The sequence below is a fragment of the Glycine max genome, chromosome 20 (assembly GCF_000004515.6).
Source record: "Glycine max cultivar Williams 82 chromosome 20, Glycine_max_v4.0, whole genome shotgun sequence".
Classification (NCBI taxonomy): domain Eukaryota; kingdom Viridiplantae; phylum Streptophyta; class Magnoliopsida; order Fabales; family Fabaceae; genus Glycine; species Glycine max.
In genome coordinates this window covers 1,987,907-2,118,901 of record NC_038256.2, presented here as the reverse complement: position 1 = coordinate 2,118,901, position 130,995 = coordinate 1,987,907, and the positions used below count along the sequence as shown (strand labels likewise).

The following is a 130,995-nucleotide window of genomic DNA, read 5'->3' as shown; positions in this document are numbered from 1 at the left end:
TCAATATTCATGATAAAATTACATATTGCTTGTCAATAAGAAGCTAAGATCCAAATCCAAACCACATAATTATTATTTAAAAAAATCATAAAATTATTATGAGCAAAAGGTGAATGAGTTGAGCCATAAGTTATATCAAATCGTAATCTATTAATTATAAGGATAGTACAAAATAATGATTAGTCGTGCAGTTAATTTATATGTACTTGACCAATAAATCCTGATTTAGATCTTATGGGAAAGTTATTTTATCACCCTAACCATTACTATATATACATAAAGGCGTATCCCAACAACAACAAAAATAGTAAGGCGTATATAAATTAAATATAATTTAATTATTCATTTTATTTATATATCAAATTTATAGTTGAACAAACTTTATTTTTTTAGTTCTTATATTTAAAAATTATTCATTTTAATTCTTATACATATATTATTTTTAATTTTTTTAATCCTTATGAATTTATATAAAAGAGATTTAAAGGATCAAATTAAAAATAATATCCATATAAGGACTAAAAAAACTAAAATAACATGGATAGAAATTAAAATAGATAATTTTAAAATATAAAAACTAAAAGATAAAGATAAAATTTATGGACCTATAAAAATTAAACGAATAATTAAACCATTAAATACTTATTACATGTTTACTAGAAATCTCTCATCTTTTCCCTCAAGAAAAGGATCTCTCATCCAAGAGGACCAGTGGTACTTTTTTGCTAACATTAGTTTAGCTTCTAATATAAACTTTTCCAATTTCGTTTTAATTAATAATTTCTTAAGGACAATTATGTGGTCCCCTTTCATACAAATTATAATATGATTAACAATTGTAAACCCTACAGAGTGAGAGAGAGAATGGAGAGGAAAAGGAAGTCATTGTCAATAGCTGTAAGAAGGACCAAAACCTACAATTAAATACTCCCTCTATGTCACAGTAGTGAAAGAAAAGAGACATTGAGCTGCGCACAGGCATTCATATATGGATCAGTGTGAAGATAAAGAGGATCACGAGGGTCTTCCTTTAATTACTCCAAACATGCATGGCTTGCTTGTTCCCTTTTTTGTTAATTTCTATGTATCAAGATGTTGTTGTTGGTACCCTCTCACAGGATTTGCTTCAATGAAAGGGGTTCATCACTCTTTTCATCACATGTTGGTTTGAGAGGTTGAAGCTGCCAGCATGATCTGGTAAACCACCACACTCTTTTTTTCTCATCTCATGCCTAATTTTTAAAAACTACTCACTAGAGAAAATAATGGTGAAAAATCCATCTATTCAGTTTTTTTTTTCGAATTCAAGGTTCCCAGTATGTATCATTAATGGTGAAAAAAGTGATGGAATTTTGTAAAACATGTGTTAAGTTTACCTTCTTTTTATTCTTCTTTTTTTAAGAAAAAGTTTTCGTTTTTAAGTTTTTGAGCCAAGAATTAATCCTTAATTAAAGGAAACCTACCAAAGGGCAATTTGGTTATCATAAGATGGGGTTTCCATCAGGTCATCTTGCAGCTTCAATCACTCAATAACCAACAGATTAGTTTCTCAAGTGATGAATTCTGGTACTGTTCATGCTACAATTTCAATTTCAGGTACCAGGCTTTCACATACTTGACACTTTCAATCTCATTTAATTTCTTTTCTGTATTGTTTATTTCTTTTAATTTCAACTGTATCTTTGTATAGGCACATGCCTTCTTAGTTTATATTCTCTTCCCAGTATTAATTATTAGGCACATGTCAATTGACATATTTGTTAATAACGAAAGAAAATGTTGTCTGTATATAAATTACCAAAAGCAAAAAAGATGGAAGAATATATGGCCATATATAAGACAAAATATGAACTTATATATATAGCTAGTGAATAATTCATGATCTGCATGAATTTAACATATTATGGTTAATAATTACTACACAATACTATCTGTGTATATATGTGTGGTTCTACAACATGAAAGTGATCTATCTAACAGAAATAATCGTTCACGTATATTTGTTTCTAGTCGTACTCATTTGTCTCATAATCTCAACAACCTTGATCTCTAACTTTTTTTGGGGATGCGCTTTCTGATACGAGTACAGAGACAAATTAATGGAAGCGGTTTAAATTGTTATTTTCCTGTGTAGACAACTGTATGTGTGGTCCAATCTACCTAAGCCTTCTGGAATATGTATGTTCATTCTATTAATTCAGCATCTGCTAGCTAGAAAAGCTATTTTGGATTATATTCATATGATAGATAAAGATCCACCGACTGAAAATGGTCTAGTGTAGGCAATTGAATGGAGTACTATTTTGCATTTTTCTTCTCTTTTTTTTTTTTGCCGTAAATTTTGTTTAGGTTGATCTGTGCTCATCTAGGTAGATTTTTTTTTTCCTTAACCTTACACTAGGGGAAATATACATCTTTAATTAATTCAAAGTTTAGTTGAAAAATAAGTAAAGTATAATAAAAAATATTTTCATAAAAAATTAAATTAAAATAATATTTAAACGATTCAACTTAATTTCAGCATATTAATCACTTGTATATAATTACATGATTTCTCAATCGATATTAGTTTCATCATATACATATGGTTTTAGATCAGTTGCAATTATATATTGTGACTGTTACAAAGTTGATATCAATTGCTACCATAATGGTCCGAAAACATGACCTCATGCTCAGTCCTAGCAGTAGTTGCAACTGAGAAAATGTTGTGAAGTGTGAACATTAAAAAAGACAACAAAATGTTGTCCATTTTGATTTGGGAGTATATATTTTTGAGATATGTATGCACATAAAAGATAAATATAATTGTATACAGTGTTACATGCGGTATCAAATAATTTTTTAAAGTTTCCAAATAATGGAATTACTGCAATTAAGACATGGCAGCAACATATCATGTGATGCAGTTCAAGTCTGTTTATTCAAAACTGGCTATATATGACTAATGTGAACAAATATTCTCTCTACCTTTTGTGAATTAAACAGCTTAAGATTTCATTTGAAATATTGATGGCAATTCTACATGGTAGCCTCTTCAAGTAAGTAGCTAGTCCTCCATATATGATACTCAAATTCAGTGTGTGTGTATATATATATATATATATATATATATATATATATATATATATATATATATATATATATAAAAGCTGGTGTGTTAGGTTGTGTTTAACTGAGGGATATATTTGAAGGAATGCCTTAAAATCAAAAGGAAAAATAAATTTTGTATACTTTCACTTGTGTTTAGAGCTAATTAAGTTTTTGATTGCGATTCACCATGCCCTAAGATTGCATTTGATAAAATTTTAAATTCAACTAATTTATTGGTGTTGCTATGCGTGCCTTTCATCCAGCTGCTTGGAAATTCTTTGTTTGACATGGATTAATTCTTAGAATGCCTGTGATGTCTCCTATTAAATTAATATACACAGTTGTTGTAGATTGTTGCTTTTTTATTTTGGGATGACAAAGGAGAAATCCGTGAAATGGGTTGATAAATAGATAATGTTTAACAGTACAAGGCTGATTATGATTATCAGCTGTGTTAACTTACAAGTTAATTAACGCATTAGGGTCAGGATAGTGGTGAAAGGTTAGAATAGAAGCACAAAAACTTAAATTTGATCCTTGTTGTTGTTATACATAAAAGAAAAAAAAATAAAACTCACAAGTGAATCTAAATGTGGTTTATATTTTCTTGTAAAATAATATAAACATCATTTGGGTTTCTTTAGTTTAACTAAATAATGTAAAAATATCTCAAGATCAATTCATAGTGCAGATTGGTCACAAACACATACTTATCCACGCTCATTTGCTTCTAAAAAGCTAAATTCGTGTATACTTTAACCTGAATCTTAGTTTCTGATAAATCACACACACATATAAGAATAATTATCTTATGTGAAAATGATAATAATTCATCTTAAATGTTAAATTAAAATGAAAGATCAACAATAAAATATTTTAAATTCAAATTCAAATTTTATTTAACCATAAAATCTTTAAAGAAAATTACTATATAACAAATCAAATATTTTAAAATTTTAATTTATATTTTTTTACTGATTTTTTTTAAATTTATGTTACAATGGTGACAACAACATCAGGATCATGATGATAATTGTTGTGACGATCATGACAATTGTAATAAAAATTATCATGACATAAATTAAATTTTTAAAATATTAAATTTTTTGTTTGATAAGTTTTATAAAAATTTATAGGTAAATAAAGTTTTAATTTGAATTTATATGCATTTCTTCCGGTCTTCAATGTAAGTAACAAAAATATCTTGTTTTATATCTCAAATATAAACAAATCTTAATTACTTATGTTTTATATAATAAGATTTTCATAAAAATATTTTTACTTAATAAGATCAAAGATTATTTTTATGTTTGATATCAAAATTGTGATCCAATGAATGATGGTTTAGAAAAAAAATATTTATTTTTAATTAAAATAACACTGAAATTAACTTATTTTTTAAATAAATACTCGAAAAGGAAGTACTTTGCATTATTTGAGCTTTCTGAATTTATTATGGCACTTTTCTCATCAGAAATTTTTTGAGTCTGGGCTAAAAATTTTAAAATTAGAAGAAAAACTAGAAAGAAGCTAAAAGTTTGAGTTCCACTAATTTAGGGTCTCTTATTTTTTTCATATTTAATTTATCCCATATTTGCTTGTGTCTTGTCATGTGCCATGCCTTCAAATTTACTGGTTTTCCATCGACTGTTTGAGAGACTATTATACTAATTTTCGAGTATTTTTAAGAATTGCTACTCTAAAGCAAATGTGATGTTTAGAGGATTAAGTCTGTAATTATGTCTATTAATTGAAAAATAAAAATAAAAATAAGAAAAATTAAGTTATGTAATAATGATATAAAACAAATTTACAAATTCATATATATATATATATATATATATATATATAACTGATTTATATTTATTATTCATTTACAAATAAATATATAATAAATTTGTTGACTTTTTCTATCATAGTATGTAAAAAAATTTAAACATTTTACCACTAAATTCATAAGATAAATGTATACACAATTATATTTATGATTTGTTTTATATATGCATGTATCTTATTATAACCTAATTTATACAATTATATAATTTGTTATATATGTGTGTGCATGTATTTATCATAATTTCGACTGTTAATTTTTTAACTGATTATATATTTTAACTTTATATTTTACTTTCTAAAGTATACTCCTCGATTGTTTGGAAGGAATCAAATTCTTTGGAAAAAAAAACTTCTATGGTTTCTCCCTAGCTAGTTTTGGTTCTCCTTGAAGCAGTTAAATGATTGGATGGAACCTCAACATTTTTGTATTCATTCTCTTCGATGGGTGGGGTGATAAGTATTCAATTGCTTTGTATATAAATTGAGTTTCAGCGTTCTTTTGGATTGATAAATGTTATCATAAACTCATAGTGAAAATGGCTTATAAGCTTTATTGAGACTTTGGAACTAAAAAAACATGGTAATTAAAAATTGAAAAAAAAAATCAAAAGCTATTTATTGTTTTGACTTTCAACAATTTAATCCATAAACAGTTTTATAGTATTTTCCAAACCACATGTTAATGCCAATTTGTCTCTATTTTTCCTATTATTACATCAGAATATTATTCATATCAGAATATTACCTACCCATACTACATGCAACAAGACAATTTTATATACATTGACAGAACCATGACCACCCATCAAAAATCGTATAGAACTCACTACAATTTTATATGCATTTCGATCTATAAGACATCTGTGACCACCAGACTGGTGGCAAGTTCAATAGGTCAACATTTTCTTCATTAACTCTTGCAGCAACACCAACTCTCATGGATCGAATCTCAGGGCACCATGCATGTACTGCAACTTTTAGCATCTCTCTCAAACATTCCATTTCTACCTAAAAATACCAAATAACAACATTAATATATAAAAAAATTAAACACAACCAAAGGATTCATACTCAAGCAAAATGGTTATCTAAGAGACAAAAAAAAGTAATTAGAACCATAATTTGTTAGAAAAAAAAACTATTAAACTCAACTCTTGATATGCAATTACCTCCTTTAGCTTGAAGGAGCAAGTCAAAGATTCATCTTCTTCAACAAATAGATTTCCGACGAACATCACGTGATTTGTTTAAATACTCTTGTGGTCTATATAAAATCTATCACAGTACAAAATCCACCACAGCCCTGCTCAGAAAATTGATGATGATTTTCAATCTTGGCTTCTTGTCTGTGGCTTTATCACAACCGTACAAAATCTACAACGATCATGTTCTTCTTAACAGTTCCTTTAATAATTCCAAAAATACATGATTTTTTTTGTCTCTTGTCCGCATAAAACCCTCTTAAGAACCTGTCTTACATAAACTAACACCATCTTGTTAGAGAAAACATAAAAAAGAAATCTTGTTCTGTGATTTTACATCTTTGAGACTGCTAAATGATGTGATAAATTCACTTTTGGTTGTGAACGCCAATTATATTTATGAAGTCAAAGTCGGAAAAAAAATCATGTAATGCATTAACAAATTGGCCTTAAAAAGACATGTTATTGGAAAGCAATATTCGTCGGAGATTTATAAAGTTATTGGTTTCAAACGCTCGTCAATCCTCACAGCCAAACTGGACCGTCGCATTCATGCGTTGGTGAGCTCGTGAAAAGAACTTACGGTAATTTGACATGTTAGATATTTTTACTGTCTTATAAGATGAAATTAAAAATGTTGCAATTTTTAGAACGCTCGTTTAATAGATGGCATGCTTCCTGCATAGGATTATATATTTTTAATTGATAAAATCTATTATTTCATTTTTATACTCATTGGACAACAGAAAATATTCGACAACCCCTATTGTGTATAACCTAGTTTTGTCCTTGACCATATACAAGAAAAAAAATTATCAAGATTGAAAATCAACTTTAAGTTTTTTATCACAATCATGGTAGATTTAATATGATCATGATGAATTTTGTATGGCCATGATAAATTTTGTACAAACTTCAAGGAGTATGAAAATTTTATATTAAGAACTATATTAATTTCTTATATTATTGGAAAAAAAAAATCGATTCAATGTCCATAAGTTAATTTTCAAAATATTTGTCTCCTAAAAGTAAAGGAGTTTGTACAAACAAATAAAATACATAACAAAACTCAAATGAAAGTAATAATAATAAAATTATTTTTTATACAAGATAGATTATTTCATTATAATCACTTTTATAGAGATTATTAATTTAACATACTGTAAAAAAATATCAAAACAGAATTAAGTGAATGAATGAAAAATATATATTTAACATCACATACTTAAATGATTTAAAGTCTATATAATATTATATTTACGTTAATTTATGTTAAATTTTATCTGATTAAATCATTTTCAAGGAAAAATATTTTTAATAATTTTTAAACAATAAAAGTTAGTTAATATGAATTTAATTATTTAATTTCAAATATTCTCAATTTCAATAAAATATTTATAACATTTAACTATTAGTTAAAAAAAATAAACATATTCTATTCTTTTACCTCCTGCAGACTGAACTCACATCTCAAAGATCCACTTTTTGTTATCAAAATTTTTACGATAATCTGGATAATAAAAGCCAAGAGAAAATCTGGATAATTCCATCTTCCCGATAGAATTTGCATTTTTGGCTACCTAATCATCTGGCTGAAAAAGAAAAAAAAAGTGGCCAGTAACAAAATCATTATGAAAGACATAAGATTATAAGGTAACACACACTAACCATAAATGATTAGGCTTGAATGCTTTGACCTTTATCGTACACACCAATGTCAGACAACAAATAGTCAACAGTTTATATTTTTTGTTCTCAGATTTACCTATGAGATCCTTGAATAAAGAATACCAATTAGTCAACATCATCAATTAGAAGTGTAAATAGGATAATGTTTTACACAAATAACATGAAATCACATAAATTTAAACATCATTAGCAAGCTAAAATAAATTGACTTCCTACACCACCTCCATTCCTGGTCAAAATCGATCGAATGTGTTCATTGCCAGGTAAAGTGTATGAGGTAATAAACTCCTGACAAATGTTGGGTAACATGCACATCAGATTTTTAGGTTTTAAAAGTGTTGAAGAAGTACAAGTGTGAAGGTAAAATTTCATCTTGATTAGAATTTGAAAAGATGAGTATCAGTTAAAAAAAAAAAAAAAAAAAACATAAACCTGAATCTTAATGCTTTGAGTTAAAAGTGTAACAAAACAATGACAAAATTTGAATAAACTCTTTTCCCTGACAATGTTGTGGTACCATGCAAATAAGATTTTTAGGTTTTAAAACTTATAAACTGAATAATCAGAGAGACCACTGTTATAAATGTTGTGGTACCATGCAAATAAGATTTTTAGGTTTTAAAACTTATAAACTGAATAATCAGAGAGACCACTGTTATAAAAAAACTCGAGCAAGTGTTAATTTTCCTACCCCACCCATTCTATGGATCCCTATCATCTGGACACCATCATCAGACCTATCATCCAAAAGCTTCCTTACTTCTAGCACTTGTGACTCCAGTCCAACCGGGTGATCTGCAACATATAAAGTAGCATGATTAATCTTGCTGGAAACCCTCTCAACAATCTTCCCAATAAACTCATATTCGTATCCAGCTCTGTTTCAAAAAAAAAAAAATCAATAAAGTTAAACTAAAAGCCTTCTATCAATAGTAGACTAGTAGTTCAATCCCGGTCCAACAGAATTGACTTCAATAAAGAATATATGTGGTCTATCAAGGTTAACAAACTTTTCTTTTCTCTTTAAATTTTAACGTCAAATTATTAGATCTGTATAACTTAATCCAACTAAAACAATAAAGTAAAAAAGATTGGTAAGGTTAGGTACCCATCTTTGAAATGATAGCCAGACAAGTTAGCTACTTGATACAGACCCATCTTCCATTGTTGCAACTTCTCCATGTTATGGTTGAACTTGAACCTTTCCTCATGCTTAGCCAATGCTTCTCCATAACTGCCTTTCCAGCGTCGAACATCTGAAGGATCCATGTTATGAAAACCCGGCAAAACCAACAGTCCTTTTTTCCCATTGGCACAGTCAAGGATAGGTTGCAAGTTCATCTAAGCAAAATGAGGAAGAAGCATAGTTTATAGAGAGCACAAATGCACAATGATGGTAATCTTGGACTCTTGAATTGCGTTCACAAGTGTTGGTGTTATCTCCTCTCCTCTTTTAAGCTTCTCATGATCAATGAAAGTGTGGATTCCCCTGTCACTAAGAGCTTTGTAGAGATTACCAAAAAAACCAAGGCGGGTGTCTGAGCCTCTAAAGCTGAGGAACACATCGTTGGTGAATGCATCTGAACTTGATCGCAAAGCCATGAGAATACAGGTGTGTGAAAATTAATTCAGTAAAAAAATCTAATTGATTTTGAACTGTTTTTGCTTTAACCATTCGATATTATATCTAAATAGTCAAATTGGTTTAGAAATTAATTTAAAATCAGACTTGTTTTAAAAAACTGATTCTGAATTGAATTAGTTTTTAACTCGTATTAAACTAATCTTAAGAACCAATTCATTTTCAAATTAGTTTTTGAATTATTTTTTTCTAATAAAAATTAGTTTGGTTAATCGAACTAATTTTCTAGAAAATTAAATTAATTTTATAAAATAATACATTTATTTTCTCTTGAACTAATTCAAGAAAAAAAAATCAATCCAGTTTAAATTTGATTATAATCTAATCCGAACCAATTTTTTTTTAAACACTCTACATGAGAACCGAGAAGAAAGGCTACTATATATGATTATGGATGAAGCTTTATATATAATTTATGACCCTACATAAATAAAATAATGCAATTAAGTTTGATGATGCAAATAATAATAATTATAAAATGTTTTCTCAGTCTCTCAAATGAAGTCTTGTGTGTTTGGTTTAGCAAAATTAATTCTTGATTTAAAATTAATTTTAAATATATTTTCATATATTTAATTTCACATTAGAGAAAAAATCAGAATTGATGCTAAGTTGAAGTAATTTTAGGTAATTTATGCGTTAGATTCAAAAATTTATACTGAATTTTATTCATAACTTATTTTATAATAAAACATTCAAACATAAATCATATAATTTCAAAATTAAATTTAATCAAAATTAATTTTATTTAAAATCAATTTTTTCAATGTTTATTCAAACACGCATGAAGTGAAATGTATTCGCGTTTTGGATTCACCCCAATTTTGTAAGATTAATATACTAACAGTGGAAACAGCAACAGCTTATCTTCTTCAGTTTAATTTAATACTATATATAAAATATAAAAAACCCTCATTTTTTGACTTTTTGAAATAAACCAATGGATTTGTTAGTTTTATATTCACAAGTATATAGAAACCTTCCACGAAGATTTATAAAATATATATCTTCGATATTAGTTGCTCTTCTAAAATGCCTTATAAGATTATACATTATTTCAGTAAACTAGTAACAATTGAATAATACTATTGTATTTGCGTTAGCGTATCTTCTTCAGTCTAATATATAGTAAAGCACCGCCATTTTGACTTTTTGAAATTAAACCAAAAGATTTGTTGGTTTCATTCACCTACATTTAGAAACCTTCCACAGTATAAAGAAAGATTTCTGAATGTTGGTAAATATAGAAATCTTCCATGGAGATTAATTATAAAAAATCTATTTTATATTAGTTTTTCTTCTGACATGAATTGTAAAATTACATATTGTTTTGACAACTGCCGCACAAGAGTATAACTTCTTATTATTCTATTAACGGTTGAACTTGTATTCTTGAGCAAACTATTCAATCCTCCCACCATTTTGATATGAGAGTTAAAAAAAGTAAATCTAAATTATGCATAAATAATTAGGTTTTAATGTTACATGAACACTTAATAAATTAGATGATTTCTTAAAAGAATTCACATAACTTTATATGTTTTAATCATAACAATTATTTCATAATAAGATGTAACAGTTAATATTTTTTTCCCTTAGACTCACATAAAGATCCTCTCACTATATACATCATTATATAGGAGCATATTCGGTGATTTAGATTTTTTTATACTCGTGTGAGAAAAATAGATATTGAATTATTAATTATTGACCATTAAAATATATCATAAATGGTCAAGAATAAAACAGCCAAGTGATGATCACTTTTGACATACAGACACCAAAAATAGTTAATAAGACCTAACTCAATTGATTAAATAAAGATACGTAAATTGTTATAAACCTCATGATATTTTCTTCAATTCTCACGGATAAAAAAAAAAACAGACACCAAGGATATAATAAATGCATTTGCACGGCAGATTCTTGTTAATGCAGGTGGTGCTCTAGAGTCAATAGTTTATGCATTCAACTATTTATGGAGTTTTCATCTGTTCTTTATAAGGAATGGGTTTCACCTGAACAGGTCCTGCCTGAAGATTTTATCAACGGTTAAACCTGTGATCTAAAAGAAGTTGGAGGCTTCTCCTGACATTGTCAATATTTTTTGAAACCTAATGCAAAGTTCTTTTGTCAAGCTCAAATTAAAAAAGACTGAGCTACCATAGAAGCCATTGTCTGGTATTCTCAACTACGTCTATGAAAGAAAATTAGTGACCACAAAATGTCAACAAAAGAAATTTAACTCCTCCTTTACAGTTCCAACATAAAAAAACATCTAGGAATTCCATCTAAGGCTAGAAATTAAAATGCCTTTTACATTAAAAAAATCAACTAAAAGGATAAAAATTTAAGGCAGTACTGAATAAGTATAAAACATGGATACTGAATAGACCGAAGCTGCTTAACATCGATATATTTCACATTCTGATAACTTACAATAGCTGCTCCTCCTTCAGGGAGTGCTTATAATACAAATGTCTACAAAAGTGGTATAAACCATTCAACACAGTGCAAGCTAAATGTCCTCTATAAAATATTATATAACCCACAAGTGACTAATATCATCACTTTGCCGAAACAAGATTGAAAAAAGAAAAGTAAAGAATAAGAATATCATCCAGAAGTGAACCTTGTTTGTGCTTTGCTTTTGAAGCTCCTCCCATACGAGGCACCACATGCTAAAGGCCTTGCGTTTCTATAGCATAGAGAACAGCCATGCAAATGAGACAGTCGCTTCATTGAGTATATATGCTTCATATTTAAACCTACTAGTTTTATTCTTTGATGCAAAAAGAGGAATTTGAAAGCTTTCTTCTCTTCATTTCCGGCTCTCCTAAATGCAACGAAACAAAATTATCTTCATCAGGGCCATTCCTAAGTTCAGCTAAACTTTTCAGCTCCATGTCTTCTTTCAGGTAGCTTTGACGTGCTGGAGACTTGCCCGCATAGCTTGGTATGAACTGGTGTTCTACATTTGGAGCTATTTCAATCTCACTTTTTATATGAAACTCACAGGGCCTTATTGATGGGTTGACTCTTTGAGAGGGTTCATCTTCAACTTGAGCAAGTGGGATATTCAAGCAAAAAGGCTCAAAGCTCTCTTCAAGCTTTTCTTTAATTGGCACAGTAGGAGAGGATTCTCCAACGGTAGAATCAATTCCAGCAGCAGAACCATTCCTTTGCTCTAGCACTGCAGCTACAAAAATGACAAGGAAAGAAGTCAGCTGTAAATGTTCAAACAAATAAATAACTCATAAAAGCTAGGATATTGTCACTCATGCTCCAGCTCCATTTCTAAAAACGGTTTGACAAAATGGATCCATGCCATAAAACCTCTATGATATGGCATCCACCAGAACGAAAGTAGCAAACTTGCATATTTCACTACATCTTTTCAATGACAGGGCTTGAGATTTTAAGGGGCTTAAGGGTCATTCGGCCATGTGGATGAAAATTATACAGCCTATATGGTTGAAAATAATATTCTTTTTGAGTATTGTAATGTGGAGATTACTAATTGTCTGGGGGTGTTCTCGGTCTTAACTCTTAAGGCTCTCCAAACTGTGGCCAAATGACCAGCAGGAGACAATGGGTGCACTCAAAATGTGACTTGGCGCAACTTTGGGAAGGAAGTCCTCAAGCAGTTCCAACCTCGATACACATAAGATTCATTGATAGCAATTTGGGATGAGGAATTTGAATCTTGGGTAAATTTCTTGAGTGCAAGAAAACAGAAAAGATGAAGGTTTGGAGAGCAAAGAACCAGCAGCTTGAATGTAAACAATGTGCAATTTTCCAGGCAGACGAAACATAGAAGTCTCACCCAAAAGCAGCAGTGAGAATTATCGAAACACACTCCCTGCATTACATAATAGCCCCTATTTTTGTGGATGCACAACTCAAGCATCACACAAGATTGTCTCACAGATAGAAGATGAAGAAGTACGGGACAAAAGCCATATTTTGATGTGATGTTGCCATAGGGGATGCATGTTCAAAATTTTAAACAAATTCATAACCATGCTTCAAAATATGTTAAATTTTATTAAACTTTAAATCTTAAGTGTAAAATGTTGCATGTTATAAAATTATTTAGATTTTATTAAACTTTACTCATTGAGTCGAGCCCTGACCCAGTGGCCCAGTGACTCAGTACCCCAACCGAGTCAATAACCGGTCCGAGTCTGATAACATTGGGGGAGAGTATTGTTAGGTAAGCCCAATGGTTCTGTTAATTGAAGGAGTCATAGCCAGTAATTGTTAGTTACAGTTTTAATAGAATGGAAACAATTGGCTATAAATAGATAGGGAAAGAAGACTAGTGACATTCAGTTCTAGTGTGAAGGGTTGGTTTGGGAGAGATCTCAGACTCTCGACATTCTCAGAGAATGAATCCATCATTGATTTTAAATGCAATAAGTTTACAGAATATTTTAATTCAAAACAATGGTGAATATAATCATACTTTCTCACTTTAGAGGAGCTATTTTCAGAAGAAAAAAAAAGTCTTAGGCAAACAGAATGTAGAGAAAAAAGGGAAGAAAGTCATACAGTCCAAAAACTCCAGAAAGCCACAGTACTGCTAGTTGGAAACTGGAAAGCATTTCAAGTACCAAATAAATAAACAATAAAAATTAAAGAACTCTCCTCTTCCAAAGTTTTTCTTTGCAATTACCGACATGCCCATTCCTCTGTATTGAATAAGACAGGAAACGACCATTCTCTCCATATCTAACATTGGAATTACTCGAATTTATGTTTTGGAAGTTTTGAACCTTCACAAAAGGATGCATGCTCTCTGCAATTGAACTTAAACAAGCCAACTATCTTCAGATGTAGCCAAAAGAGATTCCTCTTATCTCAAGTTATCAACATGAGCAGATACTACAAGATTAATCAGATACATATATCTATATTATCGCAAGAAGTGAAAAAAATAAGCATTCTTTCTATGTTTGAAATAGTAAGACCCTTGATGTTGCTTGTTCTTAGATTACTTAAAAAATAGTAACAATATTAATTATTGCAAATGATGTTGGAAAGTGAGCAACCCAGCTGCTTCTTACAAACACATTGAAATAACAATGCATAAAATATTGCCACATAAAGACCATTGAACAATAATTGAATTCAAAATTTAGTTGAAGAATACTCATGACCACGATGGGTAAAATGGACCAAGGATGATTCTCTAGGAATGCCATGATAGCAACAGATAATTCTGGTGAAACTACGGCACCCATGTTGATTTCTCAGGGAAAGTCATGGGGTCCTGTGAAAGTCATGGCAGCTGATTTATCTGGAAAAGCAGCAGGGTCAACTAATAATTCTAGTGAAGTTGAGGAGCCACACTAATAATTCTAGGAAAGCCATGAGGACAGGCTGATTTCTCTCATAGTGCACAATACCAAAGAGGTGTGATTTAAGTAGCAGAGATCATGGGACAAAAGAGATAAACCAAATATTGGCGAAAAAAATGAATAGAAGTGGCTGGAAAAGTTTAAAACACACTGAAAAAAAAATGCACAGCAAATGATAAGGCATCAGACACGGCACCCACCAAGACCAATTACTAGGAAAGTCTATTCTAGGAAATGTAGGACTTAGTTTTAATAATTACTGCAGTTTTCATAACCACCAGATTAGGATTTAGTTATAATAATAACTACAGTTTTAATAACTGTCATGTGACATTTCAGTAAGGAAAAGGTATGAATTTTCATTTGTATGATTGTATTGGTGTGGTGGTGTTAAGGGACAGTCATGTCACGTGTTTAGTGGTTTTTAGGACAGAGATAATCTCTGTACGGATTAAAATAAAGCTCATGAGGAGGCTTGGCAGTGGAGCAGTGGCCAAAAAATTATACTTATCATAATCCTAATGAGTTAGAGAATAAGAAAATATAGTAAACAATCCTAAGCAATGATGAGAAAATACGGAAATTAACCAATCATAGAGAAATGTTTGGAAGTCCCACATCACCTACCTCAATTCTCATGGTGCAGCTTATATATCTATTGGATAACTTCACTTCATGTCAATTGGTTTTAAGCTGAAATCTAACAAGAATAACCTAGGATATTCTAAAATATGATAAGATGTTTTCATATGTTCTAACAAACTCTATAAACTCCTTTGCTTGGTGCATGTGTCAAGGAGAAGAAAGGAGATATTTTCCAAGGATGTAGCCAAGGTTTAGATACAAAGAGTTGATATAATAGTTGTTGAGATCCCACATTGATTATAGACATGGAAAAAATAGAACTTATAAAGGCTTGTGAATCCCTCATGAGCTAGAGATAGGCTTAGCCCAAATTCAAGAGCAATCATCCTTGTGCATTTTTTTTGTAGAATTCCTGTAACTTTCCCATTTTTGGTAGTTAGTTGATAGTTGTAGTGCCTTATAGAATAGTTGGATACTTAGATCTAGGAGGATGTATAAATAGCATTGCGCAAGTCTATACTGGGTATTCAGAAATACAATCAACAATTCCCTCCATACCCACCTGATCCTACACTGGAGATAGCTGCTCACGAATTCCTGAGCTACATCAGTTAAGTACTAGTTTCCAAATTCTGTTATTGAGATCAGTTTAATTGGTCTTAAATAAAAGTTTGCAATGTTCTATGTTTCTATTTATGGTTTGCTACGCGTAATAAGCAAAGGCTGGAGAGGTGTTAGAGAATATATCATTAGCTATTGCTTAGTAGTAGTGTGATTGGGGCTTGTACTAGAAGTGCTACTGCTTGGCCTAATTAATACTAATAATATAAATAGGTAGCATTACGCTATTGTATCTTAAGTAACATCTTACTATCAAACTCAAAATACATTGCTAGCCTTTTCTCTTCTTCCTTTCCCTTGTCTAAACCCTAAAGTTTAAACAATTGTGAAACAATAAAACACTAAATACTGCAGCCTTTTAATAATGCCATTAATTGAGAGAATTGAATATTTGAATTATTAATAACTGAATGTTTGCAAACCTTGGAGTGCTTCATTTGTTGTAATGAGATCAAGTTCAAGGAGATCAAGAAGTCGGCCAAGATCAACTCCACTTGTCCAATTTTCTGGGGGTTGACCAACTTTTAGTTTCAAACGACCCCGATTAGCTGTCCCACCCCAGATAATACCAACAGGGCATGGCTTCTCCCCATTTTGTCCAGTCAAGAGAATGAGACTTCCACTGTCACCTTCAAGGTCAAATGTCTGCTGGTTCTCACCAACAACAAGAAAATCAGTGAGAAAACAAATCCCCTTCTCATCATTGTATTCTAGGGCATATGCCATTATAGTCCCTGTAGTCAAACCAGAACTTCTTCCAACTTTAACCACTTGTCTTCCAATGAGACTGTTGATTGGAGACTGCAAATCTATGATGTTTACATCACCGATCTCCCCTACACCTTTTACAGTTGTGATTACATTGTTCATATTGAAATCTTCTGCAAATGGGATGAATGCCCCATCAGCTCGCACAAATGTTTCTGCAAGATAACAAAATTGTAATGTGCATGCGTCATGGGTCAGGACCCAACAGAAAATTCTAAGCCAAAATCATAACCAACAAATTTGAAATAAGAAAACTATGAATTTGGCATGCCATTTTGGAAAGATTCTCAAACATACTCTTTTATCTCATTATAAGAACTTAAATCACTACTAAAGTGCAACATCTCCTAGTATCAGAGGAGCGTTAAAGAAATAAATTTAGCATATGATGTTGGGATGAAACGAAAATTCACTATAGGGTACGTTATCAAACATAAGCTAGACAATAGACTGGTGTAGTCATTACTGTAGAGGAAAACTATAGATTATTTAGCACAAACTTTTTCACATCAAGAGCTAAACAATACAAATACAAATACAATATCTCACTGAAATAATTAGCATAAAAACTCCATCATTATATTTGCATTCTGCTGCAGAAGATTTCACTTTTCAAGATAATTCTCTAAACAGAGATCTTTAACTCAACTGTAAAACCAACATTGTTAAAACCCTGGCCTAGCCTCTGGGTTCCAAATTGTGAATACTGGAGTGACCATTCCCTTGGGAAACTCACTATATTAGAGTATACTTACTCCATAAAGTGTTTTTACTTTGTGTATTTTGTTTTCTATTATCTGTGAGCTGTCAGTTAACTCAGTTTGTTATAGCTCTAACCATAGTCTGTAACAGATAGGGATAGTTTACGGTTAGACTTCAAGTCTCTCTCTCTCTATACATAGAGATGACTATATCCTTAGTAACTTGCCTTTTTCATTTTCTGATTAATGAGAAATCAGCGTTTCCCAAACTCTATTACACTAAGATCCAGCCTCCACAGTCAGGTACGTCTACTTTTGTATTTCTTATAAAATCAAAACATTTTCTAAAGAAATATCACTTTATGGAAAGAAACTTCGCTTGATTAACTTGTAGAAACTACCAACACAACACCTATTATTTTGCATTAAAGGCAAGTTAGACCCCAGATTTAAGATTAACAAATAGCTCCTGGCTGAGAACTTCTAGTTGTTGACTGAGAACTAGAACCACATTACCTGGGTTTGTTCCTGCAAAAATTCCATACCAAAGATCATCAGTAATAAATGATGTTGCTCTCTCAACTGCACCAAGGTACACACCGGGTCCAAGGCTGGGTGGTAATGGGTGAAACATCTTCTGGTTTGGATAGTCTAAATCAACAGCTACATGTCGATTTGTTAGAAAACCAACTTCTCTATTTCCTGATCGGCTTCTGACAATAGCACCCAAGGTTCCATATGTCTCTTGGCTAGCAACCTTCAAGGAGAAGAAATTATGAAGGAAAGATAGATTCCAGCATTAGATCAAGGTTCACATAATGAGGAGCAGAAATCAATACTTGGAAAAACTAAAAATGAAAACAAATCTAAACAAATAAGTATCTAAACAATTATAAAAGTACAAGAACAAATGAAAATGAGTTTCATATACTATCACTTGTTCATCTAGTAAAAGAATGAAGCTGTCTATCAACAGCATAGCACAACCATCAATGCCCAAAAGAGACACAGAATTATTTCTTTGAAACTATGACTCGACCATTGTAGCCACCATTTCAAATGAAGAAATGTATTTAAAGAAATGTATTTCTGCAATGGAAAACTATTATCTCAGTTAACTAAAAACAAGAAATTTGTAGCTTCATTTTAGGCCACTTGATAATCTACAGCTGCACGCAACCACAGAAAATATGGGAACAAGACAACAGCTAACTAAATTGATAAGGTAAAAAATGAAGGAAAAGTTCCATTTTGAATACAAAATGAAATCACCAATTCAGTAATCGCATCAATACTTTTAAGATCTGTTGGAAAAGCCTCCTTAATTGCTGGCAGTGACACCCCTTAGCCCACCTTAGTTGCAGCCTCTTTGGGGGTTGCCAGAAGTGCAACTTGGAGGGTGGTGGTTTAGTCCCACATCGACTAGATATGGTCAAATTAAGTATATAAGTGGAGGGCAATCATCACCTTACAGGCCAGTTTTGTAGGTTTGAGTTAGGCGCATAACCCACAATTCTAAGAAGCTCAATTTAAAAGTTACCAGCCACAAATACTTATCACTGCAACCCCTATCTTTCATCATTAATAATAACATGCCCCATATCTATCATATACCAATAACACTTTCTAAAGAATTTTCCATCAAAGACCAATGAATGGGTGGAAACGTTAAATATAATCTATAATACATATATAAACATAATTTATTGCCATAATTTGAACCAAGAGGAAATGTCAATTTTTTTAGTGAACTGGCAATTATAATAAGTAGTACACCATAGAACCCAATATATTCAGAATGTGTTGGTTTCCCACCAGATTACAAAACATTATCATCTAATCTATTTGGAAAGGAAGAAGTGCTGATATCAAATATATAACTGCATTCAAGTCCATAAAAATAAAAAGAAAACGATGGCCATGATGGTATATCTCTTCTCTAGTATCAAATTAAGAAACACTACTTTCCTTTCACTTACTTCCATTTAGTATACAGAAAATGTAACACACAAGATATTGATTCTTCAAACAAAGTAGAACTGTAGAAGTACCTGAGAGCCAGAGCCAACACATGAATCACTTCCCCTTAAGCCATCAGCAAGCTCCGTATATAATTGTTCTTTAGGAGTTTGTGCAGGTGCACCATAATAGGAGAACTCCACAACATCCACATCACACCAAACACCTCCCGGCCCCTGTTTGGAAATTAAGAGATGACTTCAGATCAGCATCTTTAATTAGAAATTATATCAAACTTAAGATCTTAAATAATAGTTCTATAGTTCCATTGTTGCTTTAAGATGGTACTTCTAGATAAAAATAGATTTTACAATAAGTTAGGTTATCACCATAAAGAAAATTGTATGTTTCCTGTTAATCCATAAAATATCTGTAATTAAATTACCAAAAAAACTAAACAGAAAAACAACACATTGTAGTTAGATATACTATATTCTATCAGCATTTGACATCTAAAACATGTGGAAAAATTTTACGTTAATGCAACTCAGATTTACATAAACTCAGAATAGTGTAAGTTAGGGGAGGAAATTATCCAATATAAAGATATGTGAAATTGTGCGATAAGCTTACTTTTTCATAATAGAAATTTCTTAATCATTTTCTCATAAGAGACCATTGTAGGCCAAAGAAAAATAAACAATATTCACTGTTCAGTGCCTTATCCGCATGTGGAGACCATTCTGCTTTTAGCCTTGATAAAACATCCATTGAGTGACCCAAAAATTTCTCAATAACCAGTACCTGTTTCTTATTTGTTAAATCAATTGTGCAAACTTTAAGAAAGTCAGCATTTAAAAAATTTCCCATATCTAACATTCTATATTGTGTTTTTTCTTTAGCCATCTATAAATCCAAATCATAGTGCCAACATATACCTATATGTAAATACTAAAAAAAAAGAACCAAAACAGAAACAACAAAAATAAATAATCAATAATTCAATTGAAAAGTGTGAGGAGATCCACTAAAGCCATGTAGAAACCTGCAACATAGCCAGAAGAACCAAAATTCCCCACCTCAAGGGCAGCAGGTAGGCACTGAATATGGTTGAGCCATTGCCTGTGAACTTTACGGGCAACGAAGACAAGAATAGCTGGAATATCAGTCAAAACACCTCCTCTAATTCGAAATCCAATTGCAGTGCCAAGACTGAATCTGCGTAAGATCTTGCTATGAAATGCCCTAATAGTCATCAGTTCAAGCAAGGTAGTAGCTTGCTGTCCTGTTGGCAATCGACCCAAAGTTTCAGGGAGCACACCCTTTTGAAGGTTCCCAAAATAGTTGGCTCTATCTTCTGCTGCATCGTTCCAGCGGCTCAATGTAGGCCAAGAAAAATAGGCAGCGTTGCTCTCAGAATGCTGAGCACCTCCTGCAAAAGGTTGCAAGGGTGAAGGACTGGAGGGGTTAGGATGACCATAGTAGCTCCTTTCAAGGTCCAGAGCCGACTCCTCTGATTGTGTTGATCCAGAATGATGAGCTCTTAAGTCCAATTGATTCTGATTCATCGGTCAATTCTCCTACATCACACTAAACTTAGCTTCAACAAACTTAAATAATTGAAGACCCAGATCCACTTAACCAAATCAAAACACCATTTCTTGTTATACTCAAACTCAAACTACAAAGATTTTTCAACAAAACTTCAACATAGGTGGAGAAAATTGTTCAGAGAGCATCTGAACAGGAAATGGTGTTTTGATTTACAGAAAGTAAACTTCATCTGCATAAAGTAAACCTAACAAGCCAAAGACTACTATTTCATGTACATAACATAAACAACACAGACTAGAATGCCCCCAGTACATCTGAACAGGAAGCTCCAAATTTTTTCACAAAATAATATCAAAATCAACAGACAGGCAAAGTACAAACTATAGGAAATAAAGATCATTACACAAGTTCTTCAGTTGCAAAGGCCAGCACATCTCCAGAAATTTATCATATGAAAACATAAAATATAAGCTATCAAGTATTATAATGGTACTCAAGAGTATACATTTGCATACAAAAATATCAACACCACTTTGGCACTAAATCAAAAAATTAGGATTACAATCCCCTTAAAGCCAAAGCTATAGCAAATCTTCAAGTGACAAATACAAAGTGAACCCATGAGAAGAAAAACAATAGAAAAATTAAAAGTCATCATGCAGTGTACAAAAGAGAATCCATAATCTTCACGTGCAATAACAACAGCTTAAAAATCCGAACCCCGTATCAAGCTAGATGCTTTTTATCAGAAGAGAGAAAGAGAAATTGAAGCAAACCAAACCCAGAAAGCCATTTCAAGAAATAGGTACCCCAAAATGGAACAATGGGCAAACAGTGTGTGCAAAAACAAACCCATCTTAGAAAAAGAAAAAGAGAGAAAACACAGTTTCTCAACTCAGGCACAATCAGTGTGAAAACAAAAAACGCAACCCATTCATTGAAAAGGGATGTGAAAAAAGAAAAAAATTTGCAGAACCAGTCAGAGAAAACTCACCGATCAGCAATGTTGGAGCAATGGAAATGGCCGCCTCGGAACAAAGAAGCTCGAAGGTTTTCATGCCCTAGTACATGTAAATTCTGCGCCAATCATCTATGAGATTAAGATTTCAGAAGAAAGGGTATCAAAGTTCAAAAGGGGTGCATTAGAATAGTAGTATTAGTGAGTATGATTCCCAAGCCTTGCCTCAAACTCGTTGTGATGTTATTGTTATTGTTGTTGTGTAGAGTGTACGAAGGAGTATTGAGAAGAGAGAGAGAGAGAGAGAGTAGTGATGATGATGAAAGAGCACTACTAGCTAAATAGCTATACTTGTGGATTGTCAAAAGGCATTAATATATCTGTATGGTGGTATGTAGTATCTACCATCTACTATATGTTACATGGCAATAATACAATAAACTAAGGTATAATTAATATTAATTCTTTTAGCCCTTTTCTGCTGTTTTTTTTTATTTATCATTTTTAATATATTATTATTAGTAGCTTTTTTGTTTCAGCTATGGGGGAGATCCTATTCCTGTCACAGCTTACAATTATGAGTGGGGGAAATTTTAATGGAGGAGACATGGGCACCCAGGCAATAAGGGAAAATAATAATATAACATTTCTTTGGATACAGATGATATGATATTTATCAATTTATTTATGTGGGTGGGGTTTAGGGGCCCATCCCTGTTTGCTCCCTAAAAGTTGCACACCCTTTCAATCTTAATCATTCATTTCCCATCTATCTAGCTATAAAATTCACACAAAAGAAAGAAAGAAAAAAAAAACGGACCAAGCTGTGGCTGCCCTTACATTTTTGTCCACTCCACATGCTTCTTTGGGTCATATAATCATATGATCATGCATTTTTTTCCATGACTTAATTTTGGTTTATTGTTTCTTTGGTTAGTTTTTTTTTTCATTTTCGTGTAATTGGAGTTATTATAATTGAAAACAAGTAAAATGATAACAAATTGATTGTCCCTATCAAACAACTACTTTTAATGTCCCAAAGAAGGAAAAATACTACAATACTGCAAGAATTTGTAGTTGATAACAACATTTTATACAATTTGCTCAAGCTCCCATTCATCTTGCGTTCTTGAGAACTAGTGCATATTTATTCTTGCATAATTTCCAAATTTAAACGATTCAAGGCCCTATAAAGTATACATGAATTGTCATCAAAAAAATGGTTACACAATTATATCCATTAATCTTCAATTGTATCCACCAATTTTCAAGATAAAAATACGTATTGTTCTTAGATAAACTTTTTCATAAGTATTTATGAAAGAAGAAAATAATAAAACAAAATGAATTTAGTTTCTTCATAGACTAAAGTCAATTTATTTACCTAATTCAATAGAAGTTCTTTAAAAAAAAGTTGCATAAGTTAATTTTTACTTATAAAGAATTTTAATATATTTTATCTTTTTTTATTTTATCTTATAAGTATTTATAAAGAAGTTTATCAACATGACAACACATGTTTAATATGTGATCCCATTATTTTATTTTATTTTTTAGAGGCTAAAATCAGAATAGTATTATTGAAAAAGAAGCATGAATACAAGGCGTACCCAAGCCAAATTATACAAGATTAGTATATTACAAGAATATGTGACCAAATTATTACATACATGTTTAGTTAAGAAAGCCTCAAATGAAATTTATTTCAATGTCTAAAACATAATTTTGGGATTTTAGAAGAGAAGAAAAATCAATTATAATGAATAAAAATATTTGCCTAGATTTTTGTTTTGGACTGGACTCGAGGTTCAATCTACCTAACAAGACATCTCGACTCAAATGGAGAACTAGTTTAATTCATTAAGTATTGATTGAAATACGCCATAATAAGTGGCGGACCTACAGCCATGTGAGGGTGTGCACTTGCATCCTCTCATTTTTTTAAAATTCATCAAATTTATAAATAAAATCTTATATTTTTATATTTTATGTCATCTATATTTATATAATTGAACTCACTAATTTTATTTTTTATAATTTACACCCACTGACTTAGGATCTTGGATCCGCCATTGGCCACAATCCATAATTATGAATGCTACAATGCATTTTAGGCATAAGGAACGTACCTTGACCTTGAATAAAGTCACAGTGTTCTGCTCCAAAATATACTAACATTGCTCCTTAGAGGCCTTAGTGACAATTTAAGGCACTAAATTCATTCTAGTAAAGCCTTACATAATATGAATGTATGTGCTAAGTTACTAAATCAACCTTACATGGCAAACATTCGGTCAAATTCATTTTATTAAAGCCCTAGTGACAAATGCATCTAATAAGTTATTAATTTGATCTTACATGATGATATTATGGTCCTAAATCATTTATTAAGGTCTTAAGTGATAAACATCAGTGAAAAAATATTAAATTAGTGTATGCAATAGTCATCTATATTTGAAATCATCTCATTCTTGATAGGTCAGCTTTGTATGGTTCGAATTCATTATTCTTTAACCTTCTATGAGTGAAGATTATGCTATGTTATGGTGAAAGACCACAGCAAAAAGTGAATTTGATTTTGACTATTCATTTGTTCAAGGTTGATTTAGAGTTACAAGTTAACTTAGCATTGATTTATCAAAATAACATAGTGTTGGCAACCTAGTTAATTCATAAGTCCAGTCCAAGAAAGTAACTCACCATTTCATTCAAACTACAAAATTGCATGGAAAAGGCAAAATATATCACAAAGAAAGTTTAATACATTAGGAAGAAAAGGTAAGAAGAAAAAGGCGTTAAACAAAAATTTGGTGTAGAGAATGAGTTGTTTGAGTTGATCCTTTCAACTCTACCATCTGACACACAAAAAAGTATTTGAAGCAATGTTAACATCGAAATAAAAGCTTATAATCGTTAGTTGGGCAACAACATTGTTGAAGGACTCAACAACAATGTCAAACTAATCCCCCATCATCTAGTGCTTGTTTGGGTAAACTTTTCTAAAAGCATTTCTAGGAAAAAAAAAAGAAAAAAAAATGAAATGAACTTTCCATTAGCTCTCAATTATTACAACCATTTTGATTTAGTTGGTTGCAATAACTCCATGTTAGACAAAAAATTATCAAGTTGCAGAAAATGTTATAATCAAGTTGCAGAAAATGTTATAATAGAACTTGGACCTTGAACTTTCTCACTAGAACAGGACTGTTGTGATTAAACTTTGGCCTACAGCGACAGAGGCACTAAGAAGACCTTCACAAATATTTTGCTACACATACATATCTTTTTTTATTGCCTTCCTCCACCTTTTTCTACACAACCATGGCAAAAAAATAAAATAAAAAATGGATAAAGATAAATGGAATGGAGGATTAAAAAAAGTGAAACAAAACACCAAAAAATAAGAGAACGATGATGGAGATGACCGTTAAAAATTGTAAAGGAATTGAAGGAAATCAAAAGTTTGAAAAAGGAAAAAAAAAAAAAACAGGTGAAACGGTTTTATTTATAAGCATTTTTTATAGTGGTAAAAATTACTCTTCCACTTCAAAACTAAGGGTAAAAAAAAATATAACATTTTAACCAAAACTCTAATTTTTCATGATAACTACATGAAACCTTGTGACATTTGTCATAGTTATTGTGAGGCTAAAAAATTGGCATCCTATCAAAAAACGTCATATGTCCCATTAAATGGTATATTACAACCCAAACAAAGATGAATTGATATGTCTAAGACTTCACCTTCGAATAAGCAAAAACCACAAAATCTATGCAAACACTTGACATTCTCACATAAGTACCTAGCACGTCAAACCTTGGGAAACAGTTATAAACCAAGCTCAATGCTCAATTAGCCCAACAAGGAACCTTGACCTAAAGAGAGAACTAGTCCAATTCATCAAATATTGACCAAAGTGAATGCCACAACCCATTAACATGAATGCTAAAATACATTTAGGCACATGAAAGTGTATCTCGACCTAAAGTAAAGTTATAATGTTCTACTCCAAAAATAGACTAACATTGCTTCTTGAAGGCCTTATCTCATACCAAGAAATCCAGCCCATCTTAGACCCCAATAAATACAACCAACATCAATAATAGTGTCAAGTATGCATTTATTACACATTGTCACTCTACTAAAAGTATTATTAACTTAAGTATTGGAATGACTTTTGTAGATACTTCATCCTTTCTATAACTTTTAAACAATAATAAAGGAAGAAGTAACATAAGTTAAAGTCAAGTTAGAATTCGATTAAAGTCAATCTTATCAGCCTAAACATAACAATTTTCATCCATTGTACTTACTTTTGGAGTGAAATTCGATCTTCATAGGTAGGTTTTGTTCTACTAGACAAGCAAAAAAATGTAGAGTGTGTGTTTGAACTCATGCCTACAATGTATGCAAAATCACTAAAGATGAAACAAATATTATAAAAATACGCTTTATAACTTCTATTTCATCGTTCAATGTAGAACCAAACATACACTATTAATATCTCTATAAATGAACAATACAAGCATGTCATGGAACTTCCAAAAAGGACAAACTAGTAAATAAATATGAATTACTGGAAATTATTTTGGTGGACTTTAAAGTATAAAAACATTTGTTTCAAGTATGATTTTTGAAATGGTAACAGGGAAGAAATTAAAAGATGAAATAGCAGGTCCTGCCGGAACAACTGTTATTAGTAGAAAACCTTTTGGGACACAGAAATAGAATTTGATTGAGACATGCAAAGTAAAATTACTTGCCAGTTGATGCTACAATTGCTTGGATGTTTTGGGAAATTACGCCCAACTTGGAAAAAATGATATTTAGTTGTTCAAGTAAATAACTTGATTTGTATAATTTTAGGATGAGTCGGGTGTGATTAAACACATAACTTAATCTGATAAAAAATTTACTAGTTGAATTTGTATAATTTTATTGTCAAACTCAGTTCAAATGAATCCATTCTTATAAGAATTAAGTCAATATAATATGAACATTTAAAAAATATTTTTATTTTGTAAAATTAGAAATTTTTAGAATAATATTTTTTTTTTTGCTTAGAGCTTCGCAAATATATAATAATAAAATACTTAGAGATCAGATTGTGATGATAATATTTTAGTAATAAAATGAATGATTTTAATGTGAATATAATATTTTATTTTAGATAGAAATAAATTATTATATTAGCATAAGAAAAGCATAAACAAAACAAGACAAAAATAAAATAAAATAAAATAAAATCCTGGTTAAAAATTAGCAAAAAATTGTGGTATTCTATATTCAATAATTTATATATAATTAAAAAATAATAATTACATGGCACCTGTTGGGTCACGGTTTAAAATACAAAATCCATTGTCCGTACTAATTGAATTAATTTGGATTGGATCGAATTTAACTTAGAACTTTTAAAAAATCTAAATAAGACTAATTGAATTAGTTTGCATCGACTTGAATTTGCGGCCTACTCGTCCCTATGAACACTCCCAGCTAAAATCAACAATTATAACAATTTGTAATTATGGTTTATTAAATTTAGATACTATATAAAATTATAAATTAAAAAAAAACATGCTTGAAATTTTAATTAAGTATTAAAAATTGTTTTGCGGGTATAAACAACTTACAAAAAAATTATTTGAAACTTTCTAGTTTCAGAAATTACAAATTTTAATTTAATTAATAAAAATCATCTCAATTATGAATATCTCATTATTTAATATCAATTAAAAAGATTTGATAATGATTATTATTTTTAAATAATTTAAAAGAGTAATTATTTTAAAAAATATTTTTATTTGATATAAAAAATGAACATGTTCTATATAACAAAATAAACACAAAAACACATGACTTTATCTAATGGGTGTGACCCTAATTGAATTGATACGAGATGTTTAAAACTTTGATAGAGTTTTGACGTATTGTTGTAGTGGTCTTTCTTTCCTGTAGATTGATGGTGAAGGTTGGGTAAGGTACATATAAAAACACTTCAATAGTTTAATGCTTAATTCAATAAGAATTTTTAATAAATGTAATAAATGTATACTTCACATTCTGATAATGGTCTATTTATAAGAATATTTTGAAATGGATTGAGATGAATAATGTAGGACTCAAAATCCCTTCTAGAAAGGTTTTACCAGTACAAAAGAAAATATACTTTTCAATCTGCTCCTAGTTAATATGTGCTTCCATATTCTAAATTGTATTGAATTTGCTTTTTTTTTTTAAAAAAAAAAAATGTATTGAATTCATTTTGTAATTGAATCTTGTTATGGACTTTGATCCATTTACTCTGAGAGACCTTTAAAACGGTATCTATATATTATAAGCTGAATAGTTATACACTCTTAACAAAAAAAAAATGATGTTATAATAAATGATAGTTATATATAAAATTATTTTACATTATTAATTATTAATGTATAAAATATTAATTCATATATTATTTACTAGGGTGAAATGACTTTAAAGGATTGTACTTATATGCTTGTCTAATCCGAACCACAAATCCTCTTACAAGTTAAATAATTTAGTTAAATTTTATGAAATATTTCTAAGCATCCAAAAGAAATTTAACTGTACAGAAAGAAACATGAGGCAGAAATACTTGTTTCGATTATATTAGCCAATCAAGGAACCTGTATATGAGGGTTGAGGAACAACCACAAATCTCTAATATTCGTGCTCAAGCCTCAATGTCATTTAATTTAGTTTTAAGAAATGAAGCAAAATCCTACAAACATTATAAAATTGAAAATAAACGATAACACACGGTCACAAAATAAAGCTTACGCAATAGTACAAGCTTGAGATCTTGCAAGAATTTTTTTTCCAGAAAACAAACAACAACCATTTGTCTCTATCTTGCTTCCTCTTTCTCCCCGTCCAATCACCCATTATCCTACATTATCTTCACTATTATTAGTCACATCATGGTTTTCAATTTTCAATCATCAAATCATGATATCTTTCAACTCATATTAAAATTATTAACACAAAGACTAAAAAGGATCTTATTATATTTATCCACACACCAATATAATCACCTCTACACTCTACTATATTGGTGCGTTTGCATTATCATTTTTTCAAGAAACCAAGGCCAAATAACACATAGAAGATGTGTCTAGAGAGTGTGAGGGAGGCATTTGGACAAAGAAGAGAGTCTAATTAATATAATAAAAGACACTGATCTTCAGCTAGGGGACCAAGACAAAGATGGAATAAAACCCTTGTGCCAGCAAAATAAGATATTCTAGGATATGCCTTTAATTTTTAGCATTTGCCATGTATATTTCAAGGCTTCTACATGTTTATGCACTTGTCTTTATCAACCTCGATATTATTTAAAACAGATTTTGTCAATGAAAAAGAAGAAAAACTAATAAATGTAATTTTCTTCCCTCCAACTACTTCTTGCTGAAAGAAAAACTTCAAGAAAGCAATAATTGGAGAAGGGGTACCCCATGTAGGTGGGGCCCACCACAAATTAAGTCTCTTAGACGCAAGTTAATATGGTCAGCGCACTCTCGTCCAACTATCGAAAGGGCAATGCAATGCTACTACCCAATCCTTTCCTTTTCTCATTAAAAAAATGTTATATGAGTGTTATATTATTATGAGTTTAATGTTTATATGTATAAAATAATTTTATATTATTTAATTATAAATTATGATTTGAATTATTTTAAGATAATTATTTTAAAATTTATTATATTTATTATATATGATGAGTTGTAATTGAATGATTGTGTATAATTTTTTTTATAACTTTTTTTATATTATTTAAAATTATAAAAAAAGAGAAGAAAAGAGAAAAATATAAATATGATATAATTTATTATGTGATAAAAAGAAAGAGATAAAGAAAAATAAGAAATGTTAAATGAGTAATTAAAATGGTGGGGTATTTATTTGTAAATCATTATTCTTTTCAGATATATTGCAGTGTTTGGTGAGAATAGAAAAGCAGAATTTGTTTTTATTTTCGTAGGCCACATTCCTTGCTTGCCCCCATCCCCTTTTATCTATTGATAATTGATAATAAATTAAAAGGAAATTAGAGAAAAAATATTTATCAATCTGAACTTTGATTAGTTCGTACATTGGCACCATAAACTTTGCAATCTTCAATTACCTTCTCAAGGATATTTGGAGGGCCTTTTAATAATGATAAAAATACATTTTTTTAGAAAAAAGTATTTAAACATATTTTTTATGATATAAAATCAACTATTAAATCTATATAATTAAATTAAGTTATTTTTTAGTCAAGTATCATTTTTTATCTTAAATTTTTAGTTGAAGGTTATTTAGAAATCTAAAATATAATTTTTTTAAAACTCAGTATATTTTTGTAAAAATATTTTTAATACAGTACCAAATTTTAAAATAATAATGCACACACGTTGCTAATTTTCCTGTGACTCCAAGAAAGTGCAGTTAATCTAGACAGAGGCCTAGTCACTTGCGTCTAAAGCCGAATCTAATCATTTTATGTAGTTTTTAAATTACCGTTCATTAAATTACTCATATATATAATACGACTTCTATGAGAATTTTTACCTGAAAACATAAAAACAAGTAATAACATCAATAAATTATGATCGATTGAGATTAAATATTTAAATTAAAATATAATATAACCATTAAATCTCAAAAAAATTCATCAAACAAATCAGATAATAAAATATCTCAATTATTATTAATCTATCACCATCAATTATCATTGTCATTGTTGTCATGATCATTGTTGTCATCACCACCTATGGTAACAATGACGGTGATGACGATCATGACAACATAAGTAGTGTCAGTTGATCACAATGAGAGTGACAACAACGACAATCATGATGGTGATTGTGATAATAGTCATGATGATGACATTGACGACGACAAAGATCATGATAATAGAGGTAATGATGTTTGACGACGGTGATGGTTGCAATTGATGATGATGATGATGATAGCGATGATGATGATGGTAGCTATTGATGATGATGATGACCGTGGCGATAATTATGATGATGACTGCAACGATGCTCATGACAATAACAATAACAATCATGACAATGAGAAGACTGTCCTAATATTTAAATTTTTCTCTTGTTTAAATCGTAAAATTTTATAACATGACTATATAATAACATCTTTTCTCTATATCTCTTTCCACTATATCAACCATCTCATTTTTCAATTTTCTCTTCTCTTCTATTGCTATCTCCCTATTATTTGTACAAAAAATTGTATAATTTTATCGCACATATATAATAATATCTCGTATGACTGCTATTAATAATGATAAAAAAGAAGCATTCTCAATAATAATAATAAAACATTTAATTTGATAATATAAATTTTCATATGAATCTCCTAAAAGTTTTCATAACTTTCCCCGTTTCTGTACTTCCTTTCACTTTTATCATTTTCTATTAGACCCTAACAATCAGGGGCTACACGAGATCCAACATGCTAACTGGTTGATCTCAAAGCCCAACACCAAATGTATGTGATCTTTCTTATCCATTTAAAACAATATACTTCCTCTCTTCTTATCTATATAGATAAGACTTAATTACCTAATTTATCAAGATTAAAGAAAGTGATTAATTTAGTTAATAATTATAAATTTACCTAATTATTCATTTATAACTTTTTTCAAAACTATCATCATCATTAATATTTCTTTCTCTCTTTTAATGGCTTATTAATATATTTTCTCTCTTCTTGTAACATAGGATATTTTTAGTTTACAAATAATTTATGCGAGGAACATTATGATTATGTCTTATAAAAAAGAACAAACAACCATTTGGAATGTGGATCTTATAAATAGGAACAAAGGAAATAGTATATTGTATGTAATGTAGGATATGTCTAGCTGCAAATAATTCAACCAGTTTTAACAAAGGAATCAATGAAGCTAAATCACAGAAAAAAAATTCCAACATTAAAAGTATAGATAGTAGACACAAGCACACACCTATGCCAGTTTATTTTGAAAATATGTTTTTCAACAAAGCACTATTGTTTCTGCAGTTATTCAACAAAACAGTTCACTTAGAAGATACAGAAAATTCCTCATAAATCTCTTACAATTATACAAACATGCTATAAACCACCTATGCAGAAAACCTTTCTCTGTCATGAGGAGCAGAATAATCAATATTTGGCCCTACAGGAACGATCCCAAATGGATTGATAGAAGGATGACTTCCATAGTAATGCAACTTTATATGTTCCATGTTCACTGTGCTACTAATGCCAGGAATTTGGAAAATGTCTTTCGTGTAATTGAAAAGATTCGGGTATTCGCGTAGCAGCTTCTTGTTGCACTTGAAGTGAACAGCATAAACCTACAATTATAGCAAAGATCAATTACTCAACAGTCACAACATTGAAATGGATATATTGCAAAATGAGTCCCAAAATAGGAAAGCTAAAGATAATGATTTATGCTATAATTGTATATACAAGTATTAGGGCAATTACTCGTCAGAAGGCAAATTAAAAATAAGACCACCAATCATGCAATGAGAGAATTGCCCTAATACTTGTATATTCCTCCAACACCATCAAAATGTAGAGAGTACAAAAGCAAAGAGAAGGAGAAGGAAAAACTTAGTGAAGGTAATGATTTATCATTGTGGCATCTTAAAGTTTAAAATGAGAATAAAATAGAAATTTGAGAAGTTTACATATTTGCACCAGCCATAGCCAATATAAAACAATGAATGAGATGATTTATTTTTTAAATTTATTTTCATTGGTCTCATTAAGAGTAAAATACTACACCAAAAACATAACAAGGAAAGCTGACTATTCTGAACTATGGAAAATATTAGAGATTATCATTTGTTAGAACTTAGAAGTACAACTTCGTAAAATTCCAAGATAGAAAAATGAGTCTTCAATTTTAAGATAGAAATGGAATTTGACAGGAAAAACTCCATATTTTTACAAGAAAGATAGTCTTAAAATTAAGGGAGACTCCAGCTCTGTACTCACTAACTTAGGCTACCTGTGATTTGATTATTATTGAGTTCTAAAAGGAGGCTCTTACTCAATGTGATGCTTCTTTGACTTGATGGTTGTTGGAAACGTGTCGTAGGGTTGCTACAGAAAGATTGCTGAACAAATGTTGGACCAAATGTTTAGGGAAAACTATATTTTGTTATTGCTTGATATTAGGAATTTGTTAGATGTCTTAGGAAATACTTTATTGGTTATTAGAAATCTGTTGGATATGACTTGTGATTAGAAAGTTATTTCCCTTTTTTCTGACATGTTCCAACTCTATAAAAAGGGAGCAATGCAGTGAATTAACATAATTCTTCTGATTCAAAGTTTATTTATTTTCTCTGTTTAGTTCATGTTGTACCAACAAATTGGCATCAAAGCTCTCTTATGAAGGGTCCTGTGAGTTGAAAACACAGGACTCACCATACATAGCACTAGCCCCACCTGTTCTTGATGATGAGAACTATCCTATTTGGGCAGCCAGAGCCTATAATAGAGGCATACCTAGAGGCAAATGATCTCTGGGAAGCTGTAGAGGAGAACTATGATGTTCTTCCTTTGCCGGATAATCCAACATTGGCTCAGATTAGAAACTGGAAGGAAAGAAAAGCTAGAAATTCAAAGGCAAAAGCTTCTTTATTTTCTGCTATCTCACAAGAAAATTCACTAGAAATCAGCATTGGGAATTTGGCACTTCCTCAAGGATGAATGTGAAGGAAAAGAAAAGATAAAGAGCCTGGAAGTGTGGAATCTGGTTACAGGATTTGAGATACAAAAAATGAATAAGTCAAACAATCAAGATTCAAGAGTATGCCAATAAACTTCTCAACATTGCAAATAAGTAAGATTGCATGGCTTTGAATTTTCTGATTCTAAAATGGTTAAGAAAATACGTATTGCTGTTCTTGAGAGATTTCAAGCCACAATCCATTCTTTAGAAAATACTAAAGATCTGTCTAATATTACCTTAATATAACTATTAAGTGCATTAAAAAGGCACAAGAAAAAAGGAGAATGGTGAGAAAAGAACAATCTAAAGAGGGTGCTCTCCAAGCTCAGATAAAAGATTCAGGAGGAAGAACAACAATGAGAAGAAGAGTGACAAGGCTGACAACAACAACAAAAATAGGGATTGGATTTATCCATCATGTCCATACTACAAAAAGAGCAATCACCCACAAAGAAAGTGTTGGTTGAGGCCTAATGTTGAGTGCATGGTAAGCTTTGGATGCATAGAGCATGTAATAGCTCTAGTGATTCATGACTGATTTACAGTGGCAGCACAAACCACATGACCAAAGCTATTTAAAGAGCTTGATAAAACTATCATTTCCAAAGTCAAAATTGGACATGGTGAATTTATTCAAATCAAGGTCAAAGTAAATCAAGCTGTAGAAATCTTAACAAGTTTGAAATATATTTCTGATGCTTTATAAGTGCTTGACATTGACCAAAACCTGCTTAGTGTTGGAAAGTTGATTGAAAAAGGTTTCACGGTCATATTTGAAAACATGGTAATGGTGCTTAATTAAAGATGCAAATGGTAGAGATATATTCAAAGTGCAAATGAGGGCAAAAAGCTTTGCTCTAATTCTAATGGAGGAAGAACAAAGAGCATTCTAAGCACTGTGAGCAAAGCAGAATTATGGCACAAAAGGCTAGGGCATTTCCATCATGTTGGGATTTTTATATGCAGAAACATAATTTGGTGAAAGGTGTGTCGTTGCTCGAAGACAAGCTAGCTGATTGCATGACTTGTCAATAAGGAAAACAAGTTAAATCTGTATATATTTAAACCAAGTTTCTACCAAAAGCTAAATTTACAGCCTTAAGAAACAAGTTAGGCTTCTGCTACTACTAAGGCAAGAAGAACAGTGTTGGTAACATGCATCAGAGTTGCTACGAAAAGATTGCTGAATAATTGGTTGTTGGATCAAATCTTTAGGAAATATTTTATTTTTTTATTGGTTGATATTAGGAATCTGTTAGATATCTTGAGGAAATACTTTATTTGTTATTAGGAATCTGTCAGACATGCCTTGCAATTAGTAAGATATTTTCTTTTTTCCTGAAATGTTTCAGCTCTATAAAAAGTGATCATTGCAGTGAATAAACATAATTCCATTATTCAATTTCTTTTCTCTACTTTGTTTCTCTGTCTTTGTTCTTGTGTTGACCAACAAAGGTTTGCATAATACGAGTAACAAGAAAGTACATAAGATATTCCCAAATGTCAACAGTAAATGCCCTATAATAAACACACACACTTTACCTCATCAAATCTAATAAGAGTGACAAACAAACGAATGTCTGCTTCAGTTAGTGTATTGCCACATATATAGCGTTGCTTGCTTAGTATATCCTCACATTTGTCCAAAGCCCCGTACAATTGTCTTGCAGCCTGGAAAAAGGAAGGGCCAAGTAAACAGTTGCAATCATCTGAGTACAGCAGTTTTTAAACAAATGTAACATTTAAGTACCAGCTGTTGCTAGAAAGGGTTAAAAATAGCTACTAACCTCATTGTATGGTTCTTGCTTCTTTGCAAACCCACATTTATAAACACCATTATTTATACTATCGTATATCCACTCGTTGGTATCATCAATTTGGGCTTTTAAATCAGTGGGATACAAGTCCAAGGTGGGGTTTTCTGCAATATTATTGAATTCAGTATTAAACATGCGGATTATCTCTGAGCTCTCGTTGTTAACAATTGTCTTGAGTTTCTTATCCCACAGAACCTGTGCAGATCAAAAGTCATCAGTTGACAATAAACATCTTCCCAGCAAAGCAAATAAAAAAAAAAACAAGAAAGAAGACAGTGTATCTTCATACCGGAACAGTGTACTTTCCGGCATAGTTTTCACTTGCAATTTCATAAAGTTCCCTAATAGTCTTTGCTCCATTGAACCTATCAGGTTCAGCTCCAGGCACCTCGGTTTCCGATTCAGGAAAAATCCATCCCTTATATTCATCTGATTCTCTAGTTCTCTCAAAGATGGGTTTGACAGCCTGTTCATTAAACACGCGGCATATGAAATTGGGCGATGAACTAAGCAACTATTCTACTTGAAAAATATTCAGCATGAAGGCTACTAACTAACCGAGAAACTGATGGCTTTGTCAAGTCCTTTGATATTCAAGTAAGCAAGGCACCTGGAAGCCCAAGGACAAGCATATGATACATAGAGATGATACCTCCCTGATTCCGGTGGAAACAGCGAATTCGGGTCCCTCGAAATCCAATTTCTGAATGTTGAAGCAGATCTCACAAAGGCACCAGTGTCTGATATCTCATCCAATGAAAATCGAGCCATTCCAACTATATGCTAAGCAGAATATATTTTACAAACCAATCACAGACAGCACCAAATCTTCAAAAAGTAAAGAATGGAGCAAAACAATACTTAGTTCAACATGAAATTGGTTTTTGTTCATGTATCATGCTACATACACATACTTAATGGATTCAGAATTCACAAGATAAGCATATACCATGGTAACAATTATCATCTATTGTGCAATGAATAAATTTCCTAAATCGTATGTAAGAAAATTCTTGTCTCGACAAAATAAAGTACATGAACAAAAAGTAGAAGCTTTTCATGAAAACTACCGATTTTAACATGCAGGAATTCCCATCAAGCCTATTGCATACCTAAAACAAGAGAGGAAAATAGAGGTTTGTTGAAGAAAAATACCTTGTACTGGTAGTAGTTGTAGCAAAAGTCAGAGGGAGGAAAAGTGCTTTTGGGGCGTAGCAATGGTAGTCTCAGACACAACATGATTTCGGTAAGTTTTATAATCGCTGTTTTAAAAGTGATTTGAGTGAAAACTAGATTTAATGTCGAACGTCAGGTTTGAAGTTTGCGAATTGTAAAAATATGAATGTAAAAAAAGTTCTACTAAAGATCAAATAGGTTTTCGACTAAGATTATTCAAATAAGTTAAGTTGATGCGATATTTGAATTGAAATTCACAAAAATATCCAAACATGATTTTAAACTCATTTTTCTCACAAAAATATCTTTGAATCTTTTCACCAAAACTTTCAAAAACTCCAAGAGTTTGTTTGGATGAGAAAATTTTAAATTTTGAGAAATTTTAAATTTTAAGAATTTCAGGTATTTTAATTGAAATTTTTTTATTTTTAAAATTGTGTTTGGATAAAAAAAATTAAAAAATTATGAGGGTGAAATAAAATGAATGCAAAAAGAATAAAAGATATGGTTGGTGTATTTCCAATGAGAAGAATGTTGATACAATATGGAGAGTCGCACGGGAACCGAAATACCGCAGCGTATACTATCACACCTGATCATACATCATTCAGTCAACGGGACAAGGCATGGTCAGACACTCCGCGCTGGCGAGCACGTCACCTCATGTTCTCTTAGGGGAACATGAGGTATAGTACTATGTGTTCCCCTATCTCCACACCCAATTGATGCTTCGTGAGGTCAGACTTTTCTTATCATTGGCCATGAGGGAAGAGTTACGAATTTGATAACGGAATTTTAAAAATTTTCAGGTGAACTAGAGGTTGAAGGTTATAAAGGAAATATGCGAACATTTTGGAAGGTTCTTGAATTTCAATTTCTCACCTTTTAGAAGAAAATTGAAATTTCACATTTTTAGTTGTTTAAAATTTCAAAAATTTAAATTCTTCATAAAAAAACATCCAAACAATGAATTTTAGATTAAAAAAATTTAAATTTTCTGATAAATTATTTTCCTCAGTTAAAGTTCTCTATCCAAACACATTTTAAATGTGTTTTTAATTCTCTCACTTTTAACGTCATACATTTTATTCTTCACTTTTAACAAATTTATGATTTTAGTCTTTAATTTTTTAATTGAGATATTTTGTCTCTCACTTTTAAAAAATATGTGATTTTAATTCTTGTGATCAATTTCAAACGTTAATCTATGTTATTTGTAAATGTTAACCGATAACTATTTGCTTATTATAAACATGAAAAATGTTTTTTTTTTAAATTATTTAATTATTAACAAGCTTAACTTATTTAAAAAAATTAAAAAAATATACAATCAACAAGTTTGAAATTAATCAAAGAGATTAAAATTATAAATTTTTTAAAAGGTGAAAATAAAATGTCTGAACTAAAAAATAAGAATAGTAAAATTATAGATTTTTAAAAATAAAATATAAAATATCTCATTTAAAAAATAAAATACTAAAATCATAAATCTAATAAAATTGAAGGATAAAAATTATATTTTAACTTTTTTTTAAAACTTTGGTCCAAGGCAACGTCAACGTTGAAGGCCGGACATAAGAACAATATTGTACAGTTCAATCAATGGGCTACGACTATGCGACTTTCTTTTTTCTTAATCGTAATATCTTTTTTACACCGTTTCTAACAAAATAATTTTTAAGACATATTTAATATTTTTGGAAATTTAATATTAAAAATTTATATTCTTTTAAATATTTTAAATCTAACATATATTAAACAATATTTTAAAAATTTAATTTTAAAAGAATGTTTAATACAATTAAAAGTTATATTTGTAGAACTGATATAGAAGAAAGAATGATATAGATAGGGGAAAAAAGTAGTGAAAAGTAATTTCTTTGCACGGCTGATTTTCGAAGGAAACCCACAACTGGGCTTACTGAACGGCCCAAATTTATAGGAAAGTTGCTATTCTTACTTCAGGTTTCATTATTTTCACCCCTAGCTTTATGTTATTTTCATAACGCCCAAAATACCCTTTTGGCCGAAACACAATTCTGTTGTTTATTGATCAAAACGGAAACACGTTCCCATTACAAATGAGGGGTGTGGATCATAAATATGCAATGAAAAATTGATATTGTTGTATATTAATGACAATGAATTTTAGCTTATGCATAAGTTATAAAATAAGAGAAACTATGTGAAAGAGATTTTATAAATTAACTTATGCATAACTAAATTTTAGTTTAAAGAAAAATAAATTTTATTTTTTATTTTTATTTTCTTCTCTTAGCAGTGTTTTTTTTTTTTTTTGAAAAAGTTTATCCAATTTATGATTCTTCAAGTGTCCTCTTAAGTGGTTGGAATAAAAACACAATAAAGCACAATTTTTTTTCCCGGTCGATTGAGTTTATACACAAATCTCGATATTAATCTCAAGACTGTTTATTTCATACTTTAACAGTCAATATCTCTTCTACTAAGGGGAGGCTTATATTATAGTATGTTTTATAAGGTATAAAAAGGATAAGGAAATCTGAGCCTGAGCCTATCGGACCAACTCTTGAAGGAATTTCATTTCTGAAAATCAATCAGCAGCAGAATGCTATGTTGGTTGGGAGATTTGAGGAGGAGAAAGTGAGAGAAGCAATTTGGGACTGTGGAAGCGATAAAAGTCCGGGCCCGAATGGTCTAAACTTCAAGTTCATTAAGAAGTTTTGGAAAATCATCAAGCCTGACATCCTCCGTTTCCTTGATGAGTTTTATGTGAATGGTATCTTTCCAAAGGGTGGTAATGCTTCATTCATAGCTTTAATACCTAAGGTGCCTGATCCACAACAACTGTCGGAATACAGACCTATTTCGTTAATAGGATGTATTTACAAGATTATTAGTAAGATCTTAGCTAGAAGATTAAAGAAGGTGATGCCATCCATTATTGACGAAAGACAATATGCTTTTATTGAAGGTAGACACTTATTACATGGTGTCCTTGTAGCAAATGGGGTGGTGGAGGAAGCTAAGAGAAAGAAAAAGTCATGCATGGTGTTCAAGGTAGATTACGAAAAGACTTATGACTCCGTGTCATGGCAGTTTTTAATCTACATGATGAGAAGGATGGATTTCAACCCTAGATGGATTATGTGGATTGAAGGATGTCTAGCTTCTGCATCTATCTCCATTCTTGTAAATGGGAGCCCAACCAAAGATTTTTCTCCTAATAGAGGCCTAAGGCAAGGAGACCCCCTTACGTCTTTCCTATTCAATATTGTAGCAGAAGGCCTAAATGGACTGATGAGGGAAGCCATTGAGAGAAAAATCTACACAAGTTTTTCAGTGGGGAGAGATAAGGTGGATGTTAATATCCTACAGTACGCGGATGATACCATTTTCTTTGGAGAGGCGACAATGGAGAACATTAAAGCAATCAAGATCATATTGAGGACTTTTGAAATGGTGTCAGGGCTAAAAATTAATTTTTCCAAAAGTAGCTTTGGATCTATTGGCATGCCTGATGTGTGGAAGCAATCTGCAGCTGATTACTTAAATTGTAGCTTATTGGCCACCCCTTTTGTTTATCTGGGGATTCCGATAGGGGCAAACCCAAGGAAAAGTAAGATGTGGGATCTAATTATCCACAAGTGTGAGAGGAGACTAGCAAAATGGAAACAAAGACATATCTCATTGGGGGGGGAGAGTCACTCTTATTCAGTCAATACTAACCTCTATTCCAATCTATTTTTTTATCATTTTTCAGGATCCCTAGAAGGGTGACATATAGGCTGGTCAGCATACAACGAAGGTTTCTTTGGGGTGCCGGAGATGACCAACATAAGATCGCTTGGGTCAAGTGGGACAACTTATGTCTACCAAAGAACAAAGGAGGCCTGGGAATAATGGACATCACAAAATTCAATCTTGCGTTACTTGCTAAATGGAAGTGGAACTTATTCCACCACTATGAAGAGTTATGGGCAAAGATTCTGGATTCAAAGTATGGAGGTTGGAGTGGTCTTGATGCAGCAACGATCGATAATAACGCCTCACTATGGTGGGCAGATATCAAATTAGCCCTTCATAATCCCCAACATGAGATGGTGTTAAAGGGAGGGCTAACATGGAAGGTGGGGAATGGAGCCAAAATCAAGTTTTGGGAGGATGATTGGAGCTTTGGAGATACAACGCTTCTGGCAAAATACCCCAGATTGTACCTAATTTCAGACCAACATCATAACTATATTCAGGAGATGGGTCAGCAAATGGACAAAGGGTGGGAGTGGAACTTTAAATTGAGAAGACACTTGTTTGACAAAGAGCTTGAAATGACAGATTGTTTCCTTAATGATGTTGTTGGCAGCTGCATTCAGATTCACAAAAAAGATGAGTGGATCTAGAAAACAGAGCCTACTGGACAATATTCGGTAAGAAGCGCCTATAATATGCTCAAAGGAGTGGATGCTGAGGAGGATAATGTGTGGGTGTTTGAGGAGTTATGGAAGATTCGAGTCCCAACTAAAATCACTATTTTTGCATGGAGGTTATTAAAGGAAAGACTACAAACAAAGACAAATTTGAGGAGGAGAAGGGTGGCAATTAATGACACATTATGCCCATTCTGTGGGAATTCTGAGGAGAATGAAGCGCATGTATTTTTGACATGTGATAGAATACTTTCATTATGGTGGGAATCTATGACATGGTCAACATTCATGGAGCTTTTCCGCAGAAACCGTGGCAGCACTTTTCCCAGCACGCGTTCTATTTGCCTAGTAGAATTCGTGTTAACCGGTGGAGAAGTTGGTGGTTGGCCCTCACATGGACAGTGTGGCAGCACCGGAATAGAATCATCTTCTCAAATGAAACTTTTGATGGTAACAAGTTAATGGAGGATGCTATTTTTACTCTATGGACATGGCTGAAGAACTTTGAGAAGGACTTTGCCTTCACCTACAACTATTGGTCGTCTAACATAACATCAGGATTTGTCTTTTCAGGGGGGTAGAAACCATAGGCAGTGGGTGGTGTAGGTCTTTGTAATACCTAGCTTTGGTTCCTTGCGAGACTGATCTCAGTTTGAGCTTGGAACCATGTTGCTGGTAAGTCAATCTAATTACATGTATTGTTTTGTACCTCTGGTACTCACAATATATATAAATATAATTTATCTTTACTGATAAAAAAAAAGGATAAGGAAATGGAAAGGAACAAAAGTGCATTGCTGGATCAAATTTATGCACTTAATATCCCATAACATAACCAAACAGTTTAGCCTAAGAGGATAGAGAAGTAAAAATTTTAGAGCTGGCTCGATTTCAATTTTTAATCTTCTTTTTTTTTTTTGTTATTCTATACTTTATCAACTTTTTAATTAGGTTTTTGAACTTTTACTTAATTAATTCTATATTCAACTCTCAATTAATTTAATTGTTATGTTTAACACACTCTATAAACACGGTCCACTTTCTACATACCTCTAGTCATGTGTTTGTGGTTAATTTTATTAAAGACAAATAGAGTCTAGGGAATCAATTATTTGAAAAATTAAGAACCTAATTAAAAATTTGGTAAAAATAGTAAAATTTGTGAACCAATTTAAACTATTTTTTTTTTATGAATTACAAAGATTAATATCTTAATTTTAGTTCTTTGCTTATTCTTAAATATTTATATAGAAAGTAATTTTTTTTACAGAAGGTTTTCTTTTTTCTTTTGTCTCCATTGATTATTTCTTACATAAAATTGTAAAAATAAAGTAAAATAAGTAAGAGATGACTATTTTTAAATTTTTGAAAATAAAAAAATAAAACCAAAACACGTTCTATTAGACCCGACATATCCTTAATACTCAAGAACACTATCAATCTCGTATTAAAAAGAAGGTAGGATTTTTTTTTCTTACTTGAGTGAGTAAGGTAGGAAAATCCTAACAAATATTTGTCAAAACTGGTGTGTGTGTGTGTTAGCATATAAACAAACCATATATGTATATATATATATATATATATATATATATATATATATATATATATGTGGTTGGCATGTAAACAAACCATAATAATCCAGCTTCTAAGTTCTTTCGCATTGGAAGACTTCTGAAAGTCAAGTTCAGCGTGAGAGACTAACAATTTTTTCTTAAAAACGTGTTTACTAGAAGACCTTGACCCAATGTAGCTCTTCTTTAATTTCCACTGCTAACTAGTATATTATTATTATTATATATGTATTTTATTTATCAAACTCATATTTTCTTTTAGCATACACTATGTCGTTGCAAAAAACAACTCATGCACAGATCACAACGACAAAAAGTTAATTTTTGGTTACCAAATTGACATGCATATTGGCAAAACCACACAACAAATTTACATAGTTACTACAAACTCACCTTAATTAATTGTTCATACAATAGATAGTTACAGCATGCTTGGTGGTGGTAGCAGAAGCAGCACAAGACTAATTGGACAATCATCATATTCATGTCCACCAAGAATGGTTACAATTTCATCAGAGGCTGCTTCTTCTTTCTCTTTTGCATCGCCTCTTAAAAGATACGATGTTTTTATCAGTTTTAGAGGCGAGGACACGCGCAATAACTTCACAAGCCATCTTTATGCTGCCTTTCAGTTGAACAAAATCCAAGCCTTCATAGACAACAGGCTTCACAAGGGGGATGAGATCTCTCCCTCGATTTTCAAAGCCATCAAACACTGCAACCTTTCTGTGGTTGTTCTCTCCAAACACTATGCTTCCTCCACGTGGTGCTTGCGTGAACTCGCGGAAATACTTGATCACAAGAAACGTGGTGGACACATTGTTATACCTGTGTTCTATAAGATCGACCCTTCTCATGTAAGGAAGCAGACCGGCACTTATGGGAAAGCATTCGAAAAATATGAAAGAGATGTTAAACACAACATGGCCATGCTGCAGAAATGGAAAGCTGCTCTCACTGAAGTTGCCAATTTAGTTGGGTGGGAATTCAAGAATCATAGGTATAATCTTTTTTACTTTTGGAAATCCCCCTCCTGTTTTCTTACTTGAAAGATGAGTGATTAGGTTTATATATTGAGAGTCTACTTACTATGATACTAATAAAAGTCTAAGGATTTTTTGTATAGTTGTTTTCTAGGCCAATAATTGAATCAGTTTAGGCAAACTGAGATAGAATGAGTTTTTCAATATTTGTACCAGAAGTTTTCGAAGGTACCATAGAATTTTTCATATCATATATATATAGGCCAAATCAACATCATGTGAAGGTGTGTTACATTTTTCATATCATACATAGGCTAAATCAACATCACGAGAAGATGTGTTAGATTCCTTTGCTTCTAATACTGTAAATCACTAGTCTATTTATTTCAAGGTAATTATGTGATCAGATTTTACTTGTGAAGTTGTGATGCATATTTCACCTTAATATTTTTTTTATGCATGTTAGGACGGAAAATGAACTCATTGAGGGAATTGTCAAAGATGTTATGGAAAAGCTGAATCGTATATATCCCACTGAAGTAAAAGAAACACTTGTTGGAATTGATCAAAATATTGCTCCTATAGAATCACTATTGAGAATCGGGTCAAAAGAAGTTCGCATAATTGGAATTTGGGGCATGGGTGGAGTAGGAAAGACAACCATTGCCAATGCTTTATTTACCAAATTATCATCTCAATATGAAGGTAGTTGCTTCTTGGCAAATGTAAGGGAAGAATATGAAAATCAAGGACTTGGTTATTTACGAAATAAACTTTTTTCTGAGGTACTGGAGGATGATGTGAATCTCCATATTAGCACCCCCAAAGTAAGATCCACTTTTGTTATGAGGAGGCTTAGACAAAAAAAGGTTTTGATAGTTCTTGACGATGTCGATGATTCAAAGAAACTAGAATATCTTGCTGCACAACATGATTGTTTGGGATCTGGTAGTATAGTCATTGTCACCACCAGAGACAAGCATGTCATTAGCAAAGGGGTGGATGAAACATATGAGGTCAAGGGATTGTCCCTTCACCATGCTGTTAGGCTTTTTAGTTTAAATGCCTTCGGGAAAACCTATCCTGAAAAGGGCTTTGAAATGCTATCAAAACAGGTGGTTGATCATGCAAATGGCAATCCATTGGCTTTAAAAGTTTTAGGTTCACTTCTCCATTCCAGAAATGAGCAGCAATGGGCCAATGCTTTGAGAAAACTCACGAAGGTTCCTAATGCAGAGATTCAGAATGTCTTAAGATGGAGTTATGATGGACTGGATTATGAACAAAAAAATATGTTCCTGGACATTGCGTGCTTTTTCCGAGGAGAGAATATAGAAAATGTTATAAGGCTACTAGAAATTTGTGGTTTCTATCCATATATTGGTATAAAAATCCTTCAAGAAAAAAGTCTTGTAACTTTTTCTGATGACGGTAAAGTGTGTATGCATGACTTGATACAAGAAATGGGCTGGGAAATTGTTCACCGGGAATCTATCAAAGATCCTGGAAGGCGTAGCCGATTGTGGGATCCAAAAGAAGTCTATGATGTATTGAAAAATAACAGGGTAAGAAAGATATACTGAATTCCCTTTTTAAACACATGCTGGAAAGCTGGTTAGTGTGGTACTTTTTATCATCTAACATTGTAGTTTTTGTTTGTCAGGGAACTGATGCAGTTGAAGGCATAATCTTAGATGTGTCTCAAATAAGTGACTTGCCCTTGAGCTATGAGACCTTCTCAAGGATGATCAATATAAGATTTCTCAAATTCTATATGGGGAGGGGTAGGACATGCAATTTGCTCCTTCCTTCAGGTCTCAAATCATTGCCTAATAAATTAATGTACCTACAATGGGATGGATACCCTTCCAAGTCTTTGCCATCTACTTTTTGTACTGACAACCTTGTTGTGCTTTCCATGATGGAAAGCCATGTTGAAAAACTTTGGGATGGAATCAAGGTAATGTCTTTTATTTTACAGCAAGTCTTGTATGTTTGTGCTATTAAAGCCTTTGTTTTTTCATTCTTTGTTGCTGCAGAGTTTTGCAAGTTTGAAAGAGATCAACCTCCGTGCCAGCAAAAAGTTAACTAATCTCCCAGATTTATCTCTGGCACCAAATCTTGAAACTATAGATGTTTCTCATTGCACAAGTCTGCTTCATGTTCCCTTATCCATTCAATATGTCAAGAAGCTTCTTCTGTTTAACTTGGAATCCTGCAAGAATCTTAAGAGTCTTCCAATAAACATTCACTTGTCTTCTCTTGAAATGTTCATTCTCAGACGCTGTTCAAGTCTTGACGAGTTTTCAGTGACTTCACAGAACATGACAAACCTAGACTTGAGAGAAACAGCAATAAAAGATTTCCCAGAATATCTTTGGGAGCATCTGAACAAGCTTGTTTACTTGAATCTGGAATCCTGCAGCATGCTCAAGAGTCTTACAAGCAAAATTCACTTAAAATCTCTTCAAAAACTCAGTCTGAGAGATTGTTCAAGTCTTGAGGAGTTTTCTGTGACTTCGGAGAACATGGGATGCTTGAATTTGAGAGGGACATCAATAAAAGAATTGCCAACATCACTTTGGCGCAATAACAAGCTTTTTACTTTGGTTCTTCATTCCTGTAAAAAACTTGTGAATTTTCCTGACAGACCAAAACTTGAGGATCTGCCTCTCATTTTCAATGGGGTATCCTCCTCTGAAAGTCCAAATACGGATGAACCATGGACTTTGTCATCCTTAGCAGATTTATCTCTAAAAGGAAGCAGTATTGAGAATTTACCTGTAAGCATCAAAGATCTTCCTAGTCTTAAAAAGCTTACCTTGACTGAGTGCAAGAAACTTCGGTCTTTACCAAGCCTTCCTCCATCCTTGGAAGACTTGTCCTTAGATGAAAGTGATATTGAGTGTTTATCTTTAAGTATCAAGGATCTTTCTCACTTGAAAATACTTACCCTAACCAACTACAAGAAGCTTATGTCTCCACAAGACCTTCCATCATCTTCAAAAGCTTCATTACTAAATGAAAGTAAAGTTGATTCCCATCTTGTGAGCATGAAAGGTCTTTCTCATCTACAGAAGTTTCCTCTGGTTAAGTGGAAAAGGTTTCATTCTCTACCAGAGCTTCCACCATTCTTGGAAGAATTGTCACTAAGTGAAAGCAATATTGAGTGCATACCTAAAAGCATAAAAAATCTTTCTCATCTGAGAAAACTAGCCATAAAAAAGTGCACAGGGCTTCGATATTTACCAGAGCTTCCACCATATTTGAAAGATTTGTTTGTACGTGGATGCGATATTGAAAGCTTGCCAATAAGCATCAAAGATCTTGTTCATTTGCGAAAGATCACCTTAATTGAGTGCAAGAAGCTCCAGGTTCTACCAGAGCTCCCACCATGCCTGCAATCATTTTGTGCAGCTGACTGCAGATCACTTGAGATTGTTCGAAGTTCAAAGACTGTCTTAATAGAAGATAGATATGCATACTATTACAATTGCATAAGCTTGGATCAAAATTCACGCAACAATATCATTGCAGATGCACCCTTTGAGGCAGCTTATACTTCTTTGCAACAAGGAACACCTCTTGGTCCTCTCATTTCTATTTGTTTGCCGGGAACTGAAATCCCAGACTGGTTCAGCTACCAATCAACAAATTCTTCACTGGACATGGAAATTCCTCAACAGTGGTTCAAAGATTCAAAGTTCTTAGGTTTTGCCCTGTGCCTTGTAATTGGTGGCTTCCTGCAAAACAGTTATGAAGGGTATGATCCAGATGTCAAGTGTTATCACTTTGTGAAGTCTGCCTTTAACTCTGACCCCAGTGTTCCCTTTCTTGGCCATTGCACAACTGTAATGCAGGTGCCACAAGGTTTTAATTCAGACCATATGTTTATATGCTACTATCCCACTTTTAATGCCTCCATTCTACAAGATTTCAAGGATTTAGGCATGTACTATGATGCCAACAGCTTAAGGCTCCGAGTCATCTTTAAATTTAAGGGTCCATATCAACGGTTGGACATTGTAAAGAAGTGCGGGGTCAGACCTCTGTTGATTGCTAATACTGAAAGGTTTCACATAGAAAGTGAACTACAACCTGAATAGAAGGGGGCATGAATTGAAACCGAGATTTTGATGAAATATATTATAGCCGTAAGAAGAAAAAGAACCATGAAGTATAACAACAGTTGACACAAGTGATAGTGACTTATATTCCTTAACCAAGTGGTCCAGGTTTCGAATCCTAGTTGACATTGGAATATGAAATAAATTGTGTTGGTAGGAGAATATCCACATTGTGTGCACTCAAGGTCCTTGACGAAGATTAGTCACTGCTTCCAGCAGGAGCTACTTTGTACCAATATCATTGTTAGCAAAAAAAAAAAAAGAGAACCATGAGTACAACCTGAAGCAAAGGAAAAGATTTGAATCCAATGGTTGCTGAGTAAGAGAGTACATCCTTGAAACCATAGGTATGTCACTCTAAAATCTGCTTCCAACCTTACTTTTCATGCATCCATTAGTACTGTGAAGTTTCCATTTGATAGCATAGCAACTCCTGATCATGTTGAGGGAAGAGAAAAATAGAAGTACCACTTGAAACTTTTTCCAATAGTTATCATCATTCAAAATGTCTCGAATGAAATGAGAGATGATGGCCTGATAAAATAAAATAAAAAGATTTTTTTTTTATCCATTTCTAACTAGTTAATGAATGCTTTTGTTGTGTTTTGCTTTTTATGTACTATTTTTTTGTTTTGGTATACTAATGAATGTTTTGTTTAGTTTAGTTTTAAAAAATAATTAATTTTTTTTTAAAAAAAAGTTCGTAAGAAACTGTACATTAAGTAATTGCTTTCTTTAAATTAAACTGAACAAAAATACATTAATTTTAGAGCATTTTATATGTCAAATGTAACACTTTGAATGAACGGAAATTTTTCAGGACAACTTTGAGGATTCTAGTGATGAGCCGGTAACCTGGTCTGAGGGTGTGTAGATAAAGAGGAGGGACCTTAAAAATTGCTGAACCCGCGGTCATTGTTTGTAGCACACAGATTGAAATTGTGAGATTCAAACTTAGGACCTAATAATTGATTCAAGCAACGTTAACCATTACGCCTACTTAGTTAATGACTGGACAGAGTCTTTTGTTATTTAAACAAATTTCATTTGAGTCCAGGTCTAATAACGTTAATTGGATATATACTTTATTATTAAATAAAATTTCATTTGAGTCTCAGTTTAGTGAAATCCACGTGAAATCACCTAACAATAGAGTTTCTCTTCAAGTGACGATAGTTCCAGTGTCTTGAAGAGTAATAATGCGCAATATCAAATGAAGAAATTAATAATTTATAAAAAAAATGAAGAAATTAATAATAACATGCTCTGTTTCTTCACTGACTAATAAAAAGTATCAGATACTCATTGCAATTACACAAAAACTGTGCAGTGATCTCTAATAAATACTGTACTGTTAGTTATAAATATAGTAATACATGAATATCATTAGATAACACTAGTTTTGCTTTACAAAGTTTTCAGTATATCTTAGCTCTCTTTTAGTAGTAGACTTCAACCCAGTATTTAACAAGCATACTATAAAATTGCACCACTACAAGAACAAGAGCCTGCCGATGTCTTCTGGACTGCAATCTGAATGGAATCTCAAGACAAAATTGGTGGAAGTCGGCATTCACGGTAATTCCGAGCATCGGATACAAGCATAATTCAAAAGCTTGGAGACAAGGCTATCTGGTTCAGGGATGAGAGAAAATGTCACGCTGTTCCAGAAATGAAATGTCAACGAATTGTGCAGGATATTTTCAAGCAGCACATCTTGTTGAGCTTTCTCAGTCTCTGTCGTCGGTGCAATGAAGTATCTGTTTGCAGTTTAATTCAGGTAAGGTACACAAGCACAAAATGAAGTATCTGTTTGCAGTTTAATTCAGGTAAGGTACACAAGCACAAAAAAGAGAGGCAGTGTCACTCTCCAAGTTAGACTCGAGCAATAAAGCCAACCAGTGAAAAATGCCAACACATGTATTTCTAATAAAACCTACGTCATAAATGTATTCCCGATTAATTGAGACAAATGTAAATTTACCTTGTTATGTTCTGAGAACTAACAGGGAAGAAGATATAAGAGGGTTCTACTTTCAACTCCAAGTGCTTAACAGATTTATTCTCATCTCCTAAATATTTTCGAGCAACCCTCGTCAACAGATCAGCACCATTCCCTCTCAAACTGGTATCATCATATGTCATGTAGAACTCTTCCAAACACTCCTTTACGAACAAACTGGCATATAACAGATAGTCAATCTCAAAGAAAGTCTCACACAGTGCAGAACAAATTAATTGAATTTGCACCTATGTATCACTATATCATTCAAATTGATTATGAAAAGGCACGGCATCATACATTTCAACCAGAATGTCCATAATTTAATCTTCAACTTCAATCAAATCTATTGATAAAATTATCCTCTCTTTTTTTGTCCATTTCCATTGGGGTCCTAACATTTTGGTTTCCAAGCTTATGCACTGGAGGAGACAAATGCTGTTGGAATCCCAAACAAAAAAGAAGGACAAGCCTCCCAATAAATGGGACATCGACAAAGTGTGCATCTCCATATGGCAGTTATGGTGACAACAGCAAAATTGAACAACATAAAAATGTGCACATTATGCTTACTCATGCATAAGTCATAACAAAACAGTCACGTTCTCAAGAAATACTCTAATGGAATATAAAACCAACTTAAACACAATGGATAGTATGGAAAGCATACCCAACTACAAGAACCAAGTCTTATCCCATTAAGTGGGTTTGACAACAAGATGAACCTATCACCATTGAGGTTTCATAAAAAGAGATGCAAGAGAATAAACGGAAAAAACAACTATTTTTTTATGACAAGAAAACCTAGTCAGTCCATCGCAGAACAGAATTTGGACATTCAAGACCCCCATTTTAATAAGTTCCTTGAAAACCATGTTTCCGATATGAAATCATAATGGAAAGATAGAAAGCAAGCTAACAATACCTGTGTCTTGGAAAAGACATTACAGCACCATTCAAAGCACTTCCAGCACCATGACCCTCCATACCAACAGAATTATTAAGAAAAGAAATCGGCTTCAACACGATGATATCTGAATCTAGATAGATCCCACCATACCTGACAAAACAGAAGAAAATGTCATTGCAACAATTTTGATCCTCGGACTTTTTCACACAAAAAAAAATCAGAAACAGTCAGCTCACAACTTACTCCAATAGATAAACAGCAAAATAAAGTAAGTACTAAATACTATCACCATGTTCAATACACATCACCAAATTACTATACTAATACACCTAAGCAATCACCACCAACTACACAAAACAACCAAGAAAACTTACTTGTACAGAGCAGCAAGGCGGATAAGCTCACTGTAATGAGTAGAATAGAAATTTGTCTTCTTCCATTCAAACCACACAGAAGCAAAAATGTGAGCAGGCATATCCTTCAGAAGCTCATCAAGATTTGGCATAGCAACAGCAACTTTGTACCTGATAAAAGCAATTCCTTGATTCCCAGCAATCGTAATTCAAAACAACACGGTAACTTGAGCAATAAGAAAGCAAAATCTGGACCAAGAGAGGCGACAATTACCCATCCTTAACAAAGCTGTCCTTGAAGAAATCAAGTTCCACCGTCTCGGAGAACACAACAACACAAGCATCGGGGTGATGAAAGAGCAAACTCTCGAGACCACGCTGATGCCGAACAGTGTACATCCAAGGTGGCGAATTCCACACCATAAACACTCTAGTAACACATTTCCCCAGCCTGAAAAACTCATCCATGAAATCACTGAACGACAATCGCAGCCGCGGCAATCCAGGGTAGTAGCCCCAAGTATCCCCATCCGCATACACATGATTCTTCACAGACACACCCCTAGCAGCACCAACAACATCAACATCTTTCTCAATGCTCGATTCACCACCATTGCTACCAGAATTTACAACATGATTCTTCACAGACACACCTCTATCAGCACCAATAACATCAACATCTTTCTGAATGCTCGATTCACCACCATTGCTACCAGAATTTACAACTTCTTTAATAATCTCATTATTATTATTATCATCATCATTGTTGTTGTGGTTATGATTCAAAGTTCTGCGTTCTATGCCAACTTTGGTGAGAGTGTTGACATTGACATTAAGAGGAGCCTTCTTCTTGATACCAGGGAATGGAACTTTCTTGAACTCATGGATCCACCACTTCTGGACAATTCTGTCCCCCCTGGTGAGTCCGGTGGTGGCGGCGCCGGCGTCGGGATCTTGAAGCAAGGGGTTGTTGAGAGGGTTAAGCACGTCGAAGTTGGATCTGAACATTCTATCCTTTCTTAAAAACACACTCTTCTTGTCGAACCAGTCGCTCCATCCTTCTCTTAAGGGAGAGGTTTTGAGCAGCAGCGCGTCGTCGATTGTGGCCACACGCGCCGCCATGGAACGGACGGTGAAGTCCACGGGAACGTCGTCGGAGGCGAATGCGGTTTTGGAACGGTCATCATTATCGGAGAAGGATTGGAAGGGGAAATTATTGTTGTTGTCGGAGTGACGGTGGTGGAAGGAGCGGCGGAGGGAGGCGGAGAGGGGATCGAAGAAGAGGTGGTAGGGGGGAGGGTTGAGGCGGAGGGAGGGGGGATCTAGGGTTTCGTCGATGAAGTCGAGCTCGTCGATGGGGTCGTCGGAGGAGGCGATGGAGATGTCGGCGGAGGTGGAGTGGGAAACGAGGGAGGGACGGGGGAGGTGGTGGGAGTGGGGGTGGGAGCGGGAGAGGCGGGAGTAGAGGAGGGAGACGGAGAAGAGGAGGAGCACGGCGGAGATCACGGCGCAGAGGTAGGCGCCGTAAGGGGAGCGCCGCCGTGAACGAAGCATTTGACTAAACTCTGAATGAAATCTATGTATCTATCATTTATGTTTGACTCTTTTGTCTTCAATTCGTGTCGTTTCGTCACTGTGACAGGATTTGAATGCTGCAGAGAAGAAAATGCTGTCTGTAATAAACAGAGGGAAGAGGAAAAACAATGAAATAACGTTTACTTGGAGTTTTGAAGAATTTTTACATTGTTTTAGAGTAAAAAAAATAATGATGAGAATTCAATTAAAAATAATAATTTAAGGACTTGTTTAATAATTTAAACTTCAAATAAAATACCAAACTTAGCTTTCCTAAACTTTTTAATATATAAAAAATTTAAATAAAATACACTCTGTACTACTAAGAATTTTTTCTAAAGAATAAATTGTATAGAATACAACAAACTTACCGTGGGGTCTTTCTAATTGGTTGGATGAAAATTCAAAATTCCAACTACAGAAAATCCACTTTCCAATCCGCTGAGCTTTATTTGTCGCAAGTAATGTATGTTTTTACTTGAGTTTTACAAAAGAAATATCTTTGAATTATTTTTTTTAATGTAAAATAAATCCACAATTATAATTAAAATATGATTTTTTAAAAATGAAATAAAATCCCCAACATGCTCATCACATGTACCTTTTAATTTGTTTTATTCTTGCGCTTGTCTTTCACGTAGTTTCGAGATATTACAGAATAAAATCAGCTCTGAAGAAGAGGAACATGAATTTCATCTATGACCATGTTTCTAAGATAGATCACTTTGCCACTCATTGAAAATAAAGTGGTATTGGACTTCAACAAAAGCTATCATCGAATAAAAAGAAAAATAATAGTCAAAAAAGAAAATTACAACAAAGGAAAAAGGAATTCTATTAGTTTACTCATCTAGATATTATACTGAATACACACTGACCAAAACAAAACGTGCTAATTTGAGAGAGGGAAGGGGGCATTTTCTCCACTACTAGTAAATCACAGGCGTTTAAGATCAAACAGCAACCACCAAATGGGCAAAAGCACTGAAGAAGCCAACATAAATATGAAATTCAGCAGCAACGTTAAATCCTGGTTTGAACCGCCAGAAAAGTGTCATATATAACCGACGCTAAATCCTGGTTTTTTTTTATTTTTTTTTGTGGTGAACACTTCATGATAGCTATATGCCTTTGTGCATTGCATTTGCATGAAATAAAAAGACTAACAGCTTTCAAGAACCATCTACCTTTCTTCTCGTTAGGTGAAAGGGTAGAAGTTTGAAAACAGCAGACTGCCAAGAAAAATGTATGCCATAGAGTATGCCCATATCACGTATCCCCATCTAAAGTATTTTGCAGGATTCGCCATTATATATGAAGCAAACCAATAAAGATTCGCCATTATATATGAAGCAAACCAATAAAGAGGAGGGCTGGCAGACAAGAAACGAGTTGACACCTGTTAAATGTCATTTACCAAAAGTTTGCATTAGCAAAAACTTTCAGCCATTCTTAAGCAACAAAACGGATATGATAGAAATTGATTAAAAGGTGCAATAGGTAAACAGTAAAGTGGGATAGCAGAAAATGAAGGGTGCATCTATACTTTTCTTGTGGCCAAATACTATGTCAATTTTCATTACCCCATTTTTCACCATGCACACCCTCGGTGACCAAGTTTAGAACATTTAAGCAATATTCAGGGCAGGTCTTAAAACATGATTAGAAAAAGTTGAAGTTCACACATGATAAATAGAAGCAGAAAGAAAGCAAGACAGTTGACACTACCTGTACACGCATGACAAAAAAAGCAGTGCATACCATGAATCCCAAGTGTAGCACGAATGGGAGAACAGAAGCAGACAAGTATCCCGGCCAAATTGCTGCTGGCTCAGATTCCATGGGAACATTAGCAATGTCTCCCTTGCTCACATTCTTGCTCCTCCTAAGATTGGAGTGTTCTGGAGCAGGAGTGAGTAGTGTTATGGTTGCAATGACAAGATATAAAGCTTTATTGTATAATCTGAAGTCGCATGCTTATATGCTGTATACTATAAAGAACAATGAATGAAGGAATTAAGCATAGTATGTAACTCTGTACATATATCACCAACTAGGAATGACCAGACAAACAACAAAATGGTTGAACCACAAATGTGAAAGAATGAAAATAGCAGTACCACATAAAACCATCAAAGTGGATGATTTAATTATTATACCCAAGTCAGTGAATTATTTACCTCACAAAGCAATGTACTTCCAACTAATGCAAAGTAAAACACAGTTATCTGTTTGAGAATCATACCTTCTAATCAAACAGAGGATTTTTCCACACTTCCCGCTTCTTTGGACCTTGAGAGTTCATCTGATAAAAACACAACTCCACGGCTCTCTTCTTCCATAGGAGTTAAAAAACCCAGAGAGAAAAAGTTCTGAGGCCTTGACTTAGCATAATGGACAACTCTGAGCGAAGTGCCAGAGACAGTATTGGAGATGCAAGTAGAAAGTTTAGCAACTGTTTCAGCTGAAAATATCTCAAGAAACCTACACCCCTGGACAATCAGAAATTAACAACCTCCACTGGAAAATCTGACTATTTAAATTTTAAACATCCAAGTTCCAACTTTATAGACTACAGAGAAAATACATCATAATAGGTTGCATAGACTAGGGTATAATAATTCAGCCAACAGCATAGCATTAGCAAAATAAATCAACAAAACTGTTGAAACTTAAAAATGAAAATACCAATAATGACTTTGGATGTAATTGTGAAGTAACGGTATTCTTGCCTTGCACCAGGGCCTTATTTCATCAGGGGAACGCTCAACACACATATTGTAATAGCCATAAGTCTGGAAAGCTACAAATGGAGCAAAAATAAATGCAGTACGTAAAGCTCCAACAATAACAATCTGCAAAGCCAACTGGGACAATGACAAAGAATCAGTCAGTATTCCAGTTTATAATTCAAACTAACAATGCTTGAAATCTTTTTCTTTTCAAATGACATGGAAATCAATCCTAGAACATCTACCCTAACTACTTGAGCTACATCTATATGTCAGTTTACAAATGTTCCTATAACACATAGTTAAAGAAAAATTATTAGTTCTAGATATATTTAATTTCTACTCTATGACCTATCACATGTGAAAAAATCCACAACTGCAAAAAACCCCTCAAACATACAATATTGCACCCCCACCACTCTTGTGTCCCCTAACTTCCACACCTAATAGGCTAATATCATAAACATCCACACTCCTTGTTAATAAAATTAGCCATCAAACCTTCCAAATAACAAAGAAACAAATATGTTTCTTTAAGCTAGAAGCCATGTTGACTGAACTCACCCTCTCGTTTACCATCGAATGCCAACAACTACATTCATAATTTCACACGTGCTTGACACAGTTGCTTCAAATTCCCAGGCATAGAAAACCATTTTTAACATTAATCAATACAATGACAGTCATGTGAAACTTAATGCAAATGAGATTTATTAAGATCCTGTTAGGAAAAACTTCTATACAAACACTTATAGTAAAAAGACAACAAAAAGGTAAAATGAATTGAGTTTCTCCAACGGATTAAAAATTAAAATTAACTTATGCATCTTAGCTTCTCTGAAGAAGTTAGATGAGAGAGCTTCTATAAAAATGAAGTACCCAAATTCAGTTTTTCTTCTTACTGAAGTGCTAATGGTGAATTTTATCCGCACAGGACCCAAGGACAAACACTTATACTCCCTCCAGTCTCGAATATAAGCATAAGACAATGTAAGTTAGTTTATCTTTCCTTATATTCGAGACCAGAGGGAGTAAGTAATTACACAATGTAGGAAGTAAGAAATAGTGAAGAAACTAACAGCAACACGCTTTTTGTGAAACACAGCATGATAAGCCCGATGCCATAGTCTGAAAACAGAAGTAGCCAGCATTCAGCACGCCATTAGACCTCGCACATTTCCACCAGACACGAAGTGATACATTCCTCCAAAACACAGAAATGCATGCAAACTCTCCGAGTATCTGCCATCACAGAAACCAAACACCAAGTCACAAAGAAACATTAAACATAAACGCTTAAGGAGGAATGCTAGCGACACTCTCCCTCGTAGAAAGAAGGAAGCTGAGAGAGGAAGGAGGGGTAAGAAGGCGAAGGTGCGGAAGAGGATGATTAGGGTTAGGACTTAGGAGGAGGAGTCTCGAATATGTATGTTGCTGATTTTAGTCCACCATCTGAATCCTGTGATCCCACCGTGTTAACTGCCAAGGGAGCCTCACTCCAATATGTATTTCTTTTTCTTTTTTTTAGTAGACCGATTATGTATTTCAAAAACAAAAAAAAAAAATGATGCTTTATTTGTTTTTATATAAAAATGATGATGCATTTAAAGAAATAGATCTACAACATAAATAAATAAATAAAACAAAACAAGAATTTGATTTTCATTTTTTTTGGGTAGGAAAAGCAAATAAAGTAAGAACATGTTTGAAAATCAGGGAAAAATTACTTTTGAGGCAGAAGTGTTTTTTTAAATCTATATTGAAATGTGTATCATAAAACATGCACTAAGAAATTGATTCGAGATCACATAAATATGCATACTAAAAAGTAAAAAAAAAAAAAAAAAAAAAGCCATCAACCATTATTAATCAGTTTTGGTGTGCTTTGTAGGAAGATAATTATCAAAATAAAAAATATTATATTTTTTTCTAGAAGTAATGTATTCTCTTAGTCAAAAGTAATAAAATTAATTCTTGAAAAATCATCAGAGAATCAAATTTTTTTCACCATTGTTGAATGACAATGTAAATATTATTATTCTATATGGTGCGTATACGTGTTTCTCTATTGTATAGTGTATATATAGTGCATATACGTCTGCCTCTGTAGTATTATTCTAAAATATGTTAAATGAATATAAAACTTCAATTTATTTTCATATGTTGACAGAAAAAATATTTGTATATTATTAATTAATTATAAACTATTTTTATGTATAAATACTATAAAACTACATAGTAATTTATTATTTAAATAGTATACTAAAAAAAAACTTTTATTGAACAAAACTTTAACCTTTAATTTAAGTTGCATATTTTATATTCAAGGCTTCAAGCATGAAAGGAAAATCGAGAGACTGCAATCGTTTCCAACATTTAAACATCCTAAAAACATATTTATATATTTTCAGCAGTTGAACTAAGACCCACTGGCGTACCAAACATGACTTCTACCCTTGTCATACTAACAGCACCCTTCCCAAAATAAGGTCTACCGCAATGGGCAGAGCATCCTGTACATCTTTCTGAACTTCCCCGAAATACTATACCATCATAGAGAATGGCATGTGTGAGCCATACGTAAATGCTCAAGCCTCAAGCTATATTCTATTTTTGTGGACAATGGAAAATTAAAAAAAGAAAAAAAGAAAAAAGAAGCTTGAATCCCCCAGCAGCACTGTCAGCTAACAAAAGCCAACTCTACAAAATCAGGGGGAACATAGAAGATCATCTCTATGGTTTGCAAATTCAAACCATGATTTGCAAAAAATCAGCAACTTGATTTGCCTCTCAGTAAGTAAGCATGAGTCTAATGAAACCAACCGCTGCAGCCATCCCAACAGATGAGACACCAAAATGATACATGGAGGAGCCACACGCCTCTTTGAAATGCGGTTTCAATCTGCTTCAGAATCAGGCTCAAGCCATCTTGTGTAGTTCACAAGGTGTAATTGGAGCATTGTCTTCATTGCCAGGGTTCTGACAACTGTCAGATCCATCCTGAACTTCAGTACTAATGGGTGATCTGCCAACTTTTAGCATTCTTTCTTCAGTCTTAGTAACCCTGCTGCCAGCACATCTAACCTTTCCAACATTACATTCTTGAGGAATCCAAGGCAGTGATTGGGATAGTGATTTTTTACTATCAGTCATACATAAGCCTTCCTGGAAACAAGAAGTTGCAATTGAAGCATTGTCATTATTGGAATTCTGTAAACAGTCAAATCCATCTTTAACACCAGCAAAGTAGTCACCATCTTTTGACATTTCTTGTTTAGTATTATTTCCTCTGCCAGTACATATGATCTTACCTGCAAGGTGTTCTTGACAAATTGAGTGCAGTGAGTTTTTACCGGCAGATGCTGATTTTATACTATTCATCACAAGTAAACCTTCCTTCATAGGACACGAAGTTTCAATTGGAGCCTTTTCATTACCAGAGTTCTTTAAATATTCAGATCCATCTTTAAAGGAGGAGCTGCAATCTTTTGGCATTTCTTTGTCAGTATTAATACCTCGGCCAGCACATATGATCTTATGTGCATGATTCTCTTGACATTGACGAATTGAACGCAACGATCCTGTGTTCAGAGATGCTGATTTTATACTATCCATCGAACATAAACCGTTTTGCACGTCTTTGCAAGAAGCTGAAGCAAAAACATTCTGGCTTATGTTGTCAAGACATTTTGATCCATCATTCAATGCAGTAAGAGCACCATTGATTGCTTTTTCTCCTCCTTCACCACAGCCATATCCCCTGGCACGACTACTATTATTCTTATCTTCAGAATGTGTTCGATGAATGTTTTGTACTTCAGCATTTGATTTAACATTAAATGCAGCAAGAGCACTATCAGCTGCTCTTTCTCCTCCTTCAATGCAGGCATATCCCCTGGCATGACTACTCTTCTCAGAATGTGTTTCACTAATAATATTTCTTACTTCAGCATCAGCTTTAATGTTGTCCGCAGTTTGAACAAAAACACAGCAGCTTTCCTTAACATCCTTAACAGTATAACTTCCAAGAGATGATGGTACTTGTAAGTTTTGAGAAGCACTGAGGTCAATGCCCTTATCATCAGAAGTTATACTCTTGCTGAAATTTGGGCGGATCAACTTTCTTTTCTTTTGTTGCCCAAACACCAAATTCTCATTCTTTTCACTCTCATTGGAGCTTCTGATCTCATTTTCATCACTAAGTTTCCTCACTTTGCTACGACGCTTGAAATCCACAAAACATGTCTCTTCAGCTGTTTCTTTAGCATTGCCTTCAGTTGCAGTAGACAAATCCATAGTTTGATCAGTCAAGGCATTTTCAAAGCAATCACCCTCCTTCTTCCTCGAGCTACTGATTTGAGTTTTATACTTCAGACTTTCAGCTTTGTTGTGCATAGGCTTTGGCTTTCTTTTCTTCATCCACTTGTTGTGATTCAGCCGAACCCTTTCCATCACTGCATCAACTGAAGTATGGAAATCATAACCCTCATTCCTCACATTGTTTCCATTTTCTTGTTTGCTATCCTGCATAAAAGATAATCGAGAAAAAACACTACTCTTTTTCTTTGGATAACCAGAATTATTATTTTGAGAACCACATCCAATATCATATTCATGGATTAATGAATCACCATCTTTGAAATGACCCTCATTTGCCCATGAAATTTCAGGAGTATATGTGTCATAGTTCTTCGGTAGTGTTATGTCATGACTCAGGTTTTCTTGCAAAGTTGTGGAATGAAAATTGTTGCCTAACCATGATTGGTGGATATGGAGCAAAGAAGAAAAGGGATCATGTAGACTGCTACTCCTTCCAATATCTGGAGGAGGGATAGAAGGTGATAAGGATGGAATGTCGCAAGCCTCATAAACAACAGATTCTGCTGCCAACTGATCAGAATTTTGAACCGTGTTGAGAGGCATGTAATCCCTGTTGCTACTATAAAAAACAGAATTTTGCAAGTCACCCCCAGCAGTGTGCCACCTGCTCGTGTCTTTCAGTTCTTTACGAATGAGACATGGTTGACTGCTCAAGGATTTCCTTCCATAGTTGTTTGAAAGAGAAGTGCTTTCCATTATTGGCTTAGAACCATCATTAATTCCAGCAGATGATACCCGGCTAAAATTTAAACCAGGAGCATCTGGATCACACAGAAGGGAGTTACTGTTAGAATTAGTATCTCTTTGGGTTACACCTGTATTGTTTAAGATCTGTGACTGGATTGGGTGAATCATTGTAGAAGTTGGCCTAAGCCGATTTTGAACAAGAGGATTATGCTCCAAAATATGCTTGCTGTAAAAGCCAGATGGATTGACATCAGAATTATTCAAACCAGGAATATCATTTGAAAATAAAATCCTCTGATCAGTCTCTGGTAGGGATTTACTCATGAGCCCATCCCTAATTGATAACCTTCCCTCACCATGATTTCTAATTTTATCAGATGGACTTTTGGAGTATCCACCTATGAAGTTTGGCCTGAGACAGATATCCATATAATCCTCATTCTCATATGCAGCAAACCTACTTTCATCCTTTAATCCCAAATAATCACTAACATACTCACTTGTAGTAGTATCCACCGAAAACTGAGCAGTCCTTCCTTGCTTAACATCACTTGCATTTAATCCAGTATATTTATATTCTCCATTGTACAGCAAAGAATCTCCTTGGCGATTAGGCATTTTGATGGCTGAGATGCTACCACCCACATCTTGCTCATTTTGAAGTCTTTCAATACACATTCCATGATCAACAGATCTTCCAACTTTGCCTAAAGAGTACCACTCTGATTTCAAGTCTTCATTGCTGGACAACAGTCTCCCAGGAGAAGCCTCCGGTTCTAGCCTTCTCTCATTGAACAAATATAGAAGTTCATGAACCTACAACAGATTGATATAAAATATTTTAGCAAATCATCCTCATTTTGTTAAAAAAACTAATCATGTCCAACCAAGAGCAGACCTGATTTTCAGATAGCCCAAAGTTAAACTTGTTTGATGTAAAGTAATTTTCTCTGATTGCATCACGGAACAACTTTTCAGGCAGTGGCTTACAGAGCCAAATTGCATCGAACTTAACCTAGAGCATATCAGTGCGACCATAATATATTAATCTCAATGCAATACAAATGCACTCTTGCACTCTGAATCAAAAGAAGGCTTTGCTCATTCCTGATGTGAAGGGAAATTTATAAAATGAAGTTATTGAATTCTTACCTGAGCAGGAAATTGCTTCCCCACTTTCGCAAACGCATTTGGTACTATATTGATAGCTCCATCACAGGATGCCTTGAACACACCATGCAGTTGTCTCTTCTCGTATTCAAATAAGAACAAAATCATTCCAGTTTTAATCTGCTCTACAAACTGGATATCAGAAGACGGGAGGCCAAATAATCCCCTCTTGAAGCATTCTCTTTTTGTTTCACTATTTGACATAAAGATTGCTCCATAATCTGGGTCTTTTCCATATGCATTGTTGTTCTTATCATTGATTCCCATGGAGATATATTTACTAAACTATACACTGTCACATGAGAAAATAAACAACAAGGTTTGCATTGTGTAAAAAATAGTCACACGTATCAAATTCCTTTCAAGTTTCAAATATCATCAGTCAGTATTTAGCAAGATCAAATATCAACCACGACCGTTACATTCTACAGTTTAAAATTACAATCAACAACACACAAAACCTAGGCCTTTTCCATCACCATTGTTGTGCTTATCATTGATTCCCACAGGGATATATTTACTATTCTACGCTTTCATGAGAAAAAATTAACAACAGGGTTTGCAATTATGCAAATATAGTCACTCATAACCAAGGTTTTAAAAAACGGTTCACAACCATGATTTAGCAGCAATACCAAGATTTTTTAACAGTCCATCGGCGTTTGGTACCACATCAACCGTGACCGATATTTAAAACCTTGCTCATAAGTCATAACAAATGTCTTCCAAACTTCAAATATCAATCAGTATTCAGCAAGTTCAAACATCAAAACCACAACTATTAAATCCCACAGTTAAAATTACAAACAACAATACACAAAAAAAAAAACGTCCTTAAGAACTGACACGCAATCGATTTGGTAACACTAAAAGGAAAACAAGGCACATTCACTTCAATCACAACGTAACATAGGTTTTCTATCCAATTAGATTAATACAGTTCAAACCAACCAAACCTAAAATATTACATCCCCTTTTCTAATTTCTAGTTTCAAAACAAAAAATATATATATAATCCTATACAAACAACGACTCCGTAGTATGATCGAAACAAAAACAACTACGAAGAATGTCGACAAATTCATAATGAAAAACGATACGACGAAAACATGACAAAAAAAAAATAGAACAAAGCGCCCAACGCAAAAAAAAAAAAAAAAAAAAAAAAACTTCGTTGGAACATCGCAATGAACAAAATGTTCTGATGAATAGAGAATGCGTAATGTAATAAGGAAAAGGAAAAGTGAGAAGGGAAGAGAAGAAGCGTACCGAAGAAGAAGAAGAAGAAGAGAGGGTTTGAGAGAGTGAGAGTAAAAAGGGTAGAAGCGAGAGAGGCGCGATTCTGTGTAGTGACTGATGGGTTTTGTCTATAATTTTGCAAGAGTGGTGACACTATCAAACCGTTCTTATAGAGGAAACCGTAATCTAAGTGGGGCCATTTTTAAAAATAAAAAATAAAAAGGTTAAAGGATAGGTTTGAACTTTCAAGGATTTCCCCCTGTGGGTGACAACAAGAAACACATGACACGTGGAGCCGGTAGGTATCCCACTAGAATGGGCGCTGTGATTGGAAATACAATTTTATCCTCTATAATAATAATTCTCTCTAGTGGAACATACTCTTGTCTACAATAAAAATTACCCAATAAATAATTCATTTATTATTACATATTTTACACGATTTTTTTCTATATCAATTACTTGAGGTGACTAGTGTGTTGCTTCTAGTTAAGGAATATCCTATGTTAAAAAAAAAGTATAATTTGATTAAAAATTTATATATATTGTTTTGTTGATGTATATAAATCATATCTTTTTATTGATTAACAGCATAAACATAAACTATTAAATGCAAATTAGAAGTACTTAAAATAAAATTATAAAAATATATTTTATTTTTTTATTTAAGGATTTGTTTATTGTTCTTTTGCTTCACATACTCAAAGATGAGAGGTTTTTTATTTCAACTTTCAATTCTACGCGATGGTGGTTAGTGGTGGCGGTTTTGCTGTTTGGTTGCGAGCTTGGGAGGAAGGAGGTGATGGCTGTGGTGTTTTTGTTTTTGAGGTTAAAGGAGATGGTGACTGTTGGTGTTTGGGGGAAGGAGAAAGGTTAGAGATGAAGGTGAAAATTAGGGTTCACAAAAGAGATAAGGGAATGATTATTAATCATAATTAATTAATTGTTAATAAACAGAAAATTAGAGGCTTACATCATTAGTTATTTGGTCAACATTTACATATTGACCACAAAAATAATTCAATGAAGGACCAAAATTATTACTTTTAAAAATCAAGGGAATCCAATTTTATAATTAAAAAGTAGGAAATGAAAATCGTTCGATTCACAAATTACGATTATTATTATATATAAAGATTAAAATACTCCTCCTGAAAGAGAGCATTTTTAGGCATTACCATTCAATACTAGTGATTTTTCTTATACGGAAGCACTTTTAAGAGTTATTGGCTGGTTTATATAAACTTAAAAATATATTTTTAAAATAATCATTTTTTAAAATATTTTTTTAATAAGCATATAGGATTCTTTCTTCAAAATAAGTAAAAAAGTAAACCTTTTTAAACAAAAGTAATTTATACAAAAAAAAAGTAAAATAAGTAAAATATAATTTTAAAATAAAAATATTTATTTTATTAAAAAAGTATTTTTTAAATAAATAAATTTAAACAAACTAAATCATTATTATTATTGAGACATATACTTCATCTCAATATCATATTAAATATTTTTTAATTTTAAACATTTTTATTGCTTATAAATATATTTTTTAAATTTATTTTGATTTAACACTTAGCTAAAAAAATCACTCTTTTTTTTGTCTTTATCTATTTTCTTAACTGTTTTGGACTATTTTATTATCTTTATTTCTAAATTAAATTTCAATATTTTTTAAAATGAATTATCAAATAGTTAAAAATAACTATCCATTACTCACGAGAAAAAGAAAAAAAAATTGCCCATTAGAATATGAATTATAATAATTGACTTTTGGATATAAAATAAATAGTATTAGGATGAGAATACTCATCTGCATTCAAGATCTTCAACGAAAATTAGATACTTCGTTCGATAGGTCTATTTCGTACTAATATTATTATTAATAAAAAAAATAAAAAAAATTATGAATTATTAATCATAAATCTAAAATACAATTTATATGTGAAAAATTTTATTTATTATGATTTTAATTATAATTAAAATTTATAATAAATATTTAAAATTCCTGATATTATAGTTGTTTGTACACGTTTGTTATTTAAAATTACTGATATTATAGTTGTTAGTATTACTTAAATAATTTCCAGAACTTAGTTTCTGGAAAAAGAAAAAGAAAAATAGTTATGATGCTATATAAATGTGTAAAAATATAGATTCTAGGGGGAAAAATATTCACTACAAAGACCGACATCATGACATGATCAAGTATAACATGTTAGTGCAAAAGTGCATATCAATGTTTAAAAAAAAGTGTATCAATTAAACTCTTATAGAAAAATATGAAATAAAAACTAAAAAAATATAGTTATTAATTCATATTTCAATGCCACAAGCCTTTGTAAGATGTTATCATTTTTTCTGGGCAAAGGTGGTGGTTGTATCGCAACTCAAGCTGTTTATCTACCAGTCATCCTCATTCAAAATTTACAACATCGATTGGGGGAAGAGAACTTTAGCACCTGAGTAAACAGATTTAGCATCATCTGCACAAGAATGACGGAAAAAAAATAGGGGGGGGGGGTCATAATTGACATCATGGTCGTAGAAACACTCAACAATCAATAGCCTAAACCTTACAAAATCTTAATTCACAACTGATGAGGATACACTATTGAACAAGAGTACAACATAAGACTTTGCCTTATCAAACTCCTCGTTTTTGGTTAGACATGGGATATTCCTACATCGTTTGAGCATGGGACTAATCTGTGCTATGGCTTTAGTCATGCCTTGATCTCTAGGTGCTTCTAGTAAGTTTCAAAAATCAAACTTCTGCGTTGCCACTAAAACTCAGTAACATATAAGATAAACAGAGCCACACCTTGCCATTAACTCGATTTCCAATTTAATGTACCATGAGGTTACAGATTAATTGGTTAGCAGTTCTAAACTTCTAATGTCTAAGTGCATGTTTGGTCCAACTTGTTTTAGTCTTTTAGAGAAACAATTGTTTATTTTTCCCATCTCCTAAGAGAGACTTTAAACAATAAGTGATTATTTTTGAAGAAATTAATCTTTTCCAGATATGCACTAATTCTCGCACGGGTTCTCAATAATATTGTATAATATAACACTATTCGTGTGATTCTTTGTTATCAATAAGTTAATCTTTGGTACACGGCAACATTATAGGCTTTTGTATGATTCGTACTTTTGCAATTCACATGAGAATTCACATAAATACTTATTAGGCTTCGGATGAATTTTCCATTTCTCACACACTGATTCATTTCCACATAGAGGCTGCCAAATCTCCAATCACACAAATAATAGAAAGTGAGAAAAAGGAACCATTTGTTACCAGGGATGCTAATTAGTTCACTAACTAACTTCAAACATGAAACATGCAACAAAAAAAGCAACTAGACATGCATATGACCATGGCTATAACTAAATGCATAGCTAAAACTTTACCTGTGATAGCAGATAAACTGAAAGTAGATGGGACATTAGCCTCAACCTCCACTACAGCTTTAGCCACTGCAATGCCAACAGACACACTTTGCATAATATCTAATCCTGCACAAATTGATGTGAGTGTTCCACCAACTAAGCAATCACCAGCGCCAGTAAGCCTCACAACTGATGCAGGAAGAGAGGGAAAATGCACAGCAAAGAGATGAGAGCTTCTATCAAGTTCTGAAAAACCAGAATAACGACTAGGTGGACATTTTTGCATAACAGTCTTGAATAATTGTCCTCTGAAGCCACACTGATTTGTTTTCTCTGCAGGCATTTTAAATTGTCTAGGCCATCCTTTATTGCATAAAAACACTCCATTAGAGCCAAAGGTCACTAGGACCACTTTAATGCCTTTTTCTAGCAAAACCCATATTGCTGGTTTCAGCATTTGAAACAAAGATAATACTGAAATATTTTTCTTCTGACTTTCTTTAAGTGGATGAAACTCATCACTGCCAGATAAAGCATTCGCCATCGCAATAAGTTCATCTTCATTTGGAGAAGCAAAAGTTACCTAAACAAAGTATGCACAATTTAACATATCTAAAAAAATTTATGATGTTGGTAAAGTTAAATCACATGCACATTGCACAATGTAATATATCTAAAAAAAATTAGTGATGCTAGCAGAAGTTTAAATTTACACATATAATAACAATGTTATTAAGATAATGAATATCAAGAATCCAAGACAACACAAGGAAAGTTGCTGACAAGTGATACCAAACAAACTGTTTACAACTGCTACAGATTATGTAAATAACTAAATATTGTAATTAGGGATATTATGAGATGTTGTGAGCTGTATGTATTTATATAAATAAATTAGGGAAACTGTTATTCATTGTATTTATGACTTATATTATAAACAAGAACCTCCACTTTGTAAATTAGACACATAGAATTCAACCTACGTATCTCATTCTCTCTCTTTCTAAACAACTATTTCAGACTATTGCAATGCCCATTTACTCATAAACACATTTGACCAAACCATGAAACTAATAGACCTAATAAAGAATATGATGTTTGTGTAAAGCATAGCACTCACATACTCGACAATAGAACTGATTCTTCGGGATTTAGTAACTGATACTGGCTCAAACCATACAGGACACTCCATGTCAATCGCCACTGAGAAATGTAGATATTTATGCAAAGGGAAAGAACAACTTTTGTAGTTAGTTCATAATCCAACAGAGAGAGGGTAAAAGAGAATTAAAATATTAGCATGCAATGTACTTTTACAAGCAGCTTCAAGAGAAGGATGACTCAGATTTGCATCAACCATTAACACTGGAGCAGATAGTAAAGTGTTTTTGAAGCGAAAGATCCAGTCAGGTGTCAGATATTTTTCCTGCAACAATATGATTGAATTATATTTCTTTTTACTTGCTTCCGTCTTTTATAACAGCTTTCATTATATAAATATGTAAGGTTGCAAAATACATCTTTTAGCTTGCTTAAGTTTGGAGATTACTTGATAGCTTAATCAACTTACAAAAGCTTCCACACTAGCAACACCAGCTGCTACCTCACCATTAACATCAAATATATTGCATACTACTGGAGTCTCAATATCTTTATCCTTCAAAATACCTACCTCAAATTTAACAATGTACAAAAAAACCATTACTTTTAACATTTTTATGGCAGATCGAATGATGACAGCCACAAAGCCAAAATAGTGTACCTTCTATAGATAGGCCAGCAGATTTCCACTGATTCAACAGCAGATTTCCTAGAAAATAAAAAATAAAGAGAATAAAGGAAGAGTTTTGTAAGTTTCTTCTCTAGATTTATTCTCCAAATGCCATTCTGATCAAAGTGTTTTCTGATACTCACACAAGTCATTAACAAAGAATCAACTGTAGAATATTCTTAACTGATTGGCATGACATGCATATCAGTTCACATCCTTAGAATGATATATTATTCAGAACATTATAGATTTGGTATACTTATAATTTGTTAATTATAGGAATAAGTGTAGAATGAAGATACTAATGAAGTGTAGAAAGTCTAATATTGTAATCAGGGATCTAAGTATCATTAAATGTGTTCAGTCACTCAATGGTCATTTTCTATGTATTTAACTGGTTAATTAAGTGTAGAAAGTCTAATATTGTAATCAAGGATCTAAGTAATCAAAGACAGTCTAAATGGTCAATCAAAGCATCAGACACAATAATTAAGCCACCAAGGGGTCCAGTCAAATCTAGAATCTTACTGGAGTTGATTAGTAGGAGTTTTCAAGTGCTTTAGATCAGATTAATGAAGTATTATTGGGTAAAACCAAACTGCATCTATTTCATGTAGAAGGGCACTGTTTATTTCTAGGATTGGATTTCTTAAGCCTTATTATTAGATTTCAATCCAAGAACTATTTCCAATCCAGCAATCCTATACACTCTAGGATGGCATAGTTTCTTCAGAAAATTATTTTATAACAATTTTTGTTTTAAGAAAAGCAACACTACATTAGTGCTTTAGTCTCTAAGTAGGACAGAAACATACATCCAAATTTTGATAAATGAATCAGAGAAATGTCTCCACTGCGAACAACTGACAAATTTGAATATAAACCAATCAAAGTTGCCATAAAGGGTTCCTCTTGACCATAATAAATGCTCAAAGTAAAAAAAAAATATGACAGCAATGAGAGAGAAAATGTTTGTGATAGTAACAATTACCTGCCATGTCAAACCCAAGAGCACTAATCATGTATGGCTTTGCTCCTAGTTTTGACATGCACTCGGCTACATTCCTTGCCACACCTCCTTGGACATAATAGACCTGACAATTCTCCGGTATAAGAATGAGAAAGAAAAAGGCAACAATAAAGAATTTCCAATCATGGCAATGAATAAATGACTGCTTATGGTTTTTACATCATTAACAAGATTGAGCTAACCAATGCCTATTGTTGGTCTGAGTGGTAAGGAACTTAGTTCCTCTTAACCAGAGTTTTGGGTTCAGTCTTTTCCCCTTGCTCAAAGTAACTTTCCAAATATCAAAAGTTTCAGACCCGTGGAAGAAAAATATAGTGCAGGCATCCTCCTTTCATTTACCATTGACTTAGAAGCAATTTTTCATCATCTTCACTTAATGTAGGAGATATAAGGTGGGTTAGATGGTTAAGGGAGAAGGGAAGGGGGGAAAGGTCGTGGCCCATGGGTTCAATTTCCTCTGCTAACAAAATTAACATTCTAGTAAACTAATTTTTGACGATAAAAAGCAAAAATCTTCACTTAATGTAATCAATTATCAACTTGAGACTTGATAGTGATCAGTACTAACAACTGAATCAAGGGTTGTATATATAGTTGTTCTCTTGAGCAAAATTGAAGGGATTTCAACTTTACATTAGCAGATTAACAACTAACATTTTCCGATAAAAAAAAAAAACATTAACATATATATATATCATAGTAACTAACTAAGCAGAAGTAAGATACAGTCCCAGAAAAGCAAACAAAAATGAAAATGAAACATGCAAGTAAAGATGTGCCTAGTAGGTTTCTTTTCTTCTTTCTTCTCAGATTGAATATAGTTTGATCACTAACCTTGCCAGGGGTAGTGGTTCCAGGATTTGCTAGCATTGAAGGTGTAGCATGAATGTCCAATACCATACCCCCAATTATCACCGCTTCTCCATCCCCATGCTCCATTTTTTTTACCTCTTCCCGCAACCTTACCATCCAACAACAACAACAAACAACCATCAAATGAATTTGCATAATATGCAATAACAATAATAAAGAAAAAAGAGAGATTAATAAATATTAATAAAAACTAGGGGGGATAAAGAAATATTAGCATAGATAGAGTTTGCAGGAGATGCATCACAGTATTATTAGTTTCACGAACCTGAGTTCTTCCCTTAATGCTACCCTCCTTTCCTGTTACTGTTTTTTTTTTCTTTCTCAAATCCCACGCTGGCAAAGAATCAATCAAGTAGCAAATAGCTATCCGATCGTTGCAATGCTATATAAATCCAATGAAAATGAAATGAAGGGAACAGGACAAAATCCTAGGTGTTTGTTCAGGTAATGGATGAGTCAATAGATGAGAGAGAAGCAGGAAATAACCCTTTGAGAGACTCTGTAGGTCAAATCTACAAATAAGTTTTTTTCTTTTTTCTTTTTTTTTTAAGGTTAAATTAGTTTTTTTTCTCTCTAATTTATTAGTAAGACATTAAATTTGGTTTTTTTTTATTTTTTAACATTTAAGATTCAATTTTGTCTTTTTTTAATTAAATTGACGGTATTAAGAAAATGTGTATTTTATAATAATTTAAAATCATTTAGTGATAATTTTAAATTGTCATAAAATGTAATCATTTTAAAAAAAATTAAATTCTAACAACTTAGAATTGTCATAAAATGTAATCATTTTAAAAAAATTAAATTCTAAAAACTTAGAAGAGGAAATTGAATATGATATGAGTTGCTTGTGAACTGAATTGACTCCGAACAATTTGAATTGAGTGTATTTGGATTGAATTATGAATTTAGAATTATAAATTCGATCAGAACCAATAAATCAAATTTTTAAGAGTTGTTTGATTTTGTTTTCGCTTCGCTTTAAATATTGGGACTCTGAATGTTGGGTAGTGGTTGAACTCCTTTAGGTATATATATTATTATTTATTTTAATTTTTTTCATATTTATTTTTTCTGTTATGTTTTTAATATTAATGAATTATAATTTATTTATTTGTTTGAGTCAATCTACTTGCAACAAATTTGATTAATATATTCATCATATTAAATGAATCAATTTTATTATTTTTAGACACTTGATAATATTGTGTTAAAGTTCAATATTTGAATGAATCATGATATAAAATAATGATTTTAAGAAAAAAAAAGATTAAATTTAAATAAATAACTCATTAATTATAATCAAACCAAACCGTCCATAGATAATTAGGATGAATTGAATTTAAAAAAAATTATAAAAATCCAATTGAATCAAATTTAATTTGGATTAGATGCTCAAGTTAACCAAAATGAATCCGGAAACGCCCTACTTTGAATCTAATTTAGAAAAAAAAAAATAGTACTTGGAGGTGGTAAAAGTCAAATTTAACCCTATCAGCCCTACGAAAATGATTGGCAAATAGAAAGGTCTATTGAGAAGAAGCAGAGTGAGTGCAGAGAGATGGCTTGCAGACAGTTGTGGGCTTCAAGAGCTGCTTCCTACCTCAGGATCTCCGTGTTTCACAGAAGCTTCTCTAACGGTAATCTCCTCCTTCCTCTTTTTCTTCTTCTTTCTATGATACGTTTTTTCTTTTCCTTTGCTTTGTTTCATTGATCATTTACGCTGGTTTTGTCGTCACGTCACGTGCGTGGCGTGGACGAAACATGCGGATCGATCTTGATCCGTGCCTTTCAATGTGTCATTTGAAGTTCCGATTCGTTTCTTCTTCTTGATGGCAAAACTCACGTTTTGGTGTTTTCTGATGTACAATGTACTGCATGGTGATTATCATATATATATATATATATATATATATATATATATATATGTAATAGTGTGGGTTCAGCTGTGTCTGGTGATCTCTCAGGTTATGTTGCAACTGATCAAGGTTTCAAATATCGGTCTTGGTCGCGTTTGTTTGTTGATATCGCAGACAAATGGCAGACAAATGTGGCCGATGCGGTCCAATTGTGATCTTACTGTCGCAGATGGTTAAAAAACCTTGATGTTCAAATCACGGTCGTGGACCGTTTTTTTAAAAACCTTGCAATTGATGAAAAGGAAATAGAATGAATCAAAATGAAATGACATTAGTTGTCTCTGTTTATATTGTTTTAATTAGGATGGAATTGAATAAACAATTTGTTCAATTGAACATGAATGACTATAGGAACATAGATTCACATTGGAAGTTCATTGGAAAGTGCAAATAGAGGCTGAAACGTGTAAACAAACAAACAGACGCTAACTGTTTGCTAATTTTTTTTAATCCTTCGGCTTACCTCCTAACAATAGTAGTTGAAAAATTCTAGTGTATTCCATGGTAAAATGTTCAAAAGAATGGGAGAAGTATTTTATTTCATTCCATCTTGTTCTATTTTAATTCCGCCCTTATTTAGATATTCATACATAGTCATATTTGTTATGGTCATTTTAATGGGAAGGAAAGAAACAGAGTATGATAATAATAGAATGCTTTTGTTGTTGAATATTGAATGACAACAAATTAAAGGAGAGATTTTTACCTTTCTCAACAGAGAAAATAGTTTATAAATGCTAAAAATTTGAATGATTCCCCCTTCTTACCCCCCTACTATTTAAGCTAAGTCCTTGCCCTTCTGCTAAAACAACCAAACTACTTCCATAACTACTTTCTAACCAAATACATAACTTTATAACTATATGTAACTACTTCTATTACTTCCTAAACTCCAAAGTCCAATGATAAACAAAGATTTTAGGTGGTTACTGGTGTATCTTAGGAAGGAACCAGTTCTGGCATCAGCAATGTCCTATTTCCAAAATTCATATTTCCACCTCTGAGTGGCTGTATTCTGAAAGTAATGAACAGTGCAAAAAGAGAAAAAGTAATGGCACGGTATTGCTACTCATTGTATAAATTATGTTTGATATTTATGTAGGCTAAGTCTATTGAAGAACTTGTTTGCTTAGGATTTGTCAGAATTTAGGTTATGTTATAGGTTACAATTGTGGTAATGACTCTAATTAAAAGAAGAAAGATAAGTTGTAATTGATTCTTTCTTGTGTCAAGAATACAGTTTGCCACTATAATTGGATAAAGTTAGTACTGAAAGATGGTGCAATCATGCAGTTAGATTGTGTCAAAGTATGCATACTGTTTTTTTCTTCAATGAACTTCATATCCTCTTGACAGAATAAAGAAAATCAGTAAACTGTAGTTGTGTTCTGGTTGCATTTAAAATTTGCATATACTATGTTTTTTAACATTTAAGTCTGCGAGTTATAATATCCCTGACATTGTGCCATCAGTGTTATAACTTACTAGAATGTCAATCATTGTGACACCACTTATAGAGTGAGTTTTGACACAATGATAAGGTGGTTTACCTTCCAAGTTGTGACTTAGTCATAGGTCCCTGTGGCTGAAACAGCTACTCTAATCAGGGGATAAAGTGATAAAAGATTCCACCATTGTTATTAACTTCTTTACATGTGAACCATGCTCCCACCGCATTTCTGCGTTGCTGCTTCCTATCCCTAAAGAGACCTCAGGTTCTACTCATTTCTCGTTCTGTACTGTTTTTCTCTTTTTTTTTTTAATAATGATGGGTATTATTTAATCATTTCTCAATTTACATTGGTTTGATACAATCTCCATTTTCCAAAAAACTAATTATCTATTTTTACTTTGATAAGAACTTTACCGTCATCAGTTTATGCTTTTCCCGAACAGTTTGAGTAAAGTTTCTCACTTTATCTTCACTTCGTTTTTTTTCTTTTGGATATGGGCTTTAGTATGCTCATTGAAAGTGTGAATCCTAGTTTTCAATGGTGAAACTTTTTTTTTCAATAATGAAACTTCACAATGCTTCTGAGAAAAAAAAAATTCTGTTAGTTTTGGTGTGTAATGTGTATCAAATTTTGTTGGAGAATTACTTTTGGACCTACGTTATTTAGAAGAATTGGGGGGGTGGGGGGCGGGGGGGTGCTGTTACTCTTCTTAATGGCTGAGTATTCTGCTATTATTTGGTTGCTCTCTGTTTTCTCTTTCTTTTGCTGCTAGTACTAGTGTACCAGTCAGATTCTTCTTCTAATAACTTGACTGATCAGATTCCAATATTTTATTTATTTGTTGGGTGATTTAGCAACAAAGTCAATTAATGGTTTTTGGCCCAAATATGGCCTCCCTTTGTTACACCTACAGTTTTGAATGATCTGAAGTATGCTGATTCTCATGAGTGGGTGAAGGTTGATGGAAATTCTGCAACTGTTGGCATAACTGATCATGCCCAAGATCATTTGGGTGAGGTTGTGTATGTTGAATTGCCTGAAGTGGGAGCCACCGTGACACAAGGAGAAGGTTTTGGTGCAGCTGAAAGTGTGAAGGCAACTAGTGATATTAACTCTCCTGTTTCAGGAAAAGTGGTCGAAGTTAATGAAAAACTTACCAGTTCTCCTGCTTTGGTGAGTAGTATTATTGCCTAATTCCTAAAAGAGGTTTTTACATGAAAGACAAGATATGAATGCATGCCTAGTGTATGTGAACTTTAAATATTTTTTCTTCTTTCGGTACTTTCTTTGTACACTCTGATCTAACTTTTGAATCACCAGGTCTATGTAATGCTGAAGTATTGCAATGTTTTCTTTTTTTTATCAACACCAAGTATTTTTCATCTTGTCCTACGTTTCTTCATACAGGTCAACACAAGCCCTTACAAAGATGGATGGATAATTAAAGTGGAGATGAGTGACAGTGGTGAACTAAACAACCTGATGGATTCAGAAAAGTACTCCAAGTTCTGTGAAGAAGAAGATTCCAACCATTGATAGCCTTGCCAAGTGCTTTCATTAGTACTCTTCATGATGTTGATCATGTTCGACTAGGGAAGCTAAAAATTGCTTGATTTCTCCTCCTTTCGTTCATGTGTCTTGAATATATTTTTGTTTCTCGTGAGCTTCAAATTCAACGGGCTAACAATTTTCACCCTTTGCCTTAGAAATAAGAAATTAAAAATGTGGGAAATCTTTTTTTTTTTTTAAGTTGGTTAGGAACAAGAAAACAGGATGAGAGATAAAGAAAAGAAAGATTTTATTAAATGGAATGAAAAGAATAGAAAACAGGAGAGAAATCCCTCATCTAAGGGTTTCTGCTTCACAAAAACAAAAAGTCAATCTACAGATAAAATAAAAGATGGAACGAATAATTTCCCCTTGCCTCAAATTTATTTAACTCACTAAGCCTTAAATCATATCCAAACTATCTTAACTAACACGCCGTTTTCCATAGTCTTAAAAAAAAGAATTATTTATGTATGAAAAATGTGTTGAACGCATTTGGAAATTAATTTTTAGAACATTTACCTCTTGACAGAAATATATTTTAGAAATTTGTTTTAAAAAAAGGAAAATATAAAATAAACGAAAATTGTATATTTAACTATTGATGTGTGAATTTAATAATTGCTTCGACATATTTTGGCCCTCTTAAAATATATATTGTCATCCTCAGATGCTCACCAACTTCGGGGACCCACCATTCTTCACCCCTATGGCCCTATGGGTCTTTGTTCTGCCCATGTTGGTACTGTTTAAGATTCCTTCGGCCAAAAAAATTAATCATAGATTCGGCCTTACCGAACACAAAGGCCCACTTGGCACTTATCTCCAATTTTCTGTATAAATATAATACCATTTTGCTTATGATGCATAAAAAAAGTAACAACAACAGAAAAATATCCGTTCAGTTTTTCTATATTCTATATGAATACAACATCATTAAGAAGTATTCCGTATATTTTTTTGATTATTATAAGTATATGTAAAATGTGAAACTTTATAAATTTTAAAAATATTTTGACAAAAAACCTATTAATAGTAAAAATACAAATTAAAATATAAATATTTAAAATTTACAATTAAAAAAATTAAAATGTTTTTAATGATAGTATTTAGATGTAAATATTTTTTATACTTAATACTAATTAATAAAATTATATTTTGATTAAAATAATTAAAAAAAAATTATTTTATCGAACTATTAATTTAAAAAAAATAATTTGATATAAAATTTTACAAAATGCATGTCATAAAATAAAAATATGTAATTGTATAAGAAAGAAATTTTTATATAAAATATTGCATTAAAGACTCAATGAATCGATTTGATTGTGACTCATTAAACAATAATGAAAACAGAAAGAATATTTTATTTTATTTTTGTATTAAAAAAGATGAAATATTTTTTCAAACTAAGAATAAATATTCTTGAAGGAATAAAAAAAAGAACAAAAGCTCTCACCAACCCCCTCAATATAAATAAATGAATGTTCAGCATGACCACAGCATAAGTGTAGAGAGAGAGAGAGAGAGAAATGGCTTGCAGGCAATTGTGGGCTTCAAGAGCTGCCTCTTACCTGAGGATCTCTGTGTTTCACAGAGGCTTTTCTAATGGTAGCATCTCATTCTCCTTCATCCTCTTCTTCTCTTTGTGATCTGCTTTTCATATGTTTTGTTTAATTGACTAATCACTTACAATTGAGTTGTTGTCATGTGTTATGTTGTGGATCTTGATCGATGTAATTCAATGTTTCATATTAAATCTCATGTCTCTTCTCTTCTGGATGGGAAATTCACATTTCTTCTTATGTTTTCTTATGTATAATATGGCATCATAGTTCTAACATATAGTGTGGTTTCCGCCATGAATAGAGATCTCTCTTAACGTCTTTGTCTCGTTGGCATTGCTCTTTCCACCTTTACATTATCTATATTTTAATGGCAGGGAGCTTTCTAAGCGGTGGTGGGAAGGGAAAGTGCATCACCCAGTCACCCACCCACCAACAAAATAACATTAAAAATGCCCTGTGCCCAATTTTTTATGATTAGTTTTTAGCAAATGCTAGGAAGTTAAAGTAGAAAAGTTTTTATTTGGGGTGCATAAAATTGCACTACTCATAATATTTTTTGTATTCCCTTATTATTTTCACAATAAATACTTTATTTTTTTATTTCTTAATCAGCACACTCACTAGTAAGTATGACCCATAGTTTTTTTTTTTTTAACCTTTATTAGTTTTCCACATTCTTAATGGCATGTACTATCTGTGGCCTACTTAATGGGCTGCATTCTGGACCTAGTGGACCTTATTGGCCCAATTAGTTACATCAATCAAGCAGCAGAATGACAAAACTGGAGCTGGTAATGGATAGTGATAGAAGGGGGAAAATAAAAAGAAGAGATTTTTTGAATACTAAATGTATATAAGAAACCAGGATAAATTCCAAAATTAAAATTGAAATATTTCATGTTTGTATACATTTTCAGAGAGTTTGTTCCCGAAAGTTTGAATCTTGGGTTGTAGCTATGCTGTTGTTTGTTGCATTTTCAATGTTGAAGCTTTAGTATTACTACATCAGAGCAAAAGGTTGTTTCTCGTTTTCTAGTGCATATTTGGAAATTTGGTGGAGAATTACTTTTAGGTGTTTTGGTCTTTTATAGAAAATTTTACATCAAATAAACCATTACTTTTCATTGCATTTTTTACATAACTTTTATCAATTGCTTCTCATTAAGGTTTTTTTTTATAAAAAAAATGTGCTTCTCATTGGGTTATATATTAAATTTTGCCTAACTTAATACAAACAATACTCATTAATCCCAATTGGCTGGGTAAACATTACTTAACAGTTAACTCATTGCTTCGAGGTAATTTTTCCAAATTAGATTCTGCTCAAAAGTAATTCTCCTCCTTGAAACCAAACAAACCCTTTAGTATTCCACAATCTACTATCCAGATCTGATGGGATCTTGAAGTTGCTTAAATTCTGTTCTTTCCTGAACTAATATTATTTAGGTACATTACATTGGAGCTTTATATGTTAAAATTTATGTAAAATCAAACTCTTGGATCATCAATATCATTGTTTGCTTGTAAACATTTTGGAAAAGAAGTAAACAAAATTGCAATTTGTAGGAGGAAAATTATCTTGGTATGAGCTTGCCTGATTGAAAATGCCTCCTGTGTGCCTGTTTAGTTTTATATCTTGAATTTAAACATCGTATGGGTTTTGGTGATTTTCAGATTCATTCCATATTCACATCTCCAATTATATGCTAAATGTAAATGTCCATTTGAACATGTAGAATATGAAAATGATTATTTTTGTAGTTGTTGCAACTAACATTTCTGAAGTTAATCTACATAATGGCTTCAAAATGTGAAAAGAACTCTTTGCTTTAAGTGATTAAGTTGTTGACTTTTAGTTATCCCTCTAACATGCCTTCTTGGCTTCTTCTATGTTGTACCTCCAGTTATTAAAGATTTCAAGTATGTTGATTCTCATGAGTGGGTGAAAGTTGATGGAAATTACGCAACCATCGGCATAACTGATCATGCCCAAGATCATTTGGGTGATGTTGTATATGTTGAATTGCCAGAAGTGGGAGCAGCTGTGACACAAGGAGGTAGTTTTGGTGCAGTTGAAAGTGTGAAGGCTACTAGTGATATTAACTCTCCTATTTCAGGAAAAGTTGTTGAAGTCAATGAAGCGCTTAACAGCTCTCCTGCTTTGGTGAGTTTTATTGCCTCATTCTCAAATACTCCCTCCGTCCCAAAATTCTAAATTGACTGATGTTCTCACTTTTCAATGAGACATTAAAATATTTATTCCAATTTTGTCCTATAATAAATAATGTTGTTGAGGAAGACTTAATAATAGATTTATTGAAATTAAGAGAGACAACACAGATATTTAAGTAAAATTATTCTCTAATAAATGTTCATTCTCTTGGAATTCTTATTTTATTGGCCTGTGTGAAAAAATCTTAAACATCAGTCATTATGGGACAAAGGGAGTAACTTTTTACATGAAGTACAAGATGTGTATGCTGAGTTTATGTGCATTAACTATTTTTTTTTCTCCTGTGTACCAAGTGTTTACATGCTACATTTTGGATCACTATGCCTATGTAATGCTGAAAGTATTGCCATAAATTCTTTTTTTTTTTTATCAACACCTAGTGTTTTCATGTTGTCCTACATTTCTTCACACAGGTCAATTCAAGCCCTTATAAAGATGGATGGATAATTAAAGTTGAAATAAATGACAGTGGTGAACTAAACAACTTGATGGATTCAGAACAATACTCCAAGTTCTGTGAAGAAGAAGATTCCAAGCACTGATGGTCTTGCCAAGATCTTTCAGCACTCTCCAATCTCCATGGTGTAGATCATGTTTTTATTGGGAAAGCTGCTAAATTACTTATTCCTTTTTCTCCTTGTGTCATGGTTTGACCACTGCTCTATTTTTATTTTTCATAAGCTTCTGAACCAGTGGGATGATATTTTTCACTCTTTGCAATGGAAAAATGAAATTGATAAAGAGGTAAAATGATGATGATGATAGCAATAATAACTTCTAGTTTTCTGTCAAAGTTATGCTATTTTTGTTAGATGATGTCTATAATGGTTTGATAAATAAGATGGACCGTAGTTATCAAGAATTGAGATTTCAAGTTTCCATATTCTTTACACAAGATAGACATCATCTGCGTATATTGCATATAACAAATTATTCTTATTGCTACAGTTGGTCACTAAACTCCGTGGATTCTAAGCAATTTCTTCGATGATCATGTGGACGTCTCTTTCCTGAAAATTTCAGAAATAATTCAATGGGAAAAAAACATGTCTATTTGATGTAAAAAAAAATAATATAAATTTACTTATGACGCTAAACTATGAGTTTAATTGATGAAATCATTCTTAAGTCCGTACGTTTCTTTCTTCACATCAGCCCCTAGTCAATTTTTGGTGCCATGTAAGTCTCATCTTTCACGCCTCAGATCCACCTATTGTGCGCCATATTCATTCATTTCTGGATACTCTAAGTCTAGTCATATGGTGTCTCCATAATGGTAGTGCAATTACTGGCATGAGCCATTGGTGATTAATTGTATTCGGAAAGCATATTTTGCTGAAAGGTATCATCTTTATGAAATGAAGGATCCATCTTGTGAAAGAAATTAAAAGCTCAACAATCCTGTTTTTTTTTTTTAAGTAGAATAATGCAATATTATTCAGCCTAAGAGGATAAATGTAGTACATCAGCAGCTAAAAGAGGTTCCAATTAGTAAAAAAAAATATTAGGTAAAATATATTTCAACGCATATAACGATATAGTACAAGTCATGGAAGGTTTCTGTTAATGTAAGAAGAATATAGTATTACGTTATTATATTGAGGGAGGTTTGTAAAGGTTAAAAATGGGAAGTGCATCATGTATAAGTGTAACTTTGTTGAATCTTAGAGGATGCTGATGTAATTTGCCCTGATAATAATTATATGAAATACTTATATGCATTAAAGGGTCATAATGCTATCCGCATTTGTGTCCATATCATATCAAGGTACTCAAATTACATTGGCAAAAAAAGGTAGATCTGTAGCACACATCCTGCTATAAATTACAAAGTGAGATTGTCTTGATCACGAAGGTGAGGTATAACAAACAGATCTTAGCACCTCATATTTCATTAAGTGTGACAACAATTCTTCGTGGGGTAGGATGATCCCGATGTTCACAGAGCCATATACCCTTGAACATAAAAAGAAGAAATAAATTATTATTAGCTTGGATGTTACATTGGGCCTGTTTGGATACAAGCCATAAACTCTTTTGAGAGCTTCTCTACTGGAAATATAGAGTATATTTCCAAACTGAATGCCAGTGAGAACATCTGCAAATAGTAACTAAATAGTTATTCATGTCAACCAAACCAACTCCTTTATCACAGATCCAATCATAAACCAACATATATGATAGATATTAAACACTATCATATTAAAATTGTATTTTTCAATTTATAAAGATTAATTTTATTGAAGAAAACCCCAGTACACAATATATGAAATTTCATACTTCATTTCCTCAATCAAAACTTACATAGCATAGATGGTTCACATTCAACTCCTATGAAAATCAGTTTTTCATCTGTTCTTACAAGTAAGAATCAATGGCATTGTCTTGTTAGTTGCACAGTCAAGATCTATAATTTTGTCTATCCTTGTTAAATTTTACTGATAAACCCTATCGTTTTATACATGAACTTAGTCTCAAGTTCAGGCATCATGAACGGCAGTATTGTGAGATCTTAAATCTGTTCGTGAAATAATAGGTTTATCCTAATCAGAAATAGTGTATTATGAATCAATCATTATGAAATATATATATCCATCACTCCCCCGGTATATGGCATCACTAGTGAATTACTGGAGAGTGGAGAACAGTGTTATCAATGGCAGAATATAGCGGAAGGCCAAAATTCCACCATATAAACACACATTGCGGCCTACGGCAAGGCATAGCACACCTCCCTTCACAAATTGTCTATGGCAGTCAGCAAAAATTCCACCATTTAACAACATTGCTGGAGACAACTACTTTTGGAACACTATCGACAATGGAAGCATTGATTCAACTCCTTGAATGTGCCTGTGCATAAAATAAACATGGGTAGCTGCGGACTTTTCATGCAAGGCCACGAATCTTTTAAGAATTGCTCAGCAACAGGAGTGTTCATGGATGGATTCACAAAATTCCAAAAGTGCAACGAAAATTAATTCGTTATCACAGAGCTCTTTATCCCAGCACTTAAAAGGAGTCCCCCACCCCCTCCAGTCTCTACATATATGTGTGCTTGTGTGCATCTAGTAACAATATAGATATTAATAAAGATCATTTTTGATACATCATTGCAAAGATGAATTTTAATACCTGCTATGTGCCCATGTTAAGCTTCCCATTTGTAATGGGCACCCTAAAAATGTAAAAATACAATATGTAAGTAGATGATAACATAACCACATGTTTTCAGCATGATGAATAAAACTGAAAGATGGAAGTATTTCTCACGCGAGTGTACAACCAAACATCGATGATTTAATATGAGCTGGCATGTCATCTGGCCCTGCAAAATTTCAAATCCAAAACCATTTGTCAAAGATGCACAGTATAACTAACAACTTAGTTATGATATTATGAGACATAAAAAATACAGGCACTGGCAAATATATTAGCACATAATCTCCAATTAGAATTTCAGAAGCTAAAAGGAACATGTTCAGGTGAGAGGATAAGAATGGACTATAAAATTCATCTAATCACAGAGGCTTTCTGGTGAATATATGAAGTATAATAACGATTCAAAAACAGAATCACATTATTGAAGCTAGATCAGCTCCATTTAATTAAAAAAATTAAAAAGCGATAACAAATATTGAGAACTAAAAAAACAAACAAACAAAGTACTAACCCTCTAGAGTATGCTTCCATGGAGCAGATGAATGCATCAAATTGGTGATAGAAAGAAAGAAACCTCAGGAACTATCCGATTGAGGAAGGTTTCAGTATCATCGCGAACATCGGAGTCGTAATTCTCATTGATGGTAAGAGAAGCACTGGTGTGCTGCACTGTCGTTTTAATTCCACATAATAATTTCCAAGTTCAGTGAATTGAAAACAACTAACTTATGCATGATTTTAAATTGCGGTTGCGGCAAGTCAAAAATCCTTTACGCTACGGGCAATTGCGGGAAAATGCTGCCAAAATTGCGGTGAATCAAAATACCTTTATGTTGCGGCCCCAATTGCGGTTGCAGACCGCAGTTTAAAACATTGTTATGCGTGTAGTTTGGTTATATAGTGTATAATAGAAATTGTGTTTTTGTTGTTTATTTGGGATGAAAAACAAAATAATAAAAATACAATTTTGGTGTATATTATATAATAGAATCCTATTTTTGTAACTTTACTTTTCACTCTAAGTAAATAATGAAAAAATGATTTTATTGTATAATAATTTAATAGAATCATATTTTCGTTTCTTAACTTGTTTTGTCCTGAAAATCGAATCCTCCTCCATCACACCCTAGTTATGTCATACAACAAAAAAAAAACATCAATCTAAACCAAAGCTTTATCAAACCTTTTGTGGCATTGATAAAAAAAAATACAAACAGTTGAGCCATACACATGTGTCGAAGTTTGTTGTCACCACCACCAAGCTCAAGCGGGACGATGTCGTTATGGCCAAGGTCGACACCACCGTCAAAAATGATTTGGCAAACAAGTACGCCGTTTTGAATATTCAAACATGTATCACTCCCTATGGTGGGGTTAATGATTTGACAAACAAGTACGCCGTTTTGAATATTCAAACATGTATCACTCCCTATGGTGGGGTTGCGTGCGACAAGATGGTATTAGATCTTGAAGGGGTGGGTTGTGTGAATATTGACTACGGAAGGGGTGGTGCAGCATGATTTGGTCGTATATTCAAACTATGATCGGGTGGGGAAGCGCAACATGACAATTCTCGGAGGAGGGCAATGCTACTTGGTTCATGGGGTTACGGGAGTGAAAAATTGTAGTGTAGGGATTTTATAAGTGGACAAAAGAGATATTTCATCCCATTTAGTATCCCGAGAATGAACCTCGCACTCGACCTTGTGAATGTTCATTCATAGACCTAACATATTTTGGTCTAATTAAACCTTAGATTTAACGTATTCAATTTAAAGTATCATTAAGAAAAAATTATTTACTTAATTTAAATTTAAGAAATAAAATAAATAAATATAGATAAAATTAAAGATTAGACCAAAATTATAAATTTTTAAAATAAGAGAACCAAAAATCTCTATTTTAAAATAGGAAGATCAAAATTTTGAATTTGAAAAAATAAAAAAAAAACTAAAATTATATTTAAACCTAAATTTAATATAAAAATAGAAAGAGGAGTGAGACTATTTAAGTAAATTTAATAATACAAAAATGAAAAATATGCGAACCACTATTATACTAGTGTAATAAGAAAGGGAGATATGTTTAACAATTGACCCTTTTAAATTCTCTGAGATCAGATAAATGCTACTATGAACCACTTTTATAAACTGTAGTACTTAACACTAATTAATTGTTAAATTTGGAAATGATATAAGTTAATGTAGTATTTTCATAAAATTTTATTGAATACATAACATTATATTAATAACAATAATTATGTTTATAGATTTCTTAAAATAATATTGATAGCCCAGTCAAAATAAAATATTGATAATAAAATTTATATTGCTTATGTAAAACCTTCAAATCTTAAAAAATATGACAATTTCCTACCTATCTTTCATTGAACATTATTATTTTTATCGGTCTAAATAGTCTGGCAAAGAGCCATAGACACCAATCAATTAAAATTCATCATAGGAGTTAATAACAAATCATCCTCCATTAAAGGAGTTAATAACAAATCAAAATAACTAACATGAGATGACAAAGATAAGCCATATTTGGCAAAGGAATTGGCCAATTTGTTGGTTTATCTGCAAATATGCCCTATAAAGCACTGCGAAACTAAAGCTTCACTCCAATGATCTCATTAAGAAGGTCACAAAACTAGCTTCCTTAATGATCAACATCATCCAATAGTTGAATAGCCTCAAGGCAATCAGACTCAACTATCAAAGTGTCTACCTTCAAATACAATGTCATCTTCATCGCATAAAAGATGACTTGTAGATGAGTTTCTAAGATATGGCAATGGTCAAGTCTTTTAGAAAAAGCTTGGATAAATTTTCCATCGCTATTGTGAATGACAGCTCCACAAGATGCAAAATCTGTTGCATGAACATAAGAACCATCAAAGTTAAGTTCAAAGAAATCTTTGAATAGGATTTGTCCAACTATCAAACATATCACGAGATGAAAAAGAGTAGGTAGGCATAAAATATTGCGACTTCCTTATTCGTAAGTTGTTGTGTTTTGGATAAAGACTTTTAAAAAATTTGAGAATTTAAAATGCTAGAATTTGAATTGCTTTAATTTATAATTATTTCATTTTAAAAAAAATATTTTACTTGGTTAAATTACTTTAAATTTCTTAAACATAGGACAATTCAATTTTCATTATATATAAATTCTAATTTTAATTTGTCTGGTTTAAAAAATGTTTCCTAAATTTTAATTATTTTTTTTAATTCTTAACTTGGGTTATAAAAATATTTATTTATTTATCTGATTTTCACTATAAAATATATTAAAATGGCTCGCACAAACGACATCGCAAACAAGATCGTTGTGCGACGATTTTGGTTTACGACATCCATCAGTAACGCAAAACCGCCGGTGCCGACGAGCCCGCGACGGCGGAAACAGCGTAACCCGCGGTGGCTGTTTCAGTCAGCGAAGGCGAGAGCCTCCACTTTTCAATCCATACATAAAAAAAAAACTCCTTGAAGAAGAAGAAGAAGAAGAAGTGAGCTTCCACTTTTTTCAAACTCTGTCTCCCACGATACATCATGAGCAGCCACGTGTCTCTCTCCTCCTCGCTCTTCTTCTTCCCTCCCAATAACAAAAACCCTTCCTTTTCATCATTCTCAGTAAGTATAAGTATCTTTACTTTTGCTCTCTCACTCTCCTCCAAGTTTCTGACTACGCTGTTTTTGTTGTTGCAGCCTTTTCGTTGGAACCAAACGGTGGCATTTGGGGTTCGCAAAACGCCACGTTTTGTGGTGTGTGCTGGCCCTAAGAAGATATTATTTGGCAAAGAGTGCAGAGAAGCCTTACAAGCTGGGATTGATAAACTTGCCGATGCTGTTTCTCTCACCGTTGGACCCAAAGGTGTATATATATATATATCGATATGGACTATGCTTAGCAATTTGATTATTAACCAAACCATTGTTATTGTGTTTTTTAATTTGTTGCGTTACTTAATTGCTATCATATTCAGTTGCATTTCTGCCTCAACAATGGCCAATATCTAGAATCTCTATCTGCATTTGATTAAGTGCGTGTTTGGGTGAGCCCTTGCAAAATTGGTTTTGATGAAATTGATTTTGAAGTAAAATGATTTATGTTTGGACGTTTTTGTCTCGAAGTTAGCAGTAAAGCTCAACTTAAATATTTTTTTTAATCCAACATAAAAGCTACTTGGAATCGACTTTAGACCCGAAAATCATTTGCTCAACGTGGGACCAAACAAGTGAACATGTTTGAATTCATGTTGGATTATCCAAAAGTCATGTTCAAATTCCAGCTAATATGATTTTAGGTAAGTGTTCACATGCTTGGTTTCACTTTGAGAAATTACATTGGATCCAAAATCGATTGAGTTGAAGAAACTTTAGGTAAGTTGTGATGTATAAATTTTTTTGTATTGCATACTACTAACTTGGTTTTATAATTAAAACATTAAACATCTGGACATAAATTACTTCACCTCAAGATCAATTTCATTCTGAATTAATTAAGCAAACGCGCACCCAAATACACAAAAAATTAACTAAATGCATGTTAGCTGGTATTTTAACATGATTTTGGATGATCCAATATGAACCCAAACATGCACTGAGTGCATTTTTTGTTTTGATTGGGCTTTGGTTTGATTGTAAGCTGTTTTGTACACAACGTAAGCTAATTTGAAGAAACACTAAAAGCCTCACAATTGCTTTGTTGAGAATCATAATAGGATCAGGATAAGGTTAGAATAGGATCAGTTTCGGATTTTGTCTTTATTATCAAATCAGAATTATAAGAACAATATCTCCTATAATTAATTGTATTGATTGTAATTAATCTATATAAAGAGGCACCACTGTGTAATTCAGACACTCGGTTTCAGTCAAATACCTCTATTCTATCTTTCTTAACATGCTTTAAATTATATTTGAGCTGGAAATTCCTTGCTTTCAAATCTCAATATTATTATATAGTCATTGGTTGATTCTGGTCCAGTGTTTGTTGTTTTTTCTTGCTTATTTGTTTCATTCCTAACCATGCAGGACGAAATGTTATTCTTTCTGAATCTGGAAACCTTAAAGTGATTAATGATGGCGTTACAATTGCTCGATCCATTGAGCTTTCGGATGCAATTGAGAATGCAGGTGCCATCCTAATTCAAGAGGTTGATCATGGTTGTTAGGATTTTGCCTCGGGTTAAATGGATAAAATTTGAGACAATAATAACCAGAGATGTATTTATGTTATTAGTTTTCCTCCTCGTAGGTTGCAAGCAAAATGAATGAGTTGGCTGGTGATGGTACTAGCACTGCAATTATTTTGGCTCGGGCCATGATTAAGTCTGGACTACTAGCAGTTGCTTTTGGGGCTAATCCTATTTCTTTGAAGAAGGGGATGGAAAAGACTGTAAAGGAGCTGGTCAAGTTCTTGAAGGAGAGAAGTGTTCCTGTTGAAGGAAGGGAGCATATTAAAGGTCTTAGCTTCTGTTTGTTTGAATTTTGTAAAATTAAGGGGTTTTCTTCACAAGAAGATGTTGAAGATATTTTCCTTCTCTTTTGCAGCTGTAGCCTCGATTTCTGCTGGAAACGACGAGTATGTTGGTAACTTGATTGCTGAAGCTATGGACAAGATTGGTTCAGATGGGGTGATATCTATTGAGTCTTCCTCATCATCTGAAACCTCTGTGATAATTGAAGAAGGGATGAAGGTAGAGATAATGTTGAGAGGAAAGAGATTACGAGAAAAGACACTTTGAATAATAATATTTCGAGTACTGTAATGTTTACCATGTGATATTATGTTCTTGTAACCTAGACCTAGAGCACTACTTATAATCCTAACTAATTAGGGAAAATAATAATGAGATAATGAAATATGGTAATCAATCCTATGGGAAACTAATCTTAAAGGAGAGTCTAAGTAAGATGCTCTAAAATATGATAAGATATTTTTATATATTCTAACAGATAATATTACTCAATAACCAACATCAGTTTTTCTTGCTCATATCTGAATAATCCTTGTGTTTTGCCCTATTACAGTTGTTGTTTGTCCTTTTTGTACAGTTCAATAAGGGTTACATGTCTCCTCACTTCATTACAAACCAGGAGAAGTCCATTGTAGAGTTTGACTGGGTTAAAGTTTTGGTAACTGATCAAAAGATTTCAAATGTCAAAGAAATAGTTCCTTTGCTGGAAAAGGCTATGCAGTTGAATGCCCCACTCTTAATTATTGCAGAGGATATCACAAAGCAAGTGTTGGAGACCTTAGTGGTGAACAAAATGCAAGGATTACTAAGAGTTGCAGTTGTAAAATGTCCAGGATTTGGAGGTGCAAAGAAAGCTTTGTTACAAGACATTGCACTTATGACTGGTGAGTTCCTACAGAATTTGATAATCTTGGTTGATATTTCTGCCAACTTCCTCTTATGTTTCCTATTTTTGAATTCTTTTTGTGAAGTCTATGCAATTTGTTTGAGACAAGAAACTTTTCTGTCATTGCTTTTTGTTTTCATTTATTAATTTGTTTTAGTTAAGCAGTTTGACTGCATTGGGCACTGATGTGATGCCACCTTGTCATTTAATATTTGCCCAGGTCTTGGTTTCAAAATTTGCAATAAACCTTGTGTGATGTTTCAGGTCCTCAGTTGACTGTTAATAGAAATAATTATTGATAAAGACTTGAATTACATATGGGGGATGTTAAATTTTGGAGTTGTTTTTTGTGCATGGCATGTGACTATCTGTATGACAGTATGAGGATACTTTGAAATTCTGATTTTGTTTTCTTAAATATAACCATGATGTATTTTTTTTTCCCATATCTCAGAAACAGTCTTTCTGTCTAGCCTTGTTTAAGATCAGCACACTTTTTCTGTTCTGCTTGTTTGACCTCATGTTGACATTAACACCACAGGAGCTGATTTTCTTTCTGGAGACTTGGGTCTCACACTTGATTGTGCCACATCAGACCAGCTTGGCACTGCACTGAAAGTGAGAATAACCTGTAATGAGACAACTATCATTGCTGATCCTAGTTTGAAGGCTGAAATTCAAGCTAGAATTTCACAGATAAAGAAGGATCTTAGTGAAACAGATAATGCAAACCTGTCAAGAAAGCTCTCAGAGAGAATTGCAAAACTCTCTGGTGGTGTAGCTGTTATAAAGGTACCTAATTCAGTAAACATGTCAGGGGCTGTCTGTATTCTGGTGGCCTTTGTTCTTTACTTTGCTAATGTTACTTTATCATCTCTTACTCTTGGGTTTTACTGGATCATAGTGTTATTTATTGCTTTTAACTTGACTTGAGAAATGGATTGTTGACAGTTTGTCACCTACTAGCCTTCTTGATATGTGATCTTGTCAAAAGTGAGATCCTACTAATTTTTTCACTAATCACTTCTATATCATTCATGTTATATTTATTATAATATATCATCTATTTGTTGCTTATCTTCTCTGCAATAATTTTTCTTCTACTTTTTAATTTCCTATTTTCAGTCAAACCAATTATTACAATAATATCTATATCATTCATTTAACTAATGACTCAAAATGGCCCATTGATTGTCTAATAACTCAAATCAGAATTGTGGTCGTTCTATTTTTATCCCTATCAATTGTTGTAGGGTTCTGAATTCTATGAGATTGAGTCTTGCAAAAAATGAAAGATAATATAAATCTAGATTCTAGATCTCACACCACGTCAGTTCCCGCATAACATTCTTGTCTGAGGTTGAGTCTTGACATATCAGTAAGGTTGGTGCCTTGTGACTTGGAACAGGTTTAATTGTGGAAACAAACTCTTTGTTTGTGGTGGGTGCCTCATGCATTGGGCTGCCCTTTTATTCATAATATTTGTGTGAGGATTTCAAAAATAAAAAAAATTAGTAAAAATAGATTTTGAATTGATTTCTTTATTTTCTTAGTCATAGGGCTTTGTTCATCATTAATGTTGGAAAGTCTCACATCACCTACCTTAAGATATATCTATTGGGAAACTTCACTTAATGTCAATTGATTTAACACGAACTCTAACATGGTATTACCTCAATTAGTAGTATGCAGTTCATGTACCTATTGGGCAATTTCAGTCAATGCCATTTGGTTCTTCTTACAACATGGGTTTGGGTCTAATTCAATCCTACAAAATTAACTTGTAAGGTGAAGATTGTTCCCCACTTATATACTCTATCTCGACACTATCTCTAGCTAATGTGGAACTTCAACATGCTCCTCTCTTGTCCACTGCTACCCGCCACAATGTGGGATTTTATCACACCTCTCTTTGCGCACAACTACCTAGGGGTAAATACAATTAAGATGGCTTTCCAACACTCCCCCTCACGCTCAAGGATACCTGCCTAGAGCATGAGAAACACAAGGATCCACCAATGCATTTAGGATATACTCTGATACCATATTAGCAAACAAATTTGAATAACCAGTTGCATCAGGGTCCTTACTTTTGCTAGAAACAAAATCACCCTTGTTTGTCCAACTCACAATATCAACTTCTGTGTCCTCAAAGACTTTGGAGGGTTAATTTGTTCATCCAGAAAGTTCTCCACCTTAATGATGGGCTTCTCACAGTGACCCATGTTATTTAAACCCTTTTATTGCACCTCCTCCTGCCTTGATGCAACCATTTTAAAGTAGGGACATAAGGTTGTATTTCAAAAACTTTAATTCGAGCTAAGTTATGCACCACATCCTTATGTCCAATTCACAATATCAACTTCTCACAAGAGTGAAAACTTAGCTCCATTTAAAGTTTTTGAAATACAACCTTATATCCATATTTTAAAAGGATTGCATCAAGGTAAGAGGAGGTGCAGTAGAAGGGTTTAAGTAACATGGGTCACTGTGAGAAGTCCATCATTAAGGTGGAGCGCTTTTTGGATGAATAAATTAACCCTCCAAAGTCTTTGAGGACACAAGAGTTGATATTGTGAGTTGGATAAACAAGGGCGATTTTGCATCCAACAATAATGAGAACCCTAATGCAACTGACTATTCAAGTTCTCTTGTTAATATGATATCAGAGCCTATCTTAGATGTATTGGTGGGTCCTTGTGTTTATCACACTCTAGACGGGTAGCCTTGAGCGTGAGGGGGAGTGTTGGAAAGCCGCCTTAATTGTGCTCACCTCTAGGTAGCTGTGTGTTTGAAGTCCCACATTGTGGTGGGTAACCGTGGGCAAAAGAGGGGCATGTTGAAGTCCTCACATTGGCTAGAGATAGAGTATATAAGTGGAAAATAATCCTCACCTTATAAGTCGGTTTTGTAGGGTTGAGTTAGACCCACAACCCACATTCTAACAGTTTTAAATGAAAACTAACAATTAGCTTGTATCCTATAAAAGAAGTGAAGTATCTACTACATGATCCTTGTATAGATTATGCATGAAATCTAGTAGGCCATCGTGTTAATTGCACAGATCTTACTGACTTTCATTTGTACAATTTTTTATTGCAATTCGTTGTACAGATAGAAACAACTCTCTTAAATTTTTTCCACAATATGTTACATTATTTTCATTCTCATGTGTTTATTGCATAATGCAATAACCAATTGCGTAGGTAGGTGCACATACTGAGCTAGAACTCGAAGATAGGAAACTTAGAATTGAGGATGCAAAGAATGCAACATTTGCTGCCATAAGCGAGGGAATTGTTCCTGGAGGGGGTGCCACATATGTCCATCTATTGGACTTGATACCAACAATAAGGAACTCCATGGAAGATCTAGATGAGCAAATTGGTGCTGATATTGTAGCAAAGGTGTGGTACATTTTTTACTATACTAGTTCTCTTTCTTATCTTCATATATTTCTTCTCCTATTGATTTTACTTTGTAGTGAATGTTCTAAGATTATTTTTATGTAAAATGTTTCTTTCCATGAAAAAATTTAAATTAGTAGAGTGTTGACTTATGAGATTTGAATCTTTTGAAATCCAGGAAATTTGCGAGTTTTCTTTTTTAAATTCTTGTTTGTATTGTAATTGAAAGAAAAGCTTTTATTTCATAAAGTATACCTCATTATTTTGGGTGAAACATTCACTTACTACCTGTATAGCCTAGTCAAGCACATAAAAAAAGGTTATTCCATATGAAGTATGAACTTGTCTGGACTCTGGAGTGCTTTTAACATATGTAAGCGGTTGCACATGAATCGTTGCAGGCACTCCTTGAACCTGCAAAATCAATTGCAACTAATGCCGGAGTTGATGGAGACATTGTTGTCCGGAAGACTAGAACACATGATTGGAGAACTGGATATAATGCAATGACAGGCACGTATGAAGATCTTTTGAATGCTGGAGTAGCGGATCCTAGTCGTGTTGCAAGATGTGCTCTTCAAAGTGCAGTTTCTGTTGCTGGTGTCATTCTAACTACTCAAGCTATTTTGGTGGATAAAATAAAGAAACCGAAGCCACCTGTACCCTTGGTCCCTGGCATAACTCCCTGAGACAGAGAAAACAGTTAGTACAATTTTGAAAATAGAGTTTAGTCTTTTCCAGTGTCCATGCCATTGGTTTAGTCAAAGCTTGTGAATGTCCCTTGGGTTGGTTAGTACTCCAGCAGCAATAAGAATGCTCGTTTCAAGAATGGCAAAGCCAGAGGTTGTTGCTTCTTACACGAGTTATGACTTGATGAAACCCATGTGTCATGAAGCAATAGGAACAATTAGACAATTGATGAAGTTCAAAGTGCATTCCACTGGGAATTTTGATTAGTGTTAAGGTTTCTTTCTTCGTTTAACCGATTAATTTTGTCGACACCTATGTTTTTTTTTTTTTAATTCAAGTTGTTGACACCAAATTGGTAATATATTAATAGTTTTGTTCCATAAAACCGGTAATACGATATTATGAGGAGATTGTTGATAATAAACTCTAATTTGGGTGCTTGTAGTTTGCTGTGTCATGGGATGATTATAGTCTATATGCTTCAAAATAAGGAAGTATAAGTGTTGCCTTGTGGGTTAAACAGGGTGTGCCTAAGTATTATAAATTTTTTAATATTATTTTCGATTCTTACATATAATTTTTTTTAACCTAAGCGGTTAATTTAAGGAAGACAATTACTTAATATACCCCATCCAATTTTTAATTTTAGTTTTGTGGTACAAAGTTTCTTTGTGCATGTTTTATTATGAGTGACTAAAGAAGTTTTGATGTATTTGTCAATGATCTTTTTTAATCTAATTCGATGAGTAGGTACACCCGCTAATAGATTGGATGTTGAAGGCTTACGTGCTACGTGGACTCGCGGTTTTGTTGTTTAGTTACTGAGTATGTTATATGCTACCGGAATGTCAACTATCAAATCAAGTTTCAAACTCAGTCATAATACCGGAAAGAATAGGCTTTTTCAAGTTTTTGCTTTTTGGGCATGTGTATGTGGTTTTGCTTGTTTGTAGTTGACAGGTCTCTTTCTTGTCCTTTTGATAGATACTTTGTAAATAAAGTAGAAAATGATTCAGTTCCTTGACTATAATCCAGTTGACTTTAATGTATACCAACTATATCTTTAATGACTTTTACTATATACAATTAAAGTATAATTACAACTATGTGGAGTTAATTGCTTTCATGAACTATGACCATATATATTGCAAAGAATTACCAGTAACCACTGGTTTTCTTTTTGTACAGACACGTGCTTTTACTTTTCTCCAAACCTAACTTATTTTTCAATCCTCTCTATTTAACCAATTTTCCTCAAAACATAGACTAGGCACAGTTCAACAGTATGTTTTACTGGAAAACAGTACAAACCTAACTCATTTTTCGATCCTCTTCATTTAACCGATTTTCCTCCTAACAATCTAGACTATGCACAGTTCAGCAGCGCTTTTTACTGGAAAACAATAACGGAAGTCATTGCTTACTTGGCTGATAAACCATTTTTCTTGTTGTGAATGGTCTTATTTTTTTACGGAAAAATAGGTTATGTAATGACAAATGTAAAATTATTTTATATTATCATCAAATCATAAATTATTATATATAATAAGTTTTTATTTTTTTTATTTTTATGATAATTAACTTAAAATTCATATTAACGATAATTTCTTATTAATTTTACGTTATAAAAGTTTTTTACACTAATAATCCATGATCATTAAACTCTTTTTTAATTAGGATACTAATTTTTGTCTTAACCAAACTATTTTTTTAACCCTCAAGTTTATTATGGAGAAATGAACCTTGACTAATCCAAAGTTTAATCGAAAGAAAAATAAGATATGACAAAAAATTATTTTCGCTAAGGATCAAACTCAAATAATACTCGAATGATTCAACCTTAACTTTAGTACATTAACTACCCATGTCTAATCACTTGCTTAACCAAATTATTTTTGCGCTACTCATGAGGTTCATACTTGTATTTTCTTGATCTTAGAAGAGTAGCAATCTACATATGACAAATGCATCTTGTTTCAACTTTCTACAACTACCCCTACTTCTTTTCAGGCCCAGCCCTGAGCATGGTTTGACAATGTGTAACATTCTTGATTTTTAACTTTTCGACAACTTTCACATTACGACACTTCACATGATGGCACTCCACTCAACATTCTTATTGGTCAGAACCCTCCACCGGTCAGAACCGTTGGTAGGTAACTGTTGTAACAATAGTTTATGGTAAACCGAAAAAATTATTGGCTGAGTCGCGGACAATGTCGCTTTCTTTAAGACGTTTCGTGGCACTGCCAAAAATTATGCAAGCAGACTATCAACCACGAAGTCCCCAGGATAAAACAACCCAGATCACTGTATAAGATTCCCACTGCACTGAGGGAACCTTTTCTAGAATTACACCCTCTTGTATGACTTGAAAAGTCACTCTAAAGCCACCCAAAAAATATGACTTGAAAAGTCACTCTAACAGCCAACCAAAAATATGACTTGAAAAGTCACTCTAATAGCCAACCGAAAAATATGACTTGAAAAGTCTAGCCAACCGAAAATATGACTTAAAAAATCACTCTTATAGCCAACCGAAAATATGACTTAAAAAGTCACTCTTATAGCCAACCAAAAATATGACTTTAAAAAGTCACCATTATAACCAACCGTAATTTTACAGCGATAGAAAGAAAGAGGGAGAAGTTTGCCGGAAATGCATCGGCTGAAATATGGGAGGGAGAAAGAAAAGTTGAGGAAATGCTTCTCAACTGGGGCGAGGAAAAAAGGAGAAATGAGCTCTCTATATATAGGAAGTGAAACACTATTCAAGTGTTTATCCTGAGCGATGTGGGACTTGAAGCCTTTTTTTTTTCTTTTTTTTTCAAACTTTCATCCTTTGTTCTAAGCAGTAACCCTTTCTAAGACCTCAAAAATTATCTCTGACTGCTTTCAGGATCAATGACTGACCCTACAAACTAATACGAGACTTTTCAACGTGTTTTGTCCTTACCCACACTACGACACTTCACGCGATGACACTTTATTCAACTAAGGAAACTTCCCAGAAGGTCACCCACCCCATAACTACTTCAAGTCAAGCCCACTTAACTGTGAAGTTCTTATGTAATAGACTATCAAAAAGTATATGTATCTTCTTGGTATAGGTAGTACCAATTAATTCCTTTAAGTCATCCTTAGTTGTATAGTCACATACCTGCACAACCTTTTGATCCCTCTCATTCTAGTGTGACTCGATCGGGGTATTACATGCTCACTACCTTTCGCCTGGTTCATCCTCGAATCACACTGTACTGAGAGAGAGATATGCTTTGATACCATTTGTAACATCCTTGATTTTTAAATTCTTGACGATTGTCACACTACGACACTTCACGCGATGACACTTTACTCAATACCTTGTTGGTCATAATCCTTCGCAGGCAATCCTTTCTGAGACCTCGAAAATCAACTTTGATTGCTTACCCTTCGTAGGTAACCCTTTCTGAAACCTCGAAAATCAGCCCTGGCTACTTTCAGGATTAATGGCTAACCCCACAAACCAACACAATACTTTTTAGTGTGCTTTGTTCTTACCCACACGCTTTCTGGGAAATTTCCCAAAAGGTCACCCTTCCCATAACTAGTTCAAGCCAAACACACTTAACTGTGAAGTTTTTACGTAATAGGCTGTCGAAAACTAGATGCATTTTGTTGGTATAAGTAGTATCGATTAACTTCTTTAAGTCATCCTTAGCTGTATAGTTTCATACTTGCACAGTCTCTGAATTCCTCTCATTCTGATGTGATTCAATTAGGGTGTTACACAGTACACCCGCACTGGGCCCATGTTGGAAAAAGGTCCCAAAAAAAATTCCAACTTTGATATTTTCAAAGGAAAAACTACATGTGTAACCTTTTGTTTCTCCAACTTATCCTATTCAACTCTCCATTAATAACTTAATCTCATTCCAACTTCCCAACTATTTGAAGATTCAAATTTTATTAAAACATTAAAATAATATCACTCTTTTCTAGGTCTATGCCTTTGTGGAAGCAACATGATTTTTTCCCCGGCAACAAAATTGGATAATATGGAAGCCAAAGAAAAAAAGTGATACTGACACTTTTTTAGATAAATACAAATACAAAAGAAGCTAATCTAGTTTGTAGCTGTTGAAGTTGGTACTAGATAAATTAGAAACCTTATTTTCATAAAACAAGAAATAATTCATTACTTACTTTAAAAATTAATAACAAAAGTGTGGTGGTAATACTATGATAAAATTAAGAATGTTAGTATTCAATTTAATAAGTTTTAATTATAGGGATAAAATTAAGAATGTATCACACATGTAGGACCAAAATATGTTTTAAACCAAATTACTTTATAGCATTCAATTGTTGCCCAAGTTTTTTTTTAATATATGCAAATACAATAAATTAGACAGGAGTGACATTGATATAGTTTCTAATATATTTTTTGACCCACTTTTTATCATTAGTTATTTTCATTTAAAATTATCAAATTATAATTAAGTAGAAATTTATTAAATAAGGAGTAATACTTACACAAATTTGTCACTTTTAATATTGTGATTCTTAATAAATGTTAGTGATTAATAAAAAATATATATTTAACAAGTATCTTGCTAATATGTATCTAAAATATAAAGTTAAATGACACTTGCCCTTATCCTAATTTTCTAATAAAAATGCAACCTAGTAAGTTGTTATTTTTGCTAGAGAAAATTGTTGTTAAATGAAAAGACATTTATGTCTTAAAGATGAATCATGATTCCTAATTATTTTGGTTAGATGTAAATAAATACAAATAATAAAAGTTACATTTGATATGCTATCATATCATAGTTTGTCTCCATGCGTTTGATGTTTTTAGACGATACACTTATAAAATGATTTGATATAACATTTAAGTAGTGTATTTAAGACCTTAATTTAATACTCTATATTTGAGATTCTTTCATATAGAAAACATTCTCCTAGAATATGTCAAAATCTTATAAAGAATAAAAGAAGTCCACAATTTAGAAGATGTTGATTCTCATCAAAAGACGTGTCATATTGTTACAGACTTGCTATAATGAAAGAAGTGACTTTCTTGCTGAAGTACAAGACACACTATCCTATCAACATGAGCTTTGCATGGAGAAAAGACGTGCATTTAATGTAAGCATTAAATGCTTTAACAGACTCAAGACCTTATACAAAGAATGAAAAATTCAATCGTTGAGAAACAATGGATACTTGGAGATGAAGACGATATATAAAATAAGTTTTGAAAAAATAAGACACGAATCATCTAGGTGAATAATTCTTTCATTATTTCTTGTAAAACTTTCTGTGAATTCTTGTAAAGATACAAAACTTTCAAAACCCTTTGTATATCTTGAGAGAAAATACTAAAAGTGTTAAGTAATATATTCGTCTTTTAGAAAATCATACTCTAGTTGGTAAGCAATCTTCCAACAAATCATGTTGATTTATTTAGAGCTAACAGTAACTAGAATAAAAAATACTGAATTTAAGTCAAGTTTGGGGTAGAATTTATAATTGTAAGAGTTAAAAATAATAATAAATAATACTTGTAACTTTGATAAGTTAGTAGAGACTTGGTGGTTATCAAGAACTTGACGTAGTCTTATGTTTAAGCCAAATCATTATAAATTCTTTATGTGCTTTCTTATTTATTTAATTGACAAAAGGATTTTGAATTTGTTGTTAGAACTTTCAAAGAAAACTATTTTTCTCATCTTCTGATCTTTTATATTTCTTAGACAATATATAAATGTGTTCTATAGTCTTAAAAAAAGTTTTAAATTTTCTAAAAACATAATTTAACTCCACCTTTTTATATTATTTGCTTCTACAACTATACAACTTTAATTATTAGAGTTAAGTTATTTAAAGTCTGTATTTTAAATGAATGATCTTTGTCAATGGAGAAATGTTACTAAGATACTTTTTAATACACTCTTTTAATATGTTTTCTATTATTACTTGAAATTTATCTAAAAATATAATTTTTTTATATGTTTCACTTGTAATTTTATAGTGTTTAAAATAAATTTTTGTCAATAATATCGAAATGTGTTGCCGGACCAATGGGATCTAACTTAATTGATAAAATTATCTTTCAACATTGTTTTTATTTTTACCGTTAAAAAAAATTGGATCAGTACAATTTATATAAATATAAATAATTTACACTTTTTCTTAAACTTTTTCTTTAATTCACACATACATCTATAAGTAGAAAAATGACCGCGTGTATGACACAAGAATAAAATTTTAAGAACTGAAGCCATAAAGGACTAAACATTTAAACCATTAAATTAGCTAGTCTCACTGTGGGACTAGGACATTGGAAGAAATGGGAATTACTGACTAAACACACTAAATACTTGACGTAAATACCCCATGTCACACAGAGAAAACATAACTTTTGATTAAGAAATGAAATGATACATATTTTTCTTTTTTGGTATAGAAAAGAAATGATATTGGCTTGATTTGCAAGCCAAGTATGCTAATCAAAGGCAGAAATAAATGCTTCAAAGATACAGCACTTGGCTTCAAAGTATCAAATATTTCCCATCACACTAATCACAATCGTCCCAGTAGGCACTACCCTATGATTCATATTATATATCTGTATTAAAAATACACATTATGTGACCCTACATCATTATTGTTCTACAGATTGTTCCACCCACTATACCTTACAATTTATTGTATGTGACGGGATAGCAATGGCCTGGCAGAAGCATAACGAAACAAAACAAATATTTAAAATGGGTTGATACAAGTCATAATAAATTATATTTTTAACAAAGTAATTTTAAAGTTTAAATTTTAATTTTTTTGATATAAAATAAATTATGTTAAAAAAAATACTCATATTATCTGTGTTTATGATATTTAATAGGGATTGGTTATTATTTTTTCCCATTAATATTTCATACTAATTTAATACCGTAATAAGAAAAAAAAATGAAACAACAAAGATGATTAATTTATGCTTTCCTATTAAAATATTTTTACTACAACAGTTCCATGACCCACCAATAATCTACATATACCTCGTACAGTGGATGGCACTGGATGCAATGGCGTGGTTATTACTCTCTTTTTAACCATCATAGCATTGTTGATATTGGGTGATATATTTATGACGTCTATGCAACATAATTATGGAGCCTATAAACAATAGAGTTTCTGTTTAATCCTATAAATACCATTGATTATTATTATTATACGGATATTTTAATGATATTTTTGTCATGAAAATAAAATGTGAGACTATCCATATAATATTTGAGGGTTTTAAAAGATAAGATTCACTTTAATAAATATTATATATTCTCATGAAAACTAAAAATATTTGGAAGACTAAAGTGAAGATGTTTATGGACGACAAATGAATTAGAACTTTAGAAGTACTAGATGAAAAGTTGTAAATATTATGATGTGGGAGATCTAGATGAATCTAGCTCCATGTGCTTTAGTAATTTCTGGAAGAAAAAAATGGAAGTGAGTGTATAAATAAGTATTTTACTACTCCACCTACCTCAAATTTGCATATATAGTTTAATGCATATATCTAAAAGTAAATACAATATGATATATACAGTGAAAGAGTTTAACTCAATTCATTAAATAAAATATATGTGTATATATGTTAATAAAATAATTTAATTGAATTGGTTAAGTAAAATATACATGTGTTGTAAATTTTGGTTCTTATTTTTGCTTTTAAGAATTAAAAAATACAAGTTTACAAGCTTCATATTTCTCATTGAAAACCCTTAATTTAATTCTTAAAATTGGTGGTCTTATATTACCTATTATGAGTTTAATTTAAATATGTTAGTATAAAATATTCAAGTTTAATTTTTATACATGGTTAATATAAATTTTTGAATTAGTATATAAAGGAATAGAAAAAAAATATCGAGAGAATTTTGACAAAATTTTAGGAGTGTTAATATAATTTAGTAGAATGTTAGCAATATTTTTTTTCACATACTTTTTAAAAATTGATTAAAATTTATTAAAAATGATCTACTTTAGTAGATTTTACTTTTTATTTATTTAATACAAATAAAAAATAAAACTTACAAAAAAATAATAATTTTTGATAAATTTTAATCAATAAAAAATTAAAAAGAGAGTTTTAGATAGTGCTGCTATGATTACTATTTTTATGATCGTATGTGTATTTGACGAGTCGACTACGGACAGAGCGAGGACGCGGAGACGCACGTCGTGAAGAAGTGAAAGCGAAGAAATAGGCGTCAGAACTTCACTGAAAGAGAAAATAAAAGAAAAACGGCGGATATGTCTTTTAAATAAAAATAAAAATTTATTTATAATGAGAAAGGAAGGTAAACACTAACAATAATATCCGCGCTGAAACTGCACTTCCAATCTTGCATTGCAGAATTCATATTCAATTCCCACGAACAACCCATTCTCAGCTCAGATCTGACACACTCCCATTTCTTCAACGCTTCTCTCTCTCTCTCTATCTGCTGCGACTGTGAGCTTCTCTCTCTCTCTCTCTCTCTCTCTCTCTCTTGCTTTGAATTTGGTTCTGTGGAAAGAATTGCTTCTGCTTTTCCTTGTGCTGTTTTGCTCGCAATATCTGATTTGGTGATATTTTATGTTATTTATTTTAGTTACATTTGCTGCTTTTGGTTATTCTGCTGCTGAGCTCATCACCGCTAAAAATGGAATTAGGTTTTAGCTCTCTCTTATAACTTACTTAAACTGCAAAATTCGTGCTTACAACTCGCCAATTTCACTTGACTAAGGCGTCGTGTGTGCTCATAAATTGATTATGTTGATTGTGAGCTCATTCTTTCGTTGTTTAATTTATATATCACATGTTTTGGAAGTTGGAACGGAGCTCATAATGTTGTATTTTTGTTTTTGTTTTTTGGATTTTAGGTTTACAGTTTAGAATATTTGTTAGAGGCTCTTTTTATGGTAATCAAATTGGACTTGGAGGGACTTTTACTTGAAATAAAAATTGAAATATAATGGAATTATGATTGTGGAGTTTGAGAAGCTTAGGAGATTAGTTGGTGGTTAATTTATGCATGAGCTTGAATTTTGGAAAACTTGATATGCAGACGGCTTATTAGTTCATGGCAAAGTCAAGGCAGAAGTTTTCAAACCAGGATTCTTCGTTGTCGCCTACTGCTGCAAGATCAAGGGAGTGGGATGGACCATCTAGATGGACTGATTACCTTGGGCCGGAAATGGCTTCTCCGTTGTCGTCTAGTAGCTCCAGGAATATCTATCATGATGGGCAGTCTCAGGGCACGACGCCGGCCCAATCGCACAAGGGTATCAACATGCAGTGGGTTGTCCAACTCACTGAGGTTGCCGAAGGTCTTATGGCTAAGATGTATAGGTTAAACCAACTTTTGGATTATCCAGATCCCATCAACCATGTATTTTCAGAAGGGTTTTGGAAAGCTGGTGTGTTCCCCAACCATCCCAGAATCTGCGTGTTGCTCTCTAAGAAATTTCCGGAACACTTCAGCAAATTGCAACTTGAACGTGTAAGAAGTGAAAAGTGATGTCTGATATGCTTTACATTTTGAATGTTGTTTATGGCCTTCGCAAATTTCATCATTTGGCAAGAAAATGGATGCAGATAGATAAGATTGCTTGGGATTCATTGCAAGATCATGCAGAGCTTCATTTACAGAGCCTGGAACCGTGGGTGCAGGTACTTTTTTGTTAAATTCTTTTACTGGTTTTTCCGTGTGTTTCCCACTGATAACCCTTAAGCAATTGACCAAAGGTTTTCACATTCCAGTTGCATGCCCTCTCATTAGACAAAATCTTACACATCCCTTCACCCAACAACTTAAGCTTTTAGGTTAGTTGATTCATGCACCTCACCTTACTTGACTTGCTGGATTAGTTTGAGTTATTAAGACTTGCCAAATTCTACTTGTCAATATCTTTGTGTAATCAACTTATCTGCATGAGCCATGAGTAAATAAAAATCTGAAAATTTGTAATTTGCAATTCATTTCTAGATTTATTTATTTTTCTTTAGGAGGAAAGGTTGAAAATAGTGAAAGAGAAGGCTGAAGCTTGTTCTAAAGTCTAAACATGTAGTTTACACTTTACATTTTAAACCTATATAACACAGGGTACTGTAGCACACACAAACAATTAGCATTGAGACCAAGGGGAATAGTTTTACTCAATTGAACCATTATACTGTTGAAAGGACACCAAAAAACTTTAAATAAACTACCCATAGATACACCAAAAAACCAGTTAGAACTTATCCAAATCATTTTTCCCCTAGTGATAGTTGCTTTATTTATAACAAGATAAAAGGACAAAAAATTACTGCCAAGTGCTAACATCTATCCACGTTCTTCGTTTGAAGATTGTGATGTAATCCTATTGTTCTTGTTTCATGTAGCAATCCACCCCTATACTTTAGCTATTGTATGTTGGGTTTGGAATGCACTCTTTGTTTCCTTCACACTATGGTTAATTCTGCTGTTGATGATTGCAGCTACATATTGTTATTAATAAACTAAAATCTTCTTCCTATTTCAAAGTTCAAGCTTCTCTCTTGACTAGATTTATAGATGAATTCATTTATTAACATGCACACTCATTATTTCTTCATGAATAATTCTTACTGTGGTTTTGGCCCATGGTGGTTTCATGGGAGTTGCCATTGCCGATATGGAGCGAGATTTGACAACCTTGCTGCATTCTGAGTGTTATTGTTTCTGTGTCTTGTATTTTATGATAGTATAACTGTTCCTTCCCCTGTTGTAGTTCTCCCTTTCTTCTCTTTAATTTTACCTTTTTAATCCAAAAGAAAGTATGAATAGTTGTCATACATAACACTGAACTTGGTCCTTCTATTTATACTATTAATCTAGGTTAAGGTACTAGTGTAGTGCAATATGTACAAACCTAGCTTAATAAAAATCACAACTAACTAGTACCATATAAATAATATTTTTTAACTTAGAATACCCCAGTATTCTGACTGTTCAGGCTTCAAGTTACACAAACAAAGATTTGTAACTTTGGTGTTTTATGCATTAAGACATTTTACTTTGTTATTGATGAAGATAACATCAAAAGTTAATTGGGAAAAGGTCCATTTCACCTTTATGCTTTGCATTTTTTATTATATTTGACCGTTCAATGGTTTATGTCCTCTCACATTTCCCCTTTATATGCACATCATCAGTAAAATATAAGTTATATAAAATGAAGCTGTTTCTGCATTCTCCTGCTATCATTGACCTTAATGAGATAGATTATTGGTTTCATTCATAATTTATGATTTTGATCAATAAATATCTTTGTTGGTGTCATTTATGTCAATTAGAACTTGCTTGTTTATTTCATGACTTTTAGATTTTCAATTCATGTTACCTGAACTCGTACAGTAATGATTCATTTGTGTGTGCAGCTACTTCTTGACTTGATGGTGTTTCGTGAACAAGCTCTGCGACTTATATTGGATCTAAGTAGTACAGTAATTACCTTGTTGGTGAGTCTGAATATTGTTACAAGAATCTAGCCCTTTCTTCATTTGAGTTTTGACTCTTGAGTCCAGAAGCTTTCATCATTGACGAATAACTATGCTAGTAAGACAAAAAAAGTAGGGAGTCTCACAAATTTTCCTAAAAAATTGTTCAACTCTTATGAAAGCTTCTGAAATTCACTGTCATGCATCAAATATAGAAATCATCACTCCAGTGAAATGGTTTAAAATTTTTAATAGATGTCCTAACATTGGAAATAAACTAATAAGTAATTAGTTAATAATTTGTGCATATCTCAAATAACTTGGCAGTGTTTTGCAGCCCCATCAGAATTCTCTTATACTACATGCATTTATGGATCTATTCTGTTCCTTTGTGCGGGTTAACCTTTTCTCTGAAAAGGCAAGTTAATTTTCCCTCTATTTTTCTTGACCTTTTTTTTTTACTTATGAAAAGCTTTGATGTTTTCGAAATGATTTTTCTGGTCAACTATATATGAGTGTAATTATTTCTAAACCAATCTTCTCATAACAGATGCCAAGGAAAATGTTGCTACAGACCTATAACTTTCTACATGCAATGTCAAGAAATGAGCGGGATTGTGACTTTTATCATCGGTAGGATATTTTGATAAGTTTTCTTGAATTGTTGTCTATTTCTTGTAAACAATAATTGATAGGTATGCATCTGTACATACACATACGGACATAGCATGTTGTATAATCTAGCTTTAAGAAAAAAGATTCTTTTTGTCCAAAAAACTTTCCATTAAGAGAGTTGCATAAAAAAATGTCTCAAACAAATTCTGAGGGCCATTTTGCATATACAATTATGCATACTTGGCTTGTGTTGGTGGTGATGGGAGGGATGGATTGGAGATTCTAGTAAACTCTGGGCTTATACTCCCTGTACTGGTCACATTGTGATGTGTTGCGGGGCTTTTAAACATGAGCAACAGAACATAGAAAAACTGCAAGACATATGAAGAAACTTAGATGTTTGAAAATCTACAAAAACTAGTTAGCTATAAATAAACATATGTGTGGGAATTTGTTTCTCTTGGTCAGAACTAAGTGCATGATCCTCACTTCCTCTTTTCTTCCAATTTGGGGGCTTCCCATGGGTCTTCCAACAAGTTTCACTTGTATGCCATGGGTATTTGCAATGTTCACACCATGGTCTATCAGATCAGATCTCCTGCTGTCTTCCCCTCCTTGGTTTGTAGTATTGAGAGCAGAACCTTCCACTTCTAAAACAGGGGCTGACTTCCTAATTTTTCTACTCTAGGTTAATCATATAGCGCAATCCAAAATACAACTCCCATCTATAATCAGGCCATTGTACAATAAAAAAATCATGAACTAGTCAAAATTGAAGGATTGGACTACAAAATTAATCCCTAAGGGATGGAATTGACGAAGAATAATAAAAAATGGATTTTACACTAGCTTTGATATGAAATTCTTTTAATTTAGTTTTTCCCTAACCATTGTCACCTTTATTTTTTAGCAGATAAATGTTCCTTGTTTTAGTTCTTATATGTTTCTTTCTCTACTTTACAGTTTGGTTCAGTTCGTTGACTCTTATGATCCACCACTGAAAGGCTTACAGGAAGACCTAAATTTTGTGAGCCCTCGTATTGGAGAGGTTAATCTCATCCTTTCCTGTATCAATATTATATAAACAATTGCCAAGTACATATGGTAACTAATTCATGATTCCGTCTTTTCATGATTAAGTTCAATTTATTTTTATTAGCCTTTCTACTTTTTAGGAGCAGCATTAGTTGGTCTTAAATCTTGTGGAAGTGTGTGAAAGGTTTGCTTTTTATGGTGATGACTGAGTTTGTGATACTTTGGTGCATTTGCTTGAGATGGACAATACAATAATATTGAATAATTAAGTTATATCACCTGATCCCCTTCATTTGCTTTGGGATAGAAACTAAGTGTCGCTTTCTTTGTCATGTCTTGTATAGTAGGAAGTCATTCCTGTTCCTCCGCCTAAAATTGTCTTCCATTGCTTAAAAAATTGTCTTCCACAAAATTTTCTCTTAAATGTTATATAAATAAAGTCATTCCTCTTCCTCCGCCTTACTGCATAAGCCTCTAGGATAGTTGGTCATTTGACATGGTATTCAAGCCTCTTTGACCAAGTGGTCAGGTGTTGGATCGTTGCCTCCTCCGTTCTTTATAATTAAATTCAATTTCAGTACAAGATAAAGTTTTTCCATTCACTCTCTATGTTGCAAGATTGAAGGGCTCTTGTGTGGAGAGGCTTGTTATTGATAGATAAAAACCATGCTGAACCTCTACTGAACGGCTCAAGCTTTTAGAAGGTTTGGTCCTTAGCATTATATAATATTAAAATTTAACTAATCATTTCAGAAGAAGTCACATTGTTGGTATGACCTCCATCTTTTGGTTCCTTATAAGTGAAAATTGAGACCTAGAGAAGATTGCATATGGCATTTAGTTGTTGAATGTAAAATCTCAATATGCTTTCTGAACAGTATAGCTTCTGCTTCCAGATTTAGTATGATTTTCATACAGGATAAACTTATCCTGTTACTTGTAATCTTTTCAAGTGAATAAAATATGTTCTCTGTTGCTGTGAAAGAAGATTGAACATTTTAGATCTGTTTTTATACTACACATGATATTTTATTTATCTATTTTTATGCAAAGAATGAGTTTCTTAGTTAATCTCCTTTATGGGTGAATTACTGTATTTGACAACTTGTTAATATATTGCTGTTGAGATATTGATAGATATTAACATATATTAGAGAAATTCTGATTTCATTGTTTTCCTAGATTCTTTCCTAGTTATGTGATTCACATATAAATATAGTACAGTTTGTATAACAACACAATTATTCACTTTCTCAAGTATTGTCATTGAGGTTTTGATATCTTTTTTCAGGTGTTGGAGGCTGTGGGTCCTATTATATTTCTATCAACAGACACAAGGAAACTTAGAAATGAGGGATTTTTAAGTCCATATCATCCTCGTTATCCAGACATACTCACAAATTCTGCTCATCCACTGGTAATGTTAATTTTTGTTTTTAACCATATTGATATAGACTTCTTAAATTGATAACTTATAATTACACTGAGGTTCTTTTCTCATTCAACTCTGCAGAGAGCACAAGATCTAGCAAATGTAACTGCATATCGAGAATGGGTGTTATTTGGGTATCTTGTCTGTCCTGATGAACTGCGTCGTGTCACTAGCATTGATATTGCTTTGGTATAGTTCATACTTTGTACCTGTAGTCATATACCTATGTTGTGAAGTTTCTATTTTACTTTGCAACATGTGGAGGGTACTGAAATTGTTTGGTTTTACTGGTGCAAAAACACAACCATGTTAATACAATTATTGAGATTTGAACTGGTGGTCTTTTAAACAAGAAAGCTTTAATACAATTTTTTATAGCTATTCTCTTAAAAGTTTAAACTGTAAAGAGATGTGCCCAACCATGTATGTTAATATTGGCAGTAGATGAAAATACGGAAAAAGGGCTCATCTGACCCATCTGTGGTCCTATTTCGTATGCATTTATATTCGCTTTATGAATGTAGTGAAGATACTGAAGTTTGAATAAAACAATATGGAGCTTTTTCTTGTCTTGGGTTTTACGCTGATATTTGAGATAGAAAGGTAGGTAGGAATCTTTTATAGAATGAAGAACAAAATCTCAGTTCTGTAATCAAAGTAAGTGCAGACTAAGGGTTACAAGAAAGTCAATCCCAGAGAAATTAGAGAGACTCTGGACTCTCCTAACTGTCTAACAATTCTCAGCCTCCAAAGACCCTTAATTCTCCCACCCTCCCGGTACATATAGTAAACCTCTTAACTAATTATAACAAATGCTCCTAATTAACTTCAACTAACCTCTGTTTACATTTGCTCTTGGTTATCTTCTGGTCCATTCCTTCCCTTCCTAAAATAGACCTGTTTTATTTTAGGTCTTCTAACAATACTCCACACCAAAACTTTCACCTTGTCTCAGTGAAAATCAGGAAAAGCAGATTGCAAGGTAGTGAGAAGCTCCCAAGCATTCTCACAGTCTGGTAACCTTTTTGATTTGACTAGCAATTACATTGCACCTGCAGCATTGTATTGCAATTGTAGAAGCTTCTGGGTTACACTTGTAGTTCCCTGTCCTCAGATCACTCAGCTGGTAATGGCTGAGGTTGTGCAGCTGTTGACACAGCCTTCTTTAAAAGGCATACATGAAAAACAAGGTGCACGCATATGTGGTCAGGCAATTGCAGAAGGATACTTGATAAGAATGGTATAGAATAATTCAGCTTGGCTTTATCAGATAATATAGATGTAATATTATTTAAGTGTTAAGTCAAGTTCTTGGGTAAGCCATACAGGGGGTTGAGGTATAACTTTTATTTCAGATAAAAATGATACTCTTTCCTTACTAATAGTCATCCAAATGTTGTTATAATTACAGTAAGATTTTATATTGATATTATGTGGATTATAGTTATACTAAGTTTACTTCCTTAATTCTGTTTGGTCTTGGTATTTCAGGTTGTACTGAAGGAAAATTTAGTGCTCACATTATTCAGAGATGAGGTAATTTTTGCCTATTGGCTTTGAAACAATGTCTTTAACTACAGTAGTTGACAATTTTGTAATAATCATTACGCAGTACATACTACTGCACGAGGATTACCAGTCATACGTTCTTCCTCGAATATTAGAATCTAAGAGGATGGCAAAATCTGGGCGTACAAAGCAAAAAGAGGCAGATTTGGAGTATAATGTTGCAAAACAGGTTGAGAAAATGATAAGGTACATACGGAATTCCTTTTAAACATATTTTTGTGTCAGAGGGAATGAGAGAGGCCAAGATAGTGAAATCTTGTAAGTTGTCCATGATTATTCCAGGTTGCTATTTTCAGTGATTTGGTGACTGAATTCTCTAAATTGTCTTGGAATAATAATGAAACCAGTTATGCATTCTAAACTTAGAAGACTGAAACAAAAACAATGTAAACAAAGGCTTAGTACTTTTGAATTCTTGTCCAGTTATTGGACATGCCTTGATTATTTGATGCACTTTCTTAAAATTAAATACTCCCTCTGGTCCTTTGTATAAGAAACAATTGAGTCCATTTTTTTGGTCTTAATTATAAGAAACATGGACCCACTTTCAAATGTATTAATTGCTATCTTCATTCTATACCCTTTCTTTACTGTGAAATCTATTAGTGAGATGCCCACTTATTCTCCATGTAAGTGATTTCATTTATTGACCTATTAGCAATATAAAATTCATTGGTGGAAAAAATTATCCCTTGAATTATGTGTAGTGTCATTAAATATTACCACTACTTAAATCATTTAATTTTATAAGTATTTTTGAATAAAATTTAAATTTCTGACATTATTAATTTCAATTAACTAAACTACCTTTGTTGGTCTTGATGAATTAGTTTAGTTGTTTGCTTCTTATATAAAGGACTGGAGGGAGTATAATAGAAGGGATATAGCAAATTTTGTGGTATCACTAAAGTCTTTTTACCCATTTGATAAGCCATGCATAAGAATTTAATGAAGTGTACCATTTTTCAGTTCTTAGAATGCTTATTTTATTAAGGTTAGAATTAGGTAAGTTTAAGATTTGACCCTTAGATATTTTATTTTATGGGGTTCAATGGTTTTCTTAGCCTCTTTATAGAGTTTGCATATACTTTTATTTTCTGGGGGAAATTGCCGGGGTTGGGCATGAAGTGGTTCACTTCAAAAAACTTAACTGAATGATGGCCTTCTGAATCCAAGGAGGCAACAATAAAGAATAAAATATTATTTTCTTTATCTGAAGGTAAACATTCTGTTTTGTTATTTGTTACATGAAATTACTCTTGCAACTTTTCTTCTTTTTTATGTTGATATTTGTTACTCTTTTCTGGGGTTTGTTTTCTTTTGTTATTTTTTTTAAGGATGATTCATCCATACTATTACAATTGGCAGTGCTAATCACAAAACTGATTGACTTTTTCAGTGAAGTGCATGAGCAAGCAATATTATCTTGTGATGCCATACATCGTGAAAGGAGAATTTTATTGAAACAAGAGATTGGGAGAATGGTGCTGTTTTTTACTGATCAGCCCAGCCTGTTGGCCCCTAACATTCAGGTGTCTTTCTTTTGGCATTTGGAAGCATGAAAAAAATTGTGTCTCTGACATTTGTTACTGAAACTTTTAGTATTGTTTTGCTTATAAATATTCTTGATTCACTTATACACAAGAACATATTATTACCTCTCCTTTTGTTGTTTCATATCATTAAGAGACTAGAAATCTTTATAAAATTACAAGAAATAGAAAAATATTTTTAGAATTCTAGTTACTCAACCAAATAATAATGTTCAAAGAGGGGTTAATGTGTAACCACTTAATAACTTAATTAACCAAGTGGATAATTGTTCCTAAAAGGTTCTACAAATAATTTTATTTGTATAATTTTCAGATTTTTTTTCAAAGATACTTGATATGATGCTTATGTGGTTTCTATTTGAAATTTGCTGCTAAAACTTTCGTTTATAGTCTGATGATGGTGACAGTTCTTCTGTTCATACCTGATCATTGTTAATGCCTTTTGGATTTGATGCTCCTAAGGGGAACTTGGGGGCAAAAGTTAGCATCCCTATTATTTATTCAATACAATGAAGTCCATTACTCTTGTATATTGTTAGGCATAGTGTGTTGAAGTTCCACATTACCTGTGATGAGAAGCTTAAATAAACAAAAATGCTAGCTCAAATCAAAATGACCTGTCCTCTCTTTCCTATAAACATTTTGGCAGTGATTGGTGAATCATAGAGTGCACATACTTACTCAATTTGTACTTGAAAAGGATAATAATCTGCATATATCTTATGAAGAAATACGTATATGCTAAATACTATATAAAAATGATATTAAATTCACCAAAAAAAAAGTTGATATTCCTTATTCTTAATGAAGCTGTATAAGAGCTTAGCAGCCTAAAGTTATACTCAACCTTATCAATTTAATAACTGAACTGAACAAAACTGATCCCAAATAGTTTGTGACTGTTCTGTTTATATTCAGTACACCTTTTACTGGTTAACATGCTTATGTAGATACTTAGAAGTTAGTGTTACTGTTAGGCTGTTAGCATGTTAAGCTAAGTAGGCTTCATATACATTTCTAGACTTATCTTCTCTTCTGTGGACTCAGTGTGGTATGTCAATTCAAATTAATTTGAGCATAGTACTATACTTGTTTTTAGCTTTATAATTAGTTATTTAATTTTCTTTTTAGAATTTCGTGTATCTTCACCTTTTTAAAATAATTCGTTTGAGAGGATTTAATCTTTGTTGCAGATGGTGTTTTCTGCCTTGGCTTTAGCCCAATGTGAAGTGATATGGTATTTCCAACATGTAGGAATTGCATCATCAAGATCTAAAACTACTCGAGTGGTACCAGTGGACATAGTAAGCTTTTATTTATTATTCTTTAATTTCCTTTTTTGATCAAACTAGTGCTCTTTTCTAAGCAAATTACAAAATTAGGGCTTTCTAAAACTATTAGAATTGGACTTAGTTTAACTCAACCCCAAAAACTAACATAAGGGGTGAGTATTGCCCCAACCTTATGAGGACTATTTTGGCCATCTTTTTGGCTGGTGTGGGACACATTAAATGATTAAATACACTCCTCTTGTCCATGACCAGATTGTGGAAATCTAGAATATGAAGTTTTCTGGGTTGGACATATGTGGGTGGCCAACATCAAGACTCGTACCAAATTAGAAATGAATTGGCCTGACACTTGAAAACTTGAATTATGAGGAAAAGTGAATATCATTTTTTACAATTTTATAATGTTAGGGTACAATTATACTGCCTTAAAAATAAATTCTATCCGTAGTAATTCTAGACTACAAATATAGACATATAGGAAATACGGAAGCAATAAGAATTAAACCTAATTGCAAGAACTAAGGAAACTAAATCTATACAAATAAGGGAAAAATATTGAATTATAACACTTATTCTCAAGCTGGTGAATGGATATTTATTAATTCTCAACTCAACATATACATAAGATCTTGGAAGTGCTATGTGGGAAGTCTTTTGGACTTTTGGTCAATACATTTGCCAACTAAAGCCAAAGGGACATATGTAGTAGTCCCTATGAGAATAGTGTCTAATTTTTCCTTGATGAAATGCTAGCCTATTACCCTATTACAATATATTTCGTCCCATCATGTTGAGTTGGATTGTATGCTATATTGATGGTAGACTTATCGTCACAAAAGAGCTTCATACTTAATCTTGAGATCAAGTATAATTTTCATCCATAATAGTTAACAAATCCCTTGATCCATAATACGGAATTCTACCTTTGCATTAGACCTTACAACCATATTTTGCTTTTCACTCTTCCATGTTACCAAGTTACCACCCAAAAACATACAATACCCTCTGGTAGATCTCTTATCAACAGCAAACCCTACAGAGTCTGCATCTGTGTATACTTCATGGACAATTTTCCCAGCTTTTCAAATAATAGTCCTTGTGTGCTTTGAAAGGGAGGAGAAGGGGAAAAGATTCACATTTGATATAGGGACTGTATCATGTGAAAAAAAAATGTCATCTAGTAGTAGTAGACGTGCTGATGAATGGTTTGAAAAATGCCCTAATTTGATAACCAGTTTGATAAAGGGCTGTCGTTGGGTGAAAAACTCTTATTACATGTTCTCTAATTTTCTTTAACCATATAGTTTGAATCTATTGATAAGGTGGTTGACTTAAAATTTCATGATCATGTTTTCAGGATCCAAATGACCCAACAATTGGATTTCTGTTAGATGGAATGGATCATTTATGTTGCTTGGTACGCAAATACATTGCAGGTTAGATTAGCTTTATGTATACTAATTTATCCTATAGTTAGGGAATAGGATACTACCTCTGGTCATTGTATAAGAAACAACAAGGTGTATTTTTTGGTCCTAATTATTAGAAACATAGACTCATTTTCAAATGTATTAATTGCTAATTTTCTTTTATACCCTTAATTTATTATGAAATCTATTAAATATGACACTCCCTCATTCCCCATGCAAATAGATGCGTTCATTAGCCTATTAACAATATAAACCATACTCATTGGTTGTTTGGTTGTAAATTTATCCCTTGTATTGCAAGTAATGTCATTAAATATAACCACTCACTTAAACAATTTAATTCTATGGGTATTTCTAGAATAAAATTTAAATTTAAGATATTATTAATTAAAAGGATAAAATATGTTTGGGGTCCCTCTAAAATTTGAAAAGTATTAATTTCATCCTCATAAAATTTTTCGTATTAATTTGGTCCCTGTAAAAATAAAACATATTTTTGTTGGTCTTCAGTGGTAACTTCATTAGACGGTAATCTAAAGTGGCTAACAAACTTACTCGTGTAATTTGATTACAAATGAATTAAACAATTTGTGGCGGTTAAAACCCCTAAAATGAATTAAACAGTTTCTGGAGGCTAAACACCCCCCAAAATTGTAAATTTTCGATTCCTTCCTGGGCTATTTTCTCGCACTTTCTGATGAGATTAGGGGGGAAGATGAAGCAATAATGGATTCTGGTGTTTGAAGGTAGAAAGAGAAAGTAATTAAGTTCGTTGGCCACGTTAGGGAACCGTCTAACGGGGAGTTTCCACTGAAGACCAGCAAAAATGTTTTATTTTTACAGAGACCAAATTAATACAGAGAATTTTGAGGATGAAATTAATATTTTTCAAATTTTACGGGACCCCAAACATATTTACCCTTAATTAAAATTTACTAAACTATTTTCATTGGTCTTTATGAATTAGTTATTTGTTTCTTATATTAAGGACCAAATGTAGTATTAAACAAGTGTTTTTCATTATCATCAAAGAATGTTAAAATACTTTGAAAAAAATTATGCATTTAACATTTAAACTGCTATATGCATTTAAATTTCTATATTCCACATTTGTTAAATTGAAAAAGTTGACTTGTTTGTCTTAGAATTGGAGATTTAGGGCCTAACTCATTCTTTATCTTTAAACTAAAGTTCTATAATAGGAGAACTCTCATATTCATGGAAACTGCAGTACCTGTACATATCTCTGCATATTGAAAAATTGTAAAAAGATTATTGTTATTTTGTGTTTGTGGAGCCTTTGGCTAGTAGTCAAGAGTCATTATTTCTAGATGATGGAGTTGGGATAAATCTCTGGTATTGGAGCTGTGGAATGTGAGAAAGATATGGAATTTGGTGAAAATAACATCCTAAGAGCTTGACTGTTACTAATATATGATCCCTGCTTTGAATTAATAAATGATCCCCACTTCAAATTAAAAAATGGTTTATTTTTTATTCTGATTTTAGTTCATACTTTACGTGCAAGATTCAGTTGCTGCATTAACATTTCTTTTCCCTTTATTTTTTTTTTTGCATGGGTGTTTTGGTTGTTAAATGTTGTTTCATTTGATTTGAGTGCAGCAATTCGAGGTTACTCATTGTCATATCTTTCATCCTGTGCTGGAAGAATCCGTTTTTTACTAGGAACCCCTGGAATGGTGGCTCTTGATATTGAGGCTAGCTTGAAAGGACTTCTTCAGCAGATTGTTCACCACCTTGAAAACTTGCCAAAACCACAGGGTGAAAATATATCTGCTATCACTTGCGATATGTCGGTATGTGGGACATCAGAGTAGGATTACAGTTCATTATAATCCTTGATTTAAATATACTTGCATTGACATTCTTAGAATTGGGTTTGGACCTAACTCAATCCCATAAGCTAACTCATAGGGTGAGGGTTGTCTCTCACTTATATATTCTATCTTAGCCTTATCTTTAGCCGATGTGGGACTTGGGTTTTTTCCAATAGACATAATAACCATAACCAAGTTGCCACTTGCCACCTTTGTGTAGAATTTGTTTCATTCAATATAACTTGTGAACATCATTTGCTTATTAATGAAGTCATTGGTATGGCAAAGAAGAAAAAAGTTAAAAGTCATGCTAGCGTGCTAATGCATGCAAAGGTTGTAAGTTTGTGTAGCTCTTAGTGTCAGAACCTTAATTTATAGTTTTTCTTTCTGTCATTTTTTCTTTTTTCTTTTCTAGTTATAGACAACCTAATCTTTTAGCACACTTAACACTTACTAATACTATTTTCAGGATTTTCGAAAGGATTGGCTATCAATTTTATTGATAGTCACGTCTTCACGTTCATCTATAAACATTAGGCACTTGGAGAAAGCTACAGTTTCCACTGGCAAAGAAGGATTATTATCAGAAGGGAATGCTGCTTACAATTGGTCCAGGTTTTTATTCGCAATTTTGTTTTGTTTACCTATGCTATTCTGATATTTAATCCCCTTTCTCTACCCCCCAACACACAAACCCCCCATTTATAAAAAGTATATATATAAAAAAGATTTACGATGGTATAGTCAAAATCATGATCTTTTGCATAAGATTGTATGATTTTACAATCTCAAGTGTTGGTTGTGCTGCAATCACGACCTCAATCAGAATTGCAATTTGGGACATCGCCGTGTAAGAGGGTTGGATTGAGCAATGTCACTGCACCTAACAAATCTGTGTTGATGTTCTGACCTGTGACCCATAATGCTGCACTCCTGAAAACCCTAACTCAGCCAAACCTTACCTCATTTTGTGCCATTCTTCTTCACACCTGAAACACCTATCACTGGACTGCTGTCCAGTTCCTCGTCTCCTCCATCAGTCTTCATCTCTTCCATTGCTCCTCATCTTCTGCACCTTTGTTTGCTGGGTGGTTGGTTTTCCGTTTCTCCTCTTCTCTTCTGTGCATATGCTTTGGTAGCTGCTGGGTTCTCTATTTTCCACTTCTCTTCTGTGTCTGTATCACTGGGTATAGGAAAGGGAAAGCCTAACTGTCCTGTAATAGTCTGATTCGAAGCTGCTGAACAGAACTGAAAATGTCTTCAAACCCAATCTCTGCCGCTTAGATTATACTATATTTCTGGCGTTCAAGTTTTATATCTTGGCACTTGTTAAGAACTTGGTATTTGGTATTTTCTTATGTTTAAGTTGTTATGTGTGACTTACGATTTGTTAATAATGAAGTTCTTATGGATTTTTAAGTTTAATTAAATCTTTATATGAATTTCATAGGATCTTATGATTTGTGTTATGAACCTGCAATTTATGATCTTAACTCTCACCAGTTCCAAGTATAATCTCAATTTTGGCCTTTATCAATCTATTTCCTAGTTTGGGGGACAATTGATTTATCTTCAGACCTTTTAGACAGACAAATGAACTTATCAATAGTTTATAAATATTTATGCAGATGGACTTAATTTTGTACTACGAATTAGTATATTCAATTGAGGAGCAAAACGCTAGATCTTTTTGCTGGAGATTTCTTGCTGTCTGCCCTATGTTTCTTTGGCTTTTAGTAACCCACATATTCATAGGGACTGATCCCTTCCCTTTTGTTGTACTAGGAGGATATCTTGATCTTCTGTCTTGTACTCTCTTCTCTTCTATAAAATGCTTTTATAATTTTTATATTACTACTAGTTGGGGTGTTCAACGGGCGGGTTCGGGCGGATTTCGGTTTAAAATATCCAATCCACACAAACTGAACCATCTAATATCTTGGCCCATCTCCGACCGCACTTTCCATTGGATAAGGTGGGTTACAGGTTTGCAGGTCATGGGTCGAAACGGGTGGATTGAATCGATTTCAACATCTATTTGCACTCGTATTCTATGCTTCGAATGTCATCTTCCTTGCAAAAGATCGTACTGGTTCAAGTCGGCATTAAGAGTTCCTTATGTATGTGGCCGGACTCATCATCGTTGGTGGTGCGAATTTTAGCACCTAAACTCTTACAGAAAACAAAAAGAAGAAAGGTGAAAGATTGAGAAAGAGAGATACACGCCCACGTTAAAACAACCTTGTAGAACTGAAAGAGAGTGAGAGAAGATATTGAGATTGAGATGAGAAGAAGTTGAAGTGGTAGGTAGCTGTAGCAAAAAGAAGAGGAAAGTGAATGGTGAAAAAAGAAAGTAGGAAACCGAGCGTGGAGTAAGTGTGTAGCTGTAGGTAGCAATTATCACTCATGTCTGGGAGAGGAAAAAAGCTGAAGCGTTACTTTGAGAATGTGACTTTATGTCATTATGAAACTTTTCAGCTTTGTAAGTTATAATAATAATAATATTTTAAGTTTTGAATGAAGCATAGAAGCAAAACCAGCATGTTATTAAGTAAATTCGGTCGGGTACGGGTATCGATGGTTTTTTTTTTCCGAATTTGCACCCACCCGTGGTTAACCATGTGAAACCGAATTTTCTGCTTTTTTAAACCGAGGACCTGAAACTGATCATCCAACAACTGATTTTTTCATGCGGTTTTAACGGGTTTCGGGCGAGTAACGGTTCCTTGCTCACCCCTCTACTAGAGGGCCTTCGTATATTTTTGGATTATGGCTTGTATTATGCAATTATTCATGTGCCACGTGTGTGTAAAAACATTTACCATAGTGTAACAGCTGAGTTAGAGCTTCCAGACATTTTTTCTCTCTAGTAAATAAAAAAAAATATGTAAAAAACTTGAAGAGATAATTATGGCGTAGTTGTTCTTTTTTTCTGCAGATGTGTAGATGAATTGGAATCTGTGCTTTCAAAGCATGGCAGTCTTAGGAGGCTGTATTTCTACCACCAACACCTCACAGCTGTTAGTGTCCATATTCCATCCCACCTAATTCATTTCTTCAATTTCTCTAGAATTATGCCTAGTTTATATGCTATTACTTTAACCTTAGGGTATGAAATTTGAAATTTACTAGTCACTTTAGTTTATTTTCCATTTTAACCCACACTATGTTCCTATTCCTATATAAGGTTTTTAGAAACACCATGTTTGGTCCAGAAGGGCGTCCTCAACATTGTTGTGCATGGCTTGGGATCGCTAGTAGTTTTCCAGAGTGTGCATCTTCAATTGTCCCAGAAGAGGTAAAAATAAATCCTTGCCAGCAGTTTATACTAGTCAAGTATTGACCAAAATTAGTAAAACACTAACTGCACATTTTGATGGAGGCATGGAGATACATTATGCTTCTTTTTTTATGGTGTTAGTTTGTTGCTTTGTTTTGCTTACATGAAGACTTGATCTGCAAATTTTCAGGATGTTTACTGCAACGCAATCTTCCATTTTTGTTAATAATTTTGTTGAATGAAGATGAAGAAACTTGCTATTACAAAAATATAGAGTTAATAGTACTTATGTATCTGTTAAAATTCTATAAGGCTTCATACAACTTACCTAGATTTTTTTTTTAGTTAATTTCAATTTCAATGAGAAGGAATTCTCAAATGGTTTGTTTAAAGTTACATAGTCATTGTGGGTTCTGATGTCACTGCAAATCCAAACTTCTCTTATTACATAACTGGTCAAAACTCAAGTATAAATAATGGCATTTACCTTTGAAAATGAAACCTCATATTGACTTAACAGTCATGTAAACTTCAATTTCCTACTGCCTAATTGATCATTAGGTGTTATGTGTGATGGTAGCAATATGTGGAAAATGTAGAATATAGGTGTTCACTGTAAATTTTGCTGCAAGCAGGTTACAAAAATCGGCAGGGATGCTGTTCTTTATGTTGAATCTCTGATTGAATCTATCATGGGAGGATTGGAAGGATTAATAAATATCCTTGACTCTGAAGGAGGATTTGGTGCCCTAGAGAATCAGGTAAATACTTTTAGTTAACAAGTTGGCCCCATTTCAGAAAACTAACATTTTTATTTCATCAGCTTCTTCCAGAGCAAGCAGCTTCATATCTGAATCAGACATCAAGAGTTTCTATTCCATCATATAAATCTCCAAAAGGAACTGCCGGTTTTCCTTTACCTGGCCATGAGAGCTTTCCTGAAAATAATGGTTCTATCAAAATGTATGTCATAATAATTCCATCCTAAATATGTATGAGTAACCACATAATATATCCTTTTAATTTGTCTACTTTTTCTAATGACAGGTTAGAAGCTGCAATGCAGAGGTTGACCAATTTGTGCTCAGTTTTAAATGATATGGAGCCTATATGTGTTTTAAACCATGTCTTTGTACTGAGAGAGGTTGGGGATGGATATTTTTTTTCTTCCTCTTATCTTCTTGAGATTTACTTATCTATTGAAAACATTTTAGATGATGCTATCAATTGCATAAAATTTGGCTAGTATGAATCTGTGATTGAATGGGTATCGCCCTTTAAAGAAACTTTGTAGCATGGCCGTTTAACTCCAGTATATAAATAAACTGAAGCAGTAAAAAAGTCATGGTTGTTTTGATATGCAAATCCTGGAAGGATTGTAAAACAGAAAAAGTATGCTAAAACATATTTTTCGTCCCTATAAAGTTGGAAATGCTTGTTTATCGCCCCTACAAAATTTTTAGTATGTTTTTAGTCCTCCTAAAATTAAAATATACTACTCTTTGGCTCGAAGTCAATCTCGGAGCAGTAACAAAATTTTTAGGGTTAGCCCTGCAGGTATGGTTATTATCCTAGCCAAAGAGTAGTATATTTTAATTTTCAGAAGACTAAAAACATACTAAAATAATATGTAGGGACAAAAAATGAATATTTCCAATTTTATAAGAACAAAAAACATTTTTTAGCCGTAAAAGTATGATGAAGATATTAGTGTACAGCATATTGATGATAGAATGGAAGAGAAATAGGTAAAAGGTGAGTCTTTTCTTAATGGAAATGCACATTATTTTTTGGATATTGTGTTAGATATGGATCTAAATTTGAAATAGGTACAATCTTTTTTTGTGTGTGTGGGTGGGGGGGGGGGGGGGGGGGTTGTCAATATTTTAAGCAATTAAAAAAATTGATATTCTTACGGATCTCTAGTGGTGCTGAACTCATAGTTTGTCACCGAATTTTGCAGAGATCGGGTGGTTTGGGGCTTTTCAAAAGTTAAGGAGAAAAAATAGCCATTTTAGTCCCAGAAATCGGAAGGCACTGTCACATCAGTCCTTGAAACTAAAAAAATGTCAAATAAGTCCCTGAAAGTGTAAAGTCCAAAATTCAAAAAAAACATAAAGTGATAATAAGAACATTTTATTAGTTTCAGGGACTAATTGTGACAACATATTCCACTTTCAGGGACTAAGGTGACTATATAGTCAAAGTTTAGCTCAATCTTTCCAGTGATTTGGGGCTGTAAGGTGTGTTCGGTTTGGGTTTTTCAGGTTTGTAACCTGGGAACCTGAAGACTGAACTAAACAGTATTGGGTTGGGTAAACACTAGAGACCAAACTGATTAAGTGATCCGAACCAAACCAAGTTCTTATTCAGGTCAGGTCAGGTCAATTGGGTTCATGGGTTGAGCTGTTCCCTCTTAAATACCTGATTTAGAGGGTCAAAGTGCTTATAATATTCACCAATTGGAAAATTAAAGTAGATTGGCATATATCCATGATCTCTTCCTTATGCTTGTAGTTTATAAAAGTATTAAGTTATTGATTATCGTCAATGGTTATCAATGCTGCACTTTATTCTTCCGTGCACTACTCAATTTAGAGGATCCAGATCCAACATTAGTCACCTGTTCAAGTAATGAATCAGTGCATGAAACTCAAGTCTTATATGCATCCACTCCCTCTGTATCAAATTGTACTGTTTCTGAATCAAATATCGTTCATTCTGCCATTATTAACACATCAAGCTATTTGTGCAGTACATGAGAGAATGCATTCTTGGCAACTTCAGAAGAAGATTGCTTGGTGTTCTGAAAACTGATAACGATCTTCAACGGCCTACCGTTCTAGAATCACTGATTAAGAGACATATTAGCATCGTGCATCTTGCAGAGCAGCACATCAGCATGGACATTACCCAGGGTATTCGGGAAGTTTTGCTTTCAGAAGCCTTTTCAGGACCGGTTTCTTCTCTGCACTTGTTTGAGAAGCCAACAGATCAACATACAGGATCGGCCACTGAATCTGTATGCAATTGGTACATTGAAAACATAATCAAGGATGTTTCAGGTGCTGGGATTTTGTTTGTTCCAATTCATAAATGCTTCAGGAGTACAAGGCCAGTTGGTGGATATTTTGCAGAATCAGTCACTGATCTCAGGGAATTACAGGCTTTTGTACGTATTTTTGGTGGTTATGGCGTAGACAGGTTAGACAGAATGCTAAAAGAACACACGGCTGCTCTTTTAAATTGCATTGACACTTCACTACGCTCAAACCGAGATGTGCTAGAAGCAGTTGCTACCAGTCTGCATGCTGGTGATAGAATTGAAAGAGAAGCTTCTGTGAAGCAAATAGTTGATCTGGAAACTGTGATTGGTTTTTGTGTTCAGGCTGGCCTTGCACTGGCTTTTGATCGGCTACTAGCTGAGGCTTCTGGTGCTATACTTGAAGAAGGTGCTCCCTTGATACATTCGTTGCTGGATGGGGTGATTAAGCATCTACCTGATGGAGTACCAGAAAAGGAAGAAATCAGGAGAATGAGAACAGTGGCAAATACTGTAGGTGTTGTTAATGATCATGATTCAGTTTGGGTAAGATCAATTTTGGAGGAGGTTGGTGGTGCAAGTGATGGATCATGGGGCTTGTTACCATACTTATTTGCCACATTCATGACATCTAATATTTGGTCCACCACAGCATTTAATGTTGACACAGAGGGTTTTAGTAACAATATCCATTGCTTGGCAAGGTCAGTATGGTTATAACATGGCCCTATGCCAGTAGATTAACTTCCATGCAGTAATTCTACAGGGTTGTATACGGAAATTATTCGTTTAGTATTTTGATTCCATTGTCTAAACTAATACTATTTGAGAAGCTGAACTATTCATTGCCATTGGCATATACTAATTTTGGTATTTGTCTAACTCTAACCACATAATACCGTGCAGGTGCATTTCTGCAGTGATTGCCGGAAGTGAGTTTGTTAGATTGGAACGGGAACATCAGCATCGACAGTCTTTAACAAATGGACATGCTAGTGAGGGAATGGATCCCGAATTATCAAGTCATATGTCAGCCGAAGCTAGTATCAAGTCCACACTGCAGTTATTTGTGAAACTCTCTGCAGATATCATACTGGATTCTTGGAGCGAAACACACAGGTAAATATATATATATATATATATATATATATATATATATATATATATATATATATATGATTTTGTTGAAACACAAATGACTATACACTTTTGTAAACTACACATTAATTTGGTAGGCAATGTTGCAATATATTAAAGTAGAATTTCACCTGCGGTTTTGCATCAGTACTCTTTAATCCGAAACATTATTCTTTCATTTGTTAGTTATCTTATATATTTTGTATTTTGATTTATGCACAGATCTCATCTCGTAGCACAACTTATCTTCTTAGACCAACTTTGTGAGATTTCACCGTACCTTCCAAGAAGCTCGCTGGAAACCCACGTTCCGTATGCCATTCTCCGTTCAGTATACAGCCAATACTATGCAGATACTCAGTCCACTCCATTGGCAATACTGAACGCATCACCCCGTCATTCACCTGCCGTGTTACTCGCACACGCTTCTCCTGTCTTAAGGCATCATCGTGGTGGAGACTCACCACAGTATTATGGGCACGAATCAGGATACTTCAAAGGATCGTCATCACATAACCAGGAGCACCTCTATGATGATATTGGCAGCTTAAGGAGCATGGACAACAAGCAAAGAAACGTTCGTCGTTCCGGGCCTTTGGATTACAGTGCCAGCCGTAGTAGGGTAAAGTCTGTTGAAGGCTCAACTTCTGGAAGCACTGGCCCCAGTCCACTTCCTAGGTTTGCAGTGTCTAGATCTGGTCCATTAGCGTACAAGTAGTTGTTTGATATAATACCCAACAGAAGCTGGTAAGTTATTCACCTTCTGCTAGTGATCAGTTCTCTATAATGGGTAAATCATCCAAGGTTTGCACAAATTTTAGCAAATGTATATCGCACTAAGCGTCCTTTTGTAATCGCCTGAATAGTTTAAATCAATGCCATATTAAGTTCCTACTGTTTTAGCGAGAACCAGGTGTTCATTCTATTTAATGTTCGTATGATCTTTGACATCTCGCAGCTTGAAGTCTGTTGGCAGAGGTATTATGGATCTTATTAAGTAATCAATATTCAGTAATGATATTTGCTCGTAATTTTTTTTTTACTTCACTATCCTTTAGATAATAAAACAACAAAGGCATATATTTTAAACACATCAGTGGTTTTCTCTATCAAGCAAATGCCGCTCGAGTACAAGTGTGTTTGGTTACACGTTATTGAAGTGATTTCTCGCGTTTTCTGTGAAGCTAGCAGGTATAATTTCCCAAGTTTCTTTACGGGAAATCGAATTGAGTAACTTTTAGTTTAATATAAATTAAAAAAATGTAATAACATTCACCCAATCACAAACCATATTGACTTTGATGACAACTTTATTAAACATAATTTTTAATTTTTTGACAATATAAAAACTTTTATATTAATAATACATATTATTTTTTTAAAAAACCTTCAAAATATCATTAGTTGTTGTAATATGTCTAGATATATAGTATAGGTTTAAATATGTTTAAGGTTCCTGATAAAAAATCAAATTTTATTATGGGATTTTAATAAAAAATTTATTTGAGTCTCCTATTTTAAGTATTTGTTGTCAGGTTGAGACTCAACATAAGTTTCAATATATTTGAAATTTAACAACGAAAATAATTATTAAAGATTAAAAAAAAATTAGTTATTTATCATGGACCTTAAATATATTTTAAAGTTTACATTATATCAAGAATCATTTTGTAAAAGTAAATTTGAGGACCACAACCTATCGTCTAAAACCAAAATATATATTTATAAGAACTTGAAACACGAGTATTGGTAAAATTTGCCAGATATCACTATTTTCATTCCTGGTATTGTAATTTGTTTATATATATATATAAAATGACAATAAATAATACAGCAAAGAAAAGACTCTAATGAGCCATTTTTATAGAATTAGCGAATTAATCTCGGGCACTAAATCGTAAGTTTACTGAAGCTGAATTCTCACACGGTCTGGACACAAGCTACTTTTCTAGTCCATCTTGTCTTAATAACTCATTAAACGCGCCATGTTCTTTCCTTGCAATTACTACAGTTGTAGGAAAACTTACAGATTATGGCCTAGGGAAACTTACCGATATGGCCATAATCGCCAACAGCTGTCGATAAAAAGAAAATGGTCGTAATTGTAGTTGCGATTCAATTTAAGACTTCAAAAACTGCAATTTGGCCTCTCCTTGTAATAGAAAGATCACGTTACTTTTTTCATTTGTTCACAAACCAATGAGTTATCCCTTTTGACCATTATAAACAAAAAAGAAAACAAACATGATAAATACTCGGTAAAATATTCTAAAAGCTTCACAGCCTAAGTGATCCTAACTCTTTGGGAAAACTACTTAATCCGTTTAATCATATCCCTCTCCCCAAGCCACAGATGATATGAGGAGGATAGAGCTACTGTTTGTGTGATTAAAAAAAATAAAATCATATGGTAGCCACTGTTTCTGGCAAGCTAAGTAATATAAATGTGAAAGATAGCTATCTATCTTCAAATGGTAATCAATGTAATTACTAATTAGCATCCTTGGCTCAACAAGTTAATACATTCTGCAGGTATTCAGTTAAAGACAAGAAACAAGTTCTGGGAAACAAGTCTGATATCCTTCTAACAGAAATTAATCAACCTCCTCGCATATGTGCACCTAGCTCACCAAACTGATCATCGGCCTCCACTGTATCTTCAGATAGCCGCACAGCATCCAACTTCTGCTTGAGAATTTCTATGGCATTTAGAACCAATTGAGAAGCTTTAACTGCTCCGGTAGACTCAACAGTGAATATGAAGCTATCCTGCCTCGCAATGATTTCTACAAGCCCAGGCTTGCCCATAGCTTCTGCTTTCTTAAGCACCTCGTCATCATATGTGTATGCCTCAGCATCAACCACCATGACCTAATAAATGCCAAAATACTTAGTATGATAAATTACCTAAAGACAACACCATCTGATTTTGAAGGGTAGCAAATTTAATACTTTTGTTCACAACAATACATAATATATCAAAGAATGACTCATGACATCGAGACAACACATTTGATTTTGAAGGGTAGCAAAATTTAATATTTTTGTTCAATAATACATAATATATATTAAAGGACTCGTAATCAAATGTGTATTGTGTATTGGACAATACATAATAGAACCTATAAAAGGGTATTAACTACCAGGTATCAACATTTCAAAATAGAAAAAAATATGTATACCACTAAGTGGTTGACAGAATCAGCCAGGTAGATCAGACATCATTTTAAGAACTCTTGATGTCCCCGGATATGCTATACATCCAATGTGTATCGGACAGTACATAATAGAACCTATAAAAGGGTATTAACTACCAGGTACCACTATTAAGTATCACATACAACATTCCAAAATAGACAAAAATATGTATATCACTAACTGGTTAACAGAATCAGCCAGGTAGATCAGACATCATTTTCAGAACTCTTGATGTTCCCGGATATGCTATACACCCACCATCATGAGCTGGATTGCAAACCTTGATACTAATGTCTTAATTACTGTAAATTTCTTTGTATCTCAAACTTCATTATGAAATTGATAGTTTTATGACCTGATCGATCTTGATGCATAAATCCTTCACATTCATTCTAGCCATGGTTTTTTTGGTGGGCCAACCTTATAGAGATATCAAGTGTGTTTGGGATTCAGAAGAACAGAGAAAAGGAGTGAAGGGTAGGTGTCACTGGAAAATCACTGAAGATGGGTGGTTCCGGTGGCACAAAATAGGGTGAGGATGTAGGTCACAAAGTGGGTCTCAAACAGAATAGATGAGAAGCGTGGGATCCCTTGTGTTAGTTCTTTCGAACGTTCTGATAAAGAGTGGCAATGTCAACTTTGACCTATAAAATTCCCCAAGAGGGAACTGTTTCAAGGGTAAAACAAGGATTTTTTGAAAAAGTCCTCAACAAAGGGGGCACTATAGGGCAGCAAACGACTGCTTTTTGGGACTGATTGCAGCTACGACAACCACAAAGGTAAAATGCACCACAAATCAATTCTCTGCTAGCACACTATTAATAAACGCTTGAGTTATGTAAAGTCTTATCCAGAATCAAGTACAAGTGGTTGTAAAGACCTTCCACAATTATTGTGTATGTGGTTGTTCACTTTCCCCGATTTTCAGGGTTGACAGAAGAATTTTGCTTTTAAACTACCTTGAGATTCCAAGTGATGGAGGCTACATTACCGTGAGATTAGGATTGATGAAGGCTACCTAAAACAACTTCCCTCTGACTCAAAAAGATTAATGAGAAAAGGCATAAAGTTTAAGGGATATGCAAGTGCTAAGGTCATGTATATTTGAATAGCATCCTTACTCCAAGATAAACCTGGAACTTTACAAAACATTATCACTCTAATGCTTATTCTCTGGAAGGAGATATAATATTTTCCAGGTGGCCACAACCAAAATATGAAGAATAGTTGTCTCTTAGTTTTACTGCATGTGCACTCTCAATGTGATACTGTAAAGCCTATCTTAGAGGCTGTTTCTATAAACAACTAAAAAACCAATCTCTAAGATTGCTTACTTTGTTCACAAGAATTATGCATTCAAAACATCAAATTACTAATGTCCATCATTGAACACATAAAACAGTATACCTCTAATTTCACTTTCTACTCCACTTCAATCCAAAAGGTTAAAGAGACATACAATGTTCAGGATTAGGGATTAGCATAAAATCGCAAGAAAAGTAATTGACATGCAAATGTTAAGATAAATTCCAAAAAGTAATATATGCACCACCGCACCAGTAATTAATCAAACTACCATTTAATCATCAAACCCAGAAGAAGAGAGGCTAGGTAATTATTCATTCATTCTGCACAAAATATGGATCAGATAACACTAGTTAAAAATGCATAACCAAAATCATAAGAGTACAAACGATAAAAACCGAACCTGTTGTGTCACTGGATCAATTTCAAAGACACGGGTTGGACTACTGTCAACCCATTCCCTTTTCTCTTCCAGAGTCAAGGTCTCCATCAAATCCTCATTTATATGAATCTCTGGTTCATACATGAAAGTGACAGTTGCAGCAGGTGACCATTTAGCATGATCCTTCCCAATCCCCTTCCTAGCAATCGCTCTCAGCTTCAGCTCTTGTCCGCGTCTCAACTTCACAATGATAATCCCTCTGAATACACAGTTGAAAACAAAGAACATCCATAAGAAAAAAAAAGAAAACAATGCCCAATTGAAAAGAAAGAACACCCATTCGAGAAAAAAAAAACAAATACCCATTTCAAAAAACCAAATACCCAGTTGAAAACAAAGAATGCCCATATTAAAAGGTCAAATACCTAGTTGAAAACGAAGAAGACCCAGTTGAAATCGATGAATACCCATTAGAAAAAACCAAATACACAGTGGAAATCGGTGACGACCCATTGGAAAAAACCAAATACCCAATTGAAATCGATGACGACCCATTTGAAAAAACCAAATACCCGGTTGAAATCGACAAAAACCCATTTAAAAAAAAAAGTAGGTTTTCCTTAAAAAAAAGGTTGAAGAAACGCACCTGTTGTTGTCTGGGGAGTCAGTGGCAGAGGGGTCAGAGAAATCAACGGGACTCACAGTAGGGTCAGAACTGTAGAGATCCTTGCTCGTAACATCGAGGGTCTGATCGGTCATGCACTTTACCCTAAGATGAAACTCGACGGAGCAAAACTCGCACTGTCCGTCACCGTCGCAGGCATCGCAGTCACGTGAGAAGCGCATGGACATGGCGCGCTCGCTCGTGAGGGGAATGAGGCCGAGCCTGTGCGCGATGAACTCGTCGTTGAGCACCGACGAGTTGACCTCGATCTCCACGAGGTCGATGGCGACCGTCGGCACCTCCGCGATCATCACGCGCCGCAGCGCGTTGGCTATACTCGCGTCGGTGTCGCGGAGCTCGAACTTGGCGTAGTCGTCCTTCAGCTCGCGGATTTTGACACGAGGCATGCGCGCGTAGGAGACTCCTCCCTCCATCGTTTCGTTTTTTCTCACTCTCTCTCTCTGTTTCTGTTTCACCGGAGAACGAATAAAATGTAAAACCCTTCTCAAAACCCCCCCCAAACGTTCGGATCCTTTATTCTAACTTAATATTCATCACCCCTCTCAATAATATATTTTGCGGGGATTAAATTAAATTTTTTTCCACAAGTTCAGCTTCATCCACTGGGTAGCGGATAGTCCTGGTATAAGAATGATTTTGATTTAGATGATTTTATTCTCAAATGTAAATACATAAAAATATGAGATGATGATAAATTAGTGTCTCCAAAATATTTAAAATTAAATTTAGTCTATCCAAAAAGCATGATGAATTGACCTAAAGATAATTTATTCACAAATCAATCCCTTAATTTTATAACTTAACATTAAATTGATTTTTAAGAAAAATATAACTTATTATTCAAAATAATCTTTAAACATCATAACTTAATAATAAAATATTCTTACATATTTAACAATAGGATAAATTGTTAGTCACACTTTTTATAAATAAATTAAATTTAAAATTTTTATCTTTCAAAAATTCAATTTATCACAGTCTTATTTTCGAAGACTAAAATTGGATATTTATCCTAAAAATATTTAAATTATAAAAGTATGTATGGTTGATTTAAATAATTAAATAAGTATTTCAAATTTAAGAAAAAAAGTAAATTAAAAATTGAAAATAATTAATTTGACATTGTATTTAATTAGATTGATTTATGAGATAAAGAAATAATGAAGAGTGGTTAACAAGAGAAAATGAAAGATTTGCTGGTTTAGGCGGGTATAATTTTTTTTTTTGGATAATATTGAAAAAAGTTGAAAAGTAAAAGTCTTCATTTACCTAGTTAAACAATTCTTGAGCTTCGGATTCACTCAATGATCCACATCAATTTTACTTTATTTTCCAAATTAGAAAAAAATGAAGTAAATTTTGTTTATCTGGTACACTCCAAATGAACATCATCCATTAAGAAAATGAAGATTTTAATATGTCTAGATCACACTCTTATTTTGAGGCTTACTCAAGTTGGCTTTTTATACTTAGAAGCATATGTGGTATTTGATGAGTATGAATTTTTTTCCCGTTGAGTTTGAGGTATACTTTGTTGTGTTTGTGTTGGGCTTCTGTCTTTTCTAATGGATTTGTATTGTGATTTATGATTTGATGGACATCTCTTTTACTAGTATTACTTTGGTTTGCATTTGATATTATTTGGCAATTGTTTGTAATATTCTACGTGCAAAACATTTTTTTTATTCTCCTTGTGCATAACTTATCATTCAATTGTTACTATTTTCATTGTAGTGGTCACTATACGTAGAGAGAGGGGGAGGGGGCATATCTTTTGTCTTTATTTTCATTTTTCTTCTATTAAACAACTTAAAAATCATCTGGCTTTCCATTTTTTTTTTCATAGAAAAATTAAAACTAGATATATTTAATTTTAAAATTTTTAAAAATTATTTAATACATTCTTATCTCTAAATACAAGAGACTCTAAATGTATTTATGATGTACATGAATGTAACCCACTAACAACTAGACACACCATAATCACGAAAAACTATAAAACTTATTTAATTTTAAGGAATTAAACCTAGTGTGGGAGAAAGTAGAGAGAAGAGAAAATGATAAAGAATATATGAAAAACTATAAAAATTATTTAATTTTAAGAAATTTTAAATTATTTAATTCATTTTTATCTCTAAATACAAGTGACTTTAAATGCACTTCTAATATGTTTGGACTTAACCCACTCACAACTAGACACAACACAAACCACGAGAAATTATAAAAATGATTTAATTTTAAGAATATATATCTTGTGCTTGAGAAAGTGGAGAGAAGATAAAAAGAGAAAATGATAAAGAGTATGTAAAAAAATATACAAAAATTATTTAATTCATTCTTATCTATCCAAGTGGTCATATATGCACTTCTAAAAAATATGGACTTACCCCACTGACAACTAGACATAACACAACCATGAGAAATTATAAAATTTATTTAATTTTAATAGCCTGTGTGAGAGAAAGTAAAAAAAAAAAGATAAAAAAGAGAATATGATAAAGAGTACATAGAAAAATTATATAAAGATATTTAATTTTAAGAAATTTAAAAATTATTTAATTTATTTTTATCTTTAAACACTTAAACACAGGTGACTTTAAATGTACTTCTACTATACATGAACGTAACCCACTGATAACTAGACATGACACAACCACGAGAAATTATAAAATTATTTAATTTTAAGAATATATATCATATGTGAGAAAATATAGAGAGAAGATAAAAAGAGAGAAATAGATAAAAAAAAATACAGAAAAATTATAAGAGTTATTTAATTTTAAGAAATTTAAAAATTATTTAATTCATTTTTATCTTTAAACATAAGTGACTCTAAATGCACTTCTATTGTACATGGATGTAGCCCACACTGACAACCAGACACGACAAATTATAAAAATTATTTGATTTTAAGAATATACACCTATGTGAGAGAATGCAGAGAAAAAGAGAAAAAATAATAAATAATATATAGAAAAATTATAAAAAAATTTAAAAATTATTTAATTCATTCTTATCTCTAAACACAAAAAGCTCTAAATGCACTTCTACTATACATGGACATAGCCCATTAACAACTAGACACGACACACAACCATGAGAAATTAAAAAAAAAATATTTAATTTTAAAAATATATACCTTGTGTGAGAGAAAGTAAAGAGAAGAGAAAAGGATAAAAAATGTATAGAAAAATTATTTAATTTTTAAAAATATTTAATTCATTCTTATCTCTAAACACAAGTGAATCTAAAATGCATTTCTATTGCACATGGACGTAGTCCACTAACAACTAGATATGATATAACTATGATAAATTATAAAATTATTTAATTTTAAGAATATATACCTTGTGTGAGAGAAAATAGAGAGAAGGTAAAAACAAAGAAAAAGAATAAAGAGTGTATAGAAATTTATAAAAAATAT

At 32.9% G+C, this 130,995-nt stretch overlaps 11 protein-coding genes and 2 pseudogenes across 22 annotated transcripts; 5 read left to right on the top strand and 8 right to left on the bottom strand.

The window, feature by feature from the left end:
• Positions 1-11,863: 11,863 nt before the first annotated feature.
• On the bottom strand, positions 11,864-22,338 carry LOC100816119 (protein NARROW LEAF 1). Of its 3 annotated transcripts, none has more exons than XM_003556268.5 (6): positions 22,008-22,338; positions 20,539-21,049; positions 19,552-19,695; positions 18,017-18,257; positions 16,454-16,954; positions 11,864-12,661 (listed from the first exon to the last, which is right to left on the bottom strand). In XM_003556268.5, exons 2-6 carry the CDS (start codon positions 21,025-21,027, stop codon positions 12,240-12,242), a joined length of 1,797 nt encoding a protein of 598 aa, XP_003556316.1. In that variant the 5' UTR covers positions 21,028-21,049; positions 22,008-22,338; the 3' UTR covers positions 11,864-12,239. The 3 variants fall into 3 exon arrangements, with proteins under 3 accessions (XP_003556316.1, XP_006605510.1, XP_014628257.1); XM_006605447.4 differs by having other exon boundaries at positions 20,539-21,039; XM_014772771.2 differs by having other exon boundaries at positions 20,505-21,039; positions 22,008-22,336.
• A 9,550-nt stretch (positions 22,339-31,888) lies between these two features.
• LOC100813447 (putative glutathione S-transferase) lies at positions 31,889-36,784 on the bottom strand. 4 transcript variants are annotated; one of them, NM_001254025.2, is made up of 6 exons: positions 36,706-36,784; positions 36,109-36,378; positions 35,840-36,016; positions 35,521-35,745; positions 35,276-35,404; positions 31,889-32,339 (listed from the first exon to the last, which is right to left on the bottom strand). In NM_001254025.2, exons 2-6 carry the CDS (start codon positions 36,319-36,321, stop codon positions 32,106-32,108), a joined length of 978 nt encoding a protein of 325 aa, NP_001240954.1. In that variant the 5' UTR covers positions 36,322-36,378; positions 36,706-36,784; the 3' UTR covers positions 31,889-32,105. The 4 variants fall into 4 exon arrangements, with proteins under 4 accessions (NP_001240954.1, NP_001348406.1, NP_001348407.1 ...); NM_001361477.1 differs by having other exon boundaries at positions 36,109-36,333; NM_001361478.1 differs by having other exon boundaries at positions 36,109-36,326.
• Positions 36,785-42,923: 6,139 nt separating this feature from the next.
• Positions 42,924-48,864, top strand: LOC100797269 (disease resistance protein RPV1). The gene is made up of 5 exons (XM_014772736.3): positions 42,924-43,703; positions 44,153-45,251; positions 45,350-45,646; positions 45,726-48,160; positions 48,634-48,864. The coding sequence occupies exons 1-4, from the start codon at positions 43,132-43,134 to the stop codon at positions 47,790-47,792; spliced, it is 4,035 nt and encodes a 1,344-aa protein (XP_014628222.1). The 5' UTR covers positions 42,924-43,131; the 3' UTR covers positions 47,793-48,160; positions 48,634-48,864.
• A 199-nt stretch (positions 48,865-49,063) lies between these two features.
• On the bottom strand, positions 49,064-52,738 carry LOC100796743 (uncharacterized protein At4g19900). The gene is made up of 5 exons (XM_006605446.4): positions 51,353-52,738; positions 51,100-51,249; positions 50,741-50,875; positions 49,798-49,992; positions 49,064-49,573 (listed from the first exon to the last, which is right to left on the bottom strand). Exons 1-5 carry the CDS (start codon positions 52,630-52,632, stop codon positions 49,387-49,389), a joined length of 1,947 nt encoding a protein of 648 aa, XP_006605509.1. The 5' UTR covers positions 52,633-52,738; the 3' UTR covers positions 49,064-49,386.
• A 560-nt stretch (positions 52,739-53,298) lies between these two features.
• Positions 53,299-56,902, bottom strand: LOC100796215 (GPI mannosyltransferase 2-like; annotated as a pseudogene). The gene is made up of 5 exons (XR_005890182.1): positions 56,465-56,902; positions 55,342-55,520; positions 54,899-55,145; positions 54,382-54,554; positions 53,299-54,052 (listed from the first exon to the last, which is right to left on the bottom strand). The product of XR_005890182.1 is annotated as a GPI mannosyltransferase 2-like (transcript).
• Positions 56,903-57,760: 858 nt separating this feature from the next.
• LOC112997614 (uncharacterized) lies at positions 57,761-63,254 on the bottom strand. The gene is made up of 4 exons (XM_041013121.1): positions 62,892-63,254; positions 61,605-61,914; positions 61,351-61,467; positions 57,761-61,268 (listed from the first exon to the last, which is right to left on the bottom strand). Exons 2-4 carry the CDS (start codon positions 61,887-61,889, stop codon positions 58,305-58,307), a joined length of 3,366 nt encoding a protein of 1,121 aa, XP_040869055.1. The 5' UTR covers positions 61,890-61,914; positions 62,892-63,254; the 3' UTR covers positions 57,761-58,304.
• Positions 63,255-65,074: 1,820 nt separating this feature from the next.
• Positions 65,075-70,421, bottom strand: LOC100801351 (pseudouridine kinase). 5 transcript variants are annotated; one of them, XM_003556242.5, is made up of 9 exons: positions 70,194-70,421; positions 69,890-70,016; positions 69,017-69,119; positions 68,017-68,064; positions 67,825-67,922; positions 67,566-67,680; positions 67,375-67,457; positions 66,276-66,837; positions 65,075-65,344 (listed from the first exon to the last, which is right to left on the bottom strand). In XM_003556242.5, exons 2-9 carry the CDS (start codon positions 69,992-69,994, stop codon positions 65,286-65,288), a joined length of 1,173 nt encoding a protein of 390 aa, XP_003556290.1. In that variant the 5' UTR covers positions 69,995-70,016; positions 70,194-70,421; the 3' UTR covers positions 65,075-65,285. The 5 variants fall into 5 exon arrangements, with proteins under 5 accessions (XP_003556290.1, XP_006605503.1, XP_040869060.1 ...); XM_006605440.4 differs by having other exon boundaries at positions 65,075-65,320; positions 70,194-70,420; XM_041013126.1 differs by lacking the exon at positions 70,194-70,421 and having other exon boundaries at positions 69,890-70,176.
• Positions 70,422-71,350: 929 nt separating this feature from the next.
• Positions 71,351-74,994, top strand: LOC100796561 (glycine cleavage system H protein 2, mitochondrial). The gene is made up of 3 exons (XM_003556232.5): positions 71,351-71,568; positions 74,215-74,474; positions 74,709-74,994. Exons 1-3 carry the CDS (start codon positions 71,490-71,492, stop codon positions 74,835-74,837), a joined length of 468 nt encoding a protein of 155 aa, XP_003556280.1. The 5' UTR covers positions 71,351-71,489; the 3' UTR covers positions 74,838-74,994.
• A 1,348-nt stretch (positions 74,995-76,342) lies between these two features.
• On the top strand, positions 76,343-79,440 carry LOC100792708 (glycine cleavage system H protein, mitochondrial-like). Its single transcript, NM_001255478.2, has 3 exons — positions 76,343-76,460; positions 78,322-78,581; positions 79,064-79,440. The coding sequence occupies exons 1-3, from the start codon at positions 76,382-76,384 to the stop codon at positions 79,190-79,192; spliced, it is 468 nt and encodes a 155-aa protein (NP_001242407.2). The 5' UTR covers positions 76,343-76,381; the 3' UTR covers positions 79,193-79,440.
• A 917-nt stretch (positions 79,441-80,357) lies between these two features.
• LOC100795687 (UPF0047 protein C4A8.02c-like) lies at positions 80,358-83,044 on the bottom strand (annotated as a pseudogene).
• A 2,080-nt stretch (positions 83,045-85,124) lies between these two features.
• LOC100795157 (chaperonin 60 subunit alpha 2, chloroplastic) lies at positions 85,125-92,665 on the top strand. Of its 2 annotated transcripts, XM_003556620.5 has the most exons (9): positions 85,125-85,447; positions 85,523-85,688; positions 86,852-86,973; positions 87,075-87,282; positions 87,371-87,516; positions 87,875-88,181; positions 88,725-88,975; positions 91,390-91,590; positions 91,992-92,665. In XM_003556620.5, exons 1-9 carry the CDS (start codon positions 85,367-85,369, stop codon positions 92,277-92,279), a joined length of 1,770 nt encoding a protein of 589 aa, XP_003556668.1. In that variant the 5' UTR covers positions 85,125-85,366; the 3' UTR covers positions 92,280-92,665. The 2 variants fall into 2 exon arrangements, with proteins under 2 accessions (XP_003556668.1, XP_006605502.1); XM_006605439.4 differs by lacking the exon at positions 85,125-85,447 and having other exon boundaries at positions 85,550-85,688; positions 86,852-86,953.
• Positions 92,666-100,481: 7,816 nt separating this feature from the next.
• LOC100780997 (protein NAP1) lies at positions 100,482-122,907 on the top strand. Its single transcript, XM_003556202.5, has 24 exons — positions 100,482-100,786; positions 101,382-101,816; positions 101,912-101,986; positions 103,718-103,798; positions 104,115-104,195; positions 104,328-104,410; positions 105,356-105,440; positions 106,719-106,844; positions 106,941-107,048; positions 108,351-108,395; positions 108,472-108,614; positions 109,828-109,960; positions 111,175-111,285; positions 112,631-112,709; positions 114,327-114,520; positions 115,011-115,156; positions 117,480-117,561; positions 117,729-117,839; positions 118,457-118,582; positions 118,645-118,784; positions 118,869-118,965; positions 120,577-121,568; positions 121,771-121,983; positions 122,224-122,907. Exons 2-24 carry the CDS (start codon positions 101,397-101,399, stop codon positions 122,717-122,719), a joined length of 4,167 nt encoding a protein of 1,388 aa, XP_003556250.1. The 5' UTR covers positions 100,482-100,786; positions 101,382-101,396; the 3' UTR covers positions 122,720-122,907.
• Positions 122,908-124,463: 1,556 nt separating this feature from the next.
• Positions 124,464-128,250, bottom strand: LOC100779047 (DNA-directed RNA polymerases II, IV and V subunit 3). Its single transcript, XM_003556199.5, has 3 exons — positions 127,533-128,250; positions 126,908-127,145; positions 124,464-124,872 (listed from the first exon to the last, which is right to left on the bottom strand). Exons 1-3 carry the CDS (start codon positions 127,982-127,984, stop codon positions 124,600-124,602), a joined length of 963 nt encoding a protein of 320 aa, XP_003556247.1. The 5' UTR covers positions 127,985-128,250; the 3' UTR covers positions 124,464-124,599.
• Positions 128,251-130,995: the final 2,745 nt, after the last annotated feature.

Bases quoted from the DNA above. Each gene is read 5' to 3' on its own strand.
- LOC112997614 (XM_041013121.1), bottom strand. From the start codon at position 61,889: ATGGGAATCAATGATAAGAACAACAATGCATATGGAAAAGACCCAGAT. The intron at 61,468-61,604 runs GTAAGAATTCAA...GATATGCTCTAG, and splicing joins GGAAGCAATTTCCTGCTCAG to GTTAAGTTCGATGCAATTTG. The intron at 61,269-61,350 runs GTCTGCTCTTGG...AATCTGTTGTAG, and splicing joins TTGGGCTATCTGAAAATCAG to GTTCATGAACTTCTATATTT.
- LOC100797269 (XM_014772736.3), top strand. From the start codon at position 43,132: ATGCTTGGTGGTGGTAGCAGAAGCAGCACAAGACTAATTGGACAATCA. The intron at 43,704-44,152 runs GTATAATCTTTT...TATGCATGTTAG, and splicing joins TGGGAATTCAAGAATCATAG to GACGGAAAATGAACTCATTG. The intron at 45,647-45,725 runs GTAATGTCTTTT...TTGTTGCTGCAG, and splicing joins AACTTTGGGATGGAATCAAG to AGTTTTGCAAGTTTGAAAGA.
- LOC100779047 (XM_003556199.5), bottom strand. From the start codon at position 127,984: ATGGAGGGAGGAGTCTCCTACGCGCGCATGCCTCGTGTCAAAATCCGC. The intron at 127,146-127,532 runs GTGCGTTTCTTC...CTGTGTATTCAG, and splicing joins GACTCCCCAGACAACAACAG to AGGGATTATCATTGTGAAGT. The intron at 124,873-126,907 runs GTTCGGTTTTTA...GGCATTTATTAG, and splicing joins TTGATCCAGTGACACAACAG to GTCATGGTGGTTGATGCTGA.
- LOC100816119 (XM_003556268.5), bottom strand. From the start codon at position 21,027: ATGAATCAGAATCAATTGGACTTAAGAGCTCATCATTCTGGATCAACA. The intron at 19,696-20,538 runs GTGGGGAATTTT...ATTTCCAAACAG, and splicing joins GCCTACCTGCTGCCCTTGAG to GGGCCGGGAGGTGTTTGGTG. The intron at 16,955-18,016 runs GTAATGTGGTTC...GTTATCTTGCAG, and splicing joins TTTTGCAGGAACAAACCCAG to AAACATTTGTGCGAGCTGAT.
- LOC100801351 (XM_041013126.1), bottom strand. From the start codon at position 70,063: ATGCAAATTCATTTGATGGTTGTTTGTTGTTGTTGTTGGATGGTAAGG. The intron at 67,923-68,016 runs GTACACTATTTT...AATTTGAGGTAG, and splicing joins TGCTGGCCTATCTATAGAAG to GTATTTTGAAGGATAAAGAT. The intron at 67,458-67,565 runs GTACATTGCATG...TACATTTCTCAG, and splicing joins TCTTGAAGCTGCTTGTAAAA to TGGCGATTGACATGGAGTGT.
- LOC100792708 (NM_001255478.2), top strand. From the start codon at position 76,382: ATGGCTTGCAGGCAATTGTGGGCTTCAAGAGCTGCCTCTTACCTGAGG. The intron at 76,461-78,321 runs GTAGCATCTCAT...TTGTACCTCCAG, and splicing joins TCACAGAGGCTTTTCTAATG to TTATTAAAGATTTCAAGTAT. The intron at 78,582-79,063 runs GTGAGTTTTATT...TTCTTCACACAG, and splicing joins TTAACAGCTCTCCTGCTTTG to GTCAATTCAAGCCCTTATAA.
- LOC100795157 (XM_003556620.5), top strand. From the start codon at position 85,367: ATGAGCAGCCACGTGTCTCTCTCCTCCTCGCTCTTCTTCTTCCCTCCC. The intron at 87,517-87,874 runs GTAGAGATAATG...CTTTTTGTACAG, and splicing joins TAATTGAAGAAGGGATGAAG to TTCAATAAGGGTTACATGTC. The intron at 88,182-88,724 runs GTGAGTTCCTAC...TTAACACCACAG, and splicing joins AGACATTGCACTTATGACTG to GAGCTGATTTTCTTTCTGGA.
- LOC100780997 (XM_003556202.5), top strand. From the start codon at position 101,397: ATGGCAAAGTCAAGGCAGAAGTTTTCAAACCAGGATTCTTCGTTGTCG. The intron at 104,196-104,327 runs GCAAGTTAATTT...TTCTCATAACAG, and splicing joins TTAACCTTTTCTCTGAAAAG to ATGCCAAGGAAAATGTTGCT. The intron at 117,562-117,728 runs GTTAGTGTCCAT...TTCCTATATAAG, and splicing joins ACCACCAACACCTCACAGCT to GTTTTTAGAAACACCATGTT.
- LOC100796743 (XM_006605446.4), bottom strand. From the start codon at position 52,632: ATGCTTCGTTCACGGCGGCGCTCCCCTTACGGCGCCTACCTCTGCGCC. The intron at 50,876-51,099 runs GTAAGTTTTCTT...CTGTTTTGTCAG, and splicing joins CGCCTTGCTGCTCTGTACAA to GTATGGTGGGATCTATCTAG. The intron at 49,574-49,797 runs GTAAATTTACAT...AACTGCAAACAG, and splicing joins AGTTCTCAGAACATAACAAG to ATACTTCATTGCACCGACGA.
- LOC100796561 (XM_003556232.5), top strand. From the start codon at position 71,490: ATGGCTTGCAGACAGTTGTGGGCTTCAAGAGCTGCTTCCTACCTCAGG. The intron at 71,569-74,214 runs GTAATCTCCTCC...TTACACCTACAG, and splicing joins TCACAGAAGCTTCTCTAACG to TTTTGAATGATCTGAAGTAT. The intron at 74,475-74,708 runs GTGAGTAGTATT...TTCTTCATACAG, and splicing joins TTACCAGTTCTCCTGCTTTG to GTCAACACAAGCCCTTACAA.
- LOC100813447 (XM_006605321.4), bottom strand. The intron at 36,017-36,108 runs GTTAGTTAGTAG...TTTAATGAACAG, and splicing joins ACAAAGCCATCAGTTTCTCG to GCTGTCAAACCCATCTTTGA. The intron at 35,746-35,839 runs GTATGAAGATAC...TGATCTGCACAG, and splicing joins CCGGAAAGTACACTGTTCCG to GTTCTGTGGGATAAGAAACT.